General features: G+C 37.0%; 4 protein-coding genes and 1 long non-coding RNA gene across 11 annotated transcripts; 1 reads left to right on the forward strand and 4 right to left on the reverse strand.

The window, feature by feature from the left end:
* Positions 1–12,922: 12,922 nt before the first annotated feature.
* On the reverse strand, positions 12,923–76,385 carry LOC136257268 (uncharacterized). Its single transcript, XM_066050360.1, has 21 exons — positions 75,878–76,385; positions 70,865–71,617; positions 70,619–70,727; positions 62,875–63,026; positions 62,237–62,363; positions 62,002–62,147; positions 54,059–54,152; positions 48,007–48,114; positions 44,024–44,185; positions 43,723–43,878; positions 38,642–38,813; positions 29,986–30,087; positions 29,840–29,928; positions 29,723–29,779; positions 29,311–29,459; positions 28,863–29,007; positions 26,487–26,621; positions 26,084–26,215; positions 23,743–23,883; positions 16,192–16,370; positions 12,923–13,181 (listed from the first exon to the last, which is right to left on the reverse strand). The coding sequence occupies exons 1-21, from the start codon at positions 76,339–76,341 to the stop codon at positions 13,088–13,090; spliced, it is 3,666 nt and encodes a 1,221-aa protein (XP_065906432.1). The 5' UTR covers positions 76,342–76,385; the 3' UTR covers positions 12,923–13,087.
* Positions 76,386–84,937: 8,552 nt separating this feature from the next.
* On the reverse strand, positions 84,938–90,330 carry LOC136257274 (uncharacterized). Of its 5 annotated transcripts, none has more exons than XM_066050371.1 (2): positions 90,055–90,330; positions 84,938–87,164 (listed from the first exon to the last, which is right to left on the reverse strand). In XM_066050371.1, exon 2 carries the CDS (start codon positions 85,736–85,738, stop codon positions 85,232–85,234), a length of 507 nt encoding a protein of 168 aa, XP_065906443.1. In that variant the 5' UTR covers positions 85,739–87,164; positions 90,055–90,330; the 3' UTR covers positions 84,938–85,231. The 5 variants fall into 5 exon arrangements, with proteins under 5 accessions (XP_065906443.1, XP_065906442.1, XP_065906440.1 ...); XM_066050370.1 differs by having other exon boundaries at positions 84,938–88,864; XM_066050368.1 differs by having other exon boundaries at positions 84,938–90,008.
* Positions 90,331–102,256: 11,926 nt separating this feature from the next.
* On the reverse strand, positions 102,257–118,935 carry LOC136257265 (protein NLRC3-like). Of its 2 annotated transcripts, XM_066050357.1 has the most exons (5): positions 118,766–118,935; positions 118,566–118,714; positions 110,879–111,167; positions 107,526–108,551; positions 102,257–105,183 (listed from the first exon to the last, which is right to left on the reverse strand). In XM_066050357.1, the coding sequence occupies exons 2-5, from the start codon at positions 118,686–118,688 to the stop codon at positions 102,464–102,466; spliced, it is 4,158 nt and encodes a 1,385-aa protein (XP_065906429.1). In that variant the 5' UTR covers positions 118,689–118,714; positions 118,766–118,935; the 3' UTR covers positions 102,257–102,463. The 2 variants fall into 2 exon arrangements, with proteins under 2 accessions (XP_065906429.1, XP_065906430.1); XM_066050358.1 differs by lacking the exon at positions 118,766–118,935 and having other exon boundaries at positions 118,566–118,759.
* LOC136258379 (uncharacterized) lies at positions 105,989–106,458 on the forward strand. Its single transcript, XR_010702767.1, has 2 exons — positions 105,989–106,056; positions 106,303–106,458. It is a non-coding gene; the product is annotated as an uncharacterized lncRNA (long non-coding RNA).
* Positions 118,936–134,399: 15,464 nt separating the features above from the next.
* LOC136258627 (uncharacterized) lies at positions 134,400–143,813 on the reverse strand. 2 transcript variants are annotated; one of them, XM_066051966.1, is made up of 2 exons: positions 143,688–143,813; positions 134,400–138,217 (listed from the first exon to the last, which is right to left on the reverse strand). In XM_066051966.1, the coding sequence occupies exon 2, from the start codon at positions 138,149–138,151 to the stop codon at positions 134,519–134,521; it is 3,633 nt and encodes a 1,210-aa protein (XP_065908038.1). In that variant the 5' UTR covers positions 138,152–138,217; positions 143,688–143,813; the 3' UTR covers positions 134,400–134,518. The 2 variants fall into 2 exon arrangements, with proteins under 2 accessions (XP_065908038.1, XP_065908039.1); XM_066051967.1 differs by lacking the exon at positions 143,688–143,813 and having other exon boundaries at positions 134,400–137,720; positions 137,885–138,072.
* Between the last annotated feature and the right edge of the window lie 366 nt (positions 143,814–144,179).

Genomic DNA, 144,179 nt, shown 5'->3' on the forward strand with positions numbered 1-144,179 from the left:
CAGACATGTTAACCAGTCTTGAATGGCCTACACTTCAAAACAGAAGAACAATTGCTAGACTCACCTTCCTATTCAAGATTGTCAGGAACTTACTAGCAATACCTGATCATTGCTTACCGTCACCAACTCCAGTGTCCTCCACCCATGCTCAACATCCTCTCAAGCTAACTCAATTGCAAACAAGAGTTGATGTGTACAAATACTCCTTCCTCCCTCGAACAATTATTCAATGGAACTCCCTTCAAATTCCTAACATCGACACAATGAATCGACCATGGAGAAGGAATATGCGAGATAGTATAACTGAAATGCTAACATCATTAGAATGGCCACCACCAATGGCGGATCCAGGATGGGGCATTTGGGGCAAATGCCCCCCCCCCCCTTCAAGAAATTGCATACAAGATCGAGATACTCTAATAGAGCAGTCAATTATTCTAATAAAGCAGTCACAATGTTCATGAGGCAGTGCAGCTTACTTATGAAGCTATAAATAGGATTTTATTACGTGATATAATACATTTGGTAAAGGATAACTAGCTATTATTGTTGTGACCTTTTTTTTTGCTCTTCAACTTTTTTCAGCAAGGTGCCCCCCTCTTTCCAGGACTCTGGATCCGCCCCTGACCACTCCAATTAAGGAGAAAATGTGCAAGATTAACTCTTTTATACAAGATTATCCACAACCTAACCGAAATACCTAACAGCTACTTACCAACATTATCACCTGTCACCATTACAAGATCTAATCATGAACAAAAATTCCTATACTATCATACATCAATAGATAACTATAAATACTCATTTTTTCCAAGAACAATACCAGAATGGAATGGACTACCACAAGACATCATCAACCAACAAACTATTGACAGCTTTAAACAATTATTATACAATCACTTTTGATTTTAATGTACATTAGCACTTATGCCCCAGGCGGGCTCTGCTAATTAAACAATATAATAATAATAACAATAGATCTTGAAACATTTAAGAACGCTGTAAGTAATATAATACCATACCTGTTTCAGTGCCCATACAAAAGTCTCAATAGTAGCAGTGAAATTTATCCCGTATTTCACTGGTAGCAGTGAAAAAGTTGTCATTGCAATTTCATTGGCTAGAATTTATGTTAACAATTAGTGTTGACACGTGTTTAGTACATAGTGACAAATTGCGTATATATAGTAACGCTAATGCACAGCTTGCGTATATGCAGCGAGTATGGTATTAACTGGGAATAGCAACTCTTGTTGTATTGGAAATGGTAAATTTCACTCGGCTTCGCCTCGTGAAATTTATCCCCATTTCCAATACAACACTCGTGGTATTTATCCCAAATTTCACTGCTACCCATGCTATTACTAGTACTAATATAATGCGTGATTGTAATGCTCATTAGCGTGTTGCCCCTAGTGGGCTTTGCTAATTAACAATAATAATAATAATAATAATAGGTCAACAATGTCTCAAGTAAGATTCAATTTCCTAATGGTACTACATGTACACAAAGAACTAACTGACCAGTTGCATCTCATTGAAGTAGCTAACGAGTTTGTTAGCAACAAATCTACTGAACCCAGATTAAGTATATATCTTCGGGAAATTTACTGAGAGAGATACTGTAGGTGTAAGCGTTTGCCTTAATTGTGGAAAAGTCTTGAGTTGCAGTACCTGTTGTTAATAGACTTATATGATGCATAATAGCTATAGCTGCAGTTGTGACTTTCATGCTTATTTTGCTGCGACATGTAGTGTGTATAATTACATGGATCAGTTTTGTAATTGATTTTCACCCTGTATTATTATATAACTAGCATTTCTCATCATTTCAGTTGTAACACTATTATTACATTATAAGTACATCATGATCATGACCATCACCAAATCATTTTCAATGTGCATGTGCTACAATTATATGCCAAATAATGTGGCATACATAAAATATGAAATAATAAAAAAATCATGGTACGGTATAGTCTAAGTGTCAAAAACTAGTCAGAAAATGCACCAGATTCCATCTCAGAGTGCTAATTTTTTTAAGTTTTCCTAGGGGGGCATGCCCCCAGACCCCCCTAGCAGCTCCATGCTTCGCATGTCGGTTGTGTGCTTTACACAGCTGTGACCAGCTGCTAGCTATCTCACAGAAAATTGGCCGGACCACTTCAACATACCTTGCTACGGCCCTGATACAGTCTGTTATAGTTGATGTATACACATGCTAATAAACAACTGATCACCTCTCAGTAGTGATCCACTGCTGAATTCTACCTTTTAGGTTATTGCAAAAGGTTGTCAAGTCCGAAAACTGTAATTGCAGAAGCTACCTACTACAATACAACATGAAATGTGACTGGATTTTGGAAAAACGATCCAAATCGCACATTAGAAGTTTCGAGATAAATGGTTTTAAAGAATTGAAGCCAGCATAACTCTCCAAGGATAGCAAGCACGCGTATGAAATTTACACAAAAGATGCATCAATCTGTTACCTGTCAAGCCACTTCCAGTACTTGTAGCTGGTTGTACAGTTTCCCGCCAAATAAGATAAAAAATCTGAGCAGTTGGACGAGCGAAGTAGTATCACGAGTGCTCACAAAGGGGTGGAGGCTGGGGGGTGGGGTGGAGGCTGGGAGGTGGGGTGGAGGCTGGGGGGTGGGGTGGAGGCTGGGGGGTGGGGGGGAGGGCAAAAGATAGGCCTCAATATGGAGGCAGACCACGATTGGAGTCCAGACACGAGATTACAGGACCGTGCTGGCTCCTTAGTGGCTGATATGTAGCAAAATCTACAGAGAACACGTCTGGCCAACATTATAAGGCTGTCCACCAGTAAACCACTGATTCTTGCCAAGCCAGGTCCTTCACAAGGCCTGAAACCGCCATTTGGGCACTCCACACCGCCCAGAAAAGACGTCTATTAAAACCAGCCTCGTGTAGTTTGAGTAGTGCTGAGGGTCAAAACTTGTAGTACGATAGTGTAGCTATCCACTGGTGGTGTTAGTTTGATTTTGCCTGATGTGCGATTTGGTTCGGTTCTGTAAAATCTGGTCACATATAAATTATTTCTGGAGCATCACGTGAGATCACGTGACCTGCCAAGAATCCTGGAGCAGTGGAAAGAAGTCTGGTCAGTATGTGGTGGCTGGCACTGGTCATGGAGTGATTCCAAAGTATGTTTTTGTGCGTTTGGCTCCTTTACAGCTAGATGAGTGTTATATAATGATAATATGTGACTGGATTTTGGAAAAACGATCCAAATCGCACATTAGAAGTTTCGAGATAAATGGTTTTAAAGAATTGAAGCCAGCATAACTCTCCAAGGATAGCAAGCACGCGTATGAAATTTACACAAAAGATGCATCAATCTGTTACCTGTCAAGCCACTTCCAGTACTTGTAGCTGGTTGTACAGTTTCCCGCCAAATAAGAAAAAATCTGAGCAGTTGGACGAGCTAAGTAGTATCACGAGTGCTCACAAAGGGGTGGAGGCTGGAGGGTGGGGTAGAGGCTGGGGGGTGGGGGGGAGGGCAAAAGATAGGCCTCAAAATGGAGGCAGACCACGATTGGAGTCCAGACACGAGATTACAGGACTGTGCTGGCTCCTTAGTGGCTGATATGTAGCAAAATTTACAGAGAACACGTCTGGCCAACATTATAAGGCTGTCCACCAGTAAACCACTGATTCTTGCCAAGCCAGGTCCTTCACAAGGCCTGAAACCGCCATTTGGACACTCCACACCGCCCAGAAAAGACGTCTATTAAAACCAGCCTCGTGTAGTTAGAGTAGTGCTGAGGGTCAAAACTTGTAGTACGATAGTGTAGCTATCCACTGGTGGTGTTAGTTTGATTTTGCCTGATGAATCCATCCAAAGGAGAGCAGCCAGATTTTGCTACAATAATTTTTCTAGATTTAGTAGTGTAACAAGAATGATGTCATCATTAAATTTACCTACCCTCGAAGAAAGAAGAAACAAGTCTAAGATAACTACAATGTATAAGATAATTAATGGAAATCTAAGTATACCTACAAATGATCTAATACCTAATCATCGTCCATCAAGAGAAGGATATTATAAACAGCTTGTCACTATGATTGACTCCTATAAATTTTCCTTTTCCCCTTCTACAATCAGACTCTGGAACACACTCCCCCCTTTGTAATTCACTCCCCTACCTTAGATGAGTTTTGTACCAACCTGAACATGCATTATGATCACACCTGTGCACAACAATCTTTTTGATTTCTGCACAGTAACAAATATAATAATAATATAATGATGTGCGATTTGGTTCGGTTCTGTAAAATCTGGTCACAAATATAGATGAAAGGAAAATTTGACGAATTCATAATTAATTGGCTTTGACAAATAAAATCTGACAATGGCAAGAAATCACAGATCTAAACACTGACTTTTGGGGTGCTTGATGAATAAATTATTTTGATGAATGTAATTTCCTGTCGTACAGTATATGGTCTAAATATTTCAGGGATAAATATTCACTGCATGTTAACCACCAAAACCTTGAGTCAAATTTTAATTTGTCAATTTAAACGTCAATAAGCACCTCAAAAGGCAGTATTTTATATGTGATTTCTTGCTTTTCATCTAATTTTAATTCATCATTGCTGATTTTCCTTTCATAAAGGTAATGGCTTAAACACCTGCCAAACAATAATTGTGTTTACAGGTGTTTACTATGCGCAAAGGTGCTGGGTGACAGTTTGAATTTGGTTTCAGGTAATTTTCAGTAAATAGATTTGTCTACCTTTCAACCTTTAATTCTTGAGCAATAGACTGGTTTTGGCTATGCTGGCATATCAATGTGATATATTTAGCTCTTCCTAAAAGGAAATGGTACAGGTTGGGGGCATTTGCTCCAATGCTCCATGCTGTATCTGCTACTGATATCGTATAGCTTAAATATTTTGAGGGGCATATTTTTTTAGGTTGAGCATTGTTGCTAAAAATAAATTTTTAGTGGATTTGCAAACACTCCCTAATGTATTAGACTATATGGAGGACTAAATATTTCAAGGATAAAATTTTTGCTGGTAACCCCGAAAACTATGAAATCAGCCAAAAATTTCTTCCTTTAAATATTTAGGCTATACAGACAGTATCTTGCAGTGGGTTGGCCTGAGAATGCGAAAGTAATCTGACTCTTTGTGGTCTAATACTTGCAAGTGTTTTAGCACTGTCACAACTGGTTGGAGACTTTCTTTGCAAGTGTATCTGCCGTCATACTGTATAGATGCTTACTACAATTATAAATGGCAACATTATATGCTTATCAACATGTGAATTTCTCAATTTTTTTTGTAGCAGAACAATGCACATTGTACAATGTAGATACACCTGTAGTCAAAACATCAACAATAAACAGAATGGAATATTATAATATTCTAACATGCACAACAATTTAAAAAGCATTTAATAAATAGTAGTGGAGTCTTACGAAGAGTATTTTCAGTGAGTTTTATACTACCCCTTAAACCCGAAATCATAGGGTAGGAATCCTTACATGATGGATTGCTAGATGAATAGCTCAAACCTTATACACTTGTACTTGCCATACTAAAAGCCGAATAGCATTAACACACTAACTACAGTGACCAAAACTGTTACCAAAGGCCATAATATACTTTGAGAGTGTCACAGAAAGATTAACTACTGTACGTGCAGTTAAAATGATCACACCTAAAAAGCAAGCCATCTATGTGTAGCTTATTTGAATCCCTTGACCATGCATTTTGCTAGTCTGATCCAGAATCTGTAGTATCCAGGGACGGATCCAGGGAGTGGGCTTTGGGGGCTGAAGCCCTCCCTTCATATTTAGGCTTTACTTGATCAATATGCTGAGTATTATAATGAAATTTTGTCTTAGCATAATTATATGATCACTAATAATACAAATACTCATAAAACCACCTTATAAACATCTTTCCAAGGCATTATTAGTGGATTTATGCTAAAGTTTATGCAACAAAGACCCGGATCAGCATTGGAGGTGTATAAGATCGAGATACTCTAATAGAGCAGTCAGCTAACTACTCTAATAGAACATTCACTGGAAACATGTAGTTGGTTCTGTTATGGAATTTTTCCAAATCTGCCCATACAATGAAGTGCATGGTCTGTTTAAAGGGCTACATTCATCTACTTGTGTAGTTAATATGTGAATACTTAATTCAAGTACACAATTTCCATTGAAAATGCTCTCAGATTTAATCTTGTATTGTTCAAATTTCAAAATTTTCCACTTTCAACATTATTATTCTAACATGCACCTATTCAGTGTTGTGCAATTGAGAGAGGGGACTTGGTTGTCTGTACCTACCCAAACTTTTCCATTAGTAAAATGCTTCAGCGAGCCATACCTATAATCTAAAGGCAGTATATAAAATATCTACATGCAGAAAATATTATGGATTTTATGTGGAAATGTCTCCAAATTGCAGTATTTTAGCATCTATTTTTCACATTTTTCCTGGGGGGGGCATGCCCCCAGACCCCCCTAGTTCTAGTATGCTTTGCACACCTCTACCCAAGAGATTAGTACCTTGAGTTAGCTCCCCCCTTTTATAAATCCTAGATCCGCCCCTGCAGGGGTGCATCATGTACTTGGTTGTCTATACCTACCAAAACTTTTCCATTAGAAAAATGCTTCAGAGAGCCATACCTATAATCTAAAGGCAGTATATAAAATATCTACAGGCAGAAAATATTATGAATTTTATGTGGAAATCTCTCCAAATTGCAGTGTTTTAGCACCTATTTTTCAAAATTTTCCTGGGGGGGCATGCCCCCAGACCCCCCTAGTTCCAGCATACTTTGCATGCTGGGAAGTGTGCTTTGCACACCTCTACTCAAGAGATTAGTACCTTGAGTTAGCTCCCCCCTTTTATAAATTCTAGATCCGCCCCTGGTATCTACCAGTTATTTACACCATTTACTGTATCACATGGGCCTAAAATTCCCAACACACAAATGCATGAAATTTGCTTTGCTAAATCAGGTTATTTTTACACAACAAAATTCCATGAATTGTACTTCCAGCATCATTGTACTGTACCTGTAGACTAGGGAAAAGTGGTCATCGTCAAGCTATACATGCATGACTGTACGAATCATGTTATGCACAGTAGTTCGAACCAGAATTTTAGGTTTCATGCACTGAACAGAAATTTTGGGTTACTTATTCCTGCCAAGTCACCATGAAGGAAAGGTGAGGCAAGTTTTTGATAGATTTTTTGATTGGTAGGAAAGCATAAATCTTCATAATTCCCACTATTATACAGTACTACCATACAATATTATGCTTGTAACGTAATTTGAAAATACACGGACTGACAGTACTGAGAATAACAAACTTACTGGTATATAATTGAATTACATACATGTATGCATAGTAACAACAAAATCCACTGCACAAATTATTATTATTATTATTTGCTGATTCCAATAAGTGGCTCCTGAAATTCTTTTTAATTGTAACTAACATCTGGTACAGCACTAATCAACTCAATACTTTGCTCAATTTTCCTTGATTTAATATTCAAAAGAGTTGTAAAATATAACTTTGCGGTATTAACAGTATTAATAATTTTAAGAAACATTTTTGAGTTTTTCTGCAATAATATTATATGAAATAATATAACACACATTAGTTGAAACATGGTTAAGGCAACTGAAATGTTAAATGTAACTGAATTTGAAGCTGTGATAGCAGACACAACAAAGAGCACAGTGAGATTTAGCAAAGAAAACAATTCCATTTTGTTTGTAAAAGCACTTTTGAATGGAGAAAACTTTTCATGCAACCAAATAATTACCCCAAGTAGTGTAATGCTGACTGCCAAATTAATTTCCCTGGCCAGAGCTGACAAACCAAAGAAAAATGCTCTAATTAAAAGCTATACACCAGTCCAATAATAAAACGTTATCTTGTACGGACCCTGATAGGCATCCAATAGAGGCTTGAAATAAGTCACCATTATGTAATGTGATAATGGTTTGTAAATATGAGGACCACATTAAATGGTACCAATATTATGAAGAGGAAGAGACAAGCTATAAACAGTATAGTAAACTTCACTCCAAACAGTGGTACACTGGTATCCACAGACCACACTAGTGTAGTGTGATTACTGGGTAGGTGAATGATTGAGGTGTAGGAAAACAAGACATTTGATACAGTTAGTAATACTTTAGTATAGGACAATAGGAATAGTGTAGCAAGTACTGGTAGTGCTCTACGTGCAATGAGTCTCTGTATTGTAGTGGAGTATCGACTTGTTATGATGAGTAATGTAGCAATGAAGATGAGGTAAATTGGGAACACTAACTGTAGCCACATTTTTGCATAGTCATCCATTCCATTATAGAAGCACGTTTCAATTCCTAAATCAAGATTAGCTAGTGAAATGAAAGTGTACATGACTGACCTGTTAGTTGAATAAAATACTGAATGGTTGATGCCAACAATGTTTGTATAGAATAAAAGGCTGTTTATTTTTCCATCAGTTGTGGTAAGATTGAGGGAAAACAGTAAAAGTACCATCACAAATCCAGCTATTCCAATAGGTATAATGATTAACAAATAAACACTGGAGCAACGTTTACACTGAGATGAACCAAACACAGTACTGAGACCATGTTGACATTGTCCACACAACACACCAGATCTGTTAAACTGACACTGTGAGTCAGGTGTAGACAGGTTGAGTTGTGATGAGTGAGGTAGACAGTAGTCAAATGGACAGTGTAGGGAGACATGGTAGGAGTGTGAGTTGTTGATAGTATGAGAAAAAAAGATGTGAAATCCAAGGTGGCAGCCAAGAAATGGCTGTGATTTAGGCAAAAATTTTAATTACGACAATTCTGAATCAGGTGAATTTGGTGCCAAATCCTAATGGAGGAGGCAACACAAATTCACCTGAATTGTCGTTATTAAATTTTTGCCATTAACCTACCATCACAGCCATTTCTTGGCCGCCACCTTGTATTTCACATCTTTGTTCATCCTGGCCTTTTTGAGGGCTGCACTCTTATTATAGCTTGGCTGTTTTGGTTTAGATGGTATTTACTTTAATAAAACAGTTATTGCATGTAACTTACATGTACTGCTATATCAGTAAGACAGCTAAGGCATAACACTTGTACATCAGCATGTAAACATCAAACTATATCAGTATGCCAATATTGCAGATCATATATGTACAAGCTGATTCAGAATCAGTTTGCACTGATAGTACTGTAATTGCTATGTTGTTGTGTAACATGTTTATGCTTAAGTGAGATTACTTCAATATGGTTGACTGTACATGCAGCAGTTTCAAAATTTCAATCAAGTAGTTTAACACTAACAGGGAATTACAAATTGTTATTCAATAGATGTGAAAATCATCAATGCTTTGTACATGCACAACATGTACAACAAACAGTCTCATGGTAAATGCATTCCTAGTGTACTAATTCTTTGGAGCCAGAGATAATAGTATAGTTCAGCATGCCATACAAGATAGACTGAGTGTGTATAAGGGAATACAACATAGTATACCACCTTTTATACAAGAGTACATGCAAAATCTTTTTTTGTCTCCTTTCAAATGATGATGGTTGTTTTGGTACAGTAGCTATAGGAGTGCACGGTCCCAGAGTTTTCTGTGTTAACTTTCAACTTGATCATATTTTATCTTACAATTATTTATGTATGCACTAAGTGTAAAGGCTTTGAGGAACTCTACAACAAACATGTTAGATTTTTCAGTTTACAGAACCTATAAAATCAGCTACAGGAAGGTTCGAATTCAACTAACAAAGTTACATGTTGTCTCCTCCCTCAGCCTTTAGAGTTGAGACTGATGGTCTAATTAAAAGTATGTTCAGTTATATCTGCAGTGTATGTATTAGACCATATCTGCTATTGTAAACAGCTACTTTTCCAGGCTGTATTATTATAACTGCACAGAAGCTATAATAGGCGAGCATCGACTGCCAACAACTGGCAGTTAATTTCAGTAATTTGTGAAGAGAATAATTATATCTAGTAACTACAATCTGAAGTTACTGTACTATTAGCTCTCCCAGGTACTTTTCTATGTGTTACAATGTTAATTACTTATTATAATAATAGCAAGAGTAAATAATAGAGAAGAGAGTATCCAACTGCCATATACCATATCAAAAATGATCCTGTTAAGTCTTTCTGCATATTTCAGTAAAATTTAGGGTATCATAGAAGTGTTCATATCTAGTAATCATCACCTTCAACACTTACACACAATACAAAGCCTGTGTGCACACCACTTGTTAATAGACTAATTTAACACCTTCTATGAAAATGTTTTAACAAGCAGAGTGGACTTTACAGGATCATTTTTGATGTGGTATATAGCAGTTGGATACTCTCTTCTCTATTATTTACTCTTGATAATAGTAACTAAAGTACACACACACACACACACAAACACACATATATATATATATAATTATTATATGTAATAGTTATACCACAAGCACAAGCTGAGTGCTTTGCCTGATATATACGCACAAGCACGAGGGCCGCAGGCCTGAGTGTGAGTGTGTATATACAGGCAAAGCACAAGTGCCTGTGGTACGTATAACTAATATATTCTACTTTAGCATGTAGACCCACCTAATTGCAAAATCTTTAGTTGCTATACTCTTCTCTTGTATTGGGAACCAAGTAAACTGTGATTGTGGGATTGAATTTTGCCAAACAAACTGTGACTGTGTGATTCAATTTTAATTCATCAAACAGTAGTTTGATTTTATTTTTGCTAATATAGCAATTTTAAGAGACTAGTATTAATTGTTACTTAAAATGCTACATTTACAAAAGTAAAAAAAAGCAAACTACTGTTGATATATTGAAATTGAATCCCACAATCATAGGTTGTTTGGCAGAATTCAATCCCACAATCACAGCTTGCTTGATTCTCTATTATAAGAGAAGAGGATAACAGTATAACATCAAAGAGATCTGATATAGTGTGCACTCCTATTAGGTGTGCAATGTCTCACATTAATGAGATATACGTATATGCACTGGTGGCAGTGCGTATAATTATCTCGTTAAGGCAGTGTGTAATGAGATATACGCACTGCCTTAATGAGATATATGCACTGGTAGCAGTGCGTATATCTCATTAAGGCAGTGCATATAATTATCTCATTACACACTGCCTTAACGAGATATACATACTGCCACCAGTACATATATCTTGTTAACTTGAGACCTTGCACACCTAATAGGAGTGCACACTATATCCAGAAATCTTTGATGTTATACTGTTATCCTCTTCTCTTATATAAGAAATCAAGCAAGCTGTGATTGTGGGATTGAATTCTGCCAAACAACCTGTGATTGTGGGATTGAATTTTAATACATCAACAGTAGTTTGTTTTTACTTTTGTAAATGTAGCAATTAATTGATTAAAGTAACATAATTAGCACTAGTCTCTTAAAATTGCTACAGTATATTAGCAAAAATAAAATCAAACTACTGATTGATGTATTAAAATTGAATGCCACAATCACAGTTTGTTTAGCAAAATTCAATTCCACAATCACAGCTTACTTGGTTCCCTATATAAGAGAAGGGTATAGCAACTAAAGATTTTGCCAATTAGGTGGGTCTACATGCTAAAGTAGAACATATTAGTTATACCACGGGCACTCGTGCTTTGCCTGTACGTATATACGCACTCGGGCCTGCGGCCCTCGGCTTGTGTGTATATACCAGGCAAAGCACTTGTGCCCATGATATAACTATTACACACACACATATATATATATGTATATCTACATGATGAAAGCTCATTTTGCAGATCCATTGTTGACAGCAGTGACGATAAGTGATGATAATACACAAGGCAATTTTCATCAACATCACTGCAGCCATTTATGATTTCACAACTTCTTCCACCCAGACTTATTGAAGGCCACACTCTTTTTATACAGCTTGGGAATCGGGATATTTTTGCTTACTTTGCTCTCTCTAAAATAAGGTAGCTGTAGCTGGCTGTTTTTATTAACTGATGTGAATCCCATGGGAACTGTACAAAATGGCATCCAAAATTTAGATACGGAAAACAGTAAGTAGCTAAATTAACACACGTGGCTGAAGCTTTGTCTGTTTCTTTGTATGTGTAGGTAAATTACATATAGTGTATGTGTATCTACAGTACCATTCATTGTACTATTATATTCTACAGTCCAAACAATTGGTGTGCATTTATTTAAATTTTGTTGAATAATTATAACAGTACAGTGGTCAGATAAGCAATGGTCATAGTGAACTGCTGAATATTTATAGTGGTCATATCAAGTAGGATTCATGCTCATAATTATAAATATTATTATTAATTTACTACTCAATTATAACAGCAAAGAGGAGACCATGTGGTTTACTCTAATATCAAGAGTTTACAGTGGTTAACAGAACAGGTGACCAATGCAAAAATATAGCTGTACACAACCTTTTTTTGCAAAAAAGTAATATTATTTATAAACAATTGATCAAAACCTATTATGCTCTTGAAGGAGCTAGTATAAAGGTTCAGTTTGCTAAAAAAACACTACTTGTAGCTAGTATACAAGCAAGTATGTTTAAACTTACACTTGATATAAGCAGCATGCGACATTTTATGTAAATAGCTGCAGAAAAATTAAGTTAATCATAGCTATAGTACTTTGCTTCACTGAACAATAGCCCTTCATACTGCCTGCCAACACCTTTAGCAAGTTAAAATATGTAAACTATAATTTGCTTTATTTTTGTACAGAAAAAAAACATGATAATTTTTCATGTAAAGTATTTTCACATGATTTACGTGAATGACTGCTCTATTAGAATATTTCATTATTAATTTTTGCATAATTTTTTTTGTGTAAGAAATTTTGTATAATTTTGTTATTTTGCAGCTAAAAGTGTATTAGAATACAAGCAATAATGAACTGAATGAGGTCTATAAAGTTTACTAAATTGTTATCTACATATGCATGCTCAGCACAAAAGATTATAAGGTGAATAGATGTGTTTATTGTTTGTGTTCAGTATACTAAAATTCCCAGTAATGAGCTGCTACACTTTCACAAATGAGCTCAACTGCTTCATCACCAGACTGAGTGTGATAGTCTTGTTGAAGTTTGTTTCTGAATAAAAGAAATGTGAACATTTTGTATTACATCATTAAACATGAAACAGCATATACAGCAAAGAATATACAGTTGTATGATTATGTAGATTCCATGCTGAGCTGTGAAAAAGGTGTGGCCTTTAAAATAACTATATGTCATTTTCACAGCTAGGCTGCTTTGTGGTATGTATTTTGTGAGCCCAACAGTTGGCCACATATATTATTACATGTTCTAGAACTTTCATTGCCACAGTTATTAGCTGTAAGATTTTCATCAACTCGGTAGATTCAATGTAGAATTCCATTCATAGAGTAAATTGGCCCCTTTTCTGTTACACCTTTTCAGCTATAAGTCACTAAGTCTAAGTCCTTGCAATTAGGTTAGGTAATCCTAAGGCTGCAGCACATGTTGCTGTCAGACCTTCAGTGCTGGTCACTGTAAAGCTCTAATAACAATAACAAATTGGGTAAGTGGCAGCACTGGCTCAGTGGTCAAAGATTGAGTGGTAAGTATCTAGTACAAATCCAGCTCAATTCTCTGATCTTCTATTGTGCTTTTGCTACACATAATATTATTTGGTAAAGATATGCTACTTTCAAAGTTTTTCCATACTTTATACACCTTTTACAACACTTTAAACATTTACCATATGTCTATTCTATTCTAGATTTGCAGAGACATACGTAATTATTAAAATGCATTTATCTAGCAGTTATTGTACAGGTTGGTTTTTTAACATCTAGCAACATTACAATTTTTAGAGGGCATAACTACATACATGGTAATCCACATGGGAATATATACATCAAAAATCATTCAGTAGATAAGTTTACCATCTTAGTGTGGATGGCTAGGTAGATTTGTCTCAAATTTGAAATGAAAGTTACTTACCACCACGATGACATTCCCACCCAAGCACAGTATACATATCCAGATCAGCAGGAACATGTACAAAACAGCATTTTGTTCGTTCTCTATATAATACACATTTTTAGTGTTGTAAAACTGCATCATCAGGGAGGGACTGAGTGTGCAACCCCAAAGAAGCCATAATATTTTACAATCTAAATACAATAGTGAAGAAATGAAGAACTTATCGCTAAACCAATAATGTTGCAAAATTTCCTCTAGATATTTCAACCATGCTTTCTTATTGTAGGGAAGATAACTTAAAAGTCATTAATGATTACTGTTGTGAATCAGTTATTTCACAAACTGTAGCAAAGATTTTACATTGTAAAACATAAAGACACACTAGTTTGTTGGGCAGCAATAAATTAGTAACTTCTTAAGTGTGTCAGACTGTTCTATTATACTTGTAAAAGGTGCACAGTTACTGTTCCTCCATGTCTTCCATTACTTTTACCCACCTATTTTGCTAGAAATTTTGCCAGCAAAATCGGCACATCCTTATGATATCCAGTAACATTAATTTAAAATTGGTTACATGTGCTATTATTGCTCTAAACATCACCTATGCAATGGAATAATTATGTGAACACACATGAGAAAAAAGGACATGAAGGCACAAAATATTTGCCTACATTTTCAAACTTTCATTAATCATAATTTTCAATGTTGTAGTAGCTGATGATTATACAATTTTCAGCCTTTATTAAACATTCATGCTGCTTTATAATACAAATAAAAATATTCCTTTCCATGATTGAGCTTGTTACGTGACAGGTGTAGTTGATGCCAAAATAAACTGTTTTTGTAAGTCTGGTCACCTAATATCAAGACAAGATACTGTGTCATGTGACCAACTACAGGCATCGTGGGCGTGTGACAGACAAGTGTGTATTTCAAGAAATCACTGCTTTTCACACATCCATAGTTCAATAGTGCCTGACTAGAAATTAAATATTTTTTGCTGTGTAAACTAGCTCCCTCGGGGTAGGGCACCTCCTATTATAAGGCTGCAGCACACGTTGCTGTCAGACCTTCAGTACTGGTCACTGTAAAGCATTAACAATAAAAACAATAGCAATAAATTTGAGTTGAATCAACCCAGCCATCACTGAGATACTGTAAGTGCCTTAAAAATTCGCCTTCTTTTCTTTGTATTGTACTTTTTAATTTTCTTCTTGCACACTTTAGAAAAATTGCAATAATGTGCATGTAGTCAGTTTACTTCAAAAATGGAGGACAGTACAAAATGAATACAACATATTTACAGTATAGTTTTCACAAAGATTGGATTAAGAACAAGGGAGTTATGCATGAGTTTTGATAAGTACAAAAGTGATTTTTGTCATGCCTACAGGATAGCCTGCTTGAAGAAATGACTCAAAAATTGGTCAGTACATGAGAAGTAATTGTCATAGTATGAGGTTTGAAATCCTGAGATTATCAGCTAAGAAGGTATAAAGCAAAACACCAAACATTTTAAACAAGCAAAATTGAGACCATTTAAAAGAATATTCACCAAAAACAAACGTTCACAAAAACCATCAATCCATGATTTAAAACAGGGCTGACTAAACCTATATACCCAAAACCCTTTACCATTCCACCACTGCTGTTGGTTAATCACCACATTTTACTTTTTGCCCATAAATGAAAGTTCTAGTTTACTACACCAGAATGATATGTTTTTCAGTGGAAATTCTAGATTGTTCTATATGAGTTAGCTGTATTAGGAGTGATAAATTAGTGCTGTACTCCATTAGAGTACTACAAAAATAGTCAAATAAAATAGGCTAGTTATATAGCCTTTAAAAATAATGCTAGTGTGGCAAAAAATGTGAAAGCTACCAACCAAGAAATTACAATGATATTATAATGTCAATAAATTAACTGTTAATTGTCACAATATCATTGCAGCCATTTCTTGACCATCACTTTTGATATCATATCTTTTTTTACTAGCCTATTTTGAATGCCATACTCCTTTTTCATAGCTTGCTTATTTAGTGTAGTATGTATAAGTGTAGTATTACAAATTGATTTGTACAAACCACAATGCAAAATGACATGATGAATAGCTGTATAGTTCATTCATAAAAATGTAACAAAGTCTCACCTTTCTGTGTACATTTTTTTCAGTTTAATCAAAAGCTTTGCTGTTGCCACTACTAGGAGCAACACCAGGGGAGCATAGTAAAATGGTATGAGCAATGCAGCATGGTCACTGATTTGGTCAATGTTTCCACATTCGTCAATAGGTGAAGTCTTGGAGGAGTTATCTGTAAATATCTCATCCTATGGTGAGTATATTTCATCATCATTAAGTACAGCAGTACTTATATAGTAGAAGGGATCACAAATGTATTTAATTTCCCACCAAAGATATTGAGCAGAAATAAGTATCATCACAATAATTTGGTAGCTGTCAGGGGCAGCTCCAGGGGGGTTTCTGAAGTTTCCATAAACCAATCAAGTATATTCAAGCAGTTAAAATATATTTTGCATTGGTTTGCAAAGGGACAAGACGTTCAAATCAAGATACTCTAATAGAGCAGTCAATCACTCTAATAAAGCAGTCACAGTATTGAGAGCAGTGTAGCAAGCTATATAGCAATAAATAAGGATTTTTATGTTTTATCAGTGGTATTAATATATAATAAGTGGAGGATAGTTATTCTCAGCAGGAAGTTGCCCTTAAAAAATTATTGGTTTTCACATAGCTGTGTTCCTAATCAGAACCACTCACCAAAAATCCTGGAGACACTATGGCTGTGGTTGAGAATCATATACTGCAATGCACATCACAAATGTATCGTGTATCATAAAAAGATCTTAGTGCTTCAGACAAGTTTGCTATGCAAGATCTGTTATTTTAATAAAGGTTCTATTGAAATCTATATTAATTTAATATTACATAGGCTTGCATGCTATTGGTACGTACATAATTTTACAGAATTGAACCTGTATGGTTTCAATTTTGATTGTATACTTCCATTCAATTCACTGTGACATTCTCAGTTATAAAATATATAAACAGTACACTGTGTATAAAATTAGTTTGCTAGCACTTGCCCCTCTGCATAAAAAAGGGTCTGGTGATGGTACTTGTGTAACCAGAATACAAATTTGGTTTCAAATTGTGCGTAACATAATATATTACTTGTTCAGGTTGATGTAACTCGGCAAAGAAAATATGAAACTTCATATTTCTCAACATAAGTGTTTTCACTGGTGTACCTTAGAGTCTCAATTGGAGAATATCAGTCTGCTTTCCAATTATGGTCACCATGGTTATTGTATTATTCATGGCGCAAACTACATGGTTTACATATGTGACCCAGTCTGAGAAAACCGGTCTTATCACCCATGTCAGCAGATTCGATTTTTCACCCAGGACACAAAGCTACATGAATAAACTATCTAATTCCACAATCAAAATCAGCTAGACTTGAGTGGTATGGTTTTGCTGGCTGCTTTTCCCAAGCACAGTGGCAATCCGTACGTGTGGGGTGGGGCCTTAATGCAGCTCTGGTCAGCCTGGGGATGACTATAAGTGGCTGTACAGCTCTATGGTGTTGAATAAGTACCTCTGCTGTGAATTTGCTTTCATTTTAGTCAATTTTGAGACCTCAATAACCCAAAACTTGGCCTAATTTATCCCTACCCTTTCCTTTTCAATTTTTGAGCACCATCTTGCCCGACTTATTATTATTATTAACACTTTACAGTGACCAGCAGACTTCCAGGTCCCCCCACCTCCCACCCATTTTGCAGCTCACCTGATACAGTCAATCTCGGTTTAAAAACTATCTAAAATGACGGGAAACTTATTTGTTGGCTACTTGCACAGTGGATGCTGTGGAAGGTAAGGAATTGGTATAAAAAGCATGAAAATTTGGTACACATAGCTTCAACCACTGGTGAGCTACAACACACTAAATACTTAAAACCGGCATTTCTCGATACTTTTAAATAGGCGATAAGTCTGGTTTTCCCAGACTTTTGGGTCACATATTAGTATGGATACTGCGATTTAATTGGCTCTACTACTATAGTGGTACTAATACAAACACTATAATTATTACAGTCACCAGATCCTTCTTCTGTAATGCTACATAAGGGGCAGCCTAGCATAAAAGCTGAGCAATTTAAATAAAGATGACAGTGTTGCATAGGTATTATTACTTTTATGCTACATGCACTGTGCATGGACCATACTGTACAATAGCACTATTATAATTACAAGTATAAGGTACAGTATTTTAAGCTCAATTAGTAGGGACCCGCCGATTATGCTCATTGTTTTACCTATTATGCTATGCTGCACTGCTCAAAATTTTGCCTATTATGCTTAAATTAATACTCGATATTTACCTATTATGCTCAAATTATGCTCGATATTTATACCTCAGTTCCCATATTTTTCTAGTACATTTGCACTTTATGAGAAAACAGTAAGTTGCTGAAGCACAGACTCTAAATCCTTGCTTGTCAAAATGCATGTCACAGAAAAGATCGATATACTCTAATAGAACAGTCAGCTGCCTGATTATTTTCTGACCATTCTATTAGAGTATATCGATCTTTTTCTGTGATATGTATTTTGATAAGCAAGAATTTATGGAATGTACAAATGTTCCGCCTATTATAATAGCATTATGCTCAATGCTTTCAGGTACTTATTATGCTCATTATGCCAGCATAATTGGCGGGCCCCTATCAATTAGGGATCATAGGAAAAAATTTTGGAAACAAGGGAAGTTGCCTAAATGTTCACTAGTACGTATATCTGCAGGTATAGGCGACCACCCTTGTTTTCCTACATTATTTTATGATCCCTAATTAAAATTAAAATTTTCCTTGTACTTGTTTATTTGTAAAATTGTTGTGACTGGTTAACCCTTGCCCTGAATTCCGCATCAAAAGAAAGGATGATGGCAGAGTTAATGCATTTGTCTGAATGTGCACCCCAGCTATCAATTATTGACTTGAAAGTGAAGTGATTATTATGCTTCACTTTTTAGTTATGTTCAGCCCGTTACAAGCACTAAAAATGAAGAACATCGGGAGAAGTGCCTCTGTAGCCACCATAAAAAAATACAGACGATTCAAGTGCCCCAATAATTAAACATTGACATGGCCTTTACGCTTCTCTTTCACCTATTTTCAGCATGTCACACAGCATTACAAATGAAGATGCTTTTGCAATCAATCCAGTTACCACAGAAAATGTCGATGATTTCCATTTACAAATGGGAAGCCATGCATCGCACTACTACGAACCAACACCTTGGACTGTCAGCAAAAAGATATGGGACTCAAAGCAGAACAAAGGTATTGGTTACAAGGCCAAAAATGCTGTCAGTGACCTCAATAGGTAGCTACAAAATCTTTTTAAAAATTATTCAATGGAATTTTCTGCTGCCTGCCTGCCTGCCTGCCTGCCTGCCTGCCTGCCTGCCTGCCTGCCTGCCTGCCTGCCTGCCTGCCTGCCTGCCTGCCTGCCTGCCTGCCTGCCTGCCTGATGCATTCAGACATATGTAAAATGCATGCATCATGCACTTACTACCAAGGCACCAGGATGGCTGGTTTTTGGGTGATATTTTGGCCAGAAAACCAAAGCCTCTATGATCACTAATATACGTACTACCATACTATATGAATGATAATAGCGATCATAGAGTTCTGTGTAATAATAACCTCCAAAAACCAGCCTCAATTTCCTTCACACAAGCTTGGAAGCATTGGTTAAGCATAATCAAATCAAAACATACCTTCAGAGAGACCCCTAAATACTAACTGACGAACAGTCAAACTAACTACCTAACTGATGCCTTTAGCCAAACATAACTCGATTATGGATAAGGCTTCAGGTTTGATTACTTTATACTTCTTTATGTCACTTAGCCTGAAATGTGAAATGCAGCAGCCACAATACATGCATCATAGACCTACCTTTGTACTCCTTGGTGTCCCATTTCATTCTCAACTATATACCACATATGTGTTAGTTCAGGGTGATATGTCATGGATTCTAGTGGCTATAAATTTCTGTAGTGAACAAATTGATTCCAGAGACACTTCTAGTACCATTCTTTGTTTGTAGTGCTTTATACTGTAGTGGAAAAAACATACAGATGCTGAAAGCAAAGTGGAATGGCCACTTCACATTTCAGTCAGGGTGCTAATTCTGTGGTGCAAATAATTCCTTATTAACATTAAACTGTATAGCGGGAAAGTTTGGTGGGGATAAAGTCTGGTGAGTTTGGTGCAAGTCATTCACCAAACTAAAACCATCCAGCCTTTCCCACCGGCTATTAGTTTTAACGTCACATGAAAAAACACGCGTCTTATAAAGTTGAGAATCTTGAAGTATTTTTAAGTTGTTAAGAAGTCCAAGAAGTCACCTCCATTGAAAGAAGATAACTTGCCCGATCTCAATGGGCCATTATGTAAAGTGATACCGTCATCCACCATTACTGTGATAAATGAAAAGGTTAGTGCTGTCAACATCTCCCAAGCATCTGCAAGCAAAACACCATATTTGCATTTAACCGGCACCCAAAACTACCAGGTTGGCAAGAGGGCAGCAGAATTTGGTACAGCAAACACCCGTCGTTACTATACCGAGCATTATCCCAAACTTCCACTAAAGGAGACGTCTGTGTGACGATTTAAAGACCGGTATCTTACTGTCCTGAACAAGACCCCAGATGAAGGCAAAAAGAGTTCGGATGAAGATGATGATGAAGAAACTGTTTCCTGAGCTATCAAACAAGAAAATGGGAAGGCCACTACTTATCGGTGAAAAAGCTGACCGCCAAGTTCAGGAATTTATACCCTACCTTCGTGCCACTGGATCAGCTGTAAATACTATTGTAGTGATTGTTTCAGCTGAAGGTATTTTGTCGAGCATAGATGCCAATATTCATAAGTGAATTAAGTTAACCAAATATTGGGCTAAAAGTTTGCTTACACAATGGGTATGGTGAAACAAAGAGCTAGCAGTAAAGTCTGAAAAGTTTGAAGCTTTGAAGAAAGGTTTTCTTTTAGATGTCAAAAATATTGTCAACTTTGAAGAAATTCCACCTGATCTTATTATAAAATGGGATCAGACCGGTATTAACTATGTTCCTGTTGGGCCTTGGACAATGGAAAAAGAGGGAACCTAGAGAGTGGAACTTGCTGGCAAGGACGACAAAATTAATGACAGTTAACAGCTGCTTTTGGTGGGTCAATAGTGGGACATTTTCTTCCTATACAATTGATCTACCAAGGAAAGACACAGTGGTGCCTTCCAAAAGTTAAATTTCCAGCTGATTGGGATGTAACTTTTTCTGAAAATCACTTGTACAATGAAGAAACCATGACTGACTACCTAGAAAAAGATTTGATACCATACATTGAAAGAAAGAATCAAAAACTGCACCTGGGAAGCAGGTACCCTGCATTAGTTATATTCGATAACTTCAAGGCACAATGTACAACCAAAATCTTGCAATTGCTTGATGACAACTATATTTATGTTGCATTGATTCCACCCAATTACACCGACTGACTCCAGCCAGTGGATCTAAGCGTCAACAAGCCTGCAAAGGACTTTTACGCAACAAGTTTCAGACTTGCTACTCAAAGTAGGTGTGCTTTCAATTTCAAGGCAAAACTGAGAAATCTCCAGTTAACACTTGGACCAGTGTAGTAAAACCATTAGGTGGTGAGTGGATGATTGCTTTGTTCAACTACCTGAAAGGAAGGCCTGAGATCATCACTCAGAGGGGTAGGAAGATATTTACTTTATAGGTACCCAGTGGTAAAGTTGAAGACCAAAAAATAAAGGTCGCGAGTGTGACTGCTTTATTAGAGTCATTGACTGCTCTATTAGAGTATCTCGATCTTTTAAGTAAAATATAGTACAGTGTGCTGACATCCATTAGTTACACAACTGGAAATATTATATGGATTCCCAAGTACCCATGGCACCCATGCTTCCTACGCCCCTGTCACTAATGGCTTCAAAGAGAGTAAAGCTTGTATAGACACTTTGGAAAAGTGTTGTAATGTTTAGACTATAATTATATCATACAGTTTCATTAACAATAATTATTTCTAACATGTGTGTCTATATAGATACATGGTAAATGTCTGACTGTCCCTCTTTCTCCATGGAGGGACTTGACTACAGTTACTGCTAGCAAGTCATGTGCATTTCCAGTTTCTTTAACAGTGGCTAACTCTTCACCATGAACTGGCTTCCAGATCGTCTTGTATAATATTATGGAATCCACGGATCACATCGTTTACAACAATGCTACTGTATGTCTGCTCATCCTTGTGCAAGTCCATGTGGCATTGCTTTACGATGAAGAATGCCTGTATGTGGCTCAAGAATGTAATTAGTTAGTGAAGCGGCACCAATTGGTTCATCAATTCACCAAACGTTTTTTTGCCAAACTTTATTCCTGCCAAACTTTCCCACTATACATTATATAATAGAACTACAGTATTCAGTTAAACAAAAAAATTATATGAAGTAGGGATCCAAGCAATAATAAGTAGTGACAAAGTGATGAATGGTAGTATTACAGCATAGTTGAGTTGGAAAATTCCACATTGGCATGGTATGACAATCATTTTGTTCAATTCCAAAGTAGGGGTTTTCCCACCGAGCATTGCTGTAATACCATTATTCATCTCTTGCTTCACTACCTTTCATCACTTGGATTCCTACTTCATTTTAAATAATTTTTAACATACTAGTTTGTTTGGTTTTTTGTTATAGGTAGCATATGGAATATTTTCAGGGTGTGGCATATTTTCATTGTGCTACCATTATGAAAACAGCTAGACCAGTAATAATGGGGTGTGTCATTGTGATTGAGTAAATATATTAGTGTGATGGTCTCAGGCAGTGCTCAATCATTATTATTACCCTGGCAAGATCAAGTTGATATGTGGGCGTGGTATTGAACCTATCGTGAAGTTACTTTACTGGTATCTACTGAGTATATATGTTTAAATAAGTTTGCGGCATCTAAATATACTGTTCAAGGAAAGTGTTGATAGGGAACATTAATGTCTCAATATAGGTTTATTGCATGAAGAACAATTACAGCTTGATTGAAGATAAAAGGAAGGACAAGGTGCAGAGGGAAAACACTCATCAGAACCCCAAAAGGTACATCCTAATGGTGAGTTTGTTATTGTGACATAAAATGGTGGCTGTGAACTACTTTGTTTGGCCTCCAGCCTTGCAACTGTGGTCAGAAAGGCAGGCTGTCAGTCTGACTAAAATTTGAGTTTTGGTGATTTTTTTTAATATTCTATATCTAGCCACTTGTAAGTGATCTTGTTTTTCATGCTGCATGTGATATTATATGGAATAATATCATTGTGTAATGGAAATTTTCGTTTTGTAACATGCTTCTAGGATGATTTTTATAAAGGCAGCATTTTAAGCAACGTGCATCATTTTTGGGGATCACTGCTTAAATATAGTATCTTCACCCATAGAGATAAAAAAATATACTTCAGTATATAATTATACAGAGAATAGGAAGAAGTATACATACATATGCACATACAGTACATAGGGTGTACGTATAACAATGAAATTAATTAATGTGCATCATGTTATGTGGACAATAAGAAGATATGCCAAACCACTTACAGTAGATACTGAAGCAATCATCAACAATATTAGTATATCAATTGAAACAACAGATTCCAGTATGTTGCTATGCATCTTCTTGTAAGGCTTCAAGTAGATGAGTATTGAGACTAGTATTATCATGGGTAAAAGGGCTACAGTCTATAAATCAAAACATGCTATTATTATAGTGACAGTACATATGCATACAGTACATTGCACACTGCAGGTATGTACACTGTACTTGTGTGGTATTGGAATTGAAAATGTTTTAATTTAGTGCATAATAGTCAGTTACATTTTTACCGAATCTTGGAAAATCACCCATACGGGTGCATTTGACACCTAAAATATTTAATGATCAAATCACAAACTTTACAATGCAAATCTACAGTACTTGTTGATGGTTTTCCTCCTCAATACCTTAAATTACAAGAAAATTGTTGGCATATTTTTAAACTGTGCCCTACTCTTATTAGCAACTCACTAAACACGAAAATTCTAATGATTTCACGCACACCCATATGGGTGATTTTCCAAAATTCAGTCACATTTATAGAACACATACTACATATAGTGCATCCTCATATCCAACCTCAGTTATCTGAACACTTCAATTATCCAATCATTAAAAGAGACTGCTTAATTAGACTATTGTATTATTTTCATGTTTTATTAGAGTAAATCTACATGGCCCGAGCAATTACAATAATTATGTGACTGAATTTTGGAATAACGATCCAAATCACACATTAGAAGTTTAGAGATAAATATTTTTTAAGAATTCAAGCCAGCACAACTCTCCAAGGATAGCAAGCATGCATATGAAATTTGCATCAATCTGTTACCTTTCAGACCACTTCCAGTACTTGTAGCTGCTTGTAGAGTTTCCTGCCAAATAAGATAGAAAATATGAGCAGTTGGACAAGCGAAGTAGTATCACAACTGCTCACAAAGGGGTGGAGGATGGGGGTGGTGGGGTGGGCAAGGGTTAGACTGAAAAATGGAGGCAGACCATGATTGGAGTCCAGAGACAAGATTACAGGGCTGTGCTGGCTCCTTAGTGGCTGATATGTAGCAAAATCCACAGAAAAATGTCTGGCCAACATTATCAGGCGCCCACCAGTAAACCACTGATTCTTGAAAAGCCAGGTCCTTCACAAGGTCTAAAACCGCCATTCAAGCTCTACACACCACCCAGAAAAGATGTCTGTTGAAACCACCCTCAAGTAGTTTGAGTGATACTGAGTGTCAAAACTACTAATTCGATAGTGTAATTATCCACTGGAGGTGTTAATTTGATTTTGCCCGATGTGCGATTTGGATCGGTTGTGTAAAATCTGGTCACATATATATTAAAAGTACATGACTATTCTATTATTTCTATAGTAAGTTAAATACAACAGAGTACAATAGAAGGTTGAGATTAACATAAATCTTGGCCATTGCCCATTCGACTAAAAACTTTCCTTGCCTGTAGTAAAGGCAAAGGATGTGTAAACTTTCCTTTGCCTTTCCTTTTCCTTGGCATAGTTTGAACATTGTGTCATATTATGATACAATTCTAAAACTTTTCACATAGATTGTACCTCTTGTTACATTTGTTTATTGATATAGTGCTGTCACAGATTTGACCTTTGTGGCCATTGCAGCCAGTTTTGTTTTGAAAAATTAATCATTATTGTCTTTGTCTTCCTGAGGCATTGTTTTACACTGTTAAAACATGGTTTCAAATTAAAGGTCTTGCTGAAAGAAACAATCTGGTTTTTATTTGAAGTCAATAGGTGATTTCATTCCAAAGTTATGATCATTTGTATTAGCCATGAAATTCTATGAAATTTACTGCCGAATGGTAAGGGTAGCAAATTTTATGAGTAATAAAAGTAATCATAATTTTGCAGTGGAGCAAGCTATTCACTGTCTTTATTTCCCTGTGGTATTATTTTACACCATTAAACCATCTTTCAAATTAAAGATGTTGTTCTAAGAAACAATATGATTTTTGTTCGAAGACAAAAATGATGAATTTTCAATGTAAAACAAATCTAAAGGTTGTCAAAGGCAGAAAATATGCAATGGCTCTATATCAACAAATAAATGTTATTATGATTGCTACTGTATTTATGTGGAATGTATCATAATTATATTCCAAAGTGCATGAAATACTCTTTTTTTTTGCACTATGCCACTCTACTACTGGTCACCCAGTGTGGGATGACAATAATATCTCTGGCTACTGCTTATGGAAAGTTGCAATAAAAATGATTAGTTCTATATTAATGGATTACTCATAGATCCCAAAATTTTACTCATAATTATAATGAAATCTGATTGCATTGTTTTTACACTCTGTAAGTCTTACCAAATTTCCAGGTACAGCAATGATGGCAATAATGAATACAGATCTTCTGACCAACTCCACTGGAGCCCACCATTTGTACTTATCAGTGTATGGTTCATAAAGAATGTCAGCCATAGAGAATGCCCAGTGCCTCTGTATAATACAATACATATGTACAATTACAGCAGCTGGGGACAACTATTATGGAGTAGAGTATGCTCTATAAATATCAAACAGCCTGAAAGTGCGAATAGGAATTTGAGTATCACATACAGCTGTACACCTGTACAGATGATTAAGTGCTTTCAAACCATAAACATTTTGCACCTGATATATTCACTCACATACATAACAGTATGTACACATACAGTATGTTGTCAGAGTATTGTATTCATAAAAATGTGCTTACAGTTACTGTACATACCTTTATTTTCTTCATCACTACAGCCAACACAAATATAGTCAACAATATATAAAAGATCAGTATCATAATTGCTACCAATGCAAGTGCTAAATGACTTCCCACATAGCATTCAACTGTGCCGTCTACAAACCACCTCTATAAGAAAATAATTAATGTGTATGCATGCTTCTGTACAAAGCAGCTTTATGAGATGAATAGTTTCATACAAGTCATATATTATTTAATTGGAATGGTACATGTAAATACCTTATGTTAGTTATCATAAAATTAAGTACATCATGGTGTATACACTGGTACAATGCAAACTCTCTATATATTTTCAAGACAACAAGTGATGATGGTCTGTCACCTCAGAGTTAAGGTTGGCTTACACTAAAATTCTTGCATAAAGCACATCAGTAGGGGCCTGCCAATTAAGCTGACATAATTATGAGCATCATAGGTGTCTGAAAGTATATTGAGAATATTGCTAGCATAATAGGCACCATAGAATACTTGTGCCATAATATAAATTATTACTTATCAAAATAAAAGTTCTGAGTAGGTCTAAAAATTACTGATGGAGTTTTTGGACGAAAATGAAGTTATTGCTAATTGCCAACATGGTTTTATTAAAAAGAAATCTTGTTTTACCAATCTTTTGACGACTCTCGAGGATTGGACTATTGCGGTTGACCAGGGCTATGGAGTTGACGTTTCCTACGTTGATTTCAGTAAGGCGTTTGACTCAGTGCCACATCAAAGGCTCCTTCAGAAGTTAGCTAGTTATGGATTTAGTGGCAGGCTGCTGTCTTGGCTTAGGGGATTCCTCTCGGATCGCTACCAGAGAGTCATTTTGAATGGGTCCTCTTTGAGTTGGTGTGCTGTGACAAGCGGTGTTCCCCAGGGATTTGTCCTGGGGCCACTATTATTTACATTATATATTAATGACATACCGAACATCGTTCATACTGACTTGAGTTTCTTTGCTGACGATTCTAAGGTCTATACAATTATTAAGACCCTTGAAGATACCCACAAGCTACAGGCAGACCTTGACAGTATTCAAAACTGGTGTCATATATGGTTATTAAGACTAAACTTACTGAAATGTAAAGTTATGCATGTGGGTATTCTCACATTGTTGCTGAATATGTTCTGTGTGACAATTCTGGTGAACATGTTTAAGCTGACTGAAGTTGACCAAGAGAAAGATCTTGGGGTCTGGATTACCAGTGACCTTAAATCATCTCTGCATTGCTCTAAGGCAGTGGCATCTGCTATGAGAGTTCTCTCCATGATTAGAAGGACATTTGTCAACATTTCAAAAGACCTATTTGTGTTTCTTTATAAGACATATGTTAGGCCGCACTTGGAATACTGTGCATCTATATGGAGCCCCAGTCTTGCTAAAGATATTGACGTATTGGAGAAAGTCCAAAAGCGGGCTAATAAGATGGTTAGGGGCCTTGGACACTTGCCATATGAACAGAGGTTAAAGTCTTTAGACTTTTACACTTTATTTCGTCGACGCCAATGTGGTGACCTCATTGAGGTCTTCAGGATACTGAATGAGTATTATGAGATAGACCCTACAAAGTTCTTTACTTTAACTGATGTCAGCAATACTAGAGGTCATCACATGAAGCTTTTTAAATCTCATACCAGACTGAATGCTTGATCTAATTTTTTTACCCAATGTATCATTAACAGCTGGAATAGTTTACCTCAGGAAGTAGTCTCAGCTCATACTGTCGCTTCCTTCAAGTCGGAGTTAGACAACTATTGGTCTAGTTCAGGATATGGATATGAACAAAGGCTTACAGCCTAACTCTACATAATTGTTTGTACTGTGTATATATCCATACAATTAATAATAATAATAATAATAAAACAGAAAAAGATTAATATACTCTAATAGAACAATCAGGTAGCTGACAGTATGTCAATCCTTTCTGTGACATGCATTTTGACAAGCAAGGGTGCCACTTATTATTATTTACCCATATAGTGTAGCAAAACATGGCTCAGAAATAAACATTGAGCATAATAGGAAAAAAATTGAGCACCGCAGCATAGCATATGTAGGTAAAATAAAGTCATAATCACTGTATTAGTACTTTATGTACACTAGTTGTTTAATTTCATTGTCAACACTTCTAACTCTTGGCTTACACCTCTGATTCTACTGTACATTCTACAGGGTATAAACATGGCTTCTGTGTAGTCATAAACTTTTAGTTTCTATAAATTATTTGTCGCAAATGCATGTGACAAATGGTTGCATGATGAAAACAGAAATATTACGCACTGTAGTAACAGACATGTTGACACAGTAATCAAGGTCTGATTACAGAAGTACTGTGTATTACACTGCTTATTCTAGACATTTCTTACCAGTGTTTTACTCCCGTCTTTATCACTGAGACTAGGACAATTCAATATGGATAGTGAAGTGTTCAACACATCTGTGCTAAGTAGTATGGTAAGTACCCATAGTCCACTCCATGATAACAGCAAGTTCTTTCCAAGTTTGAAGTGTCTGTAAGAAAAAAAATTATACAACATTTAGTGCAAGTACATGTTGTAGGGATCAGCAAAGATGATGGAGAACATTAATAAAACATAATAGCTCTTTATGCCTATCATCAGATCTGCAACAGAAAAACCATCCATTATAATTTATCATGTACTGTACACTCCCCATTCACAAAAAGTATCTAAAGATGCACAAGTGGAAAAAATTCACTGAAAATTTCATCACAACAGTTTCCATGAGACAAGGTGTGTAGAGAACGGCATGTGTGCACTTTATAATAATGTACTTCACATACATACACTGTACTTGTTAGCAACATAAAGTATCAGTGAGATCATTACACCCAGCAGTAGTGGTAGATATCTTAGAGTATAAGAGACTAATGCAGTCATTCCAGGGTAGAGACAAAAATCAAATGGAAAGTAGAGGCTGGTAGCACTGCTGATGTAGTATAGCTAAAAATTAAATAATAAATTTGAAGCATTAATACCATCGGGTCAAAATAGCTGGGATAGACCTATCACAAGTTGTTATGAGGCATTGTTAAAAGAGTTTTAGCATCTTTTATTGATGGGTTTTAAACTGGGTGACTACTCACTGCATTGTTATGCTGAAGGGATTGACCACTCTTTTAGAGTATCTAAATCTTACTGTGATAAAATAAATGATCTTTTCTTTCTTTCTATGCACATGTTTTTAAACATTCAAACATACGTACATATGGATGAACAGCAGCAAATGTCACAGGAAAATACTGAGCAAGGTAAGGTGTAACCTGAAATGAGACATACTGTTTGATACAATGTAAGGAGGTATGCAATGTTCATAACTTTACCTGAAGATAAAAGAGAAATGAGTACAACCATGGCTTTATTGATGCTGAGCATACTAAAATGCTAGTTATCACTATGATATCAAGTATAGCTGTATACAGGAGGTACACACATAAGTTGTATATTATACACATGATATTCAGTTTACCTAAAGATATGACCAGTAGTATACTAGCTTTTCCACAAGAGACACACTTGTTGAGAAGGGCGCTTACTCCCTTATCACCATTACACTTGCCACATAAATAGCCTAACACAAGGCAAATAAAGTACTGACTCAATGTACTACAAAGCACTGTCAAAGACACAATAATTGTGACTGGGCCTGTGAAAACAAGGTACTACACTTTTTCAAACTTTCATTGCTCATACATTTTTATGCCACTGTGCTATGGTTGTGCAATATTTAGTGTGTATTAAACATTTAATTGACTTTATAATAAAAGTTACAGGATACAAATGTTCTATTCCAGTACTGACAGTTCAGTCATTTTATGAAAAAAGGGGTCAACCTTAAACTAATTGCAACACAAATGGTTTCAACAGTTTCTAGCACAGAAGAATGTGCTCTATAACATATCAAAAGTCCTGGAAAATCCCATAAGGGGAAAGTGACCCTTTGCATGACTATTTTAGCCATTTTTAGCAAAAAATAGGATTTGTGCTTCTATTTTAGTCGTACATTATCCAAACTATTTACATTTGGTATCAAATGATTGGTCTCACTATAAGGAACAAGATGATACTTGTTTGGTATCCATAGCTTAATTTGTTCTAAAGTTATAATCATTTTACTGGACAAAACCGACATTATGTAGTACCGCCCACGTACTTAATCAAATTTTTGTTTAAGCTATTTATTGCTTGTCTAATGATTGTTTTCCCATGGCAAGGGACATTTTTATAACAGAGAGTCATGATGAAGACTAGAAGGTCATGGAAACCGAAAAATAGAATAGCTTTATAATTATACAATTTTCATTCTCTGCTGTCATGAATATGGATTTAATTCTTTACAATTCCAAACATGTTATTGTACAAATTAAGTTAGGTACATGCACAATGACATTCATTATAATAAAATTGTACTTTAACCATCACCGTGATAGTGGAAATCTATTCTCTTGTGTATATAAACGGTAATTTTTGTTTTCATTCAATGTTGGTATCTGTATCATCTTCAAACAGAAGAGCATTTCACACTGTATTTCTTGCAAGTGCATCTCATGCTGCAGCAGTCAGTGTTCTAATCATTTTCAACAGCTCATCTGGAGCAGGTGATATATCAGTTAGCACAGGCATCAGTTTTCCATCATAGTCTTTCCACTCCCGTGCAGTCGGCTGCATTTCACTGGCATCACCTTTCCACTCTTGTATTTCAAAATATACACAGAAACTGTGATATTTAGCAGCAGCTGAAGTAGGTAGCAAAGTTTGTGGAAGAGCAAATGTAGTACTTTTAGCTACCTTTTCACAAAAATGTTTGTAGAGGAGAGAGTTTAATCCTTCCTTTGGATTTCCACTGTATAAATTTACTAGTCTTGCTCTCCTGAAGTCATGATGTCATTTGTTGTAGATGTTGCTGCACTGAACACTTTGGCCTGCATTTGAAAGTGTTTACTGGACTTGAACTTCTTAAGGGAAGTACCTTTCCAATGCCATATAGTTAGTGATTTTGTGTCACATCCAAGTATTGCATGCAGGAAGAGAATGTTATTGCATATTTCAAAGCCAAGTTTCTCTTTGACAGCAGTTATGTTCCACACCCTGGGATTCATAGTGGCTTTCTTTGGCTCTGGTTTGAAAAATATGTTATGTGATTCCAAGCAGGCATGATAGCACAACAATATAAGAAGATCATTGTCATCACCAACTAGCACAACCAACTAGCACAATGTCTGATACTCTGACTAATTCTACTGTATTTTTGTACAAACATCACATCAGCATCTCCTAAAGCATGGCATACTTTATAATTTCTTTCCAACAAGCAGCTAAGCATATTAATGAACTGCTGTTTGTTGGTGCTGTTCGATAAAAGAGTTCCCTACTTCATGTTCAGCTTCATATCTTTGGTGAATGACATGTGAGAAGTCATCAACAAAAGATATGGTACATCTGAGGAGGGCCAAAGGATGTTCTAGAGTGGCTGTGTCATTCACCTGAAGCTGAACATGGAGCAGGAACTTTTTTATTGAACAGCACCAACAAGCAACAGTTCATTAATATGCTTAGCTGCCTGTTGGAAAGAAATTGTAAAGTATGCCATGCCTCAGGAGATGCTTATGTGATGATTGTACAAAAATACAGTAGAATTAGCCAGAGTAGCAGACACTACATGTGCTAGTTGATGATCTTCTTGTATTGTTGTGCTATCATGCCTGCTTGGAATCACATAACATATTTTTCAAACCAAAGCCAAAGAAAGCCACTATATGAAACCCAGGGTGTGGAACATAACTGCTGTCAAAGAGAAACTTGGCTTTGAAATATGCAATAACATTCTCTTCCTGCATGCAATACTTGGATGTGACACAAAATCACTAACTATATGGCATTGGAAAGGTACTTCCCATAAGAAATTCAAGTCCAGTAAACACTTTCAAATGCAGGCCAAAGTGTTCAGTGCAGCAACATCTACAACAAATGACATCATGACTTCAGGAGAGCAAGACTAGTAAATTTATACAGTGGAAATCCAAAGGAAGGATTAAACTCTCTCCTCTACAAACATTTTTGTGAAAAGGTAGCTAAAAGTACTACATTTGCTCTTCCACAAATTTTGCCACCTACTTCAGCTGCTGTTAAATATCACAGTTTCTGTGTATATTTTGAAATACAAGAGTGGAAAGGTGATGCCAGTGAAATGCAGCCGACTGCACGGGGGTGGAAAGACTATGATGGAAAACTGATGCCTGTGCTAACTGATTTATCACCTGCTCCAGATGAGCTGTTGAAAATGATTAGAAGACTGACTGCTGCAGCATGAGATGCACTTGCACAAAATACAGTGTGAAATGCTCTACTGTTTGAAGAAGATGATACCAAGAATTCCCTATACTTGTATTATGAACTCTTGATGATACAGATATCAACACTGAATGAAATCAAAAATTACGATTTATATATACAAGAGAATAGATTTCCACTACCACGGCCATGGTTAAAGTACAGTTTTATTATAATAAATGTCATTGTGTATTAGGCTTGTGCCAATTATGCCGGCATAATTTCGAGCATAATAGGCTAGCAAAAGCATCAAGCATTATGCCAGCATAGTAGGATGATTTTCAAGAATTTTAATTAAAATGCGCAATGCATGTGCAAAAAAAAACTGCACAACATGAACACACTGCACATTATTACTGCATTTCATATCAAAAACCTTGCAGTGTTATTATTTTTACTATTTCTTGACTGATTATTCACACTTTATGAAAATAAGATCAAGATACTCTAAAAGAGCAATCACCTACTCTAATACAGCAGTCAGAAAATGTGACTGGGCCTGTGAAAATAGGGCATGCAGGCACATGATATTTGCCTACTTTTTCAAACTTTCATCACTCATAACGTTTTGCACCATTATGCTATGGCAATGCAATTTTCAGCTCTTAGTATGCATTTAGTTGGCTTTATGATGCAAGTTACAGAATGCAAATATTCTGCTCCAGTACTGAGATATGAACTATAGCATGACAGGGTGTAAGGCCAGGTCACAAATGCACATATACTCTAATAAAACAGTCAGCTCTTAAGCATTTTGAGAGCATAATTTTGAGCATAATAGGCTGGATTTTTGAGCACTGTTCAAAAGCATAATAGGCAATTTTCAAAGTATAATTTGCTCAAGCCTATTGTGTATGTACCTAACTTAATTTGTACGATAACGTGTTTGAAATTGTAAATAATTAAATCCATATTCATGACAGTAGAGAATGAAAACAACCAAATTGTATATAAAGCTATGCTAATTCTCAGTTTCCATGGTAACACATGTGCCTTCTAGTCTTCATTATTACCCTCTGCAGTGTTGGGAGTAACGCCTTACTTATGCAACGCGTTACGTAATGTTATTACTTTTGTGGTAACAAAGTAATAATGAAATATACTATAAAAACAGGTAATATAATGCAAGTTACTTTACTTACAAATGTAACGCGTTACCTAAGTAATATAGTTACTGTAACGAGTCTAATATTACATAATATTATTACTACAAAACGAAGTTACTAATCTCGTTAGTTATCCTCTGGGTAATGCCTAGCCACAACGAAGTAACGAGGCCTACTGAATGAAGCTTATTCACCAGCTTCTTACTTATAACGAAGATTTGCACATTGTCCAACAATGCAATCATGTCACGTGATAAGATGGTAGTTTCACACATGACAGTTTAAGGCTGTGGACACAAAGTAATATAATATGTTATATTATTATAGTTACTTTATTTTATGGGTAATATGTAACTGTAACTAAATAGTTCAGTTGCAAGTAATATGTAATATGTAACTAGTTACTTTTACAAAGTAACTTTCCCAACACTGACCCTCTGTTATAAAAATGTCCCTTGCCATGGGAAAACAATCATTAGACAAGCAATAAATAGCTTAAACAAAATTTAATTAAGTGTGTGGGAAAAATGATTATAACTTTAGAACAAATTATACCAAACCAGTATCATCTTGTTCCTTATAGTGAGACCAATCATTTGATACCAAATGTAAATAGTTTGGATAATTTACAGCTAAAATAGAAGCACAAATCCTATTTTTTTGTTAAAAATGGCTAAAAAGGTCATGCAAAAGGTCACTCTCCCCTTATGGAATTTTCCGAGACTTTTGATATGTTATAGAGCACATTTTCTGTACTAGAAACGGTTGAAACCATATGTGTTGCAATTAGTTTAAGGTCAAACCATAAAATGACTGGACTATGAGATATGACCTGTTATGTGACAGGGTATAGTTTGTGCCCACATGCCCTGTTATCATCCAGTCACAATTTTACTTCAAGCAAGCATGACATAAGTCCACTACACAGATGTGCATAGTGACAGTACATGTATACATGCTCACACATACACTGTATCATACAGTACGATAGGTACTGTTATCGTACTGTATAGTAGGGACCACAAAGGAGTAGGCATGACCCACAAAATAACATCACCCAAAAACCAGCCTCAATTTTCCCAGACGATGATGAAGCACTATTGGTTAAGTCAAACTAAGCCCAAAGAAGCTATCAAATCCAGCCGAAATGTCTTCAAAAGTTGCAACAGAATTTAAAAAATATATATATACGTACCACTTTCACACTTCACTTCAAAGGGAAGAGAAGGTGTATAAGTGGTATAATAGCACTGCTATCAGTGCTCAGGAATGCATTATTGAGAAATCGAGGTAGTATATACAGGTTATATCCCTCCTTAGTCTGGCGCGGCCGCCCTTTCGCAAACAGGAAGGGTCTGGGGACTCTAGCATTGTGTACTTGTGCGAACCGGCTTACCGAAAAATGGTGCGTCCAATCAAATCGCTTGCCTGCTCATTTAGTGACGTAGATATCCGTTTTGGCTATCTTGATAGGCGACAAATTATGGCTTCTGTTTTGCTTGCCTCGAGTCTTATCCAATTAGAACAACTTATCGTGAAGGAATAAGGATGGCATATTAAAAAAAAAGTGCGTTAAGTAGTCTTGTAAGTTAGAAACGGTAAGTTTTTTTAGCGTTCCCTGGACATGACTCGACTGAATATCGCAATGACTAACGATAATGATGCAATCTATTTACGGAAAACCACGTCTCTCTCACTAATTACATTCCATTCGCACAAGTACACGATGCTAGAGTCACCAGACCCTTCCTATTTGCGAAGGGGCGGCCGCGCCAGACTAATCCCTCCTAGGAGTGATATAACTTGTATATACTACCTCTTATTCTCATTAATGCATTCCAAGCATTCTCAGAAATCATTCGATTTCTTTGATGAAATTGTGTGATCTCTGCTTTAATATAAGGACACTTCACAAGATCAATAATGGGTTTTAGTTTTTGTAAAGTGAGCCAAAGCATAGATCATGGACTTGGGGAAGAAGATAGTTCGTTGTTTTACTGAATGAAGAAGGTCACAGGTTAGTTTTATTGAACATGTTGCATTCAATAGTCACATAGCACTTAATTGATTTGGCCAATAGTGTTGCAAGGGGTGCTGGTTACCCCGGGAAAAAAAAAATAAATAAATAAAAAAAATAAAAAAGTATTCACTACTTTAGTTTATTGGCTAGTAAAAGTAAGCAATTTAGTGCACTTGAATCGTCTTTATATTGCTGCTTTGACACCTGGCGCGATGTCACACATGCGTAGTGACTGGGTGTGGCGCTTAATTGGTTTGGCCATTATAGCGCTGTAAACATATTCACTGCTTTAGTTTATTCATGGCTAGTATAGTAAGTACTTTATAGTGCACTTAAGCTTCATTATGAGCTGTTCAGCTCGTATTTGGGCTTCCTGTGTTTAATTGCGTACCCACAATCGAAGCGATCTGCATGCTCGTGACGATACACTTACACTGTACATTTGGCCTGCCTTGTCGTTGCTCTTATGACATTATCTACAGTCGAAATTCACATGGTCCCATATAAATACACTTGCAAAGCATTCCTGCAGTTTACATGCACACTTGCAGGTGAGCCATCCACGGGCCACCCAAGTGGAATATATTAGTTGCAACATGGGCACTTGTGATTTGCCTGAAATATACGCACTCGCACTTGAGCTGCGCCCTCGTGCTTGTGCGTATATTTCTGGCAAATCACTCGTGCCCATGTTTATATATTTAACGGAATTTTCTACTGGACAGAGTAAGTAACTGACTGATGCTTTCAGACAAGGGTAACTCAATAACGGCTAAGGCTACAGGCTTGATTTTTTCACTGTTCAACGTCACTTCAGCCTGAGAGGTGTCTTGGCATACCACAGTACCTACGACATGTTCTCCACGATAATTGATATAGCTGGGGCTTGCAGCACCATTTCTTTCTTTCGGTATATGCATGGTGCTTTTCAAACAGCTCTTGATTCGTAATGCTGTGTAACAGGTTGAACATAGCTGACAATGAAGTGTAATGGATACTTCAATAATTGATATAGCTGAGGTGCGCGGCACTATTTCAGATGTGGTATACATGGGTTCACCAGTCATAATAATTATTTACAAAAAAAGGTAACAAACTAGTACACAAAAAAATTAGAATTTTTAACTAGAGTAGGGACCAGAGCACATCAATGAAAAGTACTGAAACAAGTTGGAGTAGTCCATGGTATTAAATCACAGTAAAACAATAAGAAGTGTTATATCCCAACTGTGCATTTCCATTATGGTATCTTGAGCACAGTAGGGATATAATGCTTCTTATTGCTTTACTTTGATTTAATATCATGGACTACTCCAACTTGTTCCAGTACTTTTTATCTGGTCCCTACTCTAGTTGAAAATTCTGTGTACTTGTAATCTGCATGTTTAGCCAGGATCATTCAAAGGGAGTTTCTGATTACAGTATCCAGATGCTGAGTTGGAGATATATGGACTGGGCCTGCGAAAATAGGGTGTGTGGGTACGTGATTTTTGCCTGCAGCTTTTTCAACTTTCCATCACTCATAACTTTAATAGCATTACACTATGGCAATGCGGTTTTCAGCTCTTAGTGAACATTGAATTGGCTTTACAATGCAAGCTACAAAATACAAATATTTAGTACTGGAACTGATATATTACTTTTTGTGTGACAGGGCCGGTGTAGTTTTTGTCCACATGCCCTGTTTTTGCAGGCCCGGTCATGTATTATTTGTTGAGCATTAAAACAATATAATTATGATATTATGAAGGTTATACAGATAAATTAAAATGGGTCATGCTAAACTAATATGGGTTATGCTTGTACATCATCCCCTACACGTAAAATGGACTTTCTGTCTTACAGAATAAATAGTTACAGTTTACAAAATTAATATAAAGGCTATAAGCTTAGTATACTTGCAGTGTATCATTATACCTACTGTACCCAAGTTATTCAAAATACAGCTTGTTCCAGTAGTTTAAGCATAATAGAACCACATGCACTTTTATTTTTGGCATTTAAGTTCATAATAGGCTTACGTTGTACATGTTGACTCCCTTAACCTAAGTTATGACCTATTGGTAGTTACATCTACACTACGTATGTATGTTATTGGAGAATATAAAAATGTGTTAACTATTTAATGGGTAGTTTCTTATCCAAATGAAAACAATAAAATTTCTGTTGCCAATATAAAATTGGATCTACAGAGGGCTCCAAATTCTATGTGATTTCTCACATTTGCACCCTTTTATCTCCTTTTCATTTATTACTGTTCTGTTAGAGTACTTTAGACATGCTCCATTTCTAGAAGAGTATTTAGGGTAGATTTTATCCTGGTTACACCCTGAAATATCTTCATTAAAGCTTAAAAATTCCTTGCAATATAATGTTTTTGCTTTTTTGTAGTACTTTTACACATGCTACTATTGAAAGTTTGATGTAATGTTGGTGCTCCTGCATGCTGCAAGCATATAAAAGCACAAAATCAATTTCTAAGGAGCTTCCAGAATCTCTTTACATTACTGCAGACATACAGTCACACAATTTTCCACAGCAATAAACCATGCATGCTCCTATAATTGACTTGTTGGTGGCTGTGGAAACATGCCTAATTCAAAATTGGTTTCTGTGTAAGACAATGACTATGGAAAACACATCATTCCATGTGCATGTCAGCCACTTACCTCTTCTGTCACAGACACACTGGCGATCATCATCATCATAGTAATACACATTATTACATATACTACTACTGCCGTCTACTCTGTTACACTGACAGTAACCAGGTGGACAATAATAGTATTCCAGCATTCCATGAATTAATCCAGTATCCACATAAGTTGCCCATTGGCCTGCCTATAAACACAAGCCAAGCCAATAATGCCATAAATACTGTAACTCATAAAGTTCATATTCTTGTAGCACAGCACTCAGCGGCAGCATATGAAGTATAGTAGATGAAATATAGTAGATGAGGTACAAATAGTATGCATATTTAAATGCATATACTTATATAGGCTTGAGTACATTATGCTTTTTCAAATTACCTATTATTCTTTCTGGATTTTTTTTTTCACCTATTATTCCCAAATTTCCTGGAATAATTCCTAAAATTGTAAAAATCAAATGGATATTCTTCTACTATATACAATAGGGGTGATAGAATTAGGTCATAACTGATAAAACATATCTAATCCAAAACAGCCAAGCTGTAAAAAGAGAGTGTGGCCCTCAAAAAGGCTATGGTGAAAAAAGATGTGAAATCCATGGTGGTGGCCAAGAAATGGCTGTGATGGTAGATTAATGGTAAAAAGTTTAATAATGACAATTCAGGTGGATTTTGGTGCCGCTTGGTCTTGGCACAAAATTCACCTGAAATGTTATTAAAATTTTTACCATTAACCTACCATCACAGCCATTTCTTTGCTGCCACCTTGGATTTCACATCTTTTTTCACCACAGCCTTTTTGAGGGCTGCACTTTTTTTTACAGCTTGCCATTTTGATTGGCTGTTTTTGGATTAGATGTCACTTCTTTTTGTATTTGTATACCCCAAAGTCGGCCTATGGCTGGCTTTGGGGCTTTTTAAACCTATCTTTTTTTCTTTACCACAGGAAGAAGAAAAGATGAAGCAGATGTTAAATATTTCTGATTTTATCAGTAAATGTACAAATTATATATAATATATATAATGCATATATATATATACCATGATCACATAAAACTTCAAAGGCGCCGCTGGTTGCATATAGGGCATATACACCCCAACCCACATGAGAGTATATATATATACCTACCTGAGGTGAGTATATATACTCACCCAGGTAAATATATATATATATACTCACCTGGGATGTCACGTGACACATTACTGTGTCACGATTACGGGCTGATAGCCCGACGTGGGCGGGCGAACAACGCCCATGCTAGCATGACTAATCACCCAGATGACTCAGGCTAATAGCCTTCGTCACGCTAGGCGATCAATCATCCTAGCCAGTAAATTTCAACCACTGGACTCATTTTATACCCATACCTAGCGACTTCGATGATGGGTGGCAGCTAGTAACGTTGCTCCTACGTTTGTTGATATGAACGGACAAGTCCTGGCGATATACGGGGATATGTTTACTAAGTCCCACAATCAATTTGATTCTTCATTGTGAGAGCTGAATTGTGAGAGGAACGTTTCCAGTGTGTCTACCATGCCAAACTATGGCGAATTAAGTGTAAGTACATACTTTAAGTTGGTTTGTGTGCATATGGGTTGTTAGTAAGTAATGTAGTGCGGATTAATTTAGAAACATGGTAGCTATATATCATATGAACCATGGCTCACTTCGGTGTATTGCACTTATATACACCCCTCTTCCTCTGACTTCGGAGTCGGGGTGTATATAAGTGCAATACGCCTCGTAGCCATGGTTTATATATTACACATATATTTATTACAGAACTCTACATGGTGGTTTCTTTGTAGATTTAGATTTAAGATTAGGTACTGGGCAGTCAGCTCAGCTGGTTTTCCCAGGGGGTGAAAACCCCAAATGGTACAATCAAATACATACATACATACATACAATTTGATAATTAATTACAGTAGTGAAGGTTAAGTACGTAAATAAATTCATCCAAGTTTCTTGATTCTATTATATTAATTGGCAACTCATTCCAGTCTTTAACAGTTCTAGGATAATAACTATATTTATAGGTGTTGAGGGTTGCTTGTGGCAGAATGAAATGATTGGGGTGATGTTGCCTGGTACAAAATTGAGTTATTTGATAATGTGAGGGGATGGAGATCGGTAGTGTATTATTAATTATTTTATAGAATAGTGTTAATCTTGATGACTGACGGCGTAGTTGTAATGTAGGTATACTAAGAGAGGACAATAATGACGTAACACTATTTCTGGAGTAATCTGATAAAATCCGTCGAGCAGCTCTTCTTTGCACCTTTTCTAACTTATAAATGTCAGTGTTATAATACGGATCCCAAACTGGGGCGGCATATTCCATAATTGGTCGAACCAATGTTAAATACGCTGTTCTTTTAGTATCAGATGGGTAGTTGTTTAGGTTTTGTTTAATTAAAATTTAGCACTTTGGTTGCTCTGTTACTTACTGTTTGTATATGTGATGACCATGACATAGTGTTATCAATCGCTACACCTGTAACACTCTACAAGGTGACTTCTTCTAGCTGATCTCTCTACAGGGTGAATTGTTTGTAGCTTAACTATCTACAAGGTAACTTCTTCTAGCTGATCTCTCTACAGGGTGATTTGTTTGCAGCTGAACTCTCTAGCTACAAGGTAACTTCTTCTAGCTGATCTCTCTACAGGATCACTTGTTTCTAGCTGATCTCTCTACAGAGTGAATTGTTTCTAGCTGAACACTCTACAGAGTGATTTGTTTGCAGTTGAACTCTATACATGGTGGTTTCTTTGCAACTGAACTCTCTACAAGGTGACTTCTTCGAGCTGATCTCTCTACAGGTTGATTTGCTTGTAGCTGAACTCTCTACATGGTGGTTTCTTTATAGCTGAACTTTCTACAAGGTGACTTCTTCTAGCTGAACTATCTCTTTCTGTAGTTATTATTATTATTATTTATCTAATTTGTCAAAATGACAGGGTGGCACCAAAAGGCATAGCCTGTACAAGGGTGCTTCCCTAGTTGAGCTCCCTACAAGGTAACTTCTTCTAAATGATCTCTGCAGGGTGAATAGTTTGTAGCTGAACTCTCTACAGGGTGATTTGTTTGTAGCTGATCTCTATACAGGTTACTTTTTTCTAGCTGATCTCTTGAATTCTCTTCATAGTGACTGCTCTATTAGGATTGACTGCTCTATTAGAGTATCTCGATCTAGTGATGGGCGATATCAGGATTTTCAGAACGATACGATATCGATACGATATTGACTAAAATTGACCGATATTGATACTTTTCGATACGATATTGTAACATTATTTGTTCATGTAAATTGCCAGTTTTCTTACATAATTTGATAGTAGGTAGCTATAGCTATACACAATGGATTCCCCGCCCACATACTCAAGAGTAATAGTGATTTGAAAATTGCTGAAGGTAATGGAAAGCTACAATTAACACTAAAATACATTTTAAAATTAAATTCAGATCACGTGATGTATCGTATCGAAATATCGGATTCTGAAAAATATATCGATACTTTTCGATATCAGCAAAAAATCAAACGATACGATATAATATCGATATATCGCCCAACACTAGTCTCGATCTTGCACTTGCTACACCAAGTTGGATTTCGTGTTATAACTCCGTGGCTTTAAGTCTGATTCTTCTACACCATTGAAGAGCCTTTCTAAGATGATTACTCCATCTGTACAGCGATTTTCAAAGCATTACCCCAAGCGGTTCATCTGGTAGGCGTGGCAAGTAGTCGTTTTTTATTAGCTAATCTCGATTGCATAATTGTTACACACTGTTGGCTTTTTTGTTGTATCTTCCTGGTTTTTAGCTCGATTTCTTTCAAACCACAAAAGGTTTGAGGTTCAATAGTTAACCTATTCACACAACGAGTTTTAGCTTCTTCCCATAAGTGGTTTACCCTGAAACATTTAGGAACGCTGTAAGTAATATAATATAATATGTGATTGTAATGCTCATTAGCGTGTTGCCCCTAGTGGGCTTTGCTAATTAACAACAATAATAATAATAATGTAGGCATGACAACATATTGGTGTTATTTTTCGTGAATAATTGCCAACAACTCTTTGCCTGTTTATCGTATTCCAGCCAACGTTGGTACCGAGATGCGCCTTTATACCCCCCCCTTCTGTGTGCCATATTTCAAGGCAATCGGATATGGAATTCGCGTTTTATAGCAGTTTTTGCAAGTGTGCGAAAAGAGGAAGAAAAATAAGAAAAAAACAAACTAAGAAAACTAAGCCAATTTTTGAAGTCGCATATCTCGGAACGCTTGAAGCGATTTTGCTCAAATTTGGCATGTGGGCTACTGAAGTTAGAGGGCGTGTTCTCAGCAAAAATCGTCTTGTTTCGTCAAGGCAGCACAGAGCTACGGAGGTGCGAAAATTGCGTTTTCGTTCTTCCTGTCAATATACTCACGGGGTGTTGCACGCCGGCTTCTTGGGCCGCGCACGACACACTACTGTGTGTCTTGATAATCTTAAATGTGTGAGTGCTATATTAGAGTTTGAATTGCAATGCAATAATTATGACTTGTATCCTGATACGTACTTCAAAAAATATGCGAGAAATCCAGCTGGTTTTATGGGTAGCTAGGTGTGATCGGGTGTGATAATAGTTATATTTTATATTATAGCTATTCATCATAATGCTGCAGAACACACCAATGCTTAATCTGCGCCTAGTTCAAACTTAGTTCATTAACTTTCTAACTATAAGGAAACTACAACTACAAAGTATGGCTCGTCTCTAAGTTACCACACTATTCTGTAGGTCCAAAAAAAAATTTGCATTAATTTGTATACATATAGCTATCCATAACAGTACACACTTGTCAAACATGAACAAAGCAACAACAACATTACTTAGACGGTTGTCACACCACCACAGTACACACATATAGCAGAGTAAATGATGTATATAGTTGTGACTCATGTGTATCCTTATAATGAAATCTATAACTGTAAAATTTGATAGTGATCACAACAATGAAAGACTACTTCAACAAGGAATGATAAGAATCAATAATGTAACATAAATAATTATACACAAGTTTGTGTGGGTTACTGTATACCTTTAATATTGTTTTATTTTCATTGGATGCACACTTAACAATGTTCTGATCATTATCATTGTCACACTGACACTGGTACTCATCCCCTTCATCTGTAGAATGGAGCACATGGCCAGGAGGACAAGGAGCAATGGTCAAGTTGAAGTTGCGAATTTGCTAATTTGTAAAAAGTAAACTAATTTTAATATGTGCTCAAGTATGCAGAAAATGATTAAGCCTATATAGATCTACAAAAAGGCTATAAGGTAAAGAATGTGAGGATTACTGTTGTGAAAGCAACATTAACAAGTTGAACTCTTACCGGAAAATTCTCTCTAAATGCAGACACAGAAATTTTGTAAGTACTATTCATAATTATTTCACTAGGCTGCAGATCTGTTGACTTTATACCATATTTTACAATGAAACTTGGCTTTGATGGCTCCATTGTAGCAGCTTTAGGAGAAAAATCAAATGAAAAATTCTGTGAAGACAAAAACATGCAAAACTCAAATGTACATACGTACATATGTGTATGTATGTGTGTATGTATGTATGTATGTATGTATGTATGTATGTATGTATGTATGTATGTATGTATGTATGTATGTATGTATGTATGTATGTATGTATGTATGTATGTATGTATGTATGTATGTATGTATGTATGTATGTATGTATGTATGTATGTATGTATGTATGTATGTATGTATGTATGTATGTATGTATGTATGTATGTATGTATGTATGTATGTATGTATGTATGTATGTATGTATGTATGTATGTATGTATGTATGTATGTATCAGAGCTTATGATAAAGTCCGGACACCGGTCAAAATCCGGTCAAATTGCATAGATGTCTGACCATAATGCAATTTGTCCGGACACAGTGTCCCATCAAAGCATAAAGAAGGAGCCTAAGGGCTGAGCTGGCATGCTATCAATAATAACAGTCACTTGGTTGCCAGGAGATAGTATACATTCTTACAACCCAAGGGAGTGACCATAAATGTACCATTGCCAACCCACTGGTGTACTTTAACCACATAACAGCTGCAGTAAGGCATGTGATGTCTTACCACTATAATGTTTATTTGCTATGCTACAGTAAACATGTTGGGCATTCATCTCATGTCCAGTCAATTTAGGCAATTGTCCAGCCGATTTTGGTTTGTTAGGACATTGTGGCAGGACAACAGAGAATTCTTATCATAAGCTCTGATGTATGTATGTATGTATGTATGTATGTATGTATGTATGTATGTATGTATGTATGTATGTATGTATGCACTACGTATACAGATAAAATAAAACAAGTGAGCATATTATGCAAATGTTATGGCACAGACATACAAGCACAATTTCCTCTGACTTTAGATTCAGAGTGTATATAAATGCAATACAGTTCATAACCATGGTTTACATACATACATACTGTATAGCCATGATTTATGTAATATCACTATATCACAAGACACAGTAGTGTGTCATGCAGCCAAGAAAGCTGACACGCCACACCATGAGTATATTTACAGGAAGAAAAGAAAATGCTATTTTCCTGCATAATATGTACATACAGTAGCTCCATGCTCTCTTCTCGAATTGGAACCATTTTTGCATTGCAAATGCTCTCCACCTTCAGAACCCAACATACCAAATTTGAGCAAGATTGCCTAACACAAGCATGAAATACAAGCCCTCAAAACTTGACTTAATTTACACTCCAATTATTTCTTCATTAAGGGGAACTTAGATTATTCTTTTCATGCACTTTACAAAAACCGTTATAAAATGCAAATGCATGCCTTGATTTTCTAGAACTTTGGTACATTTTACGAATGTATTGTGGCAAAAGCACATACCAAGTTTTGTGCAAATCTGATAATAATAATAATAGAGCTACAGATGATTGTTTGTATTTAAAATGGTTGAATTTTGTCTTGCCTATGCAATTTCTTTTAAATCACAAAAGATAAAGGTTTGAGGTACGTATGATGATTAACTTATATGTGACCGGATTTGCATAAAGGGGTCTTCCACACACATCCAATTTTCCAACTTTGACAATCCATAACTTCAGATTGGAAAAAGCTAATGAATTGAAATTTGGTCAGCAGTGAGTACCAATATAGCTTAATAGATGGACAAAATTTCAGGCTTATATGTTAATTGAACACTAAGTTATGGTCTTCCAAGTTTGTAGAATTGGATGTGTGTGGAAGACCCCTTTTCGCAAATCTGGTCACATATGTAATCCGATTTTTACATAAGCAGTAATATCATTGAAAGCTATAGAGTTACAAGGCAAAAACCAAACAACTCGATAATAGTGGGTCGAGATACTATAATAGAACAGTCACTGTGGGATTAAAAAGGTGCACAGAAAATGTTGGAAAATTTACCAATGTTAAAATCAAGGACCTCCATACTGAACACCAAATCCTTAACCACTGAGCTGCTGCTATCTGTCCATTCACTTCACTCAATATCTGCTTTAAGTAAAAGTCAATAAATTCATAGATCTACCAATGGAAAATCTAAAATTCAATGTGTGTTTTATCAGAAATCCTGTGAGCTCTATTAGAAGTAATCAAGTAAACTTTAAATTTATTTACTATTTTAACTCCATCAAATTGGAGTCCATTTCGGTACTAATCAGTATTGGTACGGCTGTTGTACACTATGATTAAGACTCACTCTCACCAATTTTCATTGTCAAAGTCATCATAATAAGTGCTATGCTAGTAAAACTAGCTGGAAATTATATTTTAGAATAAAACGGTTTCCTTTGTGAAAAGTTGAGCAACTGCAACTTATCCTTTTACATGAAAAATTGAGATACTATTATATAATAATAGAACAGTCACTGCAAAGTAAAAATCCTACAATACACCTATGTATCTTGGAAGGAATTTACTTTCAAATTGTTATAAACCACTATAGCAAATAAATGCAGGCACTATAATATTAGCCATAGCCATATACAAGCAAGACATAGAGCAATTATCAGTTTTGGCTATGCATAGATCCTTTGGCTTTGATATCGGTAGGTATTTTTCTGTATTGGTAGAACACTACTTTGATCATCATTGTATCTGTACATAAGTCCACGAAAAATTAATTATATGTTTCTGGTTCCCTATTATTTGCTGAGTGAATTGCACAATCACCATACAATAATTACAACATTTTATATCTGTTGAAAGGTTTTCATGTCTTGCACACACTCTTTTCTTATGAAGATGCATGAACGTTACACATTAACTTTGTTTTCCCCTATGTTGCCATGTACTGCTATGTCAAATGTAGCATTCCACATCAAAAAGTTGTAAAAAAAACAAAGCTTGGTCACCTGGTCAATTTTTGAGAAATTGGTAGGACCAGAATAGGGATGTGCCAATTTTTCCGGCAAAATTTTTGGAAAAATACGTTGGTAAAAGCAAAGAGCAAAATGCTGGAAAAATAGGTGGAAAATTGGAAAAATGGGAACCAAGCAGACCTGGCACCAAGGAATGGCAACTTGGCACATTGTGTATGATAAAGATTGAGATATTCTAATAGAACAGTCACGCATAGTATTAGGACAACATATGCTCATAGGAAATGGTGACTAAAGATCGAAATACTCTAATAGAGCAGTCTAATAGAGCAGTCACACATGCTTGTAAGCTAGATATACTGCAATTAATTTTATTGATGCTCAGCAAAATAGAAAAATTTTGAACACAATATTGAGCAAAATAGGTTTAAAAATGAAAGAATTGCTGGAAAGAAAAATAGGTAGAAAAAAAGCAAAATAGGCTCATCCCCAGACCAGAAACATATAATTAACTTTGCACAGCCTAAGAATAAACAATGATTTAATCATGTAAACATAAGCCAGTTTATATGTTTGGCTTTGGAGTAGCAATTTAAAAATACAAAAAGAAGTTAAATCTATGCAAAAAACAGCCAAGTGGTACAAAAGGGTGTGTCCTGGGTGAAAAAGTTGTGAAATCAATGATGGCAGCCATTTCATGATGTTAATGATAATGCATCCTTTCTGCATTATTAAAATTTATTATCATTAACATAACAGACATGCTGCTTGCACCTTAATTGAATTTCACTTTTTTTTCACCCGGCATTTGAAGGCCATACCCTTTGCATGGATAACATATAAAACTTGGATATAATGCTAGTGTGTGTAAATATATATATATATAATTATGTGCACATACATGTACATACATACATTTTCTGTAACTCTGTACACACCGAAGTAAAGTATATTTGCATATACTGTTTATGCATTAAAGCTCACTTTGGCATGGATTGCTCCAAATATTTGAATTGTATCTGATGTGGTATAGTTCTGTTCATCAAACGATAACATTGTTAATTTTATCAACTCTCCAGGATAGGCAGACACCTGAGTTAATTGGTTACAACCACAAGACAAACTACATACCATGCAGTCACAAAGTGTTACATGTATACACTGTTACAAAATTATATGTATGCAGATGTGCGAATAGTGGTTATCCTCACTCATTAAAATTAATTTACCAATTTTGCTGATTCATAGCTCAAAGTTAATGACTTGAAATTCGGTTTGCAGTAAGCATCACTTATACAGCTTAATTGGAGGTTTATAATGTCTCTTTCGTATCAAGCTGTGGTCTTCCAAGTTCACAGAATAGGATATGTGTGGAAGACCCCTTTTTGCAAATCTGGTCACGTATATACAAAGTGTGCAATGTGAATGGAATGTAAATGAATGCAACTTGCATGCAGCATGGTACTGTTAAACTATTTTGTATACATACATTATTGTACTTTGGGTGAAAAGATCAAAGTGAAAAGTGTGCTTTCATTTCCATATTGTACACCTGGCTGCACACTTCAAAGTTGGCAATGTGCTGTATTTGTTTTAACTGTGCTGTATTTGCCCAAGCGTGCTGTATTTTCCCTTTGATCCCAATACAGCACTGTTGAAACAGTAAACAAGTTGACCAAAGCATGACCAATGCCAGACACATTATCGCATTCCTTTCCCCAAACCACTGCAATGTTATGAAGCCATTCAACAATTATGATGTATCATAAACACACAGAACAATGCCATGACCTAAACACAAGTGGGCGAATTACCCTGAAAGCCATTCTTAGCGAATGCAGTTAGTAAGGGAACAGAGCAGATGGCGTTATCAACACTACAAAGTGACTCCTGTTCACATGCTGTAAAGCCAGGTGAAACACGCTAAGTTAATCCGCTTCCAGTTGCCTTCATGGTATTGTTCCCAGCGCCACATCATGGCTTCTATAAAATTAATGCACTCTCACCCGCTAAACACGATAGCAAGCCTCTCTATAAGAAAGTCACAGACTTACTCATGCATGGGCATTAAGCCAGGCCTCAAACGAAGAACAAACAGTTGGCCACTTACTGTCGCTCTTGGAAGCTCAAATCAATTAAAGCTGAATCACTGTAATATACAGGGTCTCGAACTTACACAGATAGGCACTCACCTCCTGCTACTTGGTGTCACCCCCATTCTTCGCAGCCACTACTTTAGTACAATAAACCAATTAAAGCACCGCCATTACTCGTGCAATATGGAAAAAATAGCACTCAGGCATGGTCTCGAACCTAATACAGCACTCGGCTTCGCCTCGTGCTGTATTAGTCTCTCGTCCACGCCCTTGTGCTATTTTTTCCACATTGCACTTGCGGCGGTGCTTTAACTAGTATTTGGAGGGTATACCTCATTATAATAAGTAAATGTAACTTTTGTCACGACGTGTTTTTTTTTCCATTGTAATATGTAACATGGGCATGAATAATTTGCCTGATACGTATATACACACTCATGAGGGCTGCAGGCCCAAGGGCGAGTGCATATAATTATATCAGATTGATTGTGATTAAGTTTCAACTAATGCGCTTCAATTGGGTGACTGACTGCTAGTGTGGAAAGCTGTAGGTATGCTTTGTGAGTGTATGCAAATTTATACTGGCCCATGTAAATTTTGATTGTGGATAATCTAGTACGTAAGAATAACAACAAGGAGTTTCTGAAGTTGAATGTAAGTACAATCTAATCCAAAACAGCCAAGCTGTAAAAAAAGTGTGCGGCCCTCAAAAAGGCTATGGTGAAAAAAGATGTGAAATCCAAGGTGGCGGCCAAGAAATGGCTGTGATGGTAGGTTAATGGTAAAAATTTTAATAACAACAATTCAGGTGAATTTTGGTGCCACTTGGTCAATTGGCACAAAATTCACCTGAATTGTTGTTATTAAAATTTTTACCATTAACCTACCATCACAGCCATTTCTTGGCCGCCACCTTGGATTTCACATCTTTTTTCACCATAGCCTTTTTGAGGGCCGCACACTTTTTTTACAGCTTGGCTGTTTTGGATTAGATTTCACTTCTTTTTGTATTGTATACCCCAAAGCTGGCCTACGGCTTTTTAAACCTATCTTTTTTTCTTTACCACAGGAAGACGAAAAGATGAAGCAGATGTACCTTAAATATTTCTGATTTTATCAGTAAATGTACAAATTATATATATAATACATATATTTATTACAGAACTGTCCATGGTGGTTTCTTTGTAACTGAACACTCTTCAAGGTAACTTCTTCTAGCTGTTCTCTATACAGGGTGATTTATTTGTAGCTGGATTCTGTACAGGTGATTTTTTTGCTGCTGAGCTCTTTACGGAATGGTTTCTTTGTAGCTGAACTCTCTACAAGGTAACTTCTTCTAACTGAACTCTCTGCAGGGAGATTTGTTTGCAGCTGAACTCTCTTCATGATGGTTTCTTTGTAGCTGAACTCTCTACAAGGTAACTTCTTCTAGCTGAACTCCGTACATGGTGGTTTCTTTGTAGCTGAACTTTCTACAAGGTGACTTCTTCTAGCTGATCTTTCTACAGGGTGATTTGTTTGTAGCTGAATTCTGTACAGGTGATTTGTTTGCAGCTGAGCTCTTTACGGAATGGTTTCTTTGTAGCTGAACTCTCTACAAGGTAACTTCTTCTAACTAAACTCTCTACAGGGAGATTTGTTTGCAGCTGAACTCTCTTCATGATGGTTTCTTTGTAGCTGAACTCTCTACAAGGTAACTTCTTCTAGCTGAACTCCCTACATGGTGGTTTCTTTGTAGCTGAACTCTCTACAAGGTGACTTCTTCTAGCTGATCTTTCTACAGGGTGATTTGTTTGTAGCTGAATTCTGTACAGGTGATTTGTTTGCAGCTGAGCTCTTTACAGAATGGTTTCTTTGTAGCTGAGCTCTCTACAAGGTAGTTTCTTCTAGCTGATGTATCCACAAGGTCACTAGTTTGTAGCTGAACTTTCTACATGGTGGTTTCTTTGTAACTGAACTCTCTACAAGGTAACTTCTTCTAGCTGATCTTTCTACAGGGTGATTTGTTTGTGGCTGAACTCTCTACAAGGAAACTTCTTCTAGCTGATCTCTCTACAGGGAGATTGGTTTGTAGCTGAACTCTCTACAGGAGATTTGTTTGCAGCTGAACTTTCCACATGATGGTTTCTTTGTAGCTGAACTCTCTACAAGGTAACTTCTTCTAGCTGATCTCTCTACAGGGTGATTTGTTTGTAGCTGAAATCTGTACAGGTGATTTGTTTGCAGCTGAGCTCTTTACAGAATGGTTTCTATGTAGCTGAACTCTTTACAAGGTAATTTCTTCTAGCTGATGTCTCTACAGGGTCACTAGTTTGTAAATGAATTCTCTACATGGTGGTTTCTTTGTAACTGAACTCTCTACGAGGTAACTTCTTCTAGCTGATCTTTCTATAGGGTGATTTGTTTGTAGTGGAATTCTGTAAAGGTGATTTTTTTTGCAGCTGAGCTCTTTACAGAATGGTTTCTTTGTAGCTGAACTCTCTACAAGGTAACTTCTTCTAGCTGATCTCTCTACAGGGTGATCTGTTTGTAGCTGAACTATCAACAAGGTAACTTCTTCTAGCTGATCTCTCTACAGGGTGATTTGTTTGTAGCTGAATTCTGTACAGGTGATTTGTTTGCAGCTGAGCTCTTTACAGAATGGTTTCTATGTAGCTGAACTCTTTACAAGGTAACTTCTTCTAGCTGATGTCTCTACAGGGTCACTAGTTTGTAAATGAATTCTCTACATGGTGGTTTCTTTGTAACTGAACTCTCTACGAGGTAACTTCTTCTAGCTGATCTTTCTATGACTTGTTTGTAGTGGAATTCTGTACAGGTGATTTTTTTGCAGCTAAGCTCTTTACAGAATGGTTTCTTTGTAGCTGAACTCTTTTCAAAGTAACTTCTTCTAGCTGATATCTCTACAGGGTCACTAGTTTGTAAACGAATTCTCTACATGGTGGTTTCTTTGTAACTGAACTCTCTACAAGGAAACTTCTCCTAGGTGATCTCTCTACAGGGAGATTTCTTTGTAGCTGAACTCTCTACAGGTGATTCGTTTGCAGCTGAACTCTCTACATGATGGTTTCTTTGTAGCTGAACTCTCTACAAGTTAACTTCTTCTAGCTGATCTCTCTACAGGGTGATTTGTTTGTAGCTGAACTCTCTACATTGTGGTTTCTTTGTAGCTGAACTCTACAAGATGATTTCTTCTAGCTGAATTATCTCTTTCTATAGTTGCATGAATTCCCTACAAGGTAACTTCTTCTAGCTGATCTCTCTACAGGGTGAATTGTTTGTGGCTGATCTCTCTACAGGGTGACTTGTTTGTAGCTGATCTCCATACAGGTTACTTGTTTCTAGCTGATCTCTTGAATTCTCTTCGGGTGACTGCTCTATTAGGATGACTGCTCTATTAGGATGACTGCTCTATTAGAGTATCTCGATCTCGCACTTGCTACACCAAGTTGGATTTCGTGTTATAACTCCGTGGCTCTAAGTCTGATTCTTCTACACCATTGAAGAGCCTTTCTAAGATGATAACTCCATCTGTACAGCGATTTTCAAAGCATTACCCCAAGCGGTTTACCTGGTAGGCGTGGCAAGCAGTCGTTTTTTATTAGCTAATCTCGATTGCGTAATTGTTACACACTGTTGGTTTTGTTGTTGTATCTTCCTGGTTTTTAGCTCGATTTCTTTCAAACCACAAAAGGTTTGAGGTTCAATAGTTAACCTATTCACCCACCGAGTTTCAGCTTCTTCCCATACGCGGTTTACCCTGTAGGCGTGACAACATATTGGTGTTATGTTTCGTGAATAATCGCTCATAACTCTTTGCCTGTTTATCGTATTCCAACCAAAGTTGGTACAGAGATGCGCCTTTATACCCCCCTTTTGTGTGCCAAATTTCAAGGCGATCGGATATGGCGTTCGCGTTTGATAGCAGTTTTTGTAAGTGTGCGAAAAGAGGAAGAAAAATAAGAAGAAAAAAAATGAAGAAACTAAGCCAATTTTTGAAGTCGCATATCTCGGGAACACTCGAAGCGAATTCGCTCAAATTTGGAATGTGGAGTGCTGAAGGTGGAGGGAGTGTCCACAGCAAAAATCGTCTTGTTTCATCCAGGCAGCACAGAGCTACGGAGGTGCGAAAATTGCGTTTTCTTTCTTCCTGTCAATATACTCACGGGTGTTACGCGCCGGCTTCTTGGGCCGCACGACACACTACCGTGTGTCTTGATAACTAGGTTTGTGCCTATTATGCCAACATATCATAAATCACCAATTTCGTACACAGTGCTAATAATGAAGAACAGTATGAGAAGCACCTCTGGCTTCCGCAATCAATCCAGCCACTACATAAATTACAACTAACTAAACGTGTGTCCTTACTGAAATGTAGTGCTCATTCTGCTTCAGCTCCACCCATTATACAGCATTACAAACAAATGACAGTATGAAGAAGCACCTACACAATCAGTCTACAGAAATTAAAGGATTGAAGCTGTAAATATATTTTATGATTTGTGCATTGTAGCTGCTGCAGCTGGTGAAAAAGCCTTACATTTTTGGCCAAAGTGATATCGAATAGTAAAAATCAAGCCAGTAGTCTTATCTAAGATCGAGTCATGCTTGGCTGAAGGAATCAGTTAGTTAGTAAGTTAGTTAGGCAGTCAGTAGAAAATTCAGATAAAACATCATATAACTTTTAATTTCATGGAAACTTGTTGGAAGGATTTGGGGTCACTCTAAAGACATCCATGGGTTTGGCTCTGCCAAAATGTTACAAGGGAAAAGTGAGGCAGCTAGTGAGTGGTATTTTTGGACAAGGAAGCCCAAACCTCTTTGATCCCTACTCCACAGTACGGCTGTATGATTTATTGATTGGTAAGCTCAACCATACAAAACATACATACGTACATGTACCAGAAACACAAAACTACCACCAAAAATAAACTTACAGTTTGATTCATCAAAATAAAATCAACAGCTGGAGTTTGTACTGCTAGTGTTTGATCAGTTGAGTTCATATGACCAGTGTCAACATTGTCATTACTAAGCAACATATGATAATTAGATGAAAATCACATACGTATCAGTTTGCAAACACAAAATTACTGCATGCCCATGCATTATTACAGGAATTTGAGAACCCCACTGTGTGTAAAAATACACGATCTCATAATCCATCCATATAGAAAATTATTTATTTACTGTATATGTACGTGTGGCTCTCATAGACAGAAATAATCGCTCAACTGACTTTTTTTTTTAAATTTTTCAATGTGTATCCTCTAGTTTGGAAACTTTTTAGTTATAAGTATCTAATCCAAAACAGCCAAGCTGTAAAAAAAGTGTGCGGCCCTCAGAAAGGCTATGGTGAAAAAAGATGTGAAATCCAAGGTGGCGGCCAAGAAATGGCTGTGATGGTAGGTTAATGGTAAAAATTTTAATAATGACAATTCAGGTAAATTTTGTGAAGCGGCACAAAAATTCACCTGAATTGTCGTTATTAAAATTTTTACCATTAACCTACCATCACAGCCATTTCATGGCCGCCACCTTGGATTTCACATCTTTTTTCACCATAGCCTTTCTGAGGGCCGCACACTTTTTTTACAGCTTGGCTGTTTTGGATTAGATTTCATTTTTTTTTGTATTTGTATACCCCAAAGCCGGCCTATGGCCAGCTTTGGGACTTTTTTAACCTATGTTTTTTTTCTTTACTACAGGAAGAAGAAAAGATGAAGTAGATGTACTTTAAATATTTTATCAGTAAATGTACAAATTATATATATAATACATATGTGACCGGATTTGCGAAAAGGGGCCTTCCACACACATCCAATTTGCCAACTTTGACAATTGATAACTTCAGATTGGAAAGAGCTATTGTCTTGAAATTTGGGCAGTGGTGATTTCTTTGCAGCTGAACTCTCTACATGATGGTTTCTATGTAGCTGAACTCTCTACACGGTAATTTCTTCTAGCTGATCTCTCTACAGAGAGATTTGTTTGTAGCTGAACTATCTACAAGGTAACTTCTTCTAGCCAATCTCTCTACAGAGTGATCTGTTCGTAGCTGAATTCTGTACAGGTGATTTGTTTGCAGCTGAGCTCTTTACAAAATGGTTTCTTTGTAGCTGAACTCTCTACAAAGTAACTTCTTCTAACTGATCTTTCTACAGGGTGATTTGTTTGTAGCTGAACTATCTACAAGGTAATTTCTTCTAGCTGATCTCTCTACATGGTGATTTGTTTGTAGCTGAATTCTGTACAGGTGATTTGTTTGCAGCTGAGCTCTAAACAGAATGGTTTCTTTGTAGCTGAACTCTCTACAAGGTAACTTTTCCAGCTGATGTCTCTGCAAGGTGACTAGTTTGTAGCTGAACTCTCTACATGGTGGTTTCTTTGTAACTGAACTTTCTACAAGGTGACTTCTTCTAGCTGATCTTTCAATAGGGTGATTTGTTTGTAGCTTCACTCTCTACAAGGTAACTTCTTCTAACTGATCTCTCTACAGGGTGATTTGTTTGTAGCTGAATTCTGTACAGGTGATTTGTTTGCAGCTTAGCTCTTTACAAAATGGTTTCTTTGTAGCTGAACTCTCTACAAGGTAACTTCTTCTAACTGATCTTTCTACAGGGCAATTTGTTTGTGGCAGAATTTTATACAGGGTGATTTCTTTGTAGCTGAACTCTCTACATGGTGGTTTCTTTGTAGCTGAACGATCTACAAGGTAACTTCTTCTAGCTGATCTCTCTACAGGGTGATTTGTTTGTAGCTTAACAATCTACAAGGTAACTTCTTCTAGCTGATCTCTCTAGAGGGTGATTTATTTGTAGCTGAACTCTCTAAAAGGTAACTTCTTCTAACTGATCTTTCTACAGGGCAATTTGTTTGTGGCTGCATTTTCTACAGAGTGATTTCTTTGCAGCTGAACTCTCTACATGGTGGTTTCTTTGTAGCTGAACTCTCTACAAGGTAATTTCTTCTAGCTGATCTCTCTACATGGAGATCTGTTTGTAGCTGAACTCTCTACAAGGTAACTTCTTCTAACTGATCTTTCTACAGGGCAATTTGTTTGTGGCAGAATTTTCTACAGGGTGATTTCTTTGCAGCTGAACTCTCTACATGGTGGTTTCTTTGTAGCTGAACTCTCTACAAGGTAACTTCTTCTAGCTGATCTCTCTACAGGGTGATTTCTTTGTAGCTTAACGATCTACAAGGTAACTTCTTCTAGCTGATCTCTCTACAGGGTGATTTGTTTGTAGCTGAATTCTGTACAGGTCATTTGTTTGCAGCTGAGCTCTTTACAGAATGGTTTCTTTGTAGCTGAACTCTCTAATAGGTAACTTCTTATAACTGATCTTTCTACAGGGCAATTTGTTTGTGGCTGAATTTTCTTCAGGGTGATTTCTTTTCAGCTGAACTCTCTACTTGGTGGTTTCTTTGTAGCTGACCTATGTACAAGATAATTTCTTCTAGCTGACCTCTCTACAGGGTGATTTGTTTGTAGCTGAATTCTGTACAGGTGATTTGTTTGTAGCTGAGTTCTAAACAGAATGGTTTCTTTGTAGCTGAACTCTCTACAAGGTAACTTTTCTAGCTGATGTCTCTACAAGGTGACTAGTTTGTAGCTGAACTCTCTACATGGTGGTTTCTTTGTAACTGAACTCTCTACAAGGTGACCTCTTCTAGCTGATCTTTCTACAGGGTGATTTGTTTGAAGCTGAACTCTCTACAAGGTAACTTCTTCTAGCTGATCTCTCTACAGGGAGATTTGTTTGTAGCTGAACTCTCTACATGATGGTTTCTTTGTAGCTGAACTCTCTACAAGGTAACTTCTTCTAGCTAATCTCTCTACAGGGAGATTTGTTTGTAGCTGAATTCTGTACAGGTGATTTGTTTGTAGCTGAGTTCTAAACAGAATGGTTTCTTTGTAGCTGAACTCTCTACAAGGTAACTTTTCTAGCCGATGTCTCTACAAGGTGACTAGTTTGTAGCTGAACTCTCTACATGGTGGTTTCTTTGTAACTGAACTTTCTACAAGGTGACTTCTTCTAGCTGATCTTTCTACAGGATGATTTGTTTGTAGCTGAACTCTCTACAAGGTAACTTCTTCTAGCTGATCTCTCTACAGGGAGATTTGTTAGTAGCTGAACTCTCTACAGGTGATTTGTTTGAAGCTGAACTCTCTAAATGGTGGTTTCTTTGTAGCTGAACTATCTACAAGATAACTTCTTCTAGCTGATCTCTCTACATGGTGATTTGTTTGTAGCTGAATTCTGTATAGGTGATTTGTTTGCAGCTGAGCTCTTTAAATAATGGTTTCTTTGTAGCTGAACTCTCTCAATGTAACTTCTTCTAGCTGATGTCTCTACAAGGTCACTAGTTTGTAGCTGAGCTCTCTACATGGTGGTTTCTTTGTAACTGAACTCTCTACAAGGTGACCTCTTCTAGCTGATCTTTCTACAGGGTGATTTGTTTGAAACTGAACTCTCTACAAGGTAACTTCTTCTAGCTGATCTCTCTACAGGGAGATTTGTTTGTAGCTGAACTCTCTACATGATGGTTTCTTTGTAGCTGAACTCTCTACAAGGTAACTTCTTCTAGCTGATCTTTTTCACTGCATATTTGTTTGTAGCTGAGTTCTCTACAGGGTGATTTGTTTGCAGCTGAACTCTCTACATGGGAGTTTCATTGTAGCTGAACTCTCTACAATGTGACTTCTTCTAGCTGAACTCTCTACAGGGTGACTTGTTTCTAGCTGAACTCTCTACAGGTGATTTGTTTGTAGCTGAACTCTCTACATGGTGGTTTCTTTGTAGCTGAACTCTCTACAAGGTAACTTCTTCTAGCTGATCTTTTTCACTGCATATTTGTTTGTAGCTGAGTTCTATACAGGGTGATTTGTTTGCAGCTGAACTCTCTACATGGGAGTTTCATTGTAGCTGAACTCTCTACAATGTGACTTCTTCTAGCTGAACTCTCTACAGGGTGACTTGTTTCTAGCTGAACTCTCTACAGGTGATTTGTTTGCAGCTGAACTCTCTACATGGTGGTTTCTTTGTAGCTGAACTCTCTACAAGGTAACTTCTTCTAGCCGATCTTTCTACAAGGTGATTGAGTTTTTTGCAGCTGAACTCTTTACATGGTGGTTGCTTTGTAGCTGAACTCTCTAAAAGGTGACTTCTTCTAGCTGAACTCTCTACAGGATGATTTGTTTGCAGCTGGATTCTCTACGTGGTAGTTTCTTTGTAGCTGAACTCTCTACAATGTGACTTCTTCTAGCTGAACTCTCTACAGGGTGACTTGTTTCTAGCTGATCTCTCTACAGGGTGACTTGTTTCTAGCTGAATTCTCTACAGGTGATTTGTTTGCAGCTGAACTCTCTACATGGTGGTTTCTTTGTAGCTGAACTCTCTACAAGGTAACTTCTTCTAGCTGATCTTTCTACAGGGTGATTTGTTTGTAGCTGAATTCTCTACAGGGTGATTTATTTGCAGCTTAACTCTCTACAAGGTGACTTCTTCTAGCTGAACTCTCTACAGAGTGATTGATTTTTTTTGCAGCTGAACTCTCTACATGGTGGTTTCTTTGTAACTTAACTCTCTACAGGGTGATTTGTTTGTAGCTGAACTCTCTACAGGGTGATCTGTTCATAGCTGAACTCCCTATAAAGTAACTTCTTCTAGCTAATCTTTCTACAGGGCGATTTGTTTGTAGCTGAGTTCTCTACAGGGTGATTTGTTTGCAGCTGAACTCTACATGGTAGCTTCTTTGTAGCTCTACAATGTTACTTCTTCTAGCTGAACTCTCTACAAGGTGACTTGTTTCTAGCTGATCTCTCTACAGGGTGACTTGTTTCTAGCTGAACTCTCTACAGGTGATTTGTTTGCAGCTGAACTCTCTACATGATTGTTTCTTTGTAGCTGAACTCTCTACAAGGTAATTTCTTCTAGCTGATCTCTCTACAGGCCGATTTGTTTGTAGCTGAACTCTCTACATGATGGTTTCTTTGTAGCTGAACTCTCTACAAGGTGATTTCTTCTATAGCTGATCTTTCTACAGGGTGATTTGTTTGTAGTTAAACTCTCTACACGATAGATTCTTTGTAGCTGAACTCTCTACAAGGTGATTTCTTCTATAGCTGATCTTTCTACAGGGTGATTTGTTTGTACCTGAACTATCTACATGATGGTTTCTTTGTAGCTGAACTCTCTACAAGGTAACTTCTTCTAGCTGATCTCTCTACAGGACAATTTGTTTGTACCTGAACTCTCACATGATTGTTTCTTTGAAGCTGAACTCTCTACGAGGTGATTTCTTCTAGCTGATCTTTCTACAGGGTGATTTGTTTGTAGCAGAACTCTCTACAAGGAAACTTCTTCTAGCTGATCTCTCTACAGGGAGATTTGTTTGTAGCTGAACTCTCTATACATGATTTGTTTGCGGCTGAATTCTCTACATGATGGTTTCTTTGTAGCTGAACTCTCTACAAGGTAACTTCTTCTAGCTGATCTCTTTACAGGGTGAATTGTTTGTAGCAGAACGATCTACAAGGTAACTTCTTCTTACTTATCTCTCTACAGGGTGATTTGTTTGTAGCTGAACTTTTTACAAGGAAACCTCTTTTAACTGAGCTCTGTACAGGGTGAATTGTTTGTAGCTGAACTATCTACAAGGTAACTTCTTCTAGCTGATCTCTCTACAGGATGATTTGTTTGTAGCTGAACTATCTACAAGGTAACTTCTTCTAGCTGATCTCTCTACAGGGTGATTTGTTTGTAGCTGAATTCTGTATAGGTGATTTGTTTGCAGCTGAGCTCTTTACAGAATGGTTTCTTTGTAGCTGAACTCTCTACAAGGTAACTTCTTCTAGCTGATGTATCTACAGGGTCACTAGTTTGTAGCTGAATTCTCTACATGGTGGTTTCTTTGTAACTGAACTATCTACAAGGTGACATCTTCTAGCTGATCTTTCAACAGGGTGATTTGTTTGTATTTGAACTCTCTACAAGAAATCTTCTTCTAACTGATGTTTTAACAGGGTGAATTGTTTGTAGCTGAACTCTCTACAGGGTGATTTGTTTGTAGCTGATCTCTATACAGGTTACTTATTTCTAACTGATCTCTTTAATTCTGTTCAGGGTGACTGCTCTATTAGGATGACTGCTCTATTAGAGTATCTCGATCTCGCACTTGCTACACCAAGTTGGATTTCGTGTTATAACTCCGTGGATTTAAGTCTGATTCTTCTACACCATTGAAGAGCCTTTCTAAGATGATAACTCCATCTGTACAGCGATTTTGAAAGCATTACCCCAAGCGGTTTACCTGGTAGGCGTGGCAAGCATAATAATAATAATAATAATAAAATAAAAATATTAAAAATTAGCTAATCTCGATTGCGTAATTGTTACACACTGTTGATTTTTTCGCTGTATCTTCCTGGTTTTTAGCTCGATTTCTTTCAAACCACAAAAGGTTTGAGGTTCAATAGTTAACCTATTCACCCACCGATTTTCAGCTTCTTCCCATACGCGGTTTACCCTGTAGGCGTGACAACATATTGGTGTTATTTTTCGTGCATAATCGCTCATAACTCTTTGTCTGTTTATGGTATTCCAGCCAAAGTTGGTACCGAGATGCGCCTTTATACCCCCCTTCTGTGTGCCAAATTTCAAGGCAATCGGATAACGCGTTCGAGTTTTATAGCAGTTTTTGTAAGTGTGCGACAAGAAAAAGAAAAATAAGAAGAAGAAGAAGAAGAAGAAAAAAACGAAGAAACTCAGCCAATTTTTGAAGTCGCATATCTCGGGAACGCGCGAAGCGATTTCGCTCAAATTTGGAATGTAGAGTGCTGCAGTTGGGGGGCATGTCCACAGCAAAAATCGTCTTGTTTCATCAAGGAAGCACAGAGCTACGGAGGTGCGAAAATTGCGTTTTCTTTCTTCCTGTCAATATACTCACGGGTGTTACGCGCCGGCTTCTTGGGCCGCACGACACACTACCGTGTGTCTTGATTACGCGCCGGCTTCTTGGGCCGCACGACACACTACCGTGTGTCTTGATCCCCTGAATAAAGCTTACAGAACAACGACCTCATGCATGACATGACACCATGCACTTGCAGCACTGACATCTGAATCTTAAGGACACAAATATACTGTATACTACGCAAGCTATTGTAATTAATAAAAAAAAGATATTACAGAATATAAAGGTATTTTTTGGAATAATGTAATGATTCTTGACCAAATTAGTGTGGTCTTAATGACTTTTCAGTAATGCCACACTTCATAGTCTAAAGAAATTTTGGAGGGTTAAAGTAGCATCCAAAAGCTGATCTATTTGTCTCAGTCCATTATATTTTCTGATCTCACTTGTTTAACTATACTAGATATCATGGATAATAACATGTAAAATCATTTGTACAAGTATATGTATTGTTACCATTTGTAACAACTGCTATTTACATATTCTTGGTGCAGTTATGTTAATCAAGAAAACTGATTCAGTGATCAGTTATTCTGTACAATTGTTCTATATTAGTTGCATGGTAAATTCGGCCAAATTTCCTGTTTCGTATGCTGATTTGCCAAATTTAAGAAATACGGAACTTTCATCATTTATGGTACTGTACTTTTCAAAGAGGTTAATGGACTCTTCAGTACTTATTTAGTATACCAGTTTTTCTAATCAATTTCTAACACGCGTGTTTGTTCACTTTTTTATGATCTATGAACCAGCACATACTACATCAAAAGAAAGAATGGTACCAGAGTTAATATTTCACCTGAACACACATCCCAACTATCACATAGTGAAAATATGAAGTGGCCATTCCAATGAAAAATTGATATTTCCATGTATGAAAACATTCATAATGCAAACATACCTATAGAACAGAGATTCCCATCTTATTACATTTGCTTCATTAGAGAAGAAAGGTGAATTATTTGAGTACCAAGAACACAATGCTAGATTATTAGTGTAAACAGCAGATCCTATAATGGCTCTGTTTGCTGTAAAGTTTGTGGATACCTGTAACAGCATGTAATTCCATGAACATACATGATTATTAACAATGAGCCCATACGTATACTGAAAATGTGTACAGTATATTTATTCACCTGTTTTATTTCAGTTGGTGGTATGGTAGGATTTTCAAACTGTATGAAACAGAGCGGATTATAGAAGGTCTTCTCAAACACCAATGGAACAATTGATTTAGCATTACGAATGATGGAAGCTCCAGTCCTGTACAGATATCCACACAAGTACATACACAGAAACACGCAGACACAATGCACACACATCATACAGTAGAGTAGTACTGTATAGTTTCTTGTCCATAAATAGCACCAAAAAAACAGCCTCGCTCTTCCAGCATGTATTAAATTTGGATTAACTGCTAAAACCACTAAAAATGTCCCTGAAATTCAATCTTTTGACACCGATTTTGAACGTTTCTTGGGGTGTGGGTGGGGACATGAGCATGCCCCCACACCCCCCCAGAATTAACATACTTTGTGTGATGGACGTGCTTTGCACACCTCTACTACTCAATACATATTTTACCCCCCCCCCCTAACTTTAGCACACTTGTGTCTCCATGTATGTAGGTGATTAACTCACATTGCACACATTACTATGGGCAATTTTCGTATATATAACTAGCTATATTTTGAAACTCAAGCCTACTTACAAAAGCACAGTAGTGTGTACATACTGTATGTACGTAGCTAAAAATACAAAATATAATACATACTTTCCAGTGTTACCAATAAAGTCAATATTTGCTCCATGATACAAGAAAATTTGGCTGAATGATATTAGAATAATTGCACCTCCATTGACAGCTTCAGCATTGTTGTGAATAAATGTGGCTGGTCCACTAAATTTAATTGTAGTGCCAACCACCTGTAAAAAAAAAAAATTCCAATACACTGTATGTAATACATATCAGTGCATACTAAACTGTTATCATACTTTAGAATATGTGATCCAGTCTGACAAACAAGTCTTATTGCCCATGTCAGCATATTCAATTTTTCACCCAGGACATAAGGTTACATGAATAAACTATCTAATTCCACAATCAAAATCAGCTAGACATGAGTGGTCTGGTTTTGCTGGCTGCTTTTTCCAAGTCCAGTGGCGATCTGTACGTGCGGTGTGGGGCCTTAATGGAGCTCTGGTCAGCTTGGGGATGACTGTATGTGGCTGTACAGCTCTGTGGTATTGAATAAGTACCTTTGCTATGAATTTCCTTTCACTTTAACCAATTGTGAGGCCTCAATGGCCGAAAACATGGCCTAATTCATCCCTATGCCTTCCTTTTCAATTTTTGAAAACCATCTTGCCCGCCTTCCAGGCCCCTGCCTCCCACCCATTTGCAGCTCGGCTGATACAGTCAACCTCAGTTTAAAAACTATCTAAAATGGCGGGAAACTTAGTTGTTGGTTACTTGCACAGTGGATGCTGTGGAAGGTAAGGAATTGGTGCAAAACGTGTGAAAATTTGGTACACATAGCTTCGACCATTGGCAAGCTACAGCACACTAAATACTTAAAACCGACATTTCTCAATACTTTTAAATAGGCGATAAGCACAGTTTTCCCAGACTGGGTCACATATTTTATGCAATATTTCCTTTGATGTCTGAGTTTACCAAATCCAATAGAAACCTGTGGCGGAGTTACTAAAAATAGATAGAGTGTGGTCTCATCAGTGGTTGTTTACTACATTCATCAAACTAAAATTAGCAATGCCAAAAACGAAATGTTCTTTGACTATTAGCATACGTACTTTCTGAACAAGACAAAGTATCATTAGCATTCGGATAGTCTAGGAGTTCAATGTACCTATCTCATGGTGTGGCACTGACACAACTAGGTAAACTCAAAGGATACAAGTAAATCTCGATATTAGTATCCACAGTTTGCTAATAGCTTACTTTCTGGACAAGACAAGCATCATTCTAGCCCGGCATAGTAATTTGATACTAGCACTATCGTCACATAATGTTATAAATGTCACACTAGTGCAGTGAAACTGACATGATCAATTCAAGAGGCAATGACACTATCAACTCGACTTAAGGATAATTTCCAATGCTAGCATGCACAGTTTTCCCCACTCTTTCTTTACCTACTTCATTCAGAAATCTCTAAATCACTTATAATGGGCTGACACTGGTTTCTACTCTATTTAGAGTCCCTCAGGCAATGTGGACTTAGATACCCACAATTATCAATAATATTACCTCAACCTGCAACCTTAGTAATTACGTATGTGGGTAGCCTCACCCACATCGTCCTTGGATTTCTAATAACATAGAAACCTTGTTGGCCCATTCTCACAAATATTTCGAAAAATATAGATAACTTTAGCAGATCACAGCAAGGATAAACAGAAAAATTGAAGGGAATTAAATTTGGCGATTGGCACATTTTCACTGAAACCATCAAATTTAAATCTGTTGGCTAGCTACAAAGATCGAAAACACAAAAAATCCAATGGAAAACCTGTAAACCTACCCAGCCTATGCATATACTCTGATAAATATCTAGCCAGCATTGGAAGATGTACTAGATACTGAGTATCAGCTGCAGCCAGACATTTCCTATACTGTTCAGATTTTGTACACACCTGCAAAGTATTCTCCTACCAAGTGACTCTCCTACTGATGCACTCCACATGGCTACTGTAGCTACATTTGCATTCGTGGAAGCTCGGCCTTGTGATACTCAAAGCTATTGCCTGAGCTACCATTGGGCTTTCTGACACCATCTGAAATTCTGAAATGTGATCCATGCATGATTAGTGTGTGCCCCGTGAGTAACAGGCATCATAAAATGTAATTTTGTCAAAATAGACACGTTATTCAATTTGCCAAATATATTTTTTCCTATTAAATTTTCTGCTGTTACGGTATTATAATACATTGAAATAATGTCTCAATGTCACCTACTATTGGTAGAGCCCTAGCTTACTAAGCTTATGTACTTAAAACCACAAATATCTTCATGATTAGTCTATGACTATCTGTTCTAGCATAGCAATTATGTTTTATTACTAGCCAATTTAAATGCATTTATGACTAATAGCAATAAAGTATCTATTTCACGTAAATCTGTTTAATTTCTTAGTTGTCTAATCAACTCAAGATTGCTCCTCTGACCTGGGTAATTATTTACTGAATACAGAACAATAGGTTTATAGCAGAACCAGGAAGATCTCTTATCAAACAAAACAGTAATCCTGCCTGCCTGCCTAGTAAGCACAGAAAGCAGTGCATGATGCAATCACAATAACAAACTCACAGGTGTCCTTTTAACTTCGAATTCAATTGCATCTTTTCATGCAAGAAAACCATAACAAGGTGTATATTTTCCCTATCGACACTTTCCTTAAGGTGGCGTTCAAATGGATATCAAGAGCCCTTATCAATAGAAACTTTGTAACCTATGATGCCACTGTTGTGTAATAATAACCCACAAATATGCATAGTGTATTAGCAATGCTGGCACAACTTAATTGTACTAGCATAATAATGATGGTGGTGATAATCCTTGCTGAGGTGTTTAACGTGTAGAATATACATTGTAACAATCCCTCAGAACAAGCTCCTGTTGAATAAAAATCCTCACAGAATGCTACTATATGTTGAACACGCCACTATGAAATCCGCATTGATTGTGTAACTGCACAATCAAGCACCTGTTTTTCCCACAACAGTTTGTCGTAACAGGCCAAGCTTTTAAATGTTAGTCATGGACAGATTTAGGAATGTTCCCTCGTATATCCATCATGCTATGGTTAGGTGTATTAGCAGTAAAGCTGCTTTTCCAAGCTTGGTGTGAGTTTTGTGAGCTCTGTAGCCAGTGTTGACCATAATATGCAGGAAACGAACATTACTAAGAATTACTGATTTTCAAAGGGGGGACAATTATCACTTGGCGTTTGTTTATAAACTTGCTTAAGTAATATTATAAAAGTCTTATAACACTAGTATTTAAAAAAATTGCTAATTTAAAAATGAAGTATATAGGGATCAATGCAATAAAAAGTAGTAAAACAAGAGATGAATGATGGTAGCTATTATAGCATAGCTTTGTGGGAAGTCCCTACTTTGGCATTGAACAAAACAATTGTTATAATAGCTAATGTGCCAAAGTAGGGACTTTCTCACCGAGCTACTGTATGCTGTAATACCATCATTCATCGCTTGTTTCACTACTTTTTATTGCATAGATCCCTACTTCATTTTTAAATTTAAAATACTAATTTGTTTAGCTTTTTGTTGTAGTACATCTACAGTGTAACTTGTGACTATTCTATTAGAATATCACACATGAATGTTGTATTAGAGTGACTGTTGTATTAGTAAGAGTATCGTGAGAGAGCAAGCTAGACCAATAAGGGATGAGGTCATCTTGTTTACTGTTAAGTAAATAGCTAGATTATCAAGTATCACTATTAGTCTACCTAGATCTTTATTTGCTGGGTGTGGTTGTAAAACCTATCGCAAACGGTATCCCAATTGCGAAGTTGCAGATATCTAGCTAGTACGGTATATCTCTAATAGCAGTGCCAGGACTGAAGCACTTCTGAAATCCAGCTCTCAAATAATTCTGTGGCATCTAAATATGCAGCTGAAAGAAAGTGTTGATACGGAATAATAATGTCTCACTAAGATTGAAGAAGAAGACTGATTGAAGATAAAAGACAGGACAAGGCACAGAGGACCTACACTTGTCAGAACCCCAAAAGTGGTGAGCTTGTTATTATGATATAAAATGGTGGCCATGCACTGCTTCATTTGGCCTCTATCCTTGCAACTATGGTCAGTCAGGCAGTCAGTCTAAAACTGAAGTTTTGGTGATTTTTAAAAAATTCTATATCCAGCTACCTGTAAGTGTTTTGCTGTATTATATGGACTTATTACTATTCCGTAAAGGTGACTTTCATCTTGTAATATGTCTCTAGGATGATTATTGAAAGCAGAATTTTTGGCGGCGCATGAAATTTTCAGGAGATCCCTACATAAACGGTACTACTGTACCATTTGATACAGTAGTTTGTAGATGAAATGGTCTTCTTTATACAGCAGGAACATAGGTCCATGCTTCCTTGTTGGTAAAATTCCCCTGAGCTCTGTGTAGAGAAAGATAAAGCACTTCAAAAATGTTAATAACAATACTGGAAGACTGCTGACAACTGCTTCACCACCATGTCACCTTAATTTAAGGAGCAATGATCAGAACATGCTGCTACACCCTCATTCAGAGAGGATTATAACTAGTCTTCGCTGATATGACATTATGTCAGATCAAAGTCAAAGTTGATCTGACATGATCTGACATTGTATGGCAATACTTAGCAGCATGCATGAGCGTGCCAAGTTGGGGCATACCCCCTGAAAACAATTGGATTTTCAAAGCTTGGATGTGAGTATTTTGATACCCCAAAACTCCTTCAGCAGCCATGCACTGCATCATTGTTAAGCCATATACACAATAAATCTGTAATAATAACATTAGCTATGATGATTTGATATGAAATTATCCAATGTGATGTTTTGTGACATGTATCTATATCAGTTATGGTTTTAACTGCAGGACATTTAAAACCCCTTTAGAAGCCACTGAAATAGTGCAAGGCGGTGGCACTCCAATATATCCTGTACTCCAATCTTTGTCCTCGGTCAAAGTGGTCAAACTTGAAAAATAAACCTTCACCTTTGACTTTTAATAAAAATTGCACTTGACCCTTGACCGAATTTCTGTATATTTTAGTAAAATTATGTTCACGTTGCTATTCTAAAAAGTACCGATTGTGGTATACACTTTACAAATCACACTTGTCCTTTGACCAGCTGCAAAATTCTAACTTGACATTTGACTTTCACTTTGACTGAGGACGAAGGTAGGAGTACAGGATATATTGGAGTGCCACCCCCTTGTAGTGTGTGAGCATGTGGTAGAACGGTGCAGATTGGACTTCATTGTAAGGTGCAGGTTCGATTCCCGAAGTCAGACAACTTTTTTCTCACTTTTCTGAACCTTTTAGGTACACCTTTTAAAAACCTATTTGACGGCTCTATTAGAGTTGCTGACTGTTCTATTAGAGTATATCAATTTTTTTAGCAGCCGGCCATCCTTGACCGGTTCAGTAAGTAATTGGGCAGTCTTCGAGCTAATTGGTCGGTAAATGTCTGATGGCCGACCGTTATAATCCACTCTGCCCTCATTAGAATTGGGTGACAACCATTCTTAATGACCTAGCTACAATCAGTTGTAAGCAAGACACTACATTGAACCATGCCTTTTAATATATTGTGTATATCACATCCATGAGAACAAGATACTCTGATAAAGCAGTCACAGCCACACCTGTTTATCACACTGTAGCCATACTTCTATAACAGAAAGTAAACAGACTAGTGCAATTACTTTTAAAATGAAGTAGGATTTTAGCAATATAAAGTATAGAATATATAGTTAAACAACATAATATATGTGATAGATGGTAGGCTAGTCTACATGTATGTGGGAAAATCCTTACTTTGCCATTGAAAAATGATGGTAATATTCCAATGTAGAGATTTTTTCAAGACATATAGATTAACTACAGCTGTACTAACATTCATATTTCTTATTTCACTACTTTTTTGTCATCAGAACCTACTTCACCTTTAAACAGATTTTTAATTACACTACGTATATACAGTAGCTACATAACAGCTAATTTCAGATGGTTTGTCCTACTGCACACATTGAAGCACTTTCAGTGCAACCTGCTGCAATGGAATTTGTGACCAAATTTTGTACAATCAGCCGTATGGGCACTAAAAATTAATATTTAATGATCAAATAACAAACTTTATACTGAAAATCAACTTGCTAATGATTGTAAGCCATTCTCAATTATGTACTGTAAGAAAATTCTTAAAATATTTTTAAAGCTGTGCACTGCACTTATTAGCAATCCACTAAACCTGAAAATTCTATTATTTCATGTGCACCCATATGGATGATTTTCCAAAATTTGGTCACATTTTCAATTCACTTAGACTTGCATAATGTTATAGTTAAAGTTTTTAAAATGAAAACCTATTCATCTTGGCAAATACACTGTAAAGAAAAGACAACCATTATTTGTTACACACACTTAACAAAAATCTGAGTATAGTACACAGCTATTTAATAATAAGTATCTTATATTTTATAGTTATAACATGCTTATGAGGGATATGACAGAAATATATGCACAAGTGCCTGCAGGGCATGAGTGTGTATATTTTGTCATACCCTGAGTAATCGTGTTATAAATATATTCTACACCCCAGTAGATGAAATGATTATAGATAGCAAGTTATAATAAAACAGCACCTGTTGAAAATCAAAATGAGTAGACATCTATGATGGATTAGATGTTTTAAATTCTTTAGCAGTGCCATGCCCATCTACATACTCGCGATTAGTGAAGGAAACAAGAGATCATGAAAATTGCTGAGGTGAATAATTTTTGGTTGATTTAGGTGCTTGTTATTAGAGATTTATTTACCATTTAGATAAGGATTTCACGGAATGTGTGAAGTTACACCATATATGGTAAGCATAGCTATATATATATCACACTGTGAAAAGCGCTGTGCTGTGGTATATAACTGATATACTACGGCAAACTGTGGCATATAAGTAAATGTACCACACTTTGTAGATGCATGTGACTGAATTTGACAAAACTTGGCTTCGACGCACAAAGCTTCGTTAGGAGTAATCATTATGTAGTAACTTCCCAGTGCCTACAGCTGTGCAAACAAAATTTGCACCAATTATTCATCTATTTACTAGCTATCACTGTGTGGGTTATAAGTTTCTGATACCAAAAATATGCCACATTTTGGGCAGTTTTTTTGAGTAGGTAATAATATCACAAGTGGTAGTAATAGGAGTGGTGGGTGGTGGGTGGTGGGTGGGTATAGGAGTATAAAATGGAGCAAGAAGATGAATGGAATGCAGAGGCCAAGTTTGGGCCCTTCATGGTCCTCCATGGCCCTAAAATCGATTGAGAACACTATTGGCTAACTCTCTGTGAAGTCCCAGCTCACTACACACCATTATAACAAAGCCATGGCCAGTTAATGGCACCAATCTTCCACTCGTGGCTTTGACAGGGTCAGAAGAAAGCTGCTGCAGAAACCAGACTTGCCAGTCCTGAAGGAAATACAGAGTGGAATATGATAGTGTATTAGACCAGCAATCCATTCTCTGGTAAAAACCGAAGTTTGATTTTGTGTGTGTGGAAGCCGGGTTATATAAAAACCGGTCACATAATTTCCTTACACACATTGCAAACTTTAGTGCCTTGAACAATATCTGATGGTACACTGTAACAATCACTGTACATTTAGTAATGACTCCAGCATAAAAGCTATTGCTATTCTTCCTTAAGTTATATTTTAAGGTGAGAATTATTAGCTATCTAAGTAATATAGTGCTTACCCTTACTGCTGTTCCCCTTTGGTTACTAAATGTCACATTATCAAGTCTTGCACTACGATAATAGAGACTAACAGCAGCACCATCAGCACCAAAGTTATCATCAAACACACTAGACAATACACAAGACATAAAGTGCTGCAAATTATTAAAACAATATTATAGTGAATGTGTAAAAAAATGTAATGAAAGACAAAGAAGCTACTGCACGCTGTACATTTATCACATAATCTGATGCACAATTCTCACCAGTGCACAAACTCCACTGGGATTTGATTTTGTCTGTTACCATAGCGATTAGATGATATAACTTCTGCTGCACCACCATGATGTACAGCTAAGTTGGAATGAAACCCACATCTTTCAAATCTCACAGAAGTACCTCCCAAACCACGAAATGATGGTAACAAGAATATGCCTCCACCAATACTGTTAGCAAAGTTGTTTGCAAATGTACAGTTGTACAAAATAGTACTTTGAAAGAAATTCGTCAGCGCAAGTACATAACTTACAAAACACAAACCACCTCCAAAATCAGCTGAATTCATTCTGAAAATATTGTTTCCAAACATATATGTCTGGTTTAAAGTAATCACACTAATAAAAATGTAAGCACCTCCTCCAAGTACATCAGCAAAGTTGTTTACAAACACACTGTTATTAACAGTACAGTTGAATTCACCAGTGATATTTACTGGTATGGATAAACCTCCACCTCGTCCACTGAAAGTGCCCCTTGCCAGTGCACCATTCAGGGATGCTAGTAGATGTGAAGGTGGAGCAGCATGATTATAGGTAAAGTTGCAATCAGTTACTAGGATATCAACTGTGCTTAGAGACAGAGTTGCAAGTTTAATGTTGTGACCTATTGAAAGACCTCCTGCATTCCCCTGAAATGGTTTTCTAGTAAAAAAGCTACTGGAGGTATTGTTTAAAAATGTACAGTTCTTTACTATGACTTTTGGTGAATTTAAAATGTTCACAGCACCATGTTCATGATTTCTAAAATGAAAATGAAATAAATAAGAACAAATTGATTACATATGTATCATGTTGTACACTACTGCATGTTAGAAAGGTTCGTACTTTCACACACAAATTATATTGACCACACTCACGATACTTCCATGGTGCTTTGGCAGTATTGATTAGGTACTGTATAATCAAGCCCAAGAGTGCCATCAGTGTGACCTGAAGTGTTTTTTAATACTGAATGACTGATTGACAGACTGACTGACTTACTGATTGACTTACTGACGCATTCAGATAATCCACTATTGGCTAAGGTTACAGGCTTGGTTTATTACAACAGTGTTGCTTCAACAAGACAGGTATCTTTGGCATACTGCAGTATGTACAGTGCAATGCACACAACAGAGACTTCATCTTATTTTTTTATTGACTGCACAAGCTGTCAATTTGTGGTAGCACATAATGGTTTCCCTGTGCTGACTACAATGCGTCATCACTTTCTAATTTCTACTATCCTTAACCCTTAAACCCACAAAGAACTTTTAGACTATGAGCGTTTACACGATACAGCATGCATGACAATATTAGATGGGATAACGTAATTCTTATAGCCTAAACTACACATTGATTGAAAGTCTGTTCACTGGGCTAATCAAAGAAGCTTAATATAAGATATAATGAACACTGTGATTGCTGCAGCTTACTTGTTACAAAGTGACAAACAACAGTGACTTGTGTTTCTGGTTTCAAAATTCTTGCCACACATTTAATTTTGATTGTAGATGTAAGTCATACATGCTATATGGCTTGATAGAAAATTTAATGGTGAAGCAAACAGAACTTGTTACAAGTTGAACCATCAAGTTATGGATCATATAAGGTACGAGTGTAAAGGGTTTGTGTTTTATCTTACTAAAAGGATACTGATGGAGCTATAGTGGCCTCACCATTGACTTAAGCATTAGGGTATAACCCTAGGTATCATTTTAATCCTTGTTACTTGTGGTAGAATGACATAAATTACATAGTCACAGGACAGACGCTTCAAAAGATACAGTGCTTTGTGCAAGGCACGCACATTTATTACGTTTAGACCCAGTTTCCTGGACTATGTGGGTTTAAGGGACAAATGAGCATTTGAACTTTAAATTCCAAATTTTTGTTCATATTGTTTTGCTAAATATCAGTATAGAAATGCATACAAAAGTAACAAAACTGATTTTGTAATACAGTATAATACAGATAGAGATTTTAGGCTTTTAAGCAGTACAAAGTAATCCCTATTATTTTATGATATGAAAAATTAGTGAACTCTTTCACTCCAGGACTATTTCCATGGTTGTGTTCTGTAAATCATTCCCACATAGTACAATGAAACTGTACTATTACACAAGTACACAAAACATTTGGAATTTTCAACTAGAGTAGGGACCATAGCACATCGATAAAAAGTACTGAAACAAGCTGGAGTAGTGCATGATATTAAATCACAGTAAAACAATAAGAAGTGCTATATCTGATTCCCTACTGTGCTCAAGATACCATAATGGAAATGCACAGTAGGGATATTAACACTTCTTGTTGTTTTACTGTGATTTAATATCGTGCACTACTCCAGCTTGTTTCAGTACTTTTATCAATGTGCTATGGTCCCTACTTTAGTTGAAAATTCCATTTTTTTTGCATACTTGTTTGTTAATTTTTATTGCAAAAAATATTATGACAGTAATGGACACAGTACATGTGACTGGATCTGGGAAAACCAATCTTATTGTCTATGTTAGCAGATTAGATTGTTCACCAAGAACACAAAACTACATGAATAAACTATCAAATTTCACAATCAAAATCAGCTACTAGACTTTAGTGGTCTGCTTTTGCTGGCTGATTTCCTCAAGACCAGTGGCAATCCATACGTGTGGTTTAGGGTCTTAATGGAGCTCTGGTTATGGTTGTATGTGGCAGTACAGCTCCGTGGTGTTGAATAAAGACCTGTGCTGTAATTATCCTTTTATTTAAGCCTGTTTTGAGACCAGGAAGGCCCATAACTTGGCCTAGTTCATCCCTACTCCTTCCTCTTCAATTTTTAATAGATGCTCTTGAAGGTACAGAACTGTTGTAAATTGTGTGAAAAATTGGTACACATAGCTTCAACCGTTGGTGAGTTCCAACACACTAAAGTTTATAGCTCAAGAATTACTGACATATTAAATATTTTAGGTTGAAAGGCAGACATATCTCCTCTCTTTAGCGAACTCAAACTGTTACCCAGCACCTTTGTACCTCTAAAAGTAATTAGTAAGATTTCACAATCTTCTGCAATGGCCTAAATAGTAAAATTCAACAGTGACTACTACTGAGAGGCAGGGGAGTATCTAGCCCAAACATGATGCCCGGGCAAGCCCATTTACCTGTACACCTGGTCCAGTGAACAATCTGTGTGGGTTCATACGTGCATTCATCAAATTGTTGTTTTCAAGTGCATGGCATGGCTAGCTACAGTTATTAACTCTTATCTGTATGCATATAATAGCTCATCAGTCTGCAATCACTCCATACTAGTCTCTAGCTACGATGCATGTAATCGATTGTGGGACTGCAGCATCACGTGCCATACAAAAGGATACTTCCAACTCATAATGAACAATGCTATTGAACTGATAGATTTCTTGTACTGACTTGTACTTGTGTGGATCACAAAACCATCATGACACTGGTTCATCTACGTACTCACTAGGGGCATCCATTCCCTGCAACCACCCGCCAACTCTACCACGCCCTGCTGAGTGGTCCTACAAAGTATCGTCAGCAGTTCTCTCACGTTATTCCCTTGACATTCCTTCGTCGTAGTTGTATCGCAATAAATCCGGGCGCTGACTATTCAGAATTAGACCACTACCTGCTGAAATCAAGTAGCCAAACAGCTAGTCGTTTTCAACTTCACGCGGTCTAACTATCATCACTTAGATGAGACTACAAATTGGCACTATTCACTAGATTTTGGGTGGGCATATCTCTGTTTTTCAGATTTAAATATAGCAACTCGTAATCTACGGGGCTATTATTAGAAATCAGACTCTTAATTAAACACGCAGCGCTTATTTTCCATGCAAGAATTCGCTGCAAACGTTCGCTACAGTCAATGGTGGATAGATTTGTAATTACTGAATTGTGAGCAGTGTATTTTCATGCGTGGCTGCCACGCCAGAAGATTTTCTGATGCCCGGGCAAGATGAGCTGATGCCTGGGCAAATGCCCGGGTATGCCCGGGTGTAGATACGTCACTGCTGAGAGGTGATTATATGCTGCTATGTGTATTCATCAGCTATAACAGATTGTAGCTAGCTATATACTATATACTAGCTACTCAGAGTGCCCTCCCTTTTTTAATGGTGTGGATCTGAACTTGTTTGTGCCTCTCCTAGAGATGCAACAATATATCGATATATCGTGTATCGTATCGTTTTAAGACAATATTGCTGTATCGAGACAAAGTCAAACCATATCAATATATCACGTATCGGGATATATCAACATATCATAGCTTGTTAACATGGCTGACAATCAAATTATTGTACATTGTAGTTCAATTGAGTAGTATGTAATGCTTCTCAAAGAAAAATCACCTCAATTATTTCTCAAAAAAAAACAACATTAAAAAGCAACATAGACCATTGCTTAGACTCCACTTTGTATCGCACAATATATTGCTGTATCGTGATACACCAGAGGCAATATATCAATATGTCTATACACTGTATCATTGCATCTCTAGCCTCTCCCCTTGCCAGCTCCCTGATTGAGTCATCCAGGTCAACTGGCAGTTTAAAGATGGTGGAAGGCATGCTCTTTCAATCATCATTGTCAACAAGCTTAGGACTATTTACACCAGTACTCAAACCATGCATGATGCACAAAATATATGAGAGTCTAATTCAAGCAAAATATCTTTGTTATTAACTGCTCAGACATTTACCTTGTGTAGCTGCTCTACTGTACTTCAAAGCATATATTATGGCTTATTTGTATTTGAGAGTCATGTCAGTGTTTGCTAATAATTATACTGTATTATTATGTGTATCACTTTCAGGTCTGTTATATCACAATTTAATAAAGAATTACAATAATATTAGTTATGCAATGGTTTCAAAAAAAAACTTTCCCAAAAGACATAATGTCTAGTTGCTATTATTGACAATTAATTGATAGTGAAGCCACATACATGTAACTAGTTAAAAACTACAAAAGCTACATAGCTACTGAGCATAGTATTACACACAAAACACTCACATGAATACACAGTTTAATATCATCACCACAGCTACTTCTTCTATCAGGATGGGTACTGGACACTTATTGAATGCCAAGCCATCAAACAGTACTAACGATGCGCGTAATATTGGCTGTACAATGTTTCTGAGTGTATTCAAATCAGTCACATTAGCTGCACAATTAATGTCAATTGTCCCATCCCCCATGACTATCAACTTTGTAGCGTTGATCCTCATTAGCTGTACTATGTCCAGTGTAAACTCGTTCCCAGTCAGTGATAACTGAATGCACATCTGAGTTTGGCTATCATATGAGATAACATTTTGGAAAAAACGATCGAGCTGCAATTGATCGTTAATGGACTCCACGATCGTGTTTACATTATCCGAGTCAGGGCATTCGTTGAGCGATGACACGTTTGGTAAACTGAAATATAGCAAAACAATTGACGGGAAGAGGTGTATTTCTCTCAAAACCTTCATTTTCAACAAAAACAAAATTCAACTTTGAAAGCGCGTCAACGTTTTCTACGTCATCAAAGTTTTTTTTTTTTTTTTTTGGTTCCGGCAGTCCGAGGGTAGTCTGGCGCGGCCGCCCCTTCGCAAAACAGGAAGGGTCTGGAGACTCTAGCATTGTGTACTTGTGCGAATTTACCGAAAACTGGTGCGTCCAATCAAATCGCTTGCCTGCTCATTTAGTGACGTGTATCCATTTTGCCTAACTTGATAGGCGGCAAACTATGGCTTCTGTTTTTCTTGCCTATAGAGCGTATTCACGTGACGTCACAAATGCGGCGTTTATTTAAGACACTTGCGGCGTTTATTTGAGACGTGTGGATAAAGCCCCAATGGTGCAATAGAAAATAATTGCGTATTCGTTCTTTCTAACAGACCTTGTATAGGAGCAGCTATTTCGTGATTATGTGGTAACCACCTATGAATGGGTAACAACATACTAGAAGCATGAACTCGTAGCTGGTCTACTTCCTGATGTAGCAGTGGAACGCTTCATCTTGTGTAGCGACTCGGCGGGCTCCATGGTAATTTTTTCAGAAACTATACTAATTACACTCATATCCTTGTAGTACTTTATTCTCCATTGATAGGCGACTACCAAACTACCATTAAGTGGTTGTTCAGTGAATTTGTGATGGTGAAAAGAAGCGCGGAAGAATTGTTTCGTTTTGGCCCGTAGTTTGTTGACACCAGACGTAGAGAGAAAATCAATTCGTGGCAGTATGGCAACGGTCTATTAATGGATAATGACATGCTAGAAGCACAATGGAGTAGCTGGTCTACTTTTTGAAATATTCACCACAGTACCCGCCATATCGTGACGTGCGTGGGCGAGCAGATGCGGCGTTCTATTGCTATATCAGAAAGTAGACCAGCTACGAAGTTGTACTTCTAGTATGCTATTGCCCATCTATTGGTGATTACCACATAGCCACGAATTGGCTGCTGCTGTACCAGGTCTGGTGGAAAGAACGAAAACGTGATATTTTTGTATTGTATCATTGGGCTTCTTACCACACGTATTTTAAGCGCCTCGTCTGTAATTTCTTCGTGAATACGCTCTATAGGGTCTTGTCCAATTAGAGCAACTTATCGTGAAGGAATAAGGATGCCGGGCATGTTAAAAAGTACAAAGAGTACGTTAAGATGTCTTGTAAGTTAGAAGCGGTGAGTTTTTTGAGCGTTCCACTGGTTATGAATATCGCAATGACTAACGATAATCACGGGTGCAATCTAATTACAGAAAAGGTTAAGCCTAGTATTGGCCCTTTAGAGAAGACTGATGGCTCTTCCACTACCAGTGATGAGGAAATTACTGATGTTCTCAGGCCAGAGATATTTTGAGTCAACTTTTACTCAAGAAGATCTATCGTATATTCGAGCGCCTCCTTTTAGATATGAAGAATCTATATGTGATGTCAACATATCTGAGTCTATTGTATTGGAGAAATTGAGTACTCTGAAAGATAATAAGGCTCCTGGTCCAGATAGCATCCATTCTTATGTCCTCAAGGCTTGTGCCCATACACTTTGCACTCCTTTAACCATGCTATCCATCAGTCCTTGACTAGTGGAGATCTCCCTTGCGAATGGAAGAAAGCCCACGTAATACCGGTATATAAGAAAGGTTCTAAGATTAAGGCTACCAACTACAGACCAATCAGTCTGACATCTACTGTGGTTAAAATTTTAGAATCTATTATTCGTACGGAATTATTTGACTTTCTTTTAGAAAATAACATTCTTAACCATCAGCAACATGGTTTTGTGTGCAACAAGTCATGTTTAACTAATTGGTTGGAAACCTTTGAAGACTGGACAAGTGCGGTGGACCAGGGTTATGGGGTTGATGTGGTATACCTGGATTACAGTAAGGCATTTGACTCTGTACCACATCGTAGATTGATTTCTAAACTTGAAGCATACGGTGTGCGTGGAAACTTGTCCCTGTGGTTATCCAATTTTCTCACAAATTGTTTTCAGAGAGTAGTGGTTAATGGGTCTCAGTCAGATTGGGTTAATGTTCAGAGTGGAGTACCTCAAGGTTCAGTCTTGGGTCCCTTGTTATTTATACTGTATGTCAACGATGTGCCTGACCTCATTGAGAGTAATTTGAAGATGTTTGCAGATGACACCAAGATATACTCGGTCATTAAATCTTTTCATGACAGCCTTAAACTACAACATGATATCAACAAGTTAATGCAATGGTCAAGTGTTTAGTTGCTTAGATTTAACGCAGCCAAATGCAAAGTAATGCAGATTGGTAACTCTCTTCCTGCATCATACACCATGTACGATGGCACTACAAATGTATCTACTGACCTAGAACTAGTGAACGAGGAGAAGGACCTTGGAGTGTGGTGCACAAGTGATCTCAAGCCATCTCTACACTGTTAAAAAGCTGCAGTCAAGGCTACACAGGTTCTTGGGCTTATTAGGCGATCTTTTAGAATTGACTCTACTGATATGTTTATATTTCTGTATAAGATGTATGTTCGACCGCATTTGGAATATTGTGTGCAATCTTGGAGTCCGTACTTGGCCAGAGACATCAACACCCTTGAAAAGGTTCAGAGACGTGCAACTAAACACCTTCGCGGATTAGCCCACTTCACTTATGAAAGCCGTCTTGAAATTCTGGATCTCTATTCTCTGTATTGCAGACGTCAAAGGGGTGATATGATTGAAACATATAAGATACTTAAATGACATTATGACTTGGACCCATCTACATTTTTTACTTTAAATACTGCTACCACCAGGGGCCACTCTCTTAAGCTTTTTAAAGAAAGATCAAGATTACTTGTTAGGCAGAACTTTTTTACAAATAGAATAGTCAATCTATGGAACTCCTTACCTGACTTTATCATTTCAGCGCCAATAGTTGCAACCTTCAAGCTGCGCTTGGATAATTTTTGGAAGCACTCTAGATATGGGCACCTTCAAAGGCCTGCGGCCTAGCCAGGCAAGTTAGCTTGCCTTGGCATCTACAAGCCCATTAAATAATAATAATAAAACCACGTCTCTCCCACTAATTACATTCCATTCGCACAAGTACACTATGCAAGAGTCTCCAGACCCTTCCTGTTTGCGAAGAGGCGGCCGCGCCAGACTAGTCCGTGGGTGGCGGATTTACAGCCGGTACAGTACCCCCTATTTTAAACTGGAAATTTTATTCTTACTGTTAAACAATCTTTTCAACTGTAATCTGTGTTCTAGCATTCATTACACGCCTTACATGGCTTCTATATGCCAGCTGAGCTGCGTGTGGCTTCCATAATTAACCATAGTGCTTTGATTAACGACTGATATAGCCCATTGAGGTCCACTTTAATGATGCATGAATATAGACAGTGGTTTTCTCTCTTTCTCTAAGGCTTCTACTATTCTACATACAGTATCTTAATAAGGCCAACCATGACCACACTGCATTGAGAGCTACTATATATTTTGATTAATTCCAATCGTAATTCGTTAAATATTTTCTAATAAGAGCCTGGAATAGCAATGATGAACACCAGACTGGATGGACACTGCGACTGATAGACTTTTAACTATAACTAGGAATTCCAGTATCCGAGATTTTTTAATAAAAAAATCTCCGTATATTCCCCAATAGAACCCTGGCACAAAATAACAACTCTTGTTTAACTTGGGATTGCTCCGTCGTCCGAGCTCCAATGAGGATGAAAATCGCTGTGGAGTTTGTCCACACGCTGATAATCATGAAACTCGTAGTTTTATCGTGCGCGTTACGTATAAGTAAGTTTTGTGTTGTTTTGTAATCTTTTCAAGCCTTGTAATGTATGTAGAATACTTTAAAACTTTAAAAAAACGTACTGTCGGATGGAAGGTAGTCACTGGTGCTTACTTTAAAGTGTGTAGTTACTTCGCTCTGGTTAGCGATTTTCAGCTCCAGACCAATTTTCTGATGGCTGCGTCATCAGCTCAAAAGTATAAACCACTTCAAAGTCGGCATAACAATGCCATAATTGAAACCACAACTCCACCTTAGGTATTGTTGCATCATTATGGTACCTCCACTTTAGTTGTTTACCTTTATAAGTTGTTAACTTGATGTTTTTGCCTACTTGACGTAGCCCCTTGCCTATGGTAGGGTCCGCAACGCGAAAAATCGATATCCTCCAATCAACTACCTAACTATTGTCATATGTTAGGCTAAGTGTAACTTGAATAACACCAGCGTGGCAGCCAAGTTTGTCACTTTCTTCTGGTAGAAAACGATATAAATATCTTAAAATCACGTGATTTTTCGTTGCAGCAGTTCGTAGGGTTCTTTGTATGCCACGATATTCACTCTCAACATTGTTTAAGTAGTCTATCATCAACTCAAAGTATTGATGGTTTGATTTTATTGGTCAGTTTCCGGTTGCAGCACGATCTGTGCAGCTTTTTGGCGACAGACAAAATATTTCTTGCTTTGGAACACAGGACAAGCAGAGCAGCAACTGCGCCGTGGGTCAGCAATGACCAGTACTAGGTAAAGTACCTGCATGGTTATAATTGAAGCTTGTTAGCCATCTGGCTGAGCCATCTATATGCTGAAATTTGGCCAAAATGACACGATTTTTGCAAACAAATACCAGAATGGTTGATACATCAGTGAGACAGTTTCCAACAGCAAGGATACGAAGCTTACAACACCTAACAATATGGCTATCTCGCCCAGTAAACGCATAGAGCAATCCAATGCATGAAATAGGCACTCATGTGATCGAAATTCAAATAGCGGAAATACTCATGAAATCGCTTTCATTTCTGAATAGGAACCATGCAGTGTGTTCCTTTTGTAAATATTTGTGTTTATTGTTCACTCAGGAGTGGTCTGGGCCAGTGCAGGTGTGTTTTATGCTGTGATGGCATCATAGGGAGAGTCTCAGACTGCTGGGTTAATCGAGATGCTGAACCTAATGCACACAAACTGATTGTCACTTGATTCCAAGTGATTTTAATGTCATTGGAATAAATTATGGTTGTATTTTCCGAGATTTGAACATCGATCACGTGAGTGCCTATTTCATGCATTGGATTGCTCTATGCGTTTACTGGGCTAGATAGCCACATTGTTAGGTGTTTATAAGCTTCGTAACCTTGCTGTTGGAGACTGTCTCACTGATGTATCAACCATTCTGGTATTTGTTTGCAAAAATCGCATCATTTTGGCCGAATTTCAGCATATAGATGGCTCAGCCAGATGGCTAACAAGCTTCAATTATAACCATACTCCGCATGCAGGTACTTTACCTAGTACTGGTCATTGCTGACCCACGGCGCAGTTGCTGCTCTGCTTGTCCTGTGCTCCAGAGCAAGAAATATTTTGTCTGTCGCCAAAAAGCTGCACAGATCGTGCTGCAACCGGAAACTGACCAATAAAATCAAACCACCAATACTTTGAGTTGATGATAGACTACTTGAACAATGTTGAGAGTGAATATCGTGGCATACGAAGAACCCTACAAACTGCTGCAACGAAAAATCACGTGATTTTAAGATATTTGTATTGTTTTCTACCAGAAGAAAGCAACAAACTTGGCTGCCACGCTGGTGTTATTCAAGTTACACTTAGCCTAACACATGACAATAGTTAGGTAGTTGATTGGAGGATATCGATTTTTCGCGTTGCAGGCCCTACCTATGGGTATACACCATTGTATTGAGAAGTGTGTAGTAGGTGAAACATATTTGCTCACCACAAAGCATACAAAGATCGCTGAGATCTGATACGATCTGAAGTTACTCTCATTACATGTACAAACTTGCAGCTAGAAGCAACTGCAGTTTCAAGATAGTCCAGATTGCTAGACGGCTTCCTGATTTAATTGTGCCATTTTTCCCTTTAAAATGTATGGGGAGCCCCAGAGAAAAAATGCTCCTTTTTTCAGTTTTTAAGCACTGTGCATGCCAAAGTAGCTAATTCTAGTCCAACAAACTATATATTTCTGAGATCGGCAATCAATACTCTATCTATTGAGCATATAAAAAGTCCATTTTTCCAAAATTTAAAAATCGGGCTGGAATGCCTACTATAACACAAGTAAGCCTGGCTTGTTGAATTCAATGATATGAATTCTAAAGTGTCAAGTGTGTGAGTCTGTCAGTTGTTTTCATATTAGCTAACCTAATTATGGTTATCACCATGGGCCATGCATGTTTGGACAGTGGTGGAATGTAAGGCTTAGCTTATAGCTCAAATGAATGACTCTGAGCAGTCTTAGAAATGATGGAGTGTACATGCACTACAACCATATTTTAATCTCTTGTTTGCATTAGCGTGTGATGGGCCCATGTTGAGAGGAAATTGTGTTAGCACAATGATGTGTGAGAAGTTTATTTAATCAGTGCATGCATATCTGCATTTAAGCAATGTGAAGCTATTCTCAGGACATTGAATATTACACCTTTCTCAGCGTCTGGGGGCTGCCCCCAGACCCCCGCGTCTGGGATCGCCTACGCTTCAATTTAGAACCCCCCTTTTTAAACTCCTGCGTATAGGCCTGAGTAGATAGGTATATCTGTAGTTTCGATCAACCCTATTTTATACTTTAGCTCAGGCGGTTCTATATAACTACTATAGGATCTACAGTAGCTGCTTAAATGATCACACAACAATGAGTGATATCCGCAACTACATTTCTTGACGTAGCGTACATTATTGTGATGTCACAAAACAAAATGGCCGCTGTAGTGTGGGGACCTTGTACATGGAGGTATTGGGCGAGATGGTGTTTCCCTATGATAGCATTTAAAAATTTGAATAAGGGCGAAGGTGAGGCTTATAGTATATAAGGCAATACAAATATGTGACTGAATTTGACAAAACAAGGCTTCGACACACAAAGCTTTGTTAGGAGATATGGCGATTTTAAGGAATCATTGTGTAATAACTTCCCAGTGCCTACAGCTGTGCAAACAATATTTGCACCAATTGTTCATCTGTTCACTAGCTATCACTGAGTGGGTGTATACATTTCTGATACCCAAAATTTGCCCTGTTTTGAGCAGCTTTTTTCGAGCGGGTAATAATATCACAGGCGGTAGTAATAGGGTGGGAGGGTGGGGGTGGACGGTGGTCTTAATATACGGGTATAAAATGAAGTAAGAAGACGATTGGAATCCAGAGGCCAAGTTTGGGCTCTCCATGGCCCTCAGATTACTCCAAATTGACTGAGAACACTATTGGCGAGCTCTCTGTGAAGTCCCAGCTCACTACACACCATTATCACAAAGCCATGGACATTTAATGGTGCCAATCTCACACTCGTGGCTTTGACAGGGTCGGAAGAAAGCTGCTACAGAAACCAGACTTGTCAGTGCTGAAGGAAGTACAGTGTGAAATATGATAGTGTATTAGACCAGCAATCCATTTCTGGTAAAATCGTAAGTTTGATTTTGTGTGTGTGGAAGCCTTGTTATGTGAAATCCGGTCACATATGCCTATTTGTGTGTGATTTTATAATTTCCGGTTTGCTTTCCTTGTTGGAGCTCGTTTTGCACTGTCACGGTACGTGTACTACTTCTTACCTTTATTATCTCGTGGTTCCATGCGTAAAAATATACAGACAACATTCATTTCGAATACTGTGTGCCAAAGTCTCTAAAGCTCCCACATTAACATGGCCATTTTGTCAATTATGTCATCAAATTTTGTAATCGCAACATCAATGCGGATATCACTCATTATCTGGAGTTGGAACCTGCAAAGAAGGCTACTTAAATCCTGTAAAAGAAACTTTGCAACAACCTTAAATTTAAATTACTTTTAAATTTAGTTCAATTTTAAATAAAATTCAAACAATCACAAACATAAACTGTACAGTTTTAAAAATAATATAAATCAGCAATTATACTTCACAGTTATATCTACACTCAAAAACTACAATTAGCCTGAAAATCCAACCTCCAACCTAAAAGCTTCTAAAATCTCAAGATTATGGAAATATTCTCAGACCACCTAATTCTAGTTACAGTATAATACATTTTATAGCTACTAACACTAAACTTTCAGAGATCCCCTTTTAAAAATCCTATGGAATCATATAGCTAGATCTGCCACTGAAATATGCATCTTATGTTGCTACATGATGATGATACAAAAGACTGCATGGCATTCATTCTAACAGACAAGTATTAACGGCATAATATATTAATGACTTTAGTCAGCTTGGTCACTAGAATGTTATGAATGGGCTTTCATGTAACTGGATGAAACCCATAGACATACTGACACATTATAACTATGCAACACCCTATAGATACATTTAACACATGTACACTAATCATAGTAGCTACCATATAAAATTCTATTTTAGTAAAATAATTCATAACTAGCTATGTATGTGGTCATGGTCCATTAACTTACACACCAGCACATTAACAAAACTATTAATAACACACGAATAACACACTAATAGTTACAGAATTCTTTTAGTAAATAATTCATAGCTCTAATATGTGCGTGTGACTGTCTCTGGAAAAACAGGTTCTGTCATCTATACGTATGTGACTGGGCATGCAAAAATAGGGCATGTGGGCTGTAATATTCGCCACTTTAGGAGAATACTCATAGAATGAATAACACAACAAGTACAACCATATTTATACACATATGAATACAAAAAGAAGAAAGGGTACAAAGGCTAAGAATAAATGAATTATGGTACAGACTACAACATATGGTTAGACAGTATAAATACAATCAAAGTGAATACAATTAAGTGGTTACAAAACTGAAGCAATAAAAATACAGGTTGGATCCTACTATAAACAAACATGTGTATGCATACTAATTAAATAGTTCAGTTCATTACACTCCTCCCCTGTTAGCTCAAAACATCTAGTTGGCATCATCTGGAGTATAACGATCAGGAGGATGACAGATTCTGTTGGAACGGCACACTGCTGGACTGGCTGTCACTGAGCTAGGAGTACGATCAATGGATGTGGTCCATGTGGAGGTTGAGGATGGTAGTACCAAGAAGTCAACATCATCATTCTTGTTATCATTTAATTCAACAGTAACAGTTCTGAACCTTATTTGGTCAATATGCTTCCTAACCAGTCGACTATCTGTTAAGGAAACTGTAAAAGAGACTGGACCTCTCACATCATGGATGGTTCCAGACAACCATTTGGGACCATTGTTAAAGTTCGTCACAAATACTGAGTCCCCCACTTGAAGACTTCGAAATTTAGCATGGCTGTCATGGTTCTTCTTCTGTGCTTGCTGTCTAGTGCTAACTCTGTTTGTCAAATTAGGTTGGAGTTGATCCAAATGAGATCTGATACGTCTACCAAGTAATAATTCTGCTGGAGAAACACCTGTGGTAGAATGGGGAGTCATTCTATACTGAAATAACAGTCTAGCAATTCTCAGTCAATAGATCCACTATTACCAGCTTTCTTCATTCCCTCTTTGAAAGTCTCAACAGCTCTCTCAGCCAAGCCATTTGAGGTAGGATGGTAAGGTGCCACTTTGACATGACGGATGCCATTCTTCTTAGTAAACTCTGAAAACTCTTCACTTGTGGATGCAGTGCTATTGTCAGATACTATGACTTGAGGTAGTCCATGTGTAGCAAAAAGTTTTTGTAGTGTAAGATGTGGTTGAACTAGCTACTTTTGCATCTGTCCACTTGGAATATGCATCAACAATAATCAGGAACATCTTTCCACAAAATGGACCAGCGTGATCCATGTGTACTCTTGACCACGGTCTCTGAGTCCATTCCCAGGGTTGTAGGGGTGTAACAGCTGGCATGTTTTGGTTCAGCTGGCAACTTGGATATGTCTTCACTCCTTCTATCCATTCCTCCTTGTCCAGGTGTGCATACCTATGTTCAGCTTTTGACAGAGAGCGGGAAGCAAAGGCTGTTCTTGACCCTCTGCATCTCGATGTGATAATACAGCCCCGATGCCATATGGAGAGGCATCACATGACAGTAGTAGTTCCTTGGCTGCATCATAATGTACCAACTGTCTGTCTGATGTCAACTGTTTCTTTGCTTCAACAAAAGCTCTCTTCTGTGCTTCACCCCATGACCAGTGTTTGTCTTTCTGTAAGAAAGAATACAACGGAGCCAATGTACTTGCTAAATTAGGCAGGAACTTGCCATAATAGTTTACTAGTCCCAAAAATGAACGTACTTGTGAAACATTGGTACTGTAGGTGCTGGTGCTGGTACTTCCTTGATAGCTCGTATTCTGTCTTCTGGAATTGGTTGTAGTCCTTCTGCTGAAATTCAGTGTCCCAGATAGTCCACTAATGGTAGCAGAAAGGCACACTTGTTCTTCTTCAGAATGAATCCAGCTGTTTCTAGCTTTGTCAGGACTTTATCTAGAGTAGCCATATGTTCAGCTTCAGTGGCCCCCATCAATAAAATGTCATCTAAATAAATGGATACATGTGGAATGCCTTGCAGGAGGTTCTCCATGGTCTCCTGAAATATAGAAGGGGCAGCAGTAACACCAAAAGGTAGTCGATTGTATCTGTACAACCCTTTGTGTGTGTTGATATGCCTGAGCCAGGTCTAGCTTTGAAAAAAATTTTCCTCCAGCTAGGGTTGCAAACAAGTCTTCCACTCTGGGTAGTGGGTAAACATCTGGTTTGGCTGCTTGATTAATTGTCAGTTTGTAGTCTCCACAAATTCTGATGGATCCGTCTGGCTTCATAACAGGAACTATTGGTGCTGCCCACTCTGACATTTGTACTGGCTCTATCACCTTCTGTTGTTCCAGACGGTCCAGTTCTTCACAGCAAAAAATACTTTCTAATAATGAGAGATACCGTAGCATGCTTATTAATAGTGAATATGTTCTTGAGTGCAAACATAACTTCTTATTTTAAGTGGTGTCAGGCTAAAACAAGATTATGGGCTTTCTAAAATTTAGTATGCTTTGTTTACCATAAGTTTAAGCACTTAATTTAAGCTTTAGAATATGATTAACATAAGATGATAAGTATAAAAATAAACCTTCATAACCTCACCATTAGGAGTTTGACTTGTTTATGGAAAAGTTACTAGTTATTTTATGTCAACATACATTCTAAAAATTAGAACAACTCATCTAAATGGTGGTACAATGACTTATGCCACAAAATTCTGTGAGACAGAAGTACATGGCTAGCTTGTCATTTTGGATGGCACTGCCCACACAGCAATGGGTCTACCTATGGGATACAAACCACCCACACTGGGTCCCAACTTTTAAGGAAGTCAAGTTTGTGATGTGCTCAGTATACTTTAATGCAATGTGAATGTCACTGGATCATTACTGCAAAATTTTAGTATAAACTGAAACCCACAATGAAACTTAATGCTGCTTGGTAAGATTTCTTATACATTTTAGTTTAGTAAGGAAAGATGCAAGTACTGTAAATTATTATCTCATACTAAAATACTGTTAAATGTTACATGTCTTAATATTCCTATAGTTACATGCATTCCATAGTGTGATCAAGTGGGACACCCAGGGTCACAATGGGGACACATAACAAGAGACCAAATCCAATAGTGCCCTACTAGAAATAAGTATACTGAAGTATACTGCTACTAAAAGAATAATTTAGTAGGCCAAATACTCTAATTTTCAGTACATTGCTCTTATTATTAGTATAATAGCTCTTATTATTAGTATAATAATAATTTATCTTCTAATATTTAGCGTGTCGTTCCTTGATTCAAGAAAAGTGTGCTTGCCCCAGGGAAACATAAAATCATCTAGCTTCAAGAGTAAAATACTCTTATTTCAAGAGCACCAGTTTTTGCTGTGTTGCTCTAATTTAGTTCTTAAAGCATGTGGCACTGATCTAGCTCTGTAAAAGGATGACTTGGCATTGTTACAAACATACAGTTTAGCTGTGATTCCAACAGGTTCTCCCAGTTCTTCATTAAACATAGAGGAGTGGTTCTCCAGGATTTTCTATAACGACATACATTGGTAAACAGCATTCAACTCACACCGATCTAACTGTAGATGAGTAGTTCTGCCAACCAATCTCTTCCAAACAGACTAAGGCCTTCTCCAGCAACCACTAACAATGGTAACATCCTAACTTGCTCCTTGTAGGTTACCACAACAATGATTTGACCTAACACTCTAATTGTCTCTTTGGTGTAGGTGTGGAGTCTAATGTTTGTGTCCTCCAAAAGTGGCTGCTGAGTTGACCACAGTGACTTATACGTCTTATCATTTATGATGGACAAGGAAGCTCCTGTGTCCAGTTCCATAGAAAGAGTCTGTTGGTTAAGCTGGAGTGTCACTAATAAAGGCTTGCTTCGCTTCGCCTGTATGTTAAACATCGGGTAAGCATCCGGATCACCACTCACATAGCTTTCTGTCTCTTCCTCGTCTACTTGATGAGTCCTCCTAGGCTTTTTGTCGGGTTTACTGGTCTGCTGCTTCATTGGCGAACTTTTGCACACTTTGGCTAGGTGTCCTTTCTTCTGACAGGAGTGACAAGTAGCATCTTTGAATTTACAGACAGCAGAAGAGTGGTTTCCTCCACAACCAGAGCTCTCAACCAGGGCCGCCCAGAGAAATTAAGGGGCCCAGGGCAAAGAGTTAAAGTGGGGCCCTTCACCCAAGTTGTAAGGTGAAGACCAAAAAAAAAAAAAGGTCACAACCTGCTGGCAATGACAATAACTACCCAGCACCAACCATATCTCCTTATCTATAAGCTTGCTACACTGCTCCTCTGAAGAATACTGTGACTGCTCTATTAGAGTATTTAGATCTGACTGCTCTATAGTATTAGTAGAGATTTCCAACTAAATTAAATAATTAACATTCCATACATTCATTGGTATTACAAATATTGTGCTTTTTTCAGGGTCATTGTAGTGCAAACCCCACCTCAATCAGTGGTTCTTATCAAAAGATATAAGGAAAAGAAGTTGACAGTGTGATGATTTTTGTGTACAGCATTTTCAATGCTTTTTATGTATATTGCATGGCACCAAACACAGTATTCAAATTGTCATAAATCTAGATAAGAAACTAATAATGACATGAAATTTTCACCACATAACTATTTCATGGAGAACAGCATATGAACTAGGTAAAACCTCTCAAAAGTTACCACTTCTTTGTAGACCGACCACTCGGAATATTACATGAATAAAGAATAAGCAAGTGATTCACAGATAAAACTGTGTGTAATGTGTAACACTAAGTATACACAGGTACCTAATGCATTTTCAGGGATGACTAACTAGAAAAATCACTAATATTTTATAACATGGTAATTACTGGCATCAAAAGTCACAATTAACACATACTTCGGAAACATGACAATCAGATAACACAATGTAAGAGCAACATAATTTTTAAAATAGATTTGTTTGGACACTGCTCAGCTTTATTTGTCACATTGTAAGCAATAAGGATGATAATTATTATATAACACAATGACATCAGTATACTACAAAGAGAAATTATAAACAGTTTCTGATCAAAATTACAATCACTGAAGCTGCTATAAAATGGATCAAAACAGCAGTAAGTACGCCAGAATATGACAACAGGTAAGTGTGAAGCCTTGTAGGCTGGTATCAAGCCTTGTAGGCTGGTATCACATGCCAGTCTCCACTTTTGAAAAGATTATGCTCAACCTTGAACCTTATTTTGCAATTCCGCGCAAGACAACAAACTGCTCACCTTCAAACTATACTTGCATCGATGCAGGGGGGTGCCTTGAAGCCCAGGGTGATTGTAATGCTGAATTCTGAACAGTGCTAGATGGTGATTTATCTTTAAAAGGGCCATATTTCCATCGTAATCCAACATCAATCGTCCTCCAATCAAAAAACACATGGCAAAATCAAAGTCAGCATGATAAGGTTTGCCCAGAACCACTTTTTTCGTCCTCGTCAACAGCAGATTCACGCGGATACACTCAGAAACTTCGGCCATCACCGGTGGCGTGCCACATTCTTCCAATTATAATTACGTACGTAATTATTTGTATGGGCTCCCTATGAGGATTTTTATTTCTCAAACTTTGATTTGCTGTATTTCAATAAATACCGCATGGATTTTAATCCAGTAAAGTGCATTACGAAGTACGAAGCATTGGCTATCATTTACTGAAACGGCAGCTTGTGCAACGTTTATTGAAGGTGTATAATTTAAGTAGCACAAATATGTGTGAAAAATTGGTAGGTTGGAAATCGCTAGTATTAGAGTATATCGATCTTTTAAACAGGTATTATTCAGGGGGCCCTTCATGGGGCCTCCCGGGGCCCCTTTCAGGCTGGGGCCCTTGGAAAATTCCCCAGTTGCCCCCCCGTGGGCGGCTCTGCTCTCAACCAATGCGTGAGTCTCACGCGTTGAAGCAAAATCTCACTCTCTCACTCACGACACCTCTAAACTCACGCATTAATCTCCCTGACTCACAGCATGAATCTCGAGCCATAGCGGCGTAAAAGCAGCCGTTTCTTAGTATCACGTGATCACTCGTAAGGACAGGTATATCATAGTATAGGGGGTTATATTCGCATATGTTAGGGTTGTTCAGCCACCAACCATCAACAAAAGCCATATAAACAGAAAGTCTCCCATTGCCATTATTGAACTCATTGCACACACCTTATAGCTAGCTAATTAACTGACTTAACATTATTTTTAAACATACAATTATAATTTCCATGCTGTATAGTTATTGTATGTATTCAGGTCATTATCTGTTATAATCAAAACAGAACCTTGTAATAAATGCAGTCCTGCAGAAGCGGTGCGGCTCAAATCTGTGAAGAAAGGAGCAACATCAGAATATACCAGGGCACACAGCAGCAAACAATGGATTATTTAATAGCTATGTGTAACATTATACAATATAATCTTTTTCTGTATGTGATTAAAATCTGTGATATTGTCCAAAAACCATGAATTATTGGTCAAAATTGCTTCTGAGAATGTCTTGAGTTACAAACTTCTTTCATACCCCAGATCCCCTAGAGGCAAAATCCTTTGTATTTAGGAGTGTGATTCACACACTGCAGGTGAGTCTCTTGCCCTCGAAATAATCTCACTCATTTTCATACCAATCTCACTAATTTTCACTTATGTTCTCACTCAAAGGGATTTCCACCAGTTGAGAACTCTGCCACAACAGTAGCACGGATTCTCTCGGACGAAGCGGGGCGGGGCTTGAGCAGCTGGGCGTTTTTGTTTAGATGAATACCCAACTTTTAGCAAGGCCGATGAGTCCCGTTGCTGTTTCTGCTGCAAGTCCTTTGCTCCTTGCTCTGCCGTATCAACTGCTTGAGCCATTTCTAATGCCTACTTGAATTTCAAGTTTGGCTCGGCTAGCTAGGCGACATTGAAGACGTCCATCAGAAATCCCATACTAATTAAATAGTTCAGTTCATTACATGGGCACATAAAATTAGCCTAATTTAGGGTCCGAAACGCGAAAAATCGATATCCCCCAATCAACTACCTAGCTAACTATTGTCATGTGCTAGGCTAAGTATAACTTGAATAACACCAGCGTGGCAGCCAAGTTTGTCACTTTCTTTTGGTAGAAAACGGTACAAATGTCTTAACATCACGTGATTTTTCATTGCAGCAGTTCGTAGGGTTCTTCGTATGCCACGATATTCACTCTCAATATTGTTCAAGTAGTCTATCATCAACTCAAAGTATTGGTGGTTTGATTTTATTGGTCAGTTTCGGGTGGCAGCACGATCTGTGTATCTTTTTGGCGACAGACAAAATGTTTCTTGCTCTGGAGCACAGGACAAGCAGAGCAGCAACTGCGCTGTGGGTCAGCGATGACCAGTACTAGGTAAAGTACCTGCATGCGGAGTATGATTATAATTGAAGCTTGTTAGCCATCTGGCTGAGCAATCTATATGCTGAAATTCGGCCAAAATGACGCGATTTTTGCAAACAAATACCAGAATGGTGGATACATCAGTGAGAAAGTCTCCAGCAGCAAGGATACAAAGCTTATAAACACCTAACAATACGGCTATCTCGCCCAGTAAGCGCATAGAGCAATCCAAGGCATTAAATAGGCACTCACGTGATCGATTATGATTATGATTACTGAAAACACAGTTACAAACTGATATGTTCAGGTAAGGAAAAAACATTACAAATCACATAGATGAGAGTCAGTTATAATTTATCTAAAAATACTTGTAGAGATTGGGATTCTATTGTGTCAGTTGGTAAATTGTTCCAATCGCGGATAGATTTGGGGTAATAGCTGAATTTATAATGATCTGTTCTAGCAAACGGAATCTCAAAATGGAAGGGGTGGTGGTGTCGGGTGGGATATGTGGTGTTGGTGAAATAATTTGGGACTGTTAAGACTGATGAGGAGTAAACAATGTTGTAGAATACTTTTAATCTAGTCACGTATCGTCGGTGTTGAAGTGATGGCCATTGTAGATCTGCTAACATAGATGTAACACTACTGTTATATCGGTAGTCTGACTTGACCCAACGAGCAGCACGTCGTTGTACCATTTCTATACTTTGTATCTCCTTCTGCAAGTAGGGGTCCCATACTGCCGATCCATACTCCAACAGTGGTCTCACTATACTGGTGTAGGCTAAACATTTAGTTTCTGCAGAACATCTATAAAGGTTACGTTTAACAAAGTTTAGCATCCTTGTTGCTTTAGAGATAACTTGATTGATATGAGGTGTAAATGACATTTTTGAGTCTAAGAGAATTCCTAAATAAGGGTGTTGGGTAACTCGCTGCAAAAAGTAATTTCTGATAGTATAGTTGAAAGTAGAGGAGGATGTTAGTCTACTACAGGTAAGTACCACACACTTGGAAGTGTTTAATTCCATTAACCAAGTTTCAGTCCACTTTAATATAATGTTGAGGTCATGTTGTAATAATAATTGATCTTGCTGACTATTGATAGTTCGATATAATATGCAATCATCTGCAAAAAGTTTCAAATGGGATGAGATGCCACACTTGATGTCATTAATGTAGAGCAAAAACATCAATGGGCCAAGAACAGTTCCTTGGGGAACACCTGACTGAACTTGCACAAAATTTGAATCATGTCCATTCACAACAACACGCTGTGTTCGCTGAGTCAGCCAAATCTTTATCCAGTCATAAGTTGTACCTTGAATCCCATAGTGAGAAAGCTTGTTTAAGAGTCTACAATGCGGAACTGTATCAAATGCTTTCCTAAAGTCAATGAAAATCATGTCTACTTGGGAAGTATTATCCATGGCCAATTGTACGTCTTCAACAACAGATATGAGCTGAGCCTCACATGAATGACCTGTTCTAAAACCAAATTGCTCGTCAATTAGTATGTTGTTGGTGTTGAGGTGCTCTGCAATGTGGTGATACATAATATGTTCTAATATCTTGCAACAAACTGAAATTAGTGAAATTGGCCGGTAATTGTTGGTGTTGCTTCTATCCCCCTTTTTAAACACAGGTGTTATGTTGGCTTTTAGCCAATCATTTGGTATATGTCTAGATGTTAGGGACTGGATAAAGATAACAGTTAGAATTGGAGCAATCTCTTTTGCACAAAATTTTAGAATCCTGGTAGGGATGTTGTCAGGACCAGATGCCTTACTTGGATCTAGAGTTTGGAGGAGGTTTTGTACACCATCACATGAAACTGCAATATCTGGAATTATAGGATGTGGAGTGCCGTCGCAGTTTGGTATGTCAGTGGTATTCTCTTGAGTAAATACAGACTGAAATTTGTTGTTTAGAACAGTAGCTTTTTCTTTAGAGCTGTTGATAGTATTACCATTTTCATTTAAAGGAGGTATACCATGTTGGTCTTTACGAATATTCTTTATGTATTTCCAGAAATTCTTGTGATTTGTCTTTTCATTTTCGTTGAATAGGTTAGTTTGATATTTGGTGTGAGCATTTCTAATACAGTTTGTGATTTTATTTCTTAGAATACGGTAGTCATTCCAAGCCTTTTCAGTTTGAAGAGATTTAGCTTTGCGATATAAACGAGTTCGACGGTTCATTAATCTTTTTATACAAGAGGTAATCCATGGGAGGTTGTTTCTAGATTGTGGTGGTTTTTGAGGGATATGTGAAGTAATTGCATTGTTTATAGCTTGTTTAAAGTTGTTCCAATTACTTTCAACATCGTTGGAGTAGGGATTGCTTGAAAGAAATTGCAGCTGGAAGTCTAATATATCTGATTTAACACCCTCCATATTTCCTTTGTGGTACAGATAGATGGGATGGTCTATTTTATCGATATTCAAATCTCGGAAAATACAGCCATAATCTCATTAAAACCACTTAGAATCAAGTGACAATCAGTTTGTGTGCATTAGGTTCAACATCTCGATTGGCCCAGTAGTCTGAGACTCTCTCTATATGAGGCCATCACAGCATAATGCACTTGTCAATTTCATGCCCCTCACCCCCGGGCGTCCCCACACCCCAGGTGGGGATTTGACATTGCTTCTTGTCCCCACCCCTGGGGCAATTGACAGTTGTCCAATTCGCTGACCGATTTTCGGTAGTTGCATTTCTAAACAATAAATTGCACTTGCTATAATTTTACTAGTTAGCTACAGGGCAGGTTTATTACTAGTCGCATGCATGAAATATGCGCTTAGTCATCCTTGAGGTGTTGTCAAATCCCCTACTATTGGGCGTGGGGACATAGTGGGGATTTGACAGCCGATTTTGCCCCAGTAGTGGGGAATTTGACACCACGATTTGTCAAATCCCCTGTATTCCCCCACCCTCCCGGGGGGGGGGAGGTGGGGGATGAAATTGACAAGTGCATAAAACACATCTGCACTGGCCCAGACCATGCCTGAGTGAACAATTAACACAAATATTTACAAAAGGAGCACACAACATTTACAAAAGGAGCAAACTGTTTGGTTCCTATTCAGAAATGAAAGCTATTTCATGGGTATTTCCAAGATTTGAATTTCGATCACGTGAGTGCCTATTTCATGCCTTGGATTGCTCTATGCGTTTACTGGGCGAGATAGCCGTATTGCTAGGTGTTTATAAGCTTCGTATCCTTGCTGTTGGAGACTGTCTCACTGATGTATCAACCATTCTGGTATTTGTTTGCAAAAATCACGTCATTTTGGCCGAATTTCAGCATATAGATGGCTCAGCCAGATGGCTAACAAGCTTCAATTATAACCATACTCCGCATGCAGGTACTTTACCTAGTACTGGTTATTGCTGACCCACGGCGCAGTTGCCGCTCTGCTTGTCCTGTGCTCCAGACATTTTGTCTGTCGCCAAAAAGCTGCACAGATCGTGCTGCCACCCGAAACTGACCAATAAAATCAAACCACCAATACTTTGAGTTGATGATAGACTACTTGAACAATGTTGAAAGTGAATATCGTGGCATATGAAGAACCCTACGAACTGCTGCAACGAAAAATCACGTGATTTTAAGACATTTGTATCGTTTTCTACCAGAAGAAAGTGACGAGTCGGAAAGTGACAAACTAGGCTGCCACGCTGGTGTTATTCAAGTTACACTTAGCCTAACACATAAGAATAGTTAGGTAGTTGATTGGAGGATGTCGATTTTTCGCGTTGCGGACCCTACCTCTGAATTTTTCAAGCTTTCGTGGCTCATAACTTTTGATACTATTGAGGTACGGCAAAGAAATTTTCAGCTTGTATCATTTAATTGGCTTTATAATGCAAGTTATAGAATGCAGATATCTACTTCAGTACTGAAATATGATCCATTGTGTGACAGGATGTAGTTTGTGCCTACATGCCCTATTATCACAGGCCCGGTCACACACATATATATTATACCCCAGTAAATCTTGTGGCAATCCTTACAACCGATCGCTTACAACACTTACCCACGATCATACCATCAAGCAGTGTAAGGTAAAAGGTTGTAGAAGAAGTAGTTGCTCACTTTTTGAAACGTAACCTTAGTAGTTGCCCACAAAGAGTTAAGAAATCTGCATACATCACAATGGTGAGGCCACAAATGGAATATGCATCAGCTGTGTGGGATCCATACTACAATTCACGAATTCAGCAATTAGAGAAGGTACAACGTCGTGCAGCCAGATGGATTTATAATGACTATAGTAGATTTAGCTCAGTTTCAGCAATGTTAAATGAATTATCCCTGCCATCTCTTGAGACTCGTCGCAAGATATCTAGATTACAAGTCCTGCACAAAGCACTCCATCACCAGCTTGCCATCTGCATACCATCATATTACCTACCACCAACGAGAGAAACTAGATCATACCATCCATTGCATCTCATAATTCCATCATCATCCACCAGATCATACCAGAGCAGCTACTTCTCAAGAACTGTTAAAGAATGGAACACCTTGCCTGTTAACATCATTGAAACGTCTGATCCAGATTCGTTCACATCACTTTTACAATCATATTACCACACTAGTACTAGCTTGTAATTAGTCGAGCAATTGGTTTACTGTATGTTAAGTTAGAACTGTTTTTTTGTTGTTGTTTTATTTTTCCTGAGCATACCAGCAGGGCTGACTGCTCAGTACAAATAAAAAAAAAAAGAAGGCATGCTAGATCAAGTAGAGGTCATACATACTGTAATCAGTGCCAATTTAATGGTGTTTCATTTTTTCCTTTGACCTCTTTGTAGCTACAAGTTTAGCTATCAATCGTGTGATCAGTCTGGTGACCATCTCCTTGATTGCTCATAATATATAGCATGCAGTTACATGTAACATTATTATGCAATAAATAGTTACAGCTGAATTGTGAATGCCCAGTTTCAAGAACATCCTAGCTTGTGTCATCTGGGAACAAGGTATGTATACATCAGTAGCTATACATACTTCAGACAATTTTCATAGTTATATACAACCCTGATCTCTCTTGTGGGTATAAACCTTTCTGTCAGGTAGCTACATCACTCAACCTCCTCTGTTGCTCCCCCAGGTGAACATGGCTGATGTGTACCACCTTAGCAGGGGCGGATCCAGGAGCCAGCAAGGGGAGGGGCACAAACAGGCTAAGTTGTTGGTGGTTGGGGAGATCCAGATTCTCTTGCTAGTTGCTGCATTTTTGAAACAGCAAATAATCACCTCTTAGTAGTATCTCACTGATGATTTTTGCCATTTTGGCCTTTGAAGATGGTTGTGAAGTCTTACAAGCTGTTAAAAGGCTCCAATTGTCTTAAACAACAGCAACACAATAATTAATTTCAGAGGCGCTTAGTGCGCACGAAGGTGCTAGGTAACAATTTAACAGCTAGTTTGCTTCGGTTTCAGGTGAAATTGTAATAAGTGCTAGTAAAATGTACACATTTTCATAAGGTGTATAGCTAAACTGATCTTGGCCTGGTAGTATTTTAATCACAAGTATGGCTGGCTCTTCCACAAGGTGAGAGGGGGGGGGGGGCATTTGCCCCAAATGCCCCATCCTGGATCCGCCATTGCCCTCTCACAATTGCACAACACTGAATAGGTGCATGTTAGAATAATAATGTTGATAGTGGAAAATTTTGAAATTTGAGCAATACAAGATTGAATCTGAGAGCATTTTCAATGAAAATTGTGTACTTGAATTAAGTATTACCATACATATTAACTACACAAGTAGATGAATGAAACCTTTTAAACAGACCAATGAACTTCATTGTAGGTATGGGTGCAGGAAAAATTCCATAACAGAGCCAACTACATGTTTCCAGCGAATGTTCTCTTAGAGTAGTTAGCTGACTGCTCTATTAGAGTATCTCGATCTTGTACACCTCCAATGCTGATCCGGGTCCTTGTTGCATAAACTTTAGCATAAATCCGCTGATATTACCTTGGAAAGATGTTTATAAGGTGGTTTTATGAGTATTTGTATTATTAGTGATCATATAATTATGCTAAGACAAAATTTCATTGTAATCCTCAGCATATTGATCAAGTAAAGCCAAAATATGAAGGGGGGGGGGGGGGGCCTCAGCCCCCAAAGCCCCCCCCCTGGATCCGCCCCTGCTTAGATCCACCTTTTTTGTGTGGATCTAATTATCTTGATAATATACGTAAACTTTAATAATGGCTTTGTGCATTTATTGTCATTAACATCATTGCAGCCATTTCATAGCAACCACCTTTGATATCACAACTTTTTCACCAGGTTTTTTGAAGGCTGCACGCACCCTTTTTATAGAGCTAGGCTGTTTTTTGCATAGATTTCATTTCTTTTTGGATTTTAAACATATACTCAAAGCCAACCATAAACTGGCTTTGAGGTTTGTTTTACAGTCAATCATTGCTCTTCATGCAATGAAGATGATATAAGACAAAGATGATATAAGTGTGTGTGTGTAATACTTTTACAACTAGTTAGTGCAATTGTAGTTTAAGTGGTTGGCATGCAGCTGTATATGTGACCAGTCCTGCAAATATGGGGCATAGGGCACAAACTACACCACAGCATATAATGGGTGATATCGCAGTATTATGGTCAGTCATCTCACATTTACTGGCCTTTAATATAATTTGAAGGACTGCCCAATTTGATATTTATGGGAATGGGCAACCTTGTGTTAAAAATATCAGTGAAAAGCATTACTGGAAATGGTGTAGCTATTGATCATGAAAGATCAAAATAATCAAGGTAGGACTGAATATTATTTCCCTCTCAATGTGTAAACTGTGTACCTCACCGCTGTGCTAGTCTCAACATCCAAGTCATTGGCATATACATATATTAAACTATTATATTATCATTATTTTATTATCAAAACAATATTATTACTGTATTGCATAATCACTTGGAAACACATGGTTTATATTATACATAACTTGAATGTTATCAAGTAATTCTGAAAGAAGAATTCAGTCATTACTGATCACTGAATATGCTGTTGAAATCCATATAGGCTATTTATAATAGCTACATGATCATTAAAGTGCACATCACAGAGCAGTGTGAAATCCAGGCCAGTGCTAACAAGATATGTGACCAGATTTGCGAAAAGGTACCTTTTTCACACACAAAATTTGACCCATTTCTTGAACTTTGAAACTTCATAACATTTTGATCATGGAATATAATTGCTTGAAATTTTCGATGACTGTAGCTACAGTATCTGGCTAAATTTTGTTACTGAGAGCAAGTTAATCAGTATAAGGATTCAAGTGTTACATCATTTTGTTTGCTGGTATGTCAAATGTGTGGAAAAGGTACCTTTTCGCAAATCCGGTCACATATGTAGCTGACAAAACTGTGTATGTGTGTGTGTGTGTGCATGTGTGTGTGTGTGTGTGTGTGTGTGTGTGTGTGTGTGTGTGTGCGTGTGTGTGTGTGTGTGCATGTGTGTGTGTGTGTACATGCATCTGTGTATGTCTGGGTGTGTGATTCTCAAAAATACCACCGTGCATATTCCAAAATTTCCTGGTAGGCATACCATCAAATCCCTAGCTTGGCATGCCTGGCACACTCACACTTCACAAAATCAATGCAATGCCAGATGAATTTTTACTATGATATGATCATGAAATTGTATGAAAAGCAGGGCTACTTAGTTGTATCTATCACACTGTGCTTGAAGATTCTTTGATTTATTAGCATAAATAGAAAAATGTACTGTTAAGTGTAAAAGTAGCAATTTGAAAAAAAATATTGTACTGTATTATTTTTGTAAATAAAAGGTGCATGCCTCCAATAGTTTATTTTAAGAAAATAAGCTCACGATCAGCCCCAAAGTTGACAATAGACTACATGGATTTGGGGATCAGCAATATAAAAAAGCACACCGCTACACGCGGCCTTTAAAAATAATACATACAACCACGACCTATAGAAGTACATTATACACTGTAGTTTTAAAAAGTTAGTTTCTAATGTACTATACAGTAAATTGGCCATATCTTTGAAACGTTTCAAGATATCAAAATAAAATTTTAACTTAAGATAGATAAACACCCAGTGCTTCATTTTAGCTTTAAAAGGGAACAATGACCAATGTGCAGAAAAGGACGGTTTTCCAAAATTTGGTCACACAATTACATACATTGGTTAGCAAGTGCTATATAATATTTTGCCTATTTCTATTCCTTTAATGCTACTGTAATACAATTCTCCTCAGCCTTTAATTAACTTTATTATTGGCTTCATTGCTTGAAGTTTCTTAGTTTACTAGAGTGGTATATCCCCAGTATATGGAACAGTTAATTGTTTGGAATTTTAGTAGCTTTTCAGTAAACCTGCATTCACTGATGTTTACTGAGAGTTTAAAACTTAGTAAAACAATTATGTTCCATATACTTAAAGTTACTGACATTTTACTATCAGTATAACTGGGTACAACTACAGTAAAGCAGCTTAACAAATTAGTAAACTGAGGACCTTCAAGCAGTGCTTTGCATTGTACACCATGCAGATGTATTCTATTCTAGTACGTACATACGTCCCGTATACAGGGTATTATGTACGTAATAAAATGTATTATACTTATGGTTTGTGTCTACAAATAAAGCATGGTTTTTTGCAGGTTTAGATGGTCACATATTCCAGCTCACATAATAACTTGGTGGTCACTTGTTATTATAATTAATTGCTTGTAGCTATACCAGAAATTTCTCTTAGCTATAGCCTACATCAACATCTTTTATCCTCCTACATTTTATGACATGGTTTACTAGAAACATTGTTTTGCTTAAGCTCCACCTGGGATTTCATCTTTTGAATTTTTGAACTTCACACTTTAAAGCACTGATGGAAAGCTCTCTCTTTCTGTACAGCCCATGGTTTGATTAAAATTTTCCCTAATCAAATTCCTATATAATTATTTTTCGAAATTTCCTGTGAATTAATATTGTTACGCCCTCAGAGAACATGCCACACATGATGAGTGCAAATGATCTACAATATGTAAATGGTGTAATGAATTACATTATATAATTGTATAATTATCGCCCTCATATATATGCATACTGTAATTCGCTTTATTTTCGTGCAAAAAATTTTCGTGATAAAAATTTTCGTGTAAAAATATTTTCGTATGATTTACGTAAATGACTGCTCTATTAGAGTAGTTCGATGTTGTATAAAAATTTTCGTGCAAATTTTGCATACGAAAATTATTTTACAACGAAAAAAAGCAAATTACGGTACATAATTTTGTTTAACAGTGTTGTCCCCTGCCTCATGATCATTCAATAAAAGTATGCAACCCTCCTGAAAATATTTCTTGCTAAACACCACAATAATTATAATATCAGTATCACTATAGACAATGTTAGGAATGTGTACTTGCAGGGGTGAGGGTATTATGGTATGCATACAGCTGTATTACTAAAACGATTGCTTGACCTTTCTAGCTTTCATAGTAGATGATGATAAACACCCAATGATAGTCAGAGAGATAACAGAGACACATTCAGGATGTTTCTTCCTAAACAAGTTAGATAATTTTCAAGTTTGGGGACATTATAAAATTAATGAGTCCTTGATTAAAATTAGTAACCTAAAAGCATCTACACAGCTTACTACCTACAGGTGCAGCTTCATGGTGTTCAAAATAAGACTTCATAGTGGTCAATCTTGAAATGCATGTAATTGCAAGTAAGCGTGAACATGACTGCTCTATTACAGCATCTTGATCTTCTGTGTGCTGCAATGTTTAAAAAGGATATAGCCACAATCTTGGTGCATATTGTGTCTTAGTTGAAGGCTAACCAACAGCTACAGTTAGTTAAAGGCAGCAATTCATACAGTTAATACTTGGAAGTTTCTATAGCTAACTGTGCAAAAACATTGTGCAAGAAATATTTGCATAAATATATCCAAAAACACAAATTTGTATAAGTCATTACGGGTTGCTTGATGTGCATTACTTAAAAGGATAACTTTTTACACTACTATACTGTATACATATGACCATGTAGTATGTAGTAATGGTAACAGCAAGTGTAGTAATATAGAGGAGCTTCATTATCATTATTAACTCTTAATAATACAAATGTACATAAATTCAGCAATGTGTATACTCTATAAATCTGTGCTGCAATAGTATATAACACAGGTTACAAACATTAGGTCCAATCAAAATGTTAATGCTGTGTATATAAATGAGTGCCATCTGTGCAAGTTGAAAAGCATCCTAGGTATAGAAGGATACCATCAAACATTGAACATTTAGGACCCTTCTAGTACTATTAATGTTTTCAATAGCTTTCTTGACTGCTGTTTCTCCGTTTGTTTTTGGAAGACCTAAAGACCGTAACTTGTGATTGCTGTGAATAGCTTCTAGTATGGCCATATTGTATGAGAATGAGTCACTACAATGGTGTGTTTGTAAGTCTAGAGTGTTGAGGGCCTTGTTGCTCAAGATCATTTCTTCTACTGCAAGTGATTTAGTTATCTTATTCCCGGATAAGTATAATTGCTGCAATGAAGCATTATACTTAAGGCTGGTGCTAATAGATTGAATGCCGACATCAGATAGACCAGCACTGGACACATCTAATTCTTTCAATGTCAAGTTAGACATTAATGTAGATCCTAGTGCCTCAGCACCACTATCACCGATGTAGTTGTGTGAAATATCTAATGATTGTAGAGACGAATTAAACAAAGGTCGTGTAGTCTTGTAGTAATACTGGCGATACTGAATAAACTTGATGACATCCCTTTCAACAAAAAAGCTATTAGGGTCTAAAGCACTAGCAATTTCTTGGGCACCTTTAGAAGAAATGTTATTCCAGGAGACGTTAAGGTCTTTAATTGTGCTATTTTGCTTAAGGCATTTACCAAACACCATTGCTCCACTATCAGAAAAGTCGTTACGTGATGTATCCAATTTTCTTAGAGTTGTGTTGTGGGAAAGAGCTGAAGCAATTGCTGAAGCACCATTAACACCTATCTTATTTCCAGCTATATTTAATGATTGCAAAGTTTCATTTCTTCTCAGGCACTGTGCAAATGCATCTGCACCTGCACCAGCAAAATTATTGTGAGATATATTCAGTGAACGAATGGTAGTGTTGTACTTCATCAGGTCTGCTAGTTTTAGTACAAAATTCATTCTCAACTTTTTATTAGACATATTCAGTTGTTGAAGAAAGCCATTACTGATTATATTACAGTAGGCATTTTGTATGGAAAATAGACCATTGCCAAAAATATAGATATGCTCTATTGAAGCAGTTTGTGCCTCGTATGTAGCAAAGAATCGCTCCAGGATAAGCATTCCAAAATCACCAAGGTTACACTCCTCAAGATTAAGTGACCTCCATCTCGTAGAAGAAGTGACCATAAATGAAATCAAGAAAAAAGCATGATGAGGAAGTAGCGAAAGGCCATGCAAATCAATGCAATCGTTATAAAATATGCCAGAGAGAGTATTTGGAATCTCATCACTATTATTAGATTCAACAAAGCACTGATATAATTGCAACAGCTTTCTTTTATCTGTCAGTTTCTGCTTAGAAAAATGTTTCTGACCTGCAACAATAACATCACAGTTAGCAATATATTCTGTAAATGATGATGATTCAACACCAACAATTCCAGCAAACATTGTCCACATAATGGCAAGGCGATCATCCCAAAAGCATCTCCTCAGTTTCAATAGCTGGCTTTCACTGGGAAGGCAAGAAATATAAAAAGCAGCAAGAAAATCCTGCAAATTGCCAGGTAGAAATTCGAAACATACATCATCGGGATTACTAGATATGCAACACACAGCTGACAGCAATCCATACGAATCTGCAGTATTTGTGATTTCGGGACAATATTGCTTGATGTCCTCGCATGTAAAAATCTTTTTAGCTTGCTTCAAACTGGAAAATGCTAGATAGCCAATCTTTTTAACAACAGAAAGCACAGGCTCAGGCATATCACTCAGCCGTTTCACAGCACTGCCAAGAGATTGTTGCTCACAATTCTTCAGATTATGACATATTGTAGAAAGAACAAAAGCTTCACACAGTCCTGTCAATGATTGTGGCAAATCACCCTGCCTAAACATCCATAAAACCACTGCCAAAAAGCATGGAGAAAAACAGAGATCATTTATGATGGGGTGTTGATTAAAGTAGCCATATAAGTTATTTACTAAACCTTTTGATTGCAATGATCTAGTCATTTGGTTATTTCTGTCTTCCTTAGTCAAGCCAAAAAGCTTTAGTCGCATATCAAACAGAGAAATAAAAGAAGCATGTGGAGCAGCAAGTGGTGATGAGGTAACCAGCAGGGTGGCATTAAACGATGCCTTGCCTTTAAAAACGTTAGTAATAAAAGGTAACATGGAATTTGTGAGATAATCATCACAGCCATCAATCAAGAGCATGACATTTTTTCCATGACTACCAGCCATAGACCGTTTAATACAACTGGCAACTTCCATATTGCCATGCGTGAACAATGATAGGAATTGATGTAGTGTGGATACAAAACTAAGTCGTGGATCACAGAAATTAAAATACAGTAACAACTGCTTGTCTTGCAATATCTTACCTGCAGCCCATTTATAAGCTATTTCATTGGTAAACATGTGCCTGGTCATGCTGCATTGACTTTCAACCAGAATGGCCTTTGGAGGCTTAGAATTAGCAGGACTAGATAGGAGTAGGCCAGCTGGAGTAAGAAAAGACTGGGAATTTGGATTCCATATCTCCATATTTTTTACCCATGGCTTACTAAGTCTAATTAAACTTTTCTGGCTTTTGTAGCCTCTGTGACACACTACAGAATCCACACAAAAACTTGGTTGTAAGTTTAGTGGCCAGTTTGCTTCATCTGGTAGCACAGGTTGCTTCATCTTTAGGTACATCTCCCGTAAATCTTCGGAGAAACTGTGAATACCACTTGACAGTTGCTCTGTAAAGCAAAAAAAAACAAAAAAAAACACATAATTTATGTGAGCACAAAGGTAGTATAATGCATATAGCTAAGTACCATGTATACACGAAATATTAATTGCTTTTTCTTTATATATTTGATGTAATCACACAGCAGGTGTAAACAGCTTACGTATACAGTATATACTAACACAGATGTACTTATACAGGTACCTGTATATACTGTATACTAAAATGTACCACTTTCGCATCTTAGATCAAAGTTTAAAGCCAGTGTAGATATTACATACTGCACTGGTTCTGAAAAATTAACACAATTTGCACATATATATTTTACTAAGCTTCCTAGTACACCGTATATCTCATTTAACTGAAAATAATGCATAGTTAGTATGCAAATATCAACTCATTCATCTTATTTCCCAGATTTCTTTGATATCCTTTGCTATCTCTCTCTACCATGGTATAGTTATACTTCTCAAAATTGATTATGGGATTAGATTTGTGGCAGTAATATGACTTTCACACGAAGTTATTTGGTAGAAATAGAGTTTAGGGTAGAAATAGAGCTTTTGAAAAGGAAGTTAACAGGCTAGTTCCATCTAGATATTTGGGCACATTCATGTGCAACCACAACTTATTCATGGCTATAATATGCATATTCACAATAATTGTTATAGTGAGTACTTAAGGGTGCTCTGTACAGTTACGCGTATGGCTTCTGAGGTTAGCACAGCTGGAGTTTACTAATGGATTCCCATGGTCACCAGTAATTATCTAATTAGTCTGTGGCTTGTTTATCGCTTGGCGCACCCAACAAGAATATGTCTTTTATGATGAAATAACCTGCCACAAACGAAGAAAGAAGAGCGATATACATGAAGGAAGCGAAGTAAGTGTTGTATCTTCTTCATCGTGGTCTAATGAATATAGCGATCCGTAATTTACCGACTATCTTCCGGTTACGCAATTAAGAAACAATAACTGTGGCCACAGAACAGCTGCGGGCGCCTCAGTTTCTACACCTTGATACTAAAATTAGAACTAGTTCGTCATTTTAGACCCGATAGGCATGAAAATTTCAGATGGGCAAGCATGGTATTTATGCATTAAAAGAGCGTTTGTCGTTTTTTGATAGCTCCTTCTGGCGAAGAATGGCGTGGAGGTAAAGAAGACTGATTAGTGCCAGCACAAAAGCGGAAGAAGAGTATCTGATGACTGAGAAGCCAGAGAACAAAAATAGAAACGCACGTTTGTTTGTACAGTTTTCAATAATGTATTTTTAAAGAATCAAGTCTCTAGGGCATAAACTGTGGGACTAGTTCTAGTTTGAAGCGAAAATTTATAAGTCACCTTCTACAGTGAGTTAAGACATGGGATTTGAACTAAAATGTGCAGTAGTGATAGCTTATTGCAAATAAAAAGAGTTTAGTAGAATAGTTCAATCCATTCGTAAGTTATAGGAGAAAATACAATTTACGGGAAGCCATACGCGCAACTGTACAGAGCACCCTTAACTACATTACTAAACACGGGCACTCATGTTACAGTGGTGGATCTAGGATTTTTAAAAGGGGGTTTTTGAAAGTTGGTATAGCTGAATAAGGCATCTGATGACATTTCTCCAGAAAATTTTGAGACTTTAGAAGTTCTGAGATCGAATCTTAGGCTATTTTTAGTTACTAATTTCAATAAATCCAATGCTGTAAACAAACACTATTGCTAACTATAGGGCGAAGATGGTGACTGCAATCTGTAGCTTTGATTGCTCTATTAGAGTAGTTACATGACTGCTCTATTAGAGTATCTCAATCGTTTTTAATGCAGTGAGAGATGAAAAGTGAAGTGTTGCTGAGGGTTTAATACCTATATAAATGGTGTCAGTTAAGTGCAACTGCATACATGCTACTGAAATACAGTGATATATAGTTGTTTGATATGACAAATTGTCAGTGCAACAATGTTTATGTGCCACTGAGCTAAATTTAAAAGGGGGTTTCTTTCGAAACCCCAGAAACCCCTCTAGATCCGCCACTGTGTTATATAACAGGAAAAGCACTTGTATCCATGGTTATCACTATTATATATATATATATATATATATATACAGTAGACCCTCGGTTGTCTGAACCCCAATGTGTCTCAAGCAATGTTCAAATAAGTGAACTGTTCAGATAACTGAAGCCCATACACTCATATACAGAGCTCTGTTGAAATACTCTAATAGAACATACACTTAAGCACCCTAATACTCTAATAGAAGAGTCTTTTCTGATTTTGGATAAAAAAGGGTACGGATAAACCAGGGTCAGATAACTGAGGGTCTACTGGACATGTACAGTTACATTCATATAAACATACCTGCAACTTGCATGGGGCTCTGAACAGGCTTCACGACAGCAAAATCTTTCACCTTCATTACTGTTTTGGCATCACCTAGAATAATCTGAAATTCACTAATTTTTGCATCATCAATCAAGCTCTTCAAATCATTACTAATGGTCTTGGGAAATAGTAGCTGTTGGCATATTTGAAATGGTACTCTCCAGTAAAATATTGTTGACCCAACTCCACTAGGTCCAGGGAACATATCACAGTCCTGCAGATTGTACAAGCCTTTGACAGCAGATTTTGATTTTCGCACTGATTGGTATCTGACGACTTCTGGAAGTTCATCAACTCTAGCAGAAACATATGAACCGGATGGGAGACAATGCTCATCTACAAAAGGAATGTTACCAACCATCTGGTCATTATGGTGGCTCAGAAAATTGACATATTCTTCAACAAATTTTCTACAATCTGGCAAATCTTTAAGTAAATACTCCAACCAAGAAACATCAACCTGAGAAATGACTTCATATCTTCTTAATGCAGACAAAAAGTTGTGAGGACTATCAGTGTTATCTGAGTCATTGGGGTCAAGCCCTGTGCTTATGATAGTTTCTGTAAATTCTAGTTTGATGCAAACTTGTTTGAACTCCTCTGGGTTGCTGTTCAAGTATTTGTACACTCTACTGATCATGGAGGAGTATTCATTATCAAGCTCAGTAGGTTTAGCTTTTGTACTTGCAACATTTTTAGAAGCAATGCTCAGTTTGTTTTTAACCCAGGTGGCTTCACGTTTCAATTTGAAGCATGGCATGTATAGAATGTTTAGCAAGTCATCCCAAGTGACATCTGGTTTAATATTTAACCATTTTTGTAACATTGCAATACAGCGATTGGCATTATTCTTTTCAGCACTGAAAATTTCATCAACTTCATTATTAGATAAGCCAACTGCCTTCCCAATAAGTACCCAACTTTCGGATAGCATTGGAGCTATAGTGAGCACTTCATTTCGGGTGGGCCTGCTATACAAGAAAGCTTCCTTTCTCTTCATACCTATCACATAAACATTCTTTGTAAAGTACTAACTACTATATCATACAGTACGAAAGTACTGTATAGTAGGGCCCACAAAGGAGTAGGCATGGACCATGAAATAACGTCACCCAAAAACCAGCCTCAATTTTCCCTGACGATGATGAGGCAGTATTGGCTATGTAAAACTAAGCCCAAACAAACTTTCAGATCAATCCAAAACGCTTTCAACAAGTAGCTACGGAATTTAAAAAATATATATATTTAATGGAATTTTCTACTAACTGACTGACTGATGTCTTCAGACAAGCGTACCTAAATAACAGCTAAGGATACGGGCTTGATTTTTTCACTGCTCAATGTTGCTTCGGCCCAACAGGTGCCTTTTAGCATACCGCAGTATGTACAATACATTCTTCATGGACTTACCAGTGTCCTCCTTTGTATCCCATTCACCTTTGAAAAAAGTGTCAATTTGGCGGTAGCATGTAATGGCTTCTCTTCATAAAGAAAATCGTCCATGTTTTTCATAGTGGCTATTTTGATCGCAGAGGTGCTTTTCCAACAGTTCTTGATTCGTACTGCTGTGTAACAAGTTGAACATAGCTGGCAATGAAGCATAATGGATACTTCACTTTTCAGATGTAATTGATATAACTGGGGTGGGGCACCATTTCGTTATTTCAGTATGCGTGGATTGCAGAGGTGCTTTTCGGACAGTTCTTGATTCGAAATGCTGTGTAACTAGTTGAACATAGCTGACAACGAAGTGTAATGGATACCTCACTTTTCAGACAATAATTGATATACCTTGGGTGTGTGGCTCCATTTCAGATGCGGTATGCATGGGTTCACCAGTCATAATAATGATTTACAAAAAAGTTAACAAACAAGTACACAAAATATTCAAAATTTTCAACTAGAGTAGGGACCATAGTACATCAATAAAAAGTACTGAAACAAGCTAGAATAGTGCACGATATTAGATTATAGTCAGGGGCGTAGCCAGGATTTTTTGAAGGGGTGTTCCAACATCAGTATTGAGTTACCAGAAGTAGGGGTGTGGAAGTGCAGCCCCAAGCTGCTGAGAGACTTTCAGTATTTTAATTATGCATTAATTATAATGCATATAAGTGCACCTGGGATGAAGCTAGTACTAGATAAAGCTACCTAGTGGAAACAGACAGCATAACACATAGAGACACATGTAGGCATCTGAAAGTGACAGTTATCCACCTGGTATAGGAACCATGAATCCACGGAATGACTTACAATCAAAGCATTATCAAATATGCATAGCATGGATTCATTTTGCGATAAATTACTGGAGTTCTATATCTAAACACTGCACACCAAAGCTACAGCAGTATAATGCCATGCTCAGTTTTGCTTTTAATGTTAGAATGTCTCTAATGAAGTTCATAAGTGTCCAGATTATGCAGATGTCCTCATTTTCAAGTGTCCTGATCAACAGGTTCCATTGTATATGTGACTGCTCTATTAGATAGAGCATATATACCTGACTACTTTATTAGAGTATATCGATCTTTTAACATGTTTTCAAGAGGGTTCATGTTACCTCTGTAAATCCTTCCCTGAGAGATGAATGCAAGCTTTATTAATTGTTGTGCTGTGCAATAAACTATTACTACCTCATTTTGTCTTGTCACAAGTTAGAGACTTGCTGTAAACTCAGAAGTCTAAATTTTACAGGAGGGTCCTGAACCCCTGGGAACCCCCCTCCCTACGCCCCTGATAGTAAAACAATAAGAAGTGTCATATCCCTACTGTGCATTTTCATTATGGTATCTTGAGCACGGTAGGGATATACTTGTATGTAGAATATTCAACTGGTACACAAAAATAATGACAATTATATACAACAAAATGAATATGTACAACATGCTTAGATTTGATTTACAAACCATTCACAATAGGTCTCCTACCAAGCATTTGCAATACGTACAATGGATTAGCCATACTCAAGATATCAAATGGTAGTGTATAACACCACCATTAATGGGACCGCGCCTGCAAAAATATGGCATGTGGGCACATAAAATTTGCATACGCTATCAAGCTTTCATGTGTCATAACTTTCTAATTCATAACGCAAATGGCCTTTCAATTTCATCACATTTATAATGCAAGTAAAAGAATGTTCCATATACTTGATCAAAGTTCCCTGTGTTAAATATAGGAACATAATGCTCTGCTTTACTATATATTATGTGTATATGTCTGCATACACAGGGATAAGTTTTGGTGTCACTTTTACTGACAACAAAGATCATTCATACTGACATTAACCACACACTAATAACTACACACCATGTACAATTCATTACTTTTAAGAGACTTTTCTTCTATGCTATCAGCCAGTAATGCATTTCCAGCTGCTCTAAACACCTTAGACAGTGCAGCAAATGTAGCAGAAGATCGACATTTCTTTTTCCATCGCATCAAAACATTAATCTTCTGCGCAAGATAATCTGCCTGACAATCTTTTTTAATTTCTCTGACTTCTGGTTCTGTGATTGACAAGCTAGCCCATAGGGTCTCCCAATCATTTAACTCTTTAGCGATCTCTATTAAATCTTTGTCTGTACAAAGTTGACTAAGTGACCCACTTTGCTTCTGTAAAACAAGCACATACATAAAAATACATTAATGCATGTATTACAGTAGAACCCCTATTATCTGAACTAATTGCAGGAAGGGCATTCGTGTACTGTATAACAACAACTATAGGAGAACTAATATTTTGCGATTTGCCATAAAATTGCAGTTGGTAAAAATTTAAATTGGCGAAATGCTCTCACTGAAAAATTGGTGGTGCACATGAGTGGTATAAAGACAAAGTGTGTATGCTGTAGTGTATAATCATTTTTGTGCTAAAATGTTATGGATTCAGTCACTGCATGCATTTAGTTGCTGTTGTGATTGAACCAAGTTTGGATCTGACCAGCTTTAGAGAATATCCGGGTCCTGCTCCGCCCCAATTTGTTTTGTAGGCCATGCCCACTCATCAGGATCATTTGCTATCTGTAAGCATACATAGAGTCTCACCCATTTATTATTGGCTATGCACGAATTCATGTCTGTTGCTATCTGCAAGCTTATGTGGAGCCACACTCACTAATCGAGTGTACAAGTTCTAGTCTAGTCCATAAACCACTCCCCTTTGCATGCGTGGAACCATGCTAATTTACCAACAAGGTATATTTAAGTTGTACCCAAGAAACCTGTTTCAACAACTGCTATCAACAGCTTGGACACAAGGTATGAAAATAATACTGACGAAATTTAAACTTGGCGGTTTAGTAATTAACACCAATTCACCAAATTTAGTTGATATACGTACGGTATTTAAAAATCAAACATCCATACATTTTATTAAACATACACTTGTTAACAAAATACTCTAATTGAGTAGTCAATTTGGCATAGGATATTCAGTTCACATAAATGAAGTTCTACTGTACACTGTATTTACATACGTAGGTTCATCTATTAAGTATTATAATATGTACGTATGTACTGTAGGTCTACACGAAGACCATTTTTAAGGATTTCAAACAGAAGCCAAGTTGATGCTCATATCTAAAGTCATCTACGTACACTGTGGTTAAAATTTTTTTTGTCATGTGTTCTAAAATATTAGTATAGTAGCATTTAATTCAATAGGTCCATTAATACTGTCAGATGGTCCATAGTAGTTCATGAAAAACGAGTATACACTTAATATATATGTGCACTTAACCACCAGACTCTACAGTATGCATGCAACAATTTTCTTAAGAAACTAAGAGTGCCTTTCTCAAAGTGCTCTATTGGTGTCAAATGAACCTTTGTAAACAAGTTGATGTTGAACTGAAAACCAGGCGCCATGCAGCTAACTCATCTGGAATTAACCAACTATGTATTACCATAGATTATTATATTTCCTACCTTATATATAATCTATGGTATTACTATGTTTGCAATAATACGTAATTACTTAATTGAGATTTACCATTTATTGTAATTATGGATTTCATAATTCTAAATTTTCATAATTCTTCAATTACGTTGCTATGCACTGCTAAGCAAACAAACCGCTATTACGCAAAGAAGTATCTTATATAGTTTGACTATCGATATTATTAGAAAACTAGGCAAACACCCCCTGTCAAAGGTGAGTTGAGAGAGTGCATGCAGCTTTAACAAGTGTTGATACGTTGCATATGTACTTGCAAAGCTTTGCATCCAGTTAGTGCTATTAAATTAATTAATTACTTAGAAACTTGTGCTATTACTGATTTTAATTCCATAAAATGTTATCAATTGGTTGTCAATTGTAATTTCTAGCATTCCGTTTACCATTTTGCAACTCATCAATCACTACATATTTTATTATTAAGGACATGTAACTCCTAAACCCTCACTAATTCCAAGAAGTATCTTCTCAACTATTTTGTTTACAGATTATCTTTTTTTATAAACATTCTTTACACAAAGCCTTAAGGCTAGCTGCTCTTCAATTTTGTACGCATTTGAAAGGAGCACGTTTCCTCTCAACTTGAAGGATTATTGGTAATTTAAGATTCCCACTCTGTGTTGCCATATGTACTGTAAGTGTCCATAGACCTCATCAAGTGAGATGTTCACAAGGTGTTCAGAAACCTGCATTTCAAATTGGCATGAACAACTGCCTGGAAATTTAATACAGTTGTAGGCAGAAATACAGGAGTGGCCATTGGTACAGCTCCGTATCATCTAAATATAGTCTGCTTACATGGTATTTATGCAGAACATGTGTATTATCATGAAGTCATCCTCATAACTTAAGTATGCACCAAGCACACTATAGAAAAGGTGAACTAGGGTTGGAAGGCATGAAAGGTCCATCCCACTGACCATAGATCACCTACAACTCACCAAAAACTTACCTTCATACAGACAGCGAAAGAATTATGTACGCTGGACAGGCAAATCTCGGTTAGTATTAGGATTATGGTTGCAATCGCTTTTGGTTTCTACTTTGACCAGGTGTTGTGGTATAGTACGTATAGGTCATGTGACTAGCAAACAAATAGCAACAGTCAACTACAGGGAACCAGACATATGCTGTCTTTTCTTATGCTACTCCTCAAATCCGCAGATAGGACACATTATTGTTCAACTATCCCTCTAGGGACGTGCAAGGAGGTAACCAATTAGCCTGTGGCACAGGGAGTCAAAAAAAAAAAACAATGTTGAATGTAGAAAAAAAATCCCAGACCAGATGGTGACTGGATCCACAACAGATAGCTTGCAGTCCAGGCAAGTGCCTGAGGTGCCACGTAGCCTGGGATCCAGGACTTCCTCTGCATTCAGCCAGCACTTAGCAATTGTGACTTCTCGTTTTTCCATTAAGGGTTATCATTGTTCAACTATCCTTCTAGGGACCTGCAGGGAGGCAACAAATTAGCCAAATGCTCACTTCTGACTGATTTGTTGGACTTGTGGAACATTCAGGGTGTAGACCTATAAAAATTCCCCTAATAGAGTTAATTACACATATTTTTTTGTTTGTTAATAAAAAGATAATAATATAAATCAATAATAAAAGCTTAAACAGTGGGCAGAGAGGCAAACTGTGCCCACTGATGATGATGATGGTATTGTTGCCATTACAGAAGCAGCATTGCCACGTTGAACATCAATGGTAACATAGATAATATACGAACCATGGATTGGAAATGCCCGTATTATTTACGTAGTGACGTCATAGACCATCCTCGTTACGGTGTGCGAAAAGTTTACAGTCGTTACAGGTGGAACATTTTGCATTTCTTGTAAGCTACAAATGCGTGTTTATTGGTTACAGCTGGGTTACAAAGCACCTACACTAATTGGAGGCTGGACTGGTTATGGACACTGGCGAGTAGCAAATAACAGCGTAACAAGATGCAAGTTAAAAGGTGAAGTATAGTGTTTCATCACGGTTGGGCAAATTTCCTGAAGAAATAAAAAGTGCAGCATCGTTTGTTTGCTGTTCTTAGCTTCACTTGTAGCAGGTAGAGTGGCTTTAGCTAACCAGGTATCCAATGTTTCAATGTATACTCAGACTGTTTGGATAAAACAACAGAAAACAGGCACTATTATGGGCAATTGTTTTACCCAAGTCGAACAAGTCTTTGTCTAAAAATTCATTTAAGTCTATCAAACATTTATTTGGTTCTGGCATAGAGGCTATGTTAAGATAGCTGGTAACGATGCTGCTGAAATCACAGATACTATACTTACAAAGAATTGGCAACGCGCATAACAACCGTTCGACAATCCTCATTATGGTCACGTGAGTTGTTACGTAAGTGAGCGCGTCTATTGTCATAGATACGGCTGAGACGACAGCCATTCCCAGTGCTGTTATTCGTTATCTACGAGAGGGGAACTACTCTTGCAAGTATTATAATAACGAGTTACAACCGCAGGCCCATTTCGTCATCGCCAATGGACGAGATCCAGTGACTCGGCTGCAGCTGAGCTGTGACGGCCATTAACACTGTAATCCGAGCTGGAATCTCACCTGAAAGGTCCACGAATGGATTATACTGCTGGTATGTGATATCAATATGATGATGTACTACTAATAAACTATGATAGCGCACCCGGCGATTGTAGCTATGGAGTAAAAATCGAGGTAAAATCGATCAATCCGCCTGCCCGAGTATCACTTGTATTCCTGCATACTCCAAGTTTTGGCATACTTCTACTCCCTGCAGTTATTTCCTATTGAGTAATTTCACTATCAGATGAGTATATGAAATTTTCATGCCTCTACTTGTGAAAGATCCCATGGTTTTTCCCATTTTCATGGGTACTACACCCACAAAATCTCTAGTGCAATGAAATTCTGATATGCATTTCATTATTTATCATTATTATTAAATACAGAGAAAAAGGCATTATGCCTGTGAGTCCTGCTCATTACAATAAACAATTACATTAAGTATAAAAGTCAGTTATCAATCATAATTTTAAAATTGTCAGAATTTGACGACACTACATAATTGGGCAAATCATTCCATGAGTTGATGGCTCTTACTGAAAAGAATTTGCTGCAAACGTTCTTTTGGGCATGAGATTTGAAAAGTTTAAAGTCATGTCCCCTTGTGACACTTGGCAAGTTCTGGTGAAAGAATAATCCAAGTTGTAGATTGACATTCCCATGTAAGATATTATCATGTCAGCACGATGCCTTCAATAAGACAATGTAGGAAGCTTGAGGGTAACCCGACGTTCATCATACTCTAAACTGGACAAATCCTGAATACATTTAGTGGCTCTTCTTTGCACTCTCTCCATCCTATCACAATCTCCAATATTTCATGGCCTGTGAAACAAATCATGAAATGACTTTCATGTTACATTCGTGATTTAACGTTGATGGCATGGGTGTCATAAGCATTTCATGGTGTAATGCTCTGGTATAGTGCGTTAACTACAGTATGTGTCTGCATTGGTTGAGAGGTCAGCAACCAAGTAATTAGCACCAAATTTGGAGTGAAAGTTTTCAGATTTCAATAATTGACGTACGAGATTTAGAGCTTGTTGCTGACCCCTCGGCACTAAGTAGTTGCAACTGATCACACAAGCTGTGATAAATGTGATTGTTATTAAAATGCTGTGTCAATTTCATTACCCTCCTGAACTAGTGATTTTTCTGTGACTAAGAGGGAATTCAGCAAAACCATCTATGACATGTCTACATTTCATGGCTGTTCCTTAAGAGTACATGCTATATTGATCTGAATAATATGTCGGGTTTCATAATAGAGTAACAGCATCTTAAACAGCAATTTGTATTATTGTTACAACAATAACCATTGTTTGTCACTTTTCTAACATTTTTTATAGTCTACAAAAGGGTAGAAACATGCTATCAACAATAGTTGGTATGTGGTTGTGCTATTCAGTATACTGTGCTTATTTTGTACTGATACAGAGTCTGAACTGCATTGGAGAATACTGAACATGCGTTGAGATAGCATCAGGCAAACTCATTCATGGCTACTAATAACAGTTATTGTATTTTTCTATAATGTATGGTGTGCGTATACCTTTTGTTCATGACTGATACTGGCAACGCCAGGTTTATATGCTACCTTCAATGTGACATGGGTACATCAATTCGATATCCAGTGGACCAACTGTTTTGTTATATCCATGTAGGCTATTGATTCACTACTGTATGCACCAATATAAACTACGTTGATGTCTTACATATAGTGTGCTTCACTACTAGCAGCTTCATTTTGCTTCCACTACTCTCTCCCTCACTGCATCCAGATAAAATGACCATCTCAACCAAGTGGTGGATGGCTATACACCAGTGACTGTGACTTCAGGGGAATACATTGAGTTGCTGGATCACATGTATTGATGGCTAATGCCACATCTGAATTTGAGCTCATGCATGTTTGCATTACATTACCATAACATTAAGCTATCTTATGCTGTATAGTAACTTGCTGATTTTTCTCCCACTACTATGACAAAACTCCACAAATCAACATAACGAAATGACTTCAAAATGAGCTTCAAATCACAACTTAGGAAATATTAATTTTAGCCTCAATAAAACAAAGCGCTGCACTTTACTAATGGTTTCAAGTATTCTCTTACAAATTGTGTTCAACACAGCAGTTTTGTTTCTTTGTAAAAACTCCACAAGTGTGAATAGCCATGAGTTTCGGAACTTCTTTACGCGCTAGGTTGAGGTTTTAGGGTGTATTATGCTAATTTCCTTTATCAGTTACTCACCTAGTAGTGCTGGGCTCATTTGAAGAAGGTTGTACATCAATACAGAGAACTACCCGTGCTACGGAAGAAGAAACGAAGAAGCTTGTGCGTCTAGTAACTGGGCAGAGGGCGCGTAAAGACCATAACGAGGATTGGATATGACGTCATTATTGTTTTGATCGCGTGTTGCCAATCCTTTGTAAGTATAGTATCTGTGCTGAAATATTTGCTAACGTGTACCTGCCAGTATCCACCTGTATTCCCTCCAATGTCCACAGACAAGCTGTGTTCTTGTTCAGTACAAAACGCTACACAATAAACAATGTAAAAGGAATGTCCACGCCTTGAAACTAGCCTTCAAACAAGCGAGAGAAAGCCAAACAGCCACCCAGTACATTTCAACAAATTTTCCAATGTATTGGCGCACCGTAACTAGGATAGGGTAACTAGGATAGGTAAATAATTTCACGGGCGTTTCCAATCCATGTTCGTATATTATCTATGATGGCAACCTTTTGAATCAAAAATTGGGTGGCCCTATCTTTTTTTTTTTTTTTTTTTTTTTTATATATATCCTCCGGCCCTAATGGCACTCCCATCCTCCCACACATCTCTATAGAATGCTAAGAAAGTATTTGAAAAATTAGTTATAACCTACAGAAAAGAACCTACACAGAACCTACAGCATGCCCAGGGTTCAATGGGCAGGCAGGTGCCCCTCAGCAACAGCAAGATCAACTACTGGAGGCACACACGGACACTTGGATCTTGAGCGTGATCCCCTGATACACATAACTGAAGAACGGAGCAAGGAAAACCCCAAACTACAACGGAGCCAGCCCATCACCACAGAATATGGGGAATTCCACTTCTCGGTCAGCAGGCGGGCAAGGTGTTTATAAGTGGTGGTAGCAGCCCTTCACATGCCACCTGAAGTGGAAAAAACAAGGGGGATAAAACTCCCATGCTCCACCTCCCGAATCCGTTCCTCATAAGCACGACATTTCTCTAGTTCATGTTTTCGAAAAGCAGTAGATAGCGTAGAGGAACGATTAGAAGCTGCAAAGCAGTTAAAAACCCTCACATCAAAGAACCCTCGCCACAGTGGCCCTATTATCACCAGACTGTTCCATTACCCGTGAACCTATCCGCCTCACTAATGAGCGTGCATTACACAATATTGGGTATTTCCTCAAATCAAAATCATTTCAGTATATGTATAACAATTGACAAAGTGAGGCGTTGGTAACAGTACAACGAAATTACCTCTTCCTGGACCTCTTCCGGTACATTCTCAGCTCCATCGAGACTGGTGATAGCATCTGTAGAAGATTCCCTCTCCTCTTCATCGCCGTTTTCTACTTGTATTGAAAGGTGTTCTGAAGTCATACTCAGACTGTTTCTTTATGAATACACTAAGATTTAATTTATGTCCATTATATTTAATACTAATACCACAATCGAACCTTCCTACGACACGGTGAGCTGTTCGAGTGAGTGAGATAACTTTGGTGGGACGAAGAAGACGTCAGATCAGTGTAGCTAATGAGTATAAAGTATAGTCATAGCACTAATCACGCAGGGTAATTTATGAATGCAGCTGTAAACGCCGCTTACCCCAAAAAAATGCTTACGCGCTATTTTAGGGGGCGTTTATGTGGTAAACTTTCTAGTTTGCACGAGGTATTGATGCACCACAGCAAAAGTCAGACCTGCTCACTATCTAGAAGTATTTAAATATTGGAGCGAAGTGGTGTAATACTGAACTTAAAGTTTTTTTCCACAACACAAAATAGCTAACTGACACTACACAATGTGAGCCATAACCTACTTATTTTATCGGACTATATCATTAACAGTTGTGTTATTAATAAGGTTACCTCTAGTAAATGCCTTGGTGTCACAATTACAGACAATCTCAGTTGGAGTAAACACGTCTCCATTATTACAAGCAAGGCACATTCAGTTCGTGGTTTTTTACAAAGAAATTTAAAGCAGTATTCCACTACTGTGAAATCAAAGGCTTATCTAGCATTTGTCAGACCTATAGTCGAGTACACTGCAGTTATCTGGCCCCCACATACAAATTCTGATATAAATACTTTAGAAATGGTACAGCGAAAGGCAGCCAGCTCAGATTTGTTTTTAATGGCTATTCATCTTATTCAAGTGTAACAGCCATGCTACAGGAACTGAAATGGAACTCACTACAAGACAGAAGAATTCAGTCCAGATTGAACATGTTTTATTATTATTATAATAATTGCAGGACTCTGAAAGAGTATACGTGCAATATAGTATGTAGTTAAGTAGTTAATTAAGTATAAAAAGAATTATAAATTATAAATTGTTTAAGAAATCAGTAGCAGATCTACGGAATGCTTCAAGGGAATCCAAATTAACAACTGAGTCAGGTGAACTATTCCACAATCTGACAGTAGCTGGGAAGAAACTGAATTTGTGTATATCAATTCTTGAAAAAGGTGTTTGATATCTTCTATTGTGCCCTCTAGTAACAGTGTCGATGAGAGATATCTCATAGGGTAGTTCTAGTGCGACAGAACCTTGCAATATCTTATAAAACATCATCAGTCTACTTACTTGTCTTCTAACCTCCAAGCTACACCATTTAAGCTCATTCAAGATACTGGTAACACTACTTGAAAAATCATAATCAGACACCACAAATCTGGCAGCACGTCGCTGAACACTTTCAAGCTTCTCAATGTTAGTCTTAGTATATGGTGCCCAAACTATTGATGCGTATTCTAGTATTGGTCTCACATACAAGAAATAGGCTTGGCTTCGTATTTGAGAATTACAATGATACAGATTACGCTTAAGAAGCGCCAATACACTATTAGCTTTTCTGCAAATAGTGGTAATATGTTTGTTAAAGTTCATCTTAGAGTCCAATATCACACCAATTAAGGTATTTTGCATGACTAACCATTCTTAGTTGATTATTGTACAGGAAATAGCTTGTGGGTTTTGGATTACTTAAAGTAACTTGTAATACTTCACATTTATCTGTGTTAAATGTCATCATCCATTTATTAGCCCACTCTTCAATTCGTAACAAATCCTCCTGTAAGAAACGACTATCATCTGTAGTATGTATCGGTCTATAGAGCAGACAATCATCAGCAAACAAGCCACAAGAAGATGATACACAATCAGGTAAGTCATTAATGTAAACTAAGAATAACAAGGGTCCGAGGACAGTGTTCTACAAAATCTAGTGGAAGTTGACTTCAACTCTGATTTGCTCCCTTCTGAAACACCGACTAGAGGCCACCAATTTAAGTTTAGACAACTTCAAACAAGAATTAATTCATTTCAACACTCCTTTTTGCCAACCACAATCCGTGATTGGAATTCTCTGCCAGCTGATGTAGTTACCTCTGCTAGTTTAGATAACTTTACTGACAAACTGAACAATTTGTACATGCACTCATTTATGAGGTTCAGTGCACAATAAATAAATACACCCACTGTGTGGTATCTATGCTTACACAGTGACAGTCATCCATCTGCACGAGTATCAAGAAACTATAGAAAAGTAGAGTAGGTGGGTAGCACAGTGGTTAGCACATTAGCCTAACAATCTTGCAGCCCAGGGTTTGTGCCCCCGGATAATTGCTATGGAAAGTAGACCCAACTATAGAAATTATTAATGCCTCACCAACTTCTCTGTCATACATATTTGTGTACATATAAAAATTAAGTGTTTGCAATGGACTATAAGTGTGCATGAAGGAACAATGAACAAATTGCAGTTGGTGTGGTTTTTGATGATGCTTACAATTTTTATAATAATTCAGTACCATTTTGTTATCAGGTTTAAATATTGTACATTTTTCAGTACATTCATGATCATGATTAAGTTGATTTTTGTAATAGTGAAAGTAACCATCATTATTAGAGTCATAACCGTACTGCCAATCATTGTAATTGTTAGCCTCCTTATCTGGTAAACAAAATAGCATTATTTTGGTAACAGTTATGAGGATATTACCAGAAAATCCAATGCAAATATTAATGATGGATAGTCTAGTGGAAAATTCACAATCTTTTACCAGTACTGTTGTATCATAAGACATGTTGATTTACTAAATTTCCAATGTATGGTTAATATCATTCATGTATGGACTACTGTAAAACTATCAATAACTTACACTTAGAAAATGTGTAGCATTGTTGGGTGAATTGTCATATTGTATTAGTAGGAAACTTGACAACAATTTTGTCATGTTTCGAATCACATTAATGAATTTCAAACTATAAGAATAGTCTACTTGGCCATACTGTGTCACTCTGAGCATGTCAATTTGATATTAATGCTATCAAGAACAAGTAGTTAAAAATGGTTTACTTTTCTTGCTGAATAATTATCACCAGGTAAGTTTCATCACAATAATTTATTAGCAATAACAATGTTACTACTACCAACCACTACAATACTAGCAAGTGAAGTACACTTAATAACACTATTGATTACCTCATTGGTTCTGTTTCCAATAAGTGATAAATTACTAACATGTTGTATGATCAAGTCAGTATTATTGTCCTGGTAGGAAGTGTAGTTGAGTGTGAGAGGTGAAGTATTTGTTGGTATTGTTGAGGCAGTGTGTTAGTGTATAAGTGTTGTTATTGGTAGTGTAGTGATCATCAGGTATCACGTAGAAAACAGCAGAAGATGCTTTGTGGAGCAGTGATGCTAAAATCAAAAATTATGGAAGATGAAGGAACATCGAGGAGTACTTTCAAAAGTGATATTTTCTAATGAATATAATTATAGCTTTCAATGTCAAGAATCTACAGAATAAACTATTCTTATAATATTATTATACATACAGGATGAGCATTATTATTAATTTTATAATATCAAATGGGGCAAGTAGTCAAGATACTTCACTTCAGCAACTGTGCATGCACCAGGTGGTCATAGCACAGTTAGCTAACATGTAACAGTCAGCACACCCTAAGGTGGGAGTACTCTTTTAGGATATAGCATGTGATACAAGCACTGAGTATATTTGGTGTGCATAAATAACACTGGTGGAAAGTATATATAGGCATAGCAATTGGGGAGGGGGATGTGGATTAGTGCCCCCACTCTTAGTTTAGAGAGGCCCTCCACTATTAAAGATTGATGTACTCTAATAGAGCAGTCAGATACAGTCAAGTGCTCTGATAGTTTAGGCAAAATTATGATGAAATTAATTTTAATCTCAAAGGGCAAATTTTCTTGTGGAGGCATGCCCCCTAGACAACACATGTTCTACATACTGAGTGTATACAAAATTGTATCAACCAGTAGGCCTGAGTCAAATGTACTCAAAATTTTGCCCAAAATGCTTTCAGGAATTTCCCAAATTTTTCACCTATTATACTCTTTAGTGCTCTCATTATGCTTGCATTATGCTCCTAAGTTAGCAACATTTCTTACAAGTATCTTGGAACATTTTAATCAGTGAATGCTCTATTAAAGTATTTCACTACAAAGTGACTGTTCTATTAGAGAGTATTGATCTAAGGAGCTATTTACAATACATTTGTGTGCTCTATTGCAGTTTGCAGTTTCCACTGACTGCTCTATTAGGGAGTATCAATCTATTTTCATGGAATTAAGTTTAAAATATGCGCTAGTATTTATGCTGGCATAGCACTCCAGTCTATTATGTTTTTTTATTATGCTGGCATATTTGATGCAGGCCTATCAACCAGTCACCATCCTGTTTAGCTCCCTCACTTTAAATTTATTATGTGGCTATGTCTCTAATGGAAAGCCATTTGTTTCTGCAGATGATTTTTGTGTTAACAACTAGGTATTTTTGACACCCTTTATCCTTGATGGATAGATAACAACATACAATTACAAATTTGTTCAATAAGTGAATTTTATTGGATTTCTGTGTTAATATAATATCATACAGGGCAAGGAAATACAGGGCTTTCATCAGGGCTTACCCAAGGCATGGAAAAAAACCAACCACCCACAGTAAGTGAGCATAAGTTTGTACCCGGTATGCTTAGTATTCATAGTGATCCCAAAACCCTTGCAACAAATTTCTATGAAAATTTAAAGAATTTTTTTTCCTGTTAACCGACTGATGTCTCCAAGAATATTACTACAGATAAGCTACAGGCTTGATTTCTTCACTGTTCGGTGTTGCTTCAGCCCGAGATGTGCCAATATGCCAATTGCAACAGCTAAAATGCACGCATCATGGACTTACTTTTGCATGACCTCCTTTGTGTCCCATTTCTTTCTCCACTACCATGTATGTAGGTATTTATTGATGGTAACGTGTCATGGTTCAGTGGCTTAAATTGATTACAGATGTGTTTTTGTACAATTCTTAGCTTGTAATACTGTATAATGGGTGGAACATAGAAAGTGAAGAATGGCCACTTCACATTAACAATAATAGTTGGGGGCATGCTTACAGTTATAATTTTTTCCATAATGACTTCAAGGAACAGGTTGAAAATTGGTTTGTAGAAAGATCGCAGGAGTGCTTTTTTTGGTTTGAAAGGAATTGACCATCAAGTTATAATAAAATGCCAAACATATTATCAGGAAAGTGATCTAGTTTCATGAATAAAAAAATAATTTGCTATAATGAGCTGAAAATGGAGCAGACTAATCATCTTAGGAAGGCCTTTCAGTGGAATAGAACAATCTGAATTCAAAACCTGTGAGTTATACGCTGAAAACCAACTACCTCAGGCAGTGTTGGCACAATTACTTTTTAAAGTAACTAGTTTCATATTACATATTACTTGCAACTGAACTATTTAGTTACAGTTACTTATTACCCATATAAAGTAGCTATAATAACATTACATCTTATAATGTGTGCCCACAGCCTTACGCTGTCACATGTGAAACTACCACCTTATCACGTGACATGATTGCTTTCTTGAGCAATGTACAAATCTTGGTTATAAATGAGAGGGTGGTGAATAAGCTTCATTCAGTAGGCTTTGTTACTTCATAGTGGCTAGGCATTACTCAGTGAATTACAAATGAAATTAGTAACTTCGTTACTTATAGTAATAATATTATTTAATATTAGACTCATTACCCTGTTGTCTCTGTAGGAGAGTTCAGCTATGACGAGTCACCCAGTAACTACGTACGTAACAAAAGTCTCTCTACAGAGTTTGCTAGGCCTCAGGGAACTATGCCAGCATAATTTTGGGAATCATGATAGGTTTAAAGAATTCAGAATCATTCCGGCATTTTGAAAATTTTGGGCATATGTGTTTATGCATTAAAAGATCAAATTTTAAGCACTTTATTAAAACAACTCCGTGACCACCTAGCATCTTGCCAACTAAAACATATGTTTCATTGTTTAATTAAATAGAATAGCAATTTTGCAGACTCACAATTTTGCTGAAAATAATGATTACAGAAGTCTTTTGTTATTAAAAATTTTGAGAATAATGAATGCATTTTGGGAATAAATATGCATAATTTTGGGGGGAATTAAGAAAAGCATAATGATGGAAATTTGGAGCATAATCCCCTTAGGCCTAGAGTTTGCTAGTTTCCTTTAGAGAGTTCAGCTACATTACAACTCACTTGTAGGACAGTTCAGCTACATGTATGTCAAGTCAATCAGTAGAGAGTTCAGCTTTGTTACAAGTCACTTTGTGGAGTTCAGCTACATACCTAGTCTCCCTGTAGAGGTGTTCAGCCCCAATGCAAGTCACCCTGTAAACAGTGGTACATTTTCATCCACAGACCACACTAGGGTATAGTGTGATTACTATAGGTAGGTAGACTGGTGTAGGAAAACAAAACACTTGATGCAGTTAGTAATACTTTAGTATAGGACAATAGGAATAGTGTAGCAAGTACTGGTAGAGCTCTACGTGCAGTGAGTCTCTGTATTGTAGTGGAGTATCGGCTTGTTATGATGAGTAATGTAGCAATGAAGATGAGGTAAATTGGGAACACTAATTGTAGCCACATTTGACCATAGTCATCCATTCCATTATAGAAGCACGTTTCAATTCCTAAATCAAGATTAGCTAGTGAAATGAAAGTGTACATGACTGATCTGCTAGTTGAATAAAATACTGAATGGTTGACACCAACAATGTTTGTATAGAATAAAAGGCTGTTTATTTTTCCATCAGTTGTGTTAAGTTTTAGAGAAAGTAGTAAAAGTACCATCACATACCCAGCAATTCCAATTGGTATAATGATCAATAAATAGATACTGGAGCAATGTTTACACTGAGATGAACCAAACACTGTACTCAGACTATGTTGACATTGTCCACACAACACACCAGACCTGCTCAACTGACACTGTGAGTCAGGAGTGGACAGGTTGAGTTGTGATGAGTGAGGTATATAGACAGTAGTCAAATGGACAATGTAGGGAGACATGGTAGGAGTGTGAGTTGTTGATAGTATGAGTACACATGTATGATACAGTACATAGACATAACTTTGTATTGATACATATCATGGCCTAAATGTACAATTGATACATGATATTTCAATTGTTAATTGCATCTCTATTATGTATATATGCGTTTCAAATAATGTATGTAGAGATCATGCTTTATTAGATCTTCAAGTACAATCATGCATCAGTATATGTGACCAGGCCTGCGAAAACATGGCACCAGCTATACACTCTGTCACACTACAAGTCATATCTCAGTACTGGAACAGAATATTTGCATTCTGTAACTTGCATCCTAATGCCAATGAAATATTTACTAAGGGTTGAAAATTTCATTGCCTAAATATAATGGTATTAAATGTTATGGGTCAAGAAAGTTTGAAAAGGTGGGCAAAAATCATGTGCCTACATACCCTGTTTTCGCAGGCCCAGTCACATATGTTTATTGCTGCAGTTGTAGATCATGTTTCTATTAATGAAGCAAGTGTTACAGTTTTCTGTTTCATTGACAATGAAATGTGACATTGTTGCCCTCACCAGTGCACATGTAGACATTCTGCTGAAAGAAATCCCCTTGTTTACTTGCTTAGTTGCTCCATGTTACAATTGCTGTTTGCTATTGAGATTTTTGACATTCTTCAATTTCTCATGCAAAGTAACAAACACCGACATATATTTATACTCCATGCACTTTGTATCGTGTGATTATAATATCACTGTATTGGATATCTCCATACACACAATTACTGCATTGTTACGTTGCTACATAATAATAATATGTATGTGTAGATAAAAGTGTATAATTTGATTGTTGTAAATTGCAATAGATATTATGGAGGCCAATTAAATACTAAGGTAATGAATGGTTATAATAAGTGTGGGAGTTCAAAGGCACCACTCGGGGTTTAAATCGATTAATTTTCAGGTGGCGATGCATTGTGAATGCTACCAGTGCAGGTGTGCATAATAAACATGAAAAGGGTCTAAGTAAATATGAAAAGGGTCTAAGTAACTTTGATACCTCCAAAGTCCACCAAATCTGCCACAAAAAGGGTCTAAATCGCATATTTCTTTGGCAATATCTTCATATGGGACATGTTCTGCTCACAGCTTTGATGCCCAACCTGTTCAAAGATGTATTATGCTTTGACTTGTTATATTGAGCGACATGGAATGCTACTTATCTTACTATCACAAGTCATACATGTTACAGTAGTTCTAAATTGTGATAGTGCACACAGCAAAGTTTTTCAAGGCTACATATATAGATCATAATAATGTAGCATTAAACAAATGTCCATTGTACAAAACCACACTGAAACAGAAAGTATGTATGACAATTGCAAGCAGCAATGGAAACTGTGGCACTATAAGCAATGTTTACAAGCACAATACCAGCAATGTTTACAAGCACAATACCATACACTATATATGACCACAGTACAGCTTATCATGTTCAGTGATCACATGATTGCAGAAGCACAGAGTTATTAATGTGTAAGTACTTAATTTACTGGCATGCAATATAATTATCATTTAATTAAATTTTCTTTAATGTTAATGAGCATATTGCATGCATGTAGCATACAAAATAAGTATATTTATATAGAATCATACTTGCATGAGAATTGTATTCTACAACGGCAGTTCAATGAAAATTTAAATGTTGGTGTTTAAATTTGCGCATAAATAATAATTGTTTACTACTGTATAGTCAGGCTAATGTGCACAACTGAATGGTTTACTGATTATACAACTGATCAGAAATGGCATCTCCTTTTTTGTTACTGTTCCTGGTATCAACATCACTGCTTCAAACAACATCTTCTGCTGTCTATTATGTGGTACCCGATGATCACTACACTACCGATAACAACAGTTATACCCTACAACATTACCTCAACAATACCAACAAATACTTCACCTCTCACACTCGACTATACTTCCTACCAGGACAATATTATCTTAATACTAACTTGATCATACAAGATGTTAGGAATTTATCACTTACTGGAAACAGAACCAATGGGGTAATCAATAGTGTTATTAAGTGTACTTCACCTGCTGGTATTGTAGTGGTTGGTAGTAGTAACATTGTTATTGCTAATTTTGCCATGAAGGAATGTGGGAGTGACTTTAACAATACTATGATTGCAAAGGATTACCCATACTTACTTATTGTAGACTGCCTAACAGTAATGTGCAAATATATTCATTCCAGATCACAGTACAGGCCATCTGGTGCTAAATTTGTGAATGCTTTTGGAAATTCAACATTATCTCACATGATTTCAAGCTACCTAAAAGTGTGGTACAATGCATATCATGGTTTAATGACAAACGTGACACATACACTACATATCGAAAGCTTCCAAGTTTATGGTATAATTACTTCATCTTATGCGGTAGATTTTCAAATGTTTTATAGCAATTTTCATATCACAGTGACAATGTTAAATATAAATTTCCATAACAAATTTTCACTCTACGTTAGTCAAACAGGCTCTTCAAGTCAAAGCACAATTACCATTGCTAATTGCAGTTTTAGTAGTACAGAAATTGATCCGGTATATTATTGCAACCAACAATATTATGATGATGGTGTTTGCTCACCATGTAATAATGATAGCGGTGCCAATAATTGCAAGGACTTCACTGACAGTAACTTTCATAGTATGGTATACTGCATTTATAAGAATAATGATGCTGAATTAAATAGGATACAATTCATTGGCTGCAAATTTGAAAATATAACACAACCAAAGCATGGCATATTATTGCACATTAAACAGGTTCACGATCTTGAATATGATAATGTAGAATTTTTGAAAATCTCCATGCTGAGTTGTTTATTCTTTAACATCCATTATGTGCAACTAATTTTATTTGAAAGTGATACACTTTATGGAATTTATAATCAATCATTGCTTATAAGGAATGCTACATTTTCATCAATTAACATCAGCAATTCCAGCATCATAAATGTATATAATGTGAAATTGTTAATAGAGAATGTAAAGTTCACATCAATTCTGTTAGAAGTTCACGACACTTCTATCATTGAAGCAGCTTATAGTTGTGTGGAATTTAATGGTTACAATGATTTCTCAAACAATAGTGCATTATCAGCAATCAAATGTTCAGTGGTTTATTTACAAGAAAACACAACACTAAACTTCTCTTTTAACAAATTTGCTAGTGTTATTGTTACAAAACTGGAACAGTCCAGTGAGATTGATGACATTAAAGTATGCCCTGTACAGTATATCAGTAAACGAGGTAACTTAGACAAAGAGTTTCAACTAGGACAGAAGCTGAACTACTCTATAGTACTCTACAAAAACATAAATATTTTCTCAGCTACTAATTTAATTCATTGTGCTTGGGATTCATCGTCTGCATTTGTAAGCTCCATACCACTTTATGTACATCAGAAGTTTATTAACAGTGATAGACCAGTATTGAAAGAAAGCTGTAAAGAAATCTGTTTATGCACTATAAACAATACATATGACTGTTGTAAAGGGAATCTAGGCCCTTTCTATGCAGGTGAAACTAAAACATTTTGTTTTGTTTTAAATCATATGTTTGTTCATACTGCACGTATTGAAATAAAAAGAGGTAACTCAGATTTTACATGTGACACTGGAAATGTATCACCAGTTTGGCTAGAATCCAATAAATGCAAACCATTACAATATACAGTCAAACACAACCAAGAATGGTGTGAGCTTAGCTTAAGAGTATCACCAATATCAGCACAATTTCCTTACTTTTTAGATACATGGATACAACTGTATACCATAGCATTACAACCTTGTCCTAAAGGATTCTCACTACATCCACAAGGATATTGTAAATGTGATCCCATCCTCTCATCACATATACCTTCACTAACTACTTGTGATATTGATCATCAAACTATACTACGTCCTGCTAACACTTGGATATCTGCTCATACTATCAACAACTTACACTCCTACCATGTCTCCCTACATTGTCCATTTGACTATTGTCTACCTCACTCATCACAACTCAACCTGTCCACTCCTGACTCACAGTGTCAGTTTAACAGGTCTGGTGTGTTGTGTGGAAAATGTCAACATGGTCTCAGTACTATGTTTGGTTCATCTCAGTGTAAACATTGCTCCAATATCTATTTGTTGATCATTATACCTATTGGAATAGCTGGGTTGGTCTTAGTATTGCTGCTCTTCACTATGGATCTGACTGTGACTAGTGGAGATATGAATTCTTTCTTACTCTATATCAACATTGTTAGCATTAATGCTCCTATATTCTTTCCAACAAGAGAATCAGTAATGTATGCATTCACTTCATTTGCTAACCTTGACTTGGGAATTGAAACATGCTTTTATGATGAAATGGATGATTATGCTAAAATGTGGCTACAATTGGTGCTGCCATCTTATCTCATCTTCATTGCTACATTACTCATCATAACAAGCCGATACTCCACTACAATACAGAGACTCACTGCACGTAGAGCTCTACCAGTACTTGCTACACTATTCCTATTGTCCTATACTAAAGTATTACTAACTGTATCAAATGTCTTGTTTTCCTACACCTCAATCACTCACCTACCCAGTAATCATGTTACACTAGTGTGGTCTGTGGATGCTAATGTACCACTGTTTGGAGTGAAGTTTACTATCCTGTTTATAACTTGTGTAATCCTCTTCTTAATATTGGTACCACTCAATGTTGTATTGATCTTTACTAAGAAATTATCATACTTTAAGGTAGTCACCTACTTCAAGCCTCTACTGGATGCTTATCAAGGTCCATACAAGATCAGGTTCCATTACTGGACTGGACTACAGTTACTGTTAAGAGCCGTTTTCTTTGGACTAACTGCTCTAGATAGAAATGTTAACTTGACAGTAGGTATTATATTGATAGGGGTATTAATATGGTTACAAGAGAGGTTGAGTCCATTTAAGAGTAAAATGAACAATAATATGGAAATTGCATGCATGCTTAACCTGCTTGCAATATTTTCAATATCACTCTACACAACATCAAATCAGATTGTTGTCAGCATCTTTGTCTCACTAGCCATGATCCTGTTGCTGTGTATTATATTGTGGCATGTATGGAACAACCGTCCTCAGTGGTTTTGCCAACCAGGTAGATTTATAAACTGTTTAAACATTTTCAGACGTCAAGTAGCTCATGAACCAAATCATATAGAACTAGTTAATGAAGTACCAGAAGTTGCTCATAACTATTCAGAATTTCAAGAGGAACTCATTGGAATATGACCTGACAAAATACACTGGGTGACTGTCAAGTACTGTACTCACATACATTCACTGCTACTCTTATACTCGGAAATTCGTTAGCAGCATTCACACATGTATGTACATTAATTTTACTTTATCATACACATTCAAAAAGGTCACCTGATAAAGTATGTGCATGTGTTGACCCTCTATTTGTGATCCATGCATCAAACACATATGTAGCTCTTCCTTCCCTTTATGAAATTTTGATTTGTTTACTAGGAATTCTCATTATTTTACCCAAACTGATATGTGTCAATTCATTTTCAATGAATCTTTCTTCAGTTACTGTATCTATTGTAAAAGTGCAAATTATACACTGTATATGCATGCTATAAAAAAATTCACACTGTCTACAAAGCACTCCAAATAAATGATCATTAATAATATCTCGATACCACAGTACCCATGCACAGAAGAATAATATGAATCATAAACATCCTATGCCAGCTTGGTCAGCATGCACTCCTGCTACAAATCATGCTATATGCATAGTTTGGGATGAAATCACGCAGCCCAGAACATTGCTGGGTGCTAGGTGCTGCATCTGCCCTAGTGAGGAATCTAGCTACAGCTGTGCTATAGCAAGCTTTTATTTAGTATCCTGACTGCACCCATGTCCTAGGTTGCCAAGTTATTTATACAAATTGCATGAATAAGCATGATTGCCTTAGCTAAGTCAGGTTCTGGTAATGTTAGTTTATAGACAAGGGTGGGGGGTGTTTTGGCATGTTTGTGGCAGATGCAATCACCATGACAGGATTCAGCACAAGCTATTCCAAGTGTAGCACCTGTTATAACGCATGGTCCATGTGTGCACATGTAATGGTATTGATTATTATCAATTGTGGGTTCTAATTCTACAGGTGGTATTGGGATTAATCCCAACCATACCCACGCATTCTTGTTTGTTAACCTTGTTTACAAATTGTGTTTAACGTCCTATATGCCATGATCAGTTTGGCCCACATGCACTCCTGCTACATGACATGTGCTAGAGCTACAGTGTATATTAATAGTTTGGGGTTAAATTGGGCAGTCCAGGCCATGTGCTATGTTCACTTGCATCTGCCTTAGTGAGCTGCTGTATATCCATGCATTGTCATAGCGAGCTCTTAATCATATCAAGCAGCCTGACTACATTCAATTTCCCCCCAAAACTTTGCTAGACCATGGTGGAGCTTCAGAACGCCAAGTACTGTATGATATATACAATGAAGTAGCTCTACACAATTAGCAACAAAGAACAATGCATGATGAACAATAAGCAATGAGCAAAGCACAATCAGCAATAAGCAATGCACAATGGGTGATAAGCAACAAATAGTATGCAATGTATGACTGGCAACTATCAATGAGCAATGCATAATGACCAACACATTTATAGCTAGTTCATGTTTGTTGACATTCTTTATTAATAAAATGCGTGTGTGCATGAGCCCCAGTGTTGCATGAGGCCATGCACTTGAGGTGTCTCAAGGTTAACTCAAGTTCCAAGTTGAGAGGTCCGTTTTAGGTGTACATTCTATTATAGTAGAGCAGCTAAGCAACAAATATTGATGATATCGTTCACTTTGTGGTAAGAGCACCACATTTTCTGTGGAAGTTGAGTAAGGTATACAAAATCATTTGAGGTACAGTGCTACATCAAAATCATTTCCTGAGGGCATGTTTGGAAACTCTTAAACCAGGTTATGAGCTTATTTCTAGCTGGTCAAGAAAAACCTTAGTAGAAAAGTTGCAGTATAAATTGGCATTGTTATTTTTAGCATTTTCTTGTGTTTTCAAGCCATCAAATTACTGTAGCTTCTGGGGGTTGCACCCCCAGACTCCTCTGAAATTCTACTATATATTACAGCCATACCACAATAGCCATGCTGTTTCCTACTTGCCCACCCCCCTGTAGGTCAGGTCTAGAACCACCACTGCCAGGATGGACACCTCCATTGATCAGCTTTTGGATATGACCATCCCTTGCTTGTCTAAAATTTAATATTAATTTTACTATTAAACATTTCAGTACATCTTCTAATGGTTAGGTTCTTTGAGCATTATGATTGGTAATTTCAATGGCACCGTATCTAATGAAATAATATGAATCAAGCAAATATGTGACCATATTTGTGAAAAGGGATCTTCCACACACATCCAAATTACTAACTTTGATGACTCATAACTTCCGATTAGAAAAGGTCATTGACTTGAAATTTGGTCAGTAGTGAGCACCAACTAGTTTAGTGATGAAAATGTTTTCAGGTTAATACACTGAGTTATGGTCTTTTGAGTTCATAGAATTGGATGTGTGTGGAAGACCCTTTTTTGCAAATCTGGTCACATATTGTAAAGTTTAATACTTTTATCCAAAAGTGAATGATTTTTTTTCTATACTCTACTATTAGGATTTCGCAAAAAAAAAGAGCTTCTACTGCTATATAATCATCAGTTTTTAGCGAATAGATAGACCTCCTGTATTTATATCATGCATGCACATATGTGTGTACAAGATGCATTCTGATACAAGCAAAATACTGAATTGATTTTTTACAAGTCATGTCATTATATGTTACTGAATTCATGTTGGTGTGTACATGTAGGCACACTAACTACAATAGCTGTGTCAGAGGTACAGTATATTTATGGGATTCATCCATAAAATGTAACAATTTAGTTTTGAACCATTAATTCAGGGTCTATAAGTGGCTGGCCCCAGACTGTGCTGCTGGTAACATTGAGATCCTGTTGGAAACCCTCCTTTAAAAATCCTTACTATGTCCAGGGGCATATCCAGGATTTTTCAAAGGGATTTTCCAGACTTGGTAGTGAGATTAATGCGGAGTCTGGGGAATAGCCCCAGCCACTGACAGATTTTGAACATCAAATGTTTCAAAATTATAATAACTAGTAATGCTCTATGTATAATATAAACTATTATTAACCTATCCTCAATATAATGCTTACTGTAGTTGCTTAGCTCCCTTTAAATCCTATCAATGATATGGCTAGTCAGGAGTACTGTGATCCAAATAGATAACTAGTCTTGAATTTACATTTAATAAAACTTTACCTGCAATCCATTATGAATGTCCTATTAGAGCACTTCTGACTGCTCTATAGTTTAAGAGTATCTCGATCTTTATTATCATTTTTTCCTTTTAATACTACTCTTGAAAACCTTACAAGTTTCCTGTTACACCACTGTAGCTCTGCTCTATTGCCATCTTTCTGTATATTTGTGCAGCCAAACTATGATGGTTTCACTTTGGTGTTCTTGTTGCAAGCCCACAATTTGAAATTTCGAATGGGGTTTCTGGAACCCCAGGAACCCCCCTAAATACACCCCTGCAATGTCCCTGATTATTTAGTGGTAGTGAATTGTGTGAGTTGAGTGTACAAATGCATGTACGTACAATACAGAATATGTATATTAAGATGTGCTCATATGCATTTTGTTGTGTTCTTTGTGTATACATGACTGTTATTTGTCAACTGCAAGAAGAGGTTCTTGAAATTCCTTGTAGTTGAATGTAACGTCTGGTACTGCATTAACTAGTTCAACTTGTTCAGCATTTTTTACATCTTTTTGCCAGAAATTGGCAAGACGTTGTGCAGCTTTCTGAATAAAGTTCACTCTGGTTTTCTTATGAAGAAAGATATTCCAAAATAAACAACAAATGTTGTACAGTGAAATACACACTAGTTGCACTGTTGCTATGGATACAAGGATGTTGACCACAGTGATTAAAGGTGTGTAAAGTGAAACAATGAATACAACAAGAAGGTTTAACAGAAAAGAACTTTCTATTGCATTTTTCATTGTGTCATTGAATGGTGAAACCTTTCCATGTAACCACACAGCGATTCCTATTAGAATGGAACTAATCATCAAATTGATATCTCTGTCCAGAGCTGATACACCAAAGAAAACAGCTCTCATAACAAGTTGTAATCCAGTCCAGTAATAGAATCTGATCTTGTATGGACCTTGATAAGCATCCAGTAGAGGCTTGAAGTAAGTGACTACCTTAAAGTATGATAATGGCCTTGTAAACAGTAGAATCACATTGAATGGTACCAATATTAAGAAGAGGATGAGACAAGCTATAAACAGTATAGCAAACTTCACTCCAAACAGTGGCACGTTAGCATCCACAGACCACACTAGTGTAGTGTGATTACTGGGTAGGTGAGTAATTGAGGTGTAGGAAAACAAGACATTTGATACAGTTAGTAATACTTTAGTATAGGACAATAGGAATAGTGTAGCAAGTACTGGTAGAGCTCTACGTGCAGTGAGTCTCTGTATGGTAGTGGAGTATCGACTTGTTATGATGAGTAATGTAGCAATGAAGATGAGGTAAATTGGGAACACTAACTGTAGCCACATTTTTGCATAGTCATCCATTCCATTGCAAAAGCATGTTTCAATTCCCAAGTCAAGATTAGCTAGTGCAACAAATGTGTATGGTACCGACCTGTCTGTTAAAAACAAAGCAGATGTATTTATACTGACAATGTTCATGTAGAGAAGAAACGAATTTATCATTCCATCAGTTACAGTGAGGTTAACGGCAAACAGCAGGAGCACTAACATAATCCCAGCTATTCCAAGAGGTATAATGATCAGCATATAGATATTGGAGCAATGTTTACACTGAGATGAACCAAACACAGTACTGAGACCATGTTTACATTGTCCACACAACACACCAGACCTGTTAAACTGACACTGTGAGTCAGGCATAGACAGGTTGAGTTGTGATGAGTGAGGTAGACAATAGTCAAATGGACAATGTAGGGAGACATGGTAGGAGTGTAAGTTGTTGATAGTATGAGCAGATATCCAAGTGTTAGCAGGACGTAGTATAGTTTGATGATCAATATCACAAGTAGTTAGTGAAGGTATATGTGATGAGAGGTTGGGATCACATTTACAATATCCTTGTGGATGTAGTGAGAATCCTTTAGGACAAGGTTGTAATAATATTGTGTACATTTCCACCCATGGCGTGCTGTCATGGTAGAGAGGATCTACAATATAGCATAATTCACACCATTTTCCATTCTTATGGCTAATAATGTGACTAACATTTTTGCATTCATTTTTATTGAGTTGAAAAGAGTTTGAATTCATATCAGACACAAAAGTGTCAGCATTGTGGCTTTCACTTTTACATGCAAAATCCGAGCTCTCAGTTCTTTTTGCAATTACAGATCCTTTAGAGATTTTATTCAGTACAAAACTGAATTGAACAAACTGACCAGGATAAAATGGTCCCATTTTCTCCTGTTGACAATTGTATGTTGTATTACATAAGCAAATGTGTCTTTTTCCTGTGTTCTGTTCAAAAGTAAAGTTGTCATAATGTATGAATTTTTGGTTTACTTTTAAAGGACTTGATATCAAAAATGCTGAATCTGTATCCCATGTACAGTGTTTTAAATTAATGTTAGTTATATTTGCATAAACTTTGTTTTTGCTGAAAAGTATTGAATAGTTTAAGCCTTGTTCATGTTGAAAATCTTCATCCAAATTTCCTCGTGTACTTGTGTACTGAATAAAACAATCTTCAATTTCATTCTTTTTGTGATATGAATTATTAAACGTAGTAAGAAATGTATTATTTGTCAAATTCAATATAGTATTTTCAGCTAAATGTATTTTTGTAGCTTGTACAGCACAGTATGCAGTATTGTTGGATATTTCAATGTATTTACTAAATGTCAAGTAGCTATTTACTGCATCAATAATTACATTGCTTGAGAGTGAAATGGCTGCGGGAGTATTTGAAATTACCACATCTTCTAAATAGATTTTCATTCCTTTAACTGCCACTGTAAATGTTGTACTTTCCTGTTCTTTGGGTATTTTAAAAATGTATTGTAATGTAGTATTTTTAATTAACAAAGACTCAAGGTGTGTTTTGACTTTAGAATTATACTGACACGCCCATATGATTGAAGCACTTCTATTGTTATGGAAAGTAGATCCAACTATAGAAATTATTAATGCCTCACCAACTTCTCTGTCATGCATATTTGTGTACATATAAAAATTAAGTGTTTGCAATAGACTATAAGTGTTCTTGAAGGAACAATGAACGAATTGCAGTTGGTTTGGCTTTTGATGATGTTTATGCATACAATTTTTATAATAATTCAGTACCATTTTGTTTTCAGCGTTAAATATTGTACATTTTTCAGTGTATTCACGGTCATGATTAAGTTCATTTATGTAATAATGATAGTAATCATCATTATTAGAGTCATAACCATATTGCCAGTCATCGTAATTGGACACTTCCTTATGCTGGTAAACAAAATTGCATTTGCTAACAGTTATGAAGATGTTACCAGAACATCCGATGCAGATATTAATGATGGCTAGTCTAGTGACAAATTTGCAATCTTTTACCAGTACCATTGTATCATAAGACATGTTGATGTGCTGAATTTCCAATGCATGCTTAATATTGTTCATGTATGGGTTACTGGAAAACTGGCAATAGCTTATGCTGAGAAAATGTGTAGCATTGTTGGTTGAATTGTCGTACTGTATTAGCAGGAAATTTGACAACAATTTTGTCACGTTTCCAATCACATTAATGAATTTCAAACCATAAGAATTGTCTGTTTGGTAATATTGTATCACTCTGAAGTACGTCAATGTGATATACTTGCTATCGAAGACAAATAAAGTGGTTAAAAAATTATTTACTTCCCTATAACTATCACCAGGAAATTTCCCACACCTGTTCATCACAATATTAGCAATAACAATGTTATTACTACCAACCACTACAATACTAGCAGGTGAAGTACACTTAATAACACTATTGATTACCTCATTGGTTCTGTTTCCAATAAGTGATAAATTACTAACATGTTGTATGATCAAGTCAGTATTAAGATAATATTGTCCTGGTAGAAAGTGTAGATGAATGTGAGAGGTGAAATATTTGTTGGCATTGTCTAGGTAGTGTGTTAGTGTATAAGTGCTGTTATTGGTGGTGTAGTGATCATCTGATTCAGGTATCACATAGAAAACAGTAGAAGATGCTATGTGGAGCAGTGATGCTATAATCAAAAATTGTGGAAGATAAAGGAACATCGAGGAGTCCTTTACCAAGTGATATTTTCTTGTAAGTCTATAATTATAACTTTCAATGTCAGGAATCTACAGAATAAACCATTCTTACATACAGGATGTAAAACCAAATTATTGTATATAATATGTAATCAGATATGTGAAAAGGGGTCTTCCAAGCACATCCAGTTCTATGCACTTCATAGGTCATAATTTTGTGTTCAATAAACATAATAAATATGCAATTGATCCCATTCACTAAACGACGTTGGTTATTACCACTGACCAAATTGCAAGTTGATAGCATTCTCCAATCAGAAGTAATAAGTTGTCAAAGTTGGTATATTGGATGTGTGGAAGACTCCTTTTTCACAAATCTGGTCATGCAGTCAAGATGTTTCAGTAACTGCACCAGGTGGTCATAGCTGACAGTCAGCATACTCTAGGGTGGGAGTGCACGTTTAGGATATGGCATGTGATATAAGTAGTGTGACTATATTTGGTGTGCATAAATAATACTTGTACCAGATCATATCATCGAGCATATATGCAGCCAATTCATAAATGGAAAGCCATTAATTTTGTATTTGCAGATGATTTTTGTGTTAAAATTTGTGACTGGATTTGTGAAAAGTGGTCACATCAAATTCTATTAACTCGGAAGACCATAACTCAGTGCTCAAGAAACTATATTATTAACCAGAATTTTTTCCATCCACTAAGCTATAATATGTTGGTGCTCACTACTGATGCAATTTCAAATCAATAACCTTATCCAATCTGAAGTTATGAGTCTTCAAAATTGGTAAATTAGATGTTTGTGGAAGACCCCTTTTCACAAATCTGTTCACAATTAGACATTCCTATATCTTGTGATAGTGATAGGATAGATGACAACAGTGGCGATTCTAGGCCTGACATACAGGGGGACCAATTAGGGAACAGCATAACTATTGTTGTTTGGCTGTAGCTGTGTAGCATAAGTATAGGCACCGGTCTATTATGCTTTTAAATGTACCTATTATGCTATACTGCAGTGCTCAAAAATTTTACCTATTATTATGCTCAAAAATTTGGCCTGGTTCTTATTGTTCTGATACAAAATTTACACTTACTAATGGATACCATTGGTTTGTAAGCATGTATTTATGGATGTAGTACGTAATATTCATGCATTCACTTCTTTGTAAACTATTTTTTGCTACCCGTGGCCATGTCAAATAGATAGCTGCAGGAGTCTGATTGCAGATTCTAACCAGTGTAACACGACATCTTCTGAAATGTGCATTGTCGCAAACAAGAAATTATACAGTAGCATGGCATAATTTTTCTTCCTATTATGCTAGCATTATGCTTGATGTCTGCAGGCACCCATTATGCTCAAACTTATGCTGGCATAATAGGCTGGTGCCTAATAAAGTAGAATTTCAGGGGGTCTGGGGGTGGAACCCTCAGATTCTGCAGGATTTTTGCAATTTAAAAAGGTTTGAAAACAGTGCAATGCCAATCTATACTGCAACTTTACCCCAAGATTATAAAAAGTATTTTTCAGCAGCCCCCCCCCCCCTTAGAATCACCTATGGATGACAACACACAATTGCAAATAATATTACGTTCAATTTTATTGGATTTCTGTGTTACTTGTAATATCATACGGTATGGTAGTATTGGGTCATGCATGAGGCTTGGGTTATCTTACCTAAGGACAAGGAATGCAAACCAATCACCAGGGTAAGTGGGTATAAATTTGTACCCTGTCTAGTCTTAATTCCCAACAAATTTACAGCACATATATATATATAACATGCAACCCAAAACCAGCCTCACTTTTCCTTAATAACAACTTAGTTAGCCATAACCAACCAAGTGTCTGCAGAGTGACCCCAAACCCTTGCCAACAAGTTTCTATGAAAATGTTTGAGAATTAAATTTTCTGCAAAATGACTTGACTGTTTGATGCCTCAAATCAAACACATTGGCTAACTTGACTGTGGATAAACTACAGGCTTGATTTCTTCACTGCTCAGAGATGTGCCTATTTGCCAATTGCAGCAGCTACAATGCATGCATCATTTACTTATCCGCTTTCCTTTGTGTCTAATTTCTTTCTCCACTACAATGTAGGTAGGCACCGGCCGATTATGCCAGCATAATTTAAAGCATAATAGGTGACCAAAAGCATAAGCATAATGCCAGCATAATAGGGACGATGTTTGAAAATTTAATTAAAATGCGCAATACACGCGCCTGAAAGAAAGCAAATATTCACTGCCAATACTATTGTTAGTGTATTTCATATTTAAAAACGCGTAATATAACTTATTAAACCGTTTCTTTGTTGGTTATTCACACTTTGCAGAAATAAGATCGAGATACTCTAATAGAGCAGTCACTTACTCTAATACAGCGGTCAGGAAAGGCAGATATACACTAATAAAACAGTCAGTTCTAGAGCATAATCTTGATTTTGAAAGCATAATTTTGAGCACAATAGGCTTAATTTTTGAGTAATGCTCAAAAGCATAATAGGTAAAATTTTGGGCATAATAGGCCAGTGCCTAAATGTAGGTGTCATGGCTTCAGTAGTTTAATTTAATTACTTGTATTGTGTAACAGGTGAAAATAGAAACTGAAGGGAATGGCCACTTTGCTTTTTAGTAATTGATTATGGTCGGGGGCATGTATGTATACAGTCATAATGACTTGACTAATCAATTTTTAGCTCATCCGCTTTGGTGGTTTGTTTGTCGACATATTGCTTCTTTATTCATGAAACTAAATCATGCTCCTGATATACATAATTATTATATGGTTGGCATTTTTATTATGACTCGATGGCCTTTATATCTATTCTTTTCAAGCCACAAAAAAGCACTCCTGAGATATTGCCAATCTATCTACAAACCAATGTTCAATTGAATGGAATTCAGTAGATTGATTATCTTAAGAAGGCCTTTCAGTAGAATAGAATTCAAGACCTGTGAGTTGTTATCCGAAAACCAACTACCTGTAGCAATTGTGAAATCTAATAGCGCAGTCACCCTATCAGAACAGTCAGCTACACATTCTATTAGAGTGTTCAATTACGGTACAAGTCACAATGTAGAAAGTTCTGAATCAGCTACATAACAAGTCACTCTGCAGAGATTTCATGATTAGCTACAAACAAGTCACCCTGTTTAACAATAAGTCATCTGTTGTAGAGTTTAACTGCAAGCAAGTCACCCTATTATTACATAGCTACTAACAGGTAATTTTGTGGATAGTTCAGCTATGAACAAGAGTTCAGCTACATTTCAGGTCACCCTGTAAAGAGTTAACTGCATTTTAAGCCATCTTAAAGATAGGACCACTACAACTAAATCACCCTGTATAGCGTCCAGTTAAAACAGGTCACTCTCTACAGAGTTCAACTGCATTACAACTCAGCCTGTAGAAGAGTTCAGTTACTGTATATCGAGTTTTCCAGTAGAGTTCAGCTGTATTACCAGTCACTTAGTCTTGCTGTAGAGAGTTCAGCTACATTATTAGTCTCCCTGTAGGGAGTTCAGCTATGTAACAAGTCACCCAGTAGAGACAGCTACATTGCAAGTCACCCAGTATAGAGAGTTCAACTACATTACAAATCTCCCTTTAGAGAGTTCAGCCACATTAAAAGTCACTAGTAAAGAGTCTAGCTGCACTACAGGTCAGTCTGTAGGAGAGTTCAGCTATGTTTAGTCATCCTGTAGAGAGCTCAGCTGCATTAATAGTCACTCAGTAGAGAGCTCAGCTACTTAATAAGTTTTGCTGTAGAGAATTCGTAACAGTCTCCCCAGGAGCAAATCCAGGGAGGGTTCAAAGGGTTCCATGGAACCCTCTCCCCCTTTTGAAAGAGCTTTTCTTACTCGAGATACTCTAATAGGGAAGTAAAATTGAGATATTCTAATAGAGCAGTCACAGTAGTCTTTTGAGGAGCAGTGTAGCAAGCTATGTATCTAGGAAATATAGTTGGTGAGGGAATCTATGGTGAGGGATAGCTATTGTTAGCAGGTGATGACCTTTTTTTTTTGTCTTCAACTTACAGATGTTGCAATTCCAAAGTGGAACCCCCTTTTTTTAAAGTCTGGGTCCACCCCTGCTCCCTGTAGCTACATTACTAGTCTCTCTATAGAGGGTTCAGCTACATAACAAGCTGCCCAATAAAGACTTCAGTCACATTACAAATCATCCAGTCGAAAGTTCAGTTACATTCCCTGTAGAGAGCAGCCACATTACATGTCACCCAGTGGAGAGTTCAGCTACAGTATGTAACAAGTCTTGTTGTAGAGTGTTCAGCTACATGTACATTACAAGTTACCCAGTAGAGAGTTCAGCTTCACCATGTAGGAGAGTTCAGCTACGTAGCCCTGTAGAGAGTTCAGTTGCATTGCCAGCAGCTGCGTAACAAAAAAGAGTTTTCTCAGACTAGTCTCCCTATAGAGAGGCAGCTATGTATCAAGTCACCCAGTAGAGAGTTCAGCTACATTACAAGGCACGTTCAGCTACATCACAAGTCATCTTGTAGAACAGTTCAGCTATGTCAAGTCACCCTGTAGAGGATTCAGTGGCATTACAAGTTACTCACAGTCATCTTGTAGAGAGTTCAGCTATATAACAAGTCACCCTGCAGAGAGTTCAGCAAGTCAATGGCCCAGTATAGAGTTAATTATCAGCTACAAACAAGTCACTCTGTAGAGAGATCCACATCAGTTTAAACTTTTTGGCACATGACAATAAGTAATTTCATTTCTTTATTTCATTGCAATGATATACCGGTATAACAATAATTATTATATAGCAAAATTCAAATTAAAAAAAGATTCTCTTCTTTTTACAGTAAAGAACAACATGCAAACGTCTGTTCTAAAGCCTGCTTATAACTGGTTCTGGGTAATTACAAAAGGATACCAAAACAGCCTAGCTGTGTAAAAGGGTGTGGCCTCCAAAAAACCAGAATTGTGAACTTGAAAGTGGCAGCCAAGAAAATGATATTTATCAACTATTTTCGATGGTTACTCATCATTAAAAATGATTGACATTATAGTATGTTCACATTGAGCTGAATCCTCAAAAACATTTAATAACTCATGGATGCAATTACACACAATCTTGAAATGTGGCTCTTTTGTAGTACTGCTTGACCCGCTAAAAATATTTCAAAATCTTTTTATTCAAATGTTTGACATAATATTTACGGCCAATCAAACTTTTCACAATATATTTCCACTTTCCAGCAGAAAAATTCCAATATATTTCCACTTTCCAGCAGAAAAAATCCACTTTTAATTTTTAGCTGTTTGTCAGGATTCAGCTCAACGTGAACATACTATAGCATCAGTGGAGCCATTTCTTGGCCACAACCTAGCTTTTTACAACATTCTTCACCCTGGCTTTTTTGGAGGCCGCACCTCTTTGCACTGCTAGACTGTTTTTGGTATAGATATATACACACTCATGCAGTTTGTCTTATTCTTTCTGCTGAGAAGATTTACTTCATAAATTGCAATGGCAATAATATACAGAGCACAAAATAACTTACAGTTCTGCAAACTGATTAGCTATATTATATTAATAACCACTTAGATTTACACTGCAATGAACTTTGCTTTGCTACCACAATCTACGCAGATACTGTAAGGTACTACACAAATCTTTGATGTTTCTTATTTGTGTGTAATCGTAAATTTATACTTTGCAAATGCCTCATTAAATTATTATAATGGCTGAGTTTATGTTTCATGAAACTCTTACGATGTGCAACAACATGTTTACGTACTAATAATTATAATAGCAGTTGTCAATGGCTTACGATTTTCTGTTTTAGAGTGCATTGTTGGTCAACTGAAACTACTATCATACATGTGTATAGTATAAATGCACCACTATTGATTATGGTAGTTTACCCTTATAATACATTTGCTATTGACATGCCTGATCGTTCAAATTTTATTTTGCTTCAGAGCTACAATTCTTTCTTGTTATACTGTGTTACAGAGACACTCTGACTGTCAAGTAGCACGAGTATCAAGTC

The sequence above is a fragment of the Dysidea avara genome, chromosome 6 (genome assembly GCF_963678975.1).
Source record: "Dysidea avara chromosome 6, odDysAvar1.4, whole genome shotgun sequence".
Classification (NCBI taxonomy): Eukaryota; Metazoa; Porifera; class Demospongiae; order Dictyoceratida; family Dysideidae; genus Dysidea; species Dysidea avara.

Bases quoted from the DNA above. Each gene is read 5' to 3' on its own strand.
- LOC136257265 (XM_066050357.1), bottom strand. From the start codon at position 118,688: ATGACTTCAGAACACCTTTCAATACAAGTAGAAAACGGCGATGAAGAG. The intron at 111,168-118,565 runs GTAATTTCGTTG...CTTGTTTTACAG, and splicing joins CGGAAGAGGTCCAGGAAGAG to AAGCAAAGTGGGTCACTTAG. The intron at 105,184-107,525 runs GTATGTTTATAT...TTTGCTTTACAG, and splicing joins GAGCCCCATGCAAGTTGCAG to AGCAACTGTCAAGTGGTATT.
- LOC136257274 (XM_066050371.1), bottom strand. From the start codon at position 85,738: ATGACTCCCCATTCTACCACAGGTGTTTCTCCAGCAGAATTATTACTT.
- LOC136258627 (XM_066051966.1), bottom strand. From the start codon at position 138,151: ATGTTCCTTTATCTTCCACAATTTTTGATTATAGCATCACTGCTCCAC.
- LOC136257268 (XM_066050360.1), bottom strand. From the start codon at position 76,341: ATGAAGGTTTTGAGAGAAATACACCTCTTCCCGTCAATTGTTTTGCTA. The intron at 43,879-44,023 runs GTAAGAGTTCAA...TTTACAAATTAG, and splicing joins CATTTAGAGAGAATTTTCCG to CAAATTCGCAACTTCAACTT. The intron at 29,929-29,985 runs GTAAACTGAATA...TCCTGTATACAG, and splicing joins ACTACTGGTCATATCTTTAG to CTATACTTGATATCATAGTG.